General features: G+C 35.6%; 3 protein-coding genes across 4 annotated transcripts; 2 read left to right on the top strand and 1 right to left on the bottom strand.

The window, feature by feature from the left end:
* Positions 1-10,108: 10,108 nt before the first annotated feature.
* Positions 10,109-12,678, bottom strand: LOC111906378 (protein RMD5 homolog). 2 transcript variants are annotated; one of them, XM_023902138.2, is made up of 3 exons: positions 12,534-12,678; positions 11,776-11,850; positions 10,109-11,489 (listed from the first exon to the last, which is right to left on the bottom strand). In XM_023902138.2, the coding sequence occupies exon 3, from the start codon at positions 11,451-11,453 to the stop codon at positions 10,308-10,310; it is 1,146 nt and encodes a 381-aa protein (XP_023757906.1). In that variant the 5' UTR covers positions 11,454-11,489; positions 11,776-11,850; positions 12,534-12,678; the 3' UTR covers positions 10,109-10,307. The 2 variants fall into 2 exon arrangements, with proteins under 2 accessions (XP_023757906.1, XP_023757907.1); XM_023902139.3 differs by having other exon boundaries at positions 11,776-11,842; positions 12,534-12,649.
* Positions 12,679-36,413: 23,735 nt separating this feature from the next.
* On the top strand, positions 36,414-43,240 carry LOC111906379 (kinesin-like protein KIN-8B). Its single transcript, XM_023902140.3, has 15 exons — positions 36,414-36,877; positions 36,955-37,026; positions 37,125-37,241; positions 37,656-37,744; positions 37,870-38,014; positions 38,115-38,210; positions 39,049-39,140; positions 39,228-39,329; positions 39,422-39,568; positions 40,759-40,909; positions 40,989-41,051; positions 41,393-41,629; positions 41,705-41,809; positions 41,888-42,001; positions 42,607-43,240. The coding sequence occupies exons 1-15, from the start codon at positions 36,830-36,832 to the stop codon at positions 43,108-43,110; spliced, it is 2,082 nt and encodes a 693-aa protein (XP_023757908.1). The 5' UTR covers positions 36,414-36,829; the 3' UTR covers positions 43,111-43,240.
* Positions 43,241-66,989: 23,749 nt separating this feature from the next.
* On the top strand, positions 66,990-69,307 carry LOC111906387 (transcription factor bHLH25). Its single transcript, XM_023902148.2, has 5 exons — positions 66,990-67,098; positions 67,309-67,381; positions 67,481-67,915; positions 68,060-68,320; positions 69,079-69,307. Exons 2-5 carry the CDS (start codon positions 67,349-67,351, stop codon positions 69,145-69,147), a joined length of 798 nt encoding a protein of 265 aa, XP_023757916.2. The 5' UTR covers positions 66,990-67,098; positions 67,309-67,348; the 3' UTR covers positions 69,148-69,307.
* The last annotated feature ends 74,872 nt before the right edge of the window (positions 69,308-144,179 follow it).

Raw genomic sequence — 144,179 nt, forward strand, 5'->3', positions numbered from 1 at the left:
TGAACATGAAGCTTGGAATTTATCAGCAACATCTCAACGATTAGTGGCTTCATCATTATTGGTTTGTAGTGAGTTGTAGTGTTTGTTCTTGCTTGTGTCTTCTTTTATAGCCAAAATTGAAGGACATATATCTCGAAAAAAGGAAGTTCATTTATGGTCTTTCAATTCAAAAGATTTGATGAATCGGGTCTTTATTTTGCTTCTAAAAAAGTTGCACAAATATCGCTTTTAGAATATTTCCTTGTTTGACTAAATTTTTTATTTTTATTCTTATATTATTTATTATTTTCTCCTGTACCATTTTAAACGAATTGACGTAGAACTTCAAAGTTCTAGACTGCAACTCAACTCTATGATATAGAAGTTGAACCACTTTTTGTTGATGAGCTGACACCGTTTATGATTCATGCTAATTCCACCTCAGCATTACTAAAACACACCACTCTCTCCTCAAATTCTTCTTGATATAACATTATGATTCACTATGATATACCACACACTGATAAAAGTTTGAAACTCTGTGTCGATGGCTAGTCTATGTATTATAGGCTATCACATGCACCAACCTCATCTTGCCGATAAATTCTTCTTTAAAGCTTTATGATTCGGCGTAATGTACCATACATTTTTGAGAGCTTGAAAAATGTGTGTCGATGGTTAAGATAAAACACATTAACTTATCACACGCACCAATCCATACTCACCATATATTCTTCTTTAGAATTTTATGATTCAGTGTATGAAATTCGATGATGATGAGAATTCGAAAAATTTGTGCCAATGGGTATATCATTGTCTGTGATGTATTACACGCACCTACCTATTCTTTCCCAACAATTCTTCTATTAAAGAATTTAATGATTCACTGTATTAGCCATATACTAATAAAACTTCAACACTCTATGTCGTTAGGTACATTCTATACAGGAATGTATTGTACTCATCATTCCATTCTTGTCCTTTATTTTTCTAATAAAAGTGGTTAATGAGTCAACGTATAAAACCATACGTTGATGAGACCTCACAATTCTATGTCGGTGAATGGTAGTCTAAACCCATACTATCAGGAGACATCACAAACTCACTGGATTACCAGCTGTAACTCTGATACGTTGATCGGGTCCTTCAGTACCATACATGTTGCTAATGTCAAAAAGGGGGAGAGACATTTATCTGATCTAAGGAGATGCTACATTTGATTAAAGAGGAGCTAAATCTAAGGGGGAGCAGATATTCGCTGAGACTCATGATACACTGGTTGTTACGCTGATTGTTTCTACTGTTACTGCTACTACTGAATACCGAAATTAGGGTAGTTATATATTACCTCAGGTGGAGCATTGTTATCTCAGGGGGCGGGCATTTGTTAAAGCTAAAAAATTCTCAAATGATGATCTTGGTGACTTCATTGAAGATTAGTTTTGACATCATCAGATAGGGGGATATTGTAAGGCCACACCTTATGATCTAATTAGTCAAACACTTTATACGTCAGCACCAGCGCCAGCGCCTCAAGACCTTATTAGCTTCAGCGTGAAGTTAATGATCTTATGAAATGTTTGTATATTTGGCAGTTATACAGATATGCATATATGTAACGCCCGTAGATCAAGGCTAGTCAATTTAGAGACGATAAGCGTAAAAAATGACTTTTTGATAGAAGATTATTTAGAATGAATAATCTTAACTAAGTCGTAGTATATGTTACAAGGATTCCGTACATATAAAGAACGCCGAAATCCGAGTTATAAGGAAGAAGTTATGACCTGTCGAAGTTTCGCGACAAAACCGGCACGACACAACGCGATGTAAGTAGTGAATTTACGATAGAGAGATATGTAGCCTTAGCGATCTAAATGAAAGTCGTAAAATACGTTAAATTGAGAGTGTGCATAAAAAGAACGTCTAAATCTGACTTCGTATGAGGAAGTTATGATTTTTCTAAGTTTCAGCTTAGTAGTATGCAGCCCAGAATTCGAATATTAGATTTAGCGGTTTTTAGCCGACAAAACCTAAACGAGAATCGCAAATCTCGTTAATAGTAGCGTAACGATAAAAAGACAGATGAAAACGGACGTCGGATGAAGAAGTTATGAATTTATAACGGAGTTTTCCTGTCCCGGCCTACTAAAAATAATATAATAAAAATAAAGTCAAAGTTAGCCAACGGAGTCTAAATGAGAGTTGTAGAGCATAATCTCACCTACGTGTGGATATAAAGAATGTTGAAAATGGAGCGCGTATGCGAAAGATATGAATTTCTAAAGTTCGGGGCGTGAACCCCAAGGCTGTGTCAGAGCTCACGAGGTGAGCAAATGATGGACGTCTTCTAGGGCAAGTGGCCATGACAAACGCAATGACGTATCGAGCTCACGAGGTGAACCTAGCATTTTTGCCCTATAAATAGAATTCAAGGGGCAGCCGAGTTTGGTTGCTCATCTCTTACTCTCCCACTCCCGATACTCTCTCTAAGCCTTATTTTAGCCCACCCCCCCCCCCCCCCCGAAGCCCCGATATTATCCCGAGACCCGAAGCAAGTACCGAATCCCGAAGATCCCGAGAAGAAAAGAGTTTCCAAGCCGAAGCTCTGTCCGCGAGAAACCCAGTGTGTGAAGATATCCCGGTTTCAGCGAAGAGTTACTACTTGGAGAGCCATAGTGTTGTCCGAGCATCGTCTTATCAAGTGAGTGTATAGTGCCTTTCATAAACACGATTTTAATACAAGTATTGTTTGAATGTATTAAGTATATGTTTTGGGTGAGTGTATAGTCCCTTTCATAAACACGATTTTAATACAAGTATTGTTTGAATGTATTGAGTATATGTTTTGGGTGAGTGTGTAGTCACTTTCTTCTAACACATAAATATGAAGTATTTGCTATGAAATACGTGCTATGTGTTTATCTATTGTTGATTATTTGAGATGGGTGTGGAATGGATGTTTTATATAAGTTTTAAATGAGTTAAATTGTATATGTATTTTATATCTACAAATATGTTGGGTGGAACATGGGTAGACGAAATTGTTGGTGTGTGATGAAGGATGAGTTTGAGGATGAGACGAAAGATAAACCTCAGTAGCTATGGATTTAGTACTGTAAAGATGAACCTCGGTAGCTATGGATTTAGTATTGTAAATATAAACTTCGGTAGCTATGGATTTAGTACTGTATAGATGAACCTTGGTAGCTATGGATTTAGTACCATATAGACGAACGTTGGTATCTATGGATTTAGTACTGTTAGATAGACGATGATAGCTATGGACTTAGTACCTGTTAGATAAACGTTGGTAGCTATGGACTTAGTACCTACACTAGTAGCTATGGATTTAGTATCCAATGAATGAACCATAGCAGCTATGGAATTAGTGCTTTACGAAAGAACCTTGGCAGCTATTGTCTTAGTGCCTAATAAAGAATCCTGGAAACTATTGTCTTAGTGCCTAATACGGAATGAAAGAATAGATGACTCTTAGGGTAGACCCTTAAGAGTAAGGAAGTTAGTGGGGATGGGTAATTAGAATGATCGTTTGATGATTGAATATATATATATATATATATATGTATATATATATATATATATATATATATATATTATGGGTTAAAAACCCTATATGCTCACCAGGCTCCCAAGCCTAAACTACTCAGTTTTCTTTGCATTACAGGTACTGGCACAAGAGTATAAGTTGGTGGACTTGACGAGAGATTTTGGATTATAGATCAGTAGTTATAAATGACTGTTGTAAGGTCTATTTTATATTGTTTATGCTTTTGGTCTATATCAGAACATGACATCCCAAGATTTTGTTATTTAATGAAAATACATTTCTTTACAGAAATGCTTTGATAAATTCCTATCACATTTTGTTTTGGGAACAAATTCTACAACCGTTTTCTGTAAACGATTACTCTGATTTTAAAAGTAAAGCATAAACAAATCGGTCTTTTCTGGCCGTGAATTTGGAGATGTCACAATATAATAGATAGCGGATCCGATATCTTGGTGATAAGGATCAGTTATTATTATAGATTAGATACAATCCCTTGATTGAATGGATTCACAAATAGTTTTGTATATATTCAACATTAGGGTGGAACCCTAATTCATGTCTTCATGGCCATCTTTGTGACCTTCATTCTCTTTGTGGTAATATCCCTTTCTTGGTGAAAGACATCTTTGTGATTATTTGTGTTGTTTATTTTTCTGTTTGATTTTTGCTTATTTAGTTTGTTCTTCGTTAATTATAGGTTAAGTGTATCCGATCGATACAAACTTTCACTCTAAATTTCAGGTTCTTACACGGAAGCCCTTGATTGTTATGTGGGTGCTTGTGGATGGATCCATTATGTACGATGAGCCTAAGGAGGGGGGAACACCAATACGACCACCAGGGGGTTGAAAGTTGGGTGACTATTCCTTTATCGGGGGTTTCGTCCATTGTTGTAATCTCTATGATGGTTAAATCCCTGATGTTGGCGTTTATTATTCCATATGTAGAGCACGGTGGAGGAAGAATTATTATCCAAATGTGGTACCAGACTTAGTCTTGAGTGGTTAGTGCAAGATTCCTCAATCAATCTTAAAGTTGGATCACCAATGTCAAAATCAGGGATAATTGCAAAAGTGAACCAACCTAGTAAGTTATTCGAGTAAATAACATCATTGTGTATGGTTGTAGCCTTTTAGCAATCAAGTAAACAATCGTAAATCAAACTCAAAACCAATAGACCATCCACACAGGTGCAAGTTTAACATCTTGCAAAACAATGCCACATATGATTGTTAGATTAATTTAATATTATAAAAGTGTTAGATTAAGTCCTATTTGGTAATCAATATATCTTAGTGGCATTGCAATAATAATAATAATAATAATAATAATAATAATAATAATAATAATAAAAAGACCCGATGTGGAGGGTCTTAGATGTTAATTGTTAACTCAGAAGACAAGAAACGAAATTGTGAAATCAAATAGAAATAAGCAAAGTTTGTTAGAAAGTTACCATCCAGGCCAACTCTCGGTGAGATTTTCGGCCTAATCTCTGTGAAATCGGGAAGCTTCCTGGGACCGACATTCCTGACTGCTATTTTTTCTAGGACTGTGGGATCCTACTGAGATCCTACCGATATCAATTGCATAGCTAGATGCAAGACCTTTCTTTAGCATCATTAGAAGTAAAATTTTGCTAATCATTCCATAAATACAAATCTTCAACAATTAATCAAGTTTTGTCCATGTTTGATCATGATTGTTAGGGTTGGTGTCGGTAAGTTGATCCAATACATTGAAACACATGTAGTTTATTTCAAAGATCTCACACCAAGAAAAAGTTGTACTCGTCTAAATCTAGCATGATTGGAACGTACGCTTTGATATTCGTTATTCCAAAAGCTTTTTGGGGGTTTCTTTTCTCATTAGGATGATTATCGTGGCTAGGGTTTACGTCGAGTGAGAAAGGTGAGAGTGTCGACAAGCGTACTAAGGTAGTACTCAAGAATACTGAGTTGATTCAGCAGGTTTCGGGTAAACTTCAGACAGCACAAAGTCGGCAGAAGAGCTATGCCGACAAGCGTCGATTAGATCTAGAGTTCCAGGTTGGGGACATGGTGCTTCTAAAGGTGTCACCTTGGAAAGGTGTCATCCGATATAGGAGGAGGGGCAAGTTGGGCCCTAGGTATATCGTTCCATTTAGGGTTTTGGACTGGGTGGGCAGGATTACTTATCGCTTGGATCTACCCGAAGAGCTCAATCAAATCAATAGTACGTTTCATGTCTCTCAAATGCAGAAATGTTTCTTTGATGATTCCGCAGTGGTTCCTTTAGAGGATATCCAAGTGGATGATCGCCTGAATTATATTAAGAGACCGATTTCCATCCTTAACAGGAAAACGAAGGCTCTGCGGAACAAGACGTAGATTCTAGTAAAGGTGTAATGGCAGCAACATAAAGGTTCGGAATGGACGTGGGAGCCTGAGGTCGAGATGAGTGAGCATTATCCGGATTTGTTTGCAATGATGGACTTCGAGGACGAAGTGTGATTCAAGTGGGGGAATTGTAACATTCGCATTTTAGGTACTTCTATTTTACCCTTAAACTTAAAATATGTTGCATTTTGGGTCCTCGGCCAGTACATTAGGCGTACACTAGAAGTACGTCGCGCGTACTAGGTCAAAAGGTTGGTCGCATAGGCATCCACATATGTTGGGCGTACGTGGAGTACGTTTGGTGTACAACCACTAGGACAAACCCTAATTTTTAGGGTTTAAGCCCTATTTAAGCACCTTAAGTTTCTCTTGGACCTTCTTATGACCAACCTCCACCTCTCCAAACCCTGAGAACAAAACCCTAATTGTCATTTGAGTGTTTTGATCTTGGAAGTGACCTTCGAGGGTGTTTTTGGTGATCTTAAAGGAAGAGGAGCTCTTGGAAGTTGCATTCATGTAGTTGAAGCTTGTGGAGCCGAAACCATCACCAACTTAGAAAGCTTTTCGAGGTATAAATCTCTTAACTTGATGGTTCTTTATGATAGATTTATTTTAGGGCTTGATTTTGTGCATTTTAGGGTCCCTTAAGTCATGCTTGGGAGTATGAGCTATCCCAGAAGCTAGGAATGCCATATCTTAGCCTTTCTCATGTTCCTTGTGCATAAAAATGCTATCTTGATGTGTTATATTGGATCGTGCATGAGTTAAGGCTCTTATTATGGATCTTAATGGTAAAAAACGAGTATTGGGTCCCATTAAGTCAATCAAAACTGTAAAGTTGCCAACTTTACGTGTTAAGACCTTAAAATGATATAGATCTGAAGTTTGGACATTAAGAACTTAAGTGATTAAGTCAAAAGTTGAGGATTTTCCCTCTGGCCAATACGGTGGGCGTACATTCTAGTACGCAAGGCGTACTAGGTCAAGCACCTATTTTTTAAGCCAACGCTCGTATGTTGCGCGTACGAGGAGTACGCAAGGTGTACGCTATGAAGTAAGCTTCTATTGTTTTGGGCCTTCTTTTTTGACTTGGACTTCTTTTAGGCTTTGGGCCTTAGCTAGATTTTGGTTTTGTATCTTTTGGGTCGTAGATGGACCTTAGGTTTATGGGTTGGGCCATTTTTAGGCCTTGGGCCACTATAGAGTTGTTGAGCCAAGCTAGTTAGGCCCAGTAAGGAAATATGGTAAAATAGTCTTTTACCCTAGAGGTTAAGGATGATGAGTTGGGACCCCAGTTATGGTTTATGACCTAACTATTAATTAGGGTATTATTTGATGATATATAGTGCGGAGATTTCCCCAGATCAGCAATCTGAGCATTTATATGATTTTCCAAGTAGATTGAGGTGAGTTTTCTCACTAAATTTGGTGTGTCAAAGGCACCAATGTCAGCCCATGATTTATTACGATTAGGGTGCTAGTTGTTTGTGTGACTCTTGCATGTGTGGCATGTAATATGTATACCAGAAGGGGTCTGATGCCAGGCAGGGCCTGATGAGTGTATTGTATGCTGTTTTTCTTAGTGATTCTTGCACGTATTTTATGTGTCTGTATGTATATCGGGTGAGGCCTGACGAGTATGATTGGGCGGGGCCCATTTCATATTATTGACAAATTTGTTCCAGGCAGAGCTCGATCACGGGCGAGGCCCAATAGCTGTCAGGTAAGGCCCATTGTATATATGGCATGTAGTATTTTGGGGAACTCACTAAGATTCGTGCTTACGGTTTTCAACTTATACTTCAGGTACTTCCGGATCGAAAGGGGAAGATCTCAGGGTGATCGTATCGCACACACCATGATTTCTACCTTATTTGACTTGATGTATTGGGATGATTGATTCACATACTTTGATTTTCCTTTATGGCTTTATGAACACATTTGGTTGATGGTTTTATTATTATGAAAACGAAATTTTTGGTTTTAAATTTTGGGACGTTACAGAACATCCCTTTCTTGGTGAAAGACATCTTTGTGATTATTTATGTTCTTTATTTTTCTGTTCGATCTTTGTTTGGTTAGTTTGTTTTTCGTTAATTGTACTTAAAGTGTATCCGATCGATACAAACATTCACTCTAAATTCCAGGTTCTTACACAGAAACCCTTGATTGCTATGTGGGTACTTGTGGATGGATCCACTATGTATGATGAGCGTAAGGAAGGGGAACACCAATACGAATACGACCACAGAGGGGGAGTTTTGAAGGTTGGGTGACTATTCCTTTATCGGGATTTCAGCCATTGTTGCGATCTTCGTGATAGTTAAATCCCCGATGTTGGCGTTTGATATTCCATATGTAAAGCACGGTGGGGGAAGAATTATTATCTCAATATAGTACCAGACTTGGTCTTGAGTGGTTAGTGCAAGATTCCTCAATCAAGCTTAAAGTTGGATAAAGTCAAAACATGGGATAATTGCAAAAGTCAACTAACCTAGTAAGTTATTCATGTAAATAACATCATTTTGTATTGTTGTAGCCTTCTAGCAATCAAGTAAAAGAAATCAAACTCAAAACCATCATAGCAGAGCATCCACATCCACACAGGTACAAGTTTAACACCTTGCAAAAGAATGTCACATATGATTGTTAGATTAATGTAATATTAGAAAAAGTGTTAGATTAAAATAATATTATAAAAACATTTGCAAGTCTTTCAAATATAGAAAGATGAAGCCTATGCGACAATCAAAGTTATCTTAGTGACATTGCAAAAAAAATTGGAAGACCCGATGTGGAGGGTCTTAGAAGTTAATTGTTAACTCAAGAAGACAAGAAACGAAATTGTGAAATCAAATAGAAATAAGCAAAGTTGGTTAGAAAGTTACCATCCAGACCAAATCTCGGCGAGATTCTCGACCTAATCTCGGTGAAATCGGGAAGATTCTTGGGACCAACATTCCCGACCACTGTTTTTTCTAGGTCTATCCGATCCCACTGACGATATCAATTGCATAGCTAGATGTAAGACCTTTCTTGAGCATCATTAGAAGTAAAAATTTTGCTAATCATTCCATAAATACAAAGCTTCAACAACAAATCAAGTTTTGTCCATATTTGATCAATGACTGTTAGGGTTGGTGTCGGTAAGGTGATCCAATACATTGAAGCGCATGCAGTTTGTTTCAAAGATCTCACACCAAGCATCACATTTAAAGTTGTACTCGTCTAAATCTAGCGTGATTGGAACATACGCTTTGATATTCGTTATTCCAAAAGCTTTTTGGGGGTTTCTTTTCTCATCAGGATGATTACCGTGGCTAGGGTTTACGTTGAGTGAGAAAGGTGAGAGTGTCAACGATATGAGAGAGGGGGAATTGGTTACAGACTTATAGGAGAGAGAATATGTAGAACCAATTACAACTCTCCTATCATGAAATTAGACATATTTTCTCGTAATCATATTGATTATCATTCCTAAAAATATATACGATCATTAAATTGTATATGGACCGGACCGATTATACAATAGTTGTGTGTTAAATACAACTATGTTAATAATGCATGCATGCTAAGGTACAATAATTACAACCCGATGCTACAAACATTTTGCCAAACACATTAAGCCAAACCATTACAATTTAATATAACAAAACCACGAGCAGCCAAACACAAACCATTACAACGTAAATAAACCACTTTATGTAATTTCTTTGATATAAAAAATAACAAAAAAACAAATTTTTTTATTTACTATATTTGATAAATAACAAAGTTTATCTCATACTCTGGATCTGTCAACAATTCAATGTAACAAAAGCAAGAACAGCCAAACACAAACCATTACAACTTAAATAAAACACTTTATGTAATTTCTTAGATATAAAAATAATAAATAAACCAAATCCTTTTTATTTATAACAAAATTTTATGTATGACCTCATTGTCTCGTGTATAATTAACAATACAATATATTCTCATTATTCCCAAAACTTTACATTCTAAATCACTATTGAGATGTCTTGTGGTCTAATGGTTTACACTTGTCAAATTCTCAAAACGCAGTCCTAATAACTTGTGAAGTGGAAAGAAATTCCACCTGAAACCATTATACATGTTATTACAACATTATTTTTCTAAAACCAAATCCACATTTTTTTACCACAAATGGAAAGAATTTCTATTCACATGATGCAATTTAAATAAATAAATAAAAAGTACACCACCATACCAACAGTTTTCTACAACTTCACCAGTCCAATAACATCCCACAAACACATAATTTAAAGAACAAAGGAAATGTGCGAGAAGACAGACAGACAGCCAGATAGACAGATACCACCTCACCACCACAAACGTACAACTCCTAATGGACGCTAAAAGTACAACTGCCTACACTGCCCGACCTCCACCTCGGTCGGGCAGTACGGGCACTTAAAAGGCCGCGTACTATTATTCTTCGACAATTTAGTAATCGACTGTCTGCAAAGCACATGCCCACAAGACATCAACATCGGAGGATTATCCTCCCCCGCTTGATCCCTACTCACGGGACACACAAATATCGAGTGAAATTGAAACTCTTGATCCAAATCCACCGGCACTGGCAATTGCTTCATCGTTTGCCACTCCTGCTTCTTCCCCGTCATCACATTCATCAATTTCAACAGCGTCGGTAAACCCTGAACGCCTGCAGCCACTGTCGCGCTGAGCGGACAGTGGTGCGACTCGCCAATTAGGTTACAATACTGTAACGCTAATTCGTCTCCGAGTTTCGCCCAGTGCGATGGCGAGAGAAACTCGGAGTACGGCGAGGATTCGAGCTTCCCCACCCAGAGGAGACATGCCATGAGCTTTTGAATCTCTGGGAGGTGGCGCTCTGCGAACGGCGCGAAGTGCGACCGTGCGTATTTCAACGCGGCGTCGCGCCGTCCGCTCTGGAGAATCTCCATGAACTGGAGCCGGTGGAGCTTCAGTTCGATGTCGGATCCGTTTTTTAGGAGTGTTTCATGATTATTGGTGGCCCAGCATAAAGCGGGAACGAGGTCGCGCGTTTTCATGGAATCAAGGATCTTATACATTTCGAGGAAGTGAGTCTTTCTGTCGGTTAGGGTTTTCTCGTTTGATTCAGTTATGAAACAATCGCCGATTTCGAACAGTCCTTCACGGTATAAATGTGCGGCGATGATTTGGTTGACAGTGTGGAGGTCGAAATCAACATGGCGGTAGGATTTGGAGATGTCGGGGTTGAATTGTTTCTCGAGGAGTTTTGTGTATTTGCTGAAGGCGATGTTGAGGTCTTTTTGTGTGGATTCGAGTTGAGTGAGTGGAGAGATTTGTTTTAGTTTTGATTGGAGTTCATTGAGGATTGATTTGGTGGATGGATTGGTTGATTGGATTTGTGATATCGCATGGTTGATTTCTTGGGTGATTTGTTGGATTGTTTCTTGGGATTTGGAGGTTGAGAGTTTTTGCTTTTTTGTTACACGATCGAATGCGTCTTTGATGGAATTTAGCTCCATGATGTAAATTGTAGTTTAAGAAATGTTATTAAGTACCTGTAACAATATAAAAGTAATAAAATACAAACGGAAGGGTAAAAAGGTAATTTTGGTTTTCTGATGAAAAAAAGAAGAATGAAACTGAATTCCAGGTGCAATCCATGAAACATAGAACTCAGAATTGAATTCCATTCATTTTGGAAGCCAAACATTCCATGGAATGGAATCGCCAATTCCAGTTCCATCAGATTCCACCGGAATCCAAAAAACAGGTTCATGAATAAAATGAAACTATGAACAAAGCATGGTAAATCACAAATAGAAGAGGGAAAGATGTAATTACCTGATGATCTTGATATATATGTTGAAGGGATTTGAGTGTTATAGTCTTGTGTGATATGATTTGTTGTCTGTAAAGCTATTGAGATTAAGATAATTTAAAAGAAGATAACATATATAATATGATGAAAAGCTTATAAGTACAAAAAAAAAGAGCTAGTATTTAACTGCTTTTGAATCTAGAGTGAAAGAATCTACTAAATTCACATCTATTCTAATAGAAAAGTTGATAAATACACATCCAATAATACATCTTATATAGTATTAGTCTTTAGAATCAACATATTCTAGAAAGAAAGAACGAATTAAACAGAAAAAACATTAAATACCAGCATTAGGTTTCAATCTCTAAATCCAAGGTTATATTATATGTCTAATTGTCTATCTTTTTTATAAAATACGAATTCACAAGACATTTAAAAAACAAATCTTCATTTTATTTACAGAAAGTTTATCTTTATTGAGAACAGCAACTTTAATCACCGATGATAATCACCGATAACTAGAAACACTAAATGCAAGTAAATTAACATCGATAAGCAACCAACGATTATCTAATAATTCAGTCAAGCCTTCTGATTTCTAATCGGGTTATCAATTTCTTCATAGATTCAACACTAATTGTACGAAAAAAAAATCAAGAAAGTTCCAGATCGAGACATGGAAGGGAGGAATCGTATTAGGAAAAAAAAAAAATCGAAACAATGATAAACATATTTAGAAAATATACGTAGATAGATGCAGGGAGGCTTAGTATCTTACCAGGGACAAGGGCTCCGATGGAGTTTCTGGACAGGCGATTTGCGTATAAAATTGGGGAAATTTGCGAACTGAAGGCTTTATGATGAAGAGATTTTTGTGAAATTGCTTAAATAGGGCTTTGATTTTTTTTTATCTTTAAAACTTATCCTGGTTTTTTATTAGTTTAACTTTTTAGGCCTTTGTATGTTTCACTACGATAAGAAAGCAATCACTCCCTCCTAGGCAATGTCTTATAAACCCGTGTCGTCGGTCTGATAAATCGGTTAAATCGGTTGGACTGTAAACCATAAAGATAAAATTGGAGTTAAAAATAGATTTTTGTCTAGGTATGAAATGGATTGAACCAATCAGTGTTACCATAAAAATATGTTAGAACCGTTAACACATAACTTTTACAAAAACTCGGTTTAACATAAGTGATCGTGTTCTTATGAAAGATGAAGATGAGAGTGAATTTTGGATACTAATTACTAAGTGATCATGAGCTTGTTGCATAAAACAATTTAGAGTCTCAATATTTGTGATTTGCTTTGATCGTGATGTGTTTGAATTGAAAGTATAGACAATTTTTGTTTGACGTTTGACTTTTTTATCAAGGGACTTGTTGGGACCGGTTTTGACCGATTTATAGTCGTTGAAATCAAAACTAGCTTTTGAGTTGAAGGATAACCCAAACCAACTTGAAAACAATTTTTGAGAGTGTTTCAAGATCGAAACATAGTCCGACTTTGGACCGTCTTAAGACCTTAAAGGATCGGCATGTGCATTAAAATAAGGACTGACATTGAATTGATCGGTCCTAGACCAGACTTGGATTGTTTGGGGTGTGTTTGGCACGAAGCTTTTGGAAGCATTTGGGAGCTTTTAGCTTTTAACTTTTGACAAAACGCTCTAGCTTAAACAAAAAGCTTCGTTTGACAGTACGAGCGTTTAGCTTTTAGTTTTAACAAAACGCTCCGATTCTAAAAGCTACTTCATGTAGCTTTTAACAAAACGCTCCAGAGCTTTTGAAATCAATTTCCATAATTACCCTTAAATATATATATATATATATATATATATATATATATATATATATATATATATATATATATATATATATATATATATATATATATAATCAATTGTCCTTCTATTTAATTTTATATATTTCAAAAGCTTCCAGCTACTTTTGTCAAACATTCATATAACAAATAAAAGTTACAGCTTCCCGTTACCAGCTACCAGCTACCCGCTATCCGCTTCCAGCTAACAGCTACTTTTGCCAAACACACCCTTGTTCCTAGACAATGATTGTTAGGTCCTACTATCCGGTCTTAATCTAAAATTCTTGTTTCAATGTTCAACTCTACCTTGGGATAATATATTTTATTTTTAGAGGTGTTTGACAAAATTAACTGTAATTTTTATTTGTATATGACTTTTCAACAAAAATAACTGAAATTTTTTGAAATATATAAAGTTACATGACATCTTGTGTAAAAACTAAAATTAAAACATAAGTATAAAAGATCTAAACTATAGTTTTAAATATTGATAAATTTTCGATAGCTATATTCCGTTAAAAAAAAATCGAAAGCCATATATATGACAACATATAAAGTCTAATAATAGCATCATAACTATAACTGTTAAATATACAATAACTAAATAAAAATTTTATTTATTATATGTATCTTAAGTTAAAGTTGCTCTTAACTTCCAGCTATTATACAATAGATATAGTTACTGTCACATTAATAAATTATAAATATATAGGAGTACATAATAAAGTACCTAATTAACTAGCCACTTCAATTGGTATGGGTTTTATTATTGGTTTATAGGCTAAAACTTATGTGTGGATTACTCGGTTAGCCATTCAGGTGAGTACTGAGGTGTAAAGAAACACAAATTCGTTATTTGGGTTTCTAAGATAACGTGTGTGTACTTTTATTTGAAGGCTAATTGTGTAAATTTTGTAGGAGCATTTTGGTAAACCTTATTTGAAATAGTTTTTAAAGCATGAGTTTTTTTATTTAAAATAAAATCTAAATGTTCTTATTATCAAACAAAATGTTTGGATCGGAAGCTTTTAGTTTTTAGATTTAAAAAAAAAAATAAAAATAAAAATAAAATAATAATAATAATAATAATAATAATAATAATAATAATAATAATAACCTCCATTTAAGCAAAAAACTTAGTTTGATAATATAGACGTTTAACTTTTAATTTAAACAAAAAACTCCAAATGGTCATTTAAATTTAATTGGTCATACCTGATTCAATCCGAGTCATAGCGTTTGATACAACAATTTTAGCCTCTTAATCGTTCTATCCGTATGACTGAGTCATCTCAAAAGCATCAATGATTGAAATATAGACACATTTGTCCGTTATCTAATCTCATTTTCTCCTTCACTTAATCAAATCGACGCCTCTATTTAACGTCAACCAGTCAAAGCTAACACAACAGAGCTTCCTCTCCTCCCATTGAGTCGACCCTCCATCGACTCCTCTATTCAGGTTTTCCTCAATCCTTGTTTGTGTGTGTCTAATTAAATTTTCAATCTATTTGTTCACCGGTTTCCTCAATCCATGCATCGTAAATAATCAAGGATGAATTATCTCAATCTATTTGTTCATCTGAAGTTTAAATATGTTTGTTCTTCGTTGACATATTATGTTAATTGATTGATATCAGATCATATAAAGTATGATTGAAAGGATATCTGAATTTAATGAATATGTGGCTTTAAATAGGTTAAATACATAGTTAGATGAAGCCTCATATACAAGAGAAATAATAGGATCTAAACTATAAATACAACAAAGATACCTGACTAAGTGTGATTGTAATCACTTAAGGTGACCCAATGGATCTGGGTGATCCATTCTCCTTGATACGCCCCCACAAGATGGAGGATCCGTCGGATACACCAATCTTGGATCGATTTCGAAGAAAATGAGCTCTAGATAAAGGCTTTGTGAGCATATCTGCAAGCTGATCATGAGAGTTGACGTGGAGAACATGTACATGTCCGGCAGTCACTTGTTCACGAACAAAATGGTAGTCTAGAGCAACATGCTTCATGAGTGATTGGCACAGACATACGTGGCTCCTGTATTATCACAATATAACTTGGGAGTTTTTGACAGATATACCCAGTTCATGAAGCAGATTTTTTAACCAAATGAGTTCAGCAGAAGCATTAGCTAATGCTTTATATTCTACTTCAGTGGAGGATCTAGATACTGACTTCTGTCGTGTAGACCGCCAAGAAACAATATTGGAGCCCAAGTAGAGAATATAGGCAGTAGTTGATCGCCCTGCATCATTAATACCACCCCAATCTGAATCTGAGAAGGTCGAGAGAGTGAGAGGAGATTGGCGATTGAGAAAGAGACCAAAGTGAATGGTGCCTTTGAGATACCTTAGAAGACGCTTTAGAGGTTGCCAGTGTGATTGACGAGTTGTGTGCATAAATTGAGATAGTTTATTGATGGCGAAAGAGATATCTGGACGAGTAAAAGCCAAGTATTGAAGGGAACCAACAAGCTTATGATAAGGTGTGGCATCTACAGTTGGTGTGTCGTCATTAAGAGTCAATGGATCAGATGTGTTGAGTGGTGTGGACACATCTTTGGCACCTTCCATGTGAAACTAATTTAGAGCATCTTGTATATGTCGATGGTGGGAGAGAAATAATCCAGAAGGAGTAGGAATAACTTCGACTCCAAGGAAATGATGAAGCATGCCTAGATCTTTAAGGGAAAACTTATTGCTCAAGGCTGTGATAAAATGGGTGAGAAATTTGGAATCACTTCCAGTAAGGACAATATCATCTACGTATACAAGAAAATAACATGTGACATTATGACGGTACCAACAGTTCTAATCATGGTGAAAGCCATGGACACCGAAGAGGATGCTCCTACAAGGAATTATCGAATTGCAAGACCAAGTCTTTTTATGGAAGTGGAGGTGTCATTGCCTTGACTAGATGGTTCGAGAAGACGAAATCGGTGTTCAAAATATTTGTGTGCCCAAAAGAAAACGAGGTCAGATTCGCAGCTTGCACATTCACTAACGGGGCCCTCTCCTGGTGGAATGGCCACGTCAAATCACTAACCCTCCCTGTGGCCAACTCTATGAGTTGGGATGATTTAAATATCATGATGCTGAAAGAATATTGCCCGAGCGGAGAAGTTTAGAAGCTGGAGAAGAACTCTGGAACCTCACGATGACGGGCTCCGATGTAGCAGCCTATACTACCAGGTTTTGTGACTTGGCGGTGCTATGTCTCGGGATGGTTACCCCAGAAAGCAAAAAGGTGAAACGTTATATCTGGGTACTATCCCCCTATATTCAATGAAATGTGGTATCTGCAAACCCATCCACCGATGATGGTGCCAAACGCTTGGCACAAATGCTTGTGGATCATGGAGTCCGCTAGGGGCACTATGACACCCACCCCCAAACAGACAAAACAGGGAGACAATAAAAGGAAATTTTAGAACAAGAAGAAGGGCCAACCGACGCAAGAGCTTGCAAAGAAATAACAAATTGTGGCAGTCCACGCCACCACTGTCCCTGTCACCCCAATACCAACGAAACAATATGTTGGGAGCTTACCCAAATGCTGTGACAACCCAAAATTTATCCCGTCATTTTTAACCACGTCTTCCGTTAAGAAAACCCGCTTTATTGAACTGTCCGCTAACCTTTTGGATTGGTTAATTAATTTGGGACTTTTATAATGACTTAGTAAAGTTTGAAACAAATTAGAAACACCCTCAATAATCCCTTGAAAAGTTTTAGTTTCAACCAAGTCAAAAATATGACCATTTAATCGAGTGCGACCAAAAGCCCCGTTTAACGTCAGTATCGGGTAGATTTCCACCAAGCCACAAACTCAAGCCCCTATATAAAGGAGAGTAAACTTCATTTCCACCCTTTTCACTCTCTCTCTACACTCTCTCTCTACAACTTGCGTTCGATCCAAAAACTCCCATTTCGAGCCCCAAACTAGTAAGTAATCTATCCTAACTTGTTGTGTAGCTTAGTTAACATGTAAATTCGTGTTTAAGACATCAAATTGGGGGAAAATTCATGTGTTTACGGCCCAAGAACACTCTTGGATTGTGAACACCCTTAAGTGGGGTTTTGAAGCCCCAAAACCCCTCTAAATTACCCCTAGGGCTTAGATATGACTTGTAGACTTACACCTTCGAGCTTAGGACACTAAAACCTTGCATTTTGGAGAGTAAACATGAGTTTACGGCCCAAGAACACTCTTGGACCGTAAACCCCTCTTCATGGGCTGTGAACACCTATAAAGGTGTTAGAAATGCCCTCAAACACCCCCTATGGCTTGGAAAAATGTCTAGAATCAACCACAAGTGAGGTAGGGGCTTAAAACATTAAAGAAACCATGGACTTAGGAGTTTATGGCCGTAAACCCCCCTAGGATTGGTCCATGGGCCGTAAACTCCCAAAGAGTGCCCAAATGATGCCATAACTTCTTCATTTGACTTGGAAAAGTGCATAGAACTTTATTCCCTACCACTTAAGACCTAAATACATGAAGAGAATGACCAAGTGAGAGTTTACGGCCATAAAATCCATGTTTACTGCCGTAAACTCCCTAAAATGGTCCATTTGGAGCCTAAACCACTTCCTATGCCCTCAATGTGAACCTAGCCAAACTTTACAAGTGATATAAGACCTTTTAGCATCAAATAGCACACCACCCATGAGTTTACGGCCGTAAACTCATGGGGATATGGTCTTAGGGCCGTAAACTCTATAAAGAGTTTACTCTTGAAGAGTAAACTCCCTATCTAGGCCATACATTCCCTTAGATGTTACCCGGGACACTCCTAGCACTTAACCAAAGTGTTTTCCGTACTTTAGGATGCGTATACGTGTTTAATTAGTATTATATTTACTAATTTTATGTAAACATATGTCGTCATATGTTAATAGGTCACTAAGTGTGTTCAAGTCTTTATTTGACACCGAGCACCCAACCGACACCTTCACCCGATCCACTTACAACAGGTGAGTTCATACCCCTGAATTAACCTTTTAAATATTTTTACATGCTTTTATGGGGGGGGGAATACAAGTTAAAACATGCTAGTTATAATATCAATCATATGTGATTAATAACCCGCATGCACAAGGATTTATTACACTTTCAGCTGTTTTACCAAGTATGATACTGTAAATGGTTTTTTCCAAAGCGTCTTTACCTATTTAAATGTTTTCTCAAAGTATCTCTCGTGTTGTTTGTTTTACTTCTAAACCAGTTATAGCAGTGTTTTAAATAAAGGTTTTCTTTACTTATATTGTGTTATCCAATTTATAAACGTGTTTATGAACGGTTTTCAAAGCTTGTTTTACATAACTATATCAAATCATAAATTCTTATTTTTAAAGGTTTTTATCAAGTTTTCTTCTATACTTCTATACTTCTGTTTCGTTAAATGCATGCCTGTACTTGTATAGTTATATAAATAATGTTTAAAATACTTAGGAAGGCTAGTTCGCCCTATTTCCTTTTCCTCGTTGGGATGTGGTCTAGTGGGTATCGGATATCCGTCCGAAGGTCGTTTAAACATTAATTATATATCATGTATACACGTATATACATAAAGGTTTACATCAGCCAATTCATTTCCTTTGGGTAGCAAGGGCATCCTTCCATTCATCACTCATAGATCAGAGACACTAGTAACTATTATAGGAATAGTTAGGAGGTTCTATTCACTCTTTCTAGTACGAGAACTCCACAGGAGTCAGTTCATACGCGAGTCCTTATCATTTCTCCAGCGCCTCTAATAGCATTCAGAATACGAGATGCATCTTCAAGACACGGATCTCCCCGTCGTCGAGTTGGTAACTAAAGTCTCCTGTAGGGAGAGCAGGCATTATGTGTATAGATCTATACGGGACTGACACTCCCGCACCCTGACTGCTAGCTACAGTCACGGCCTACCAAGCCAAGGGGTGACAAATGTCATAGTTACTCCGACGCTTGCAGGGCGTCAAGTACTCTAGTGTCAATCAGTATGGTTACGAGTATCTCCATGTTTACCTTATAATTCATGGCCTTAAGGTAACGATAATTAACACTGTATTCTTGAAACAACACTCTTAGGACTTTCCCTTTGTTTTAGACCTTGCTAGTTGTATCTTTCATTTGATACTATCTGGGGTCTGTGTTTCTTTGTTTTAGACCTTGCTAGTTGTATCGTCCATTTGATACTGTCTGGGGTCTGTGTTTCTTTGTTTAGACCTTGCTAGCCGTATCGTACATTTGATACCGTCTGGGGTCTGTGTTTCCTTTTGTTAGACTGATCCAGGCGTATCATTCATTCGATACTATCCTGGAGTCTATGATTTCTTTTGCCTTAGTTAGCAGTATTTTCTGCTGAAGCATATGTTATTTTCCCCTAGTATTCTACTAATGATATTCTCCTACTCTCTTTGAAGTCAATTACTGTATTTTGATAATGATAGTGTTTAAGGGAAAAATTACATTTTACAACATAACTCTGTCGAGTCTTGGTAGAAGACTGCTTTTATTTAGAAAATATAAAATTTTCTGGAAAGGACGCTAATACACTGTAGATTATGAACTACTACTTTTCATAAAGTTATTTTGAATAAAATGTTTACTTATACAAACGAAACTAAATACTTATGAACTCACCAACATTTGTAAAAATGTTGATACTCGCTTTCAAAATAACTTGTATTCTCAGGTCAGCAATAGACAGGTACATCCCAGGAGCTTTTGTTGAAGACAATTAGTACCGAGCTACAACTATATTAGTTTCTGTATTACTTTGATGTTTCTATGCAATGTAAACTATGTAAAATTATTACTATTAATGCAATGGTTGTTGTACTTTGATTACTATACTGCATATGTTGTGATACTTGACATGACGTCATCCACCCCAGAACGTTTCCACTGTTCCGGTTTTGGGGTGTGACAGATTGGTATCAGAGCATTGTTTATAGTGAGCTCAGTATATCAATTCATAAATGATATACAACCTATAAATACATAGGGATAAAACACTCCGACCAAGAATTATACTTTAAAATATAACCATATTTTACCAAAGTATAAGAACATCCAGAATCTAAACACTCGAACACAAGTATCACAAGAAGAACAAGAATAAAAGTCTTCGGATGTTGAGCATTACCGTCAAACCTAGGCAGTTATGTAATCGTAAGCTGGAATAAATGTAACATGATCAACTACATTTATTCGAGATGCGATGAACGTGTGCTTGGGAGTGATGGTGGTGTTGCAACGAGTCTGAAACTTACCAACTAGGAATGCTAGAGCCAAACATAAAGTTTAAAATACTATGGGAGTACTTTAGAATACTAAAAGACTCACATTAATCCCAGAATCATATTCATAAGTTAAGAATCAAACAAGAAATTAAAATACCATAGGGGTATTTTAGGATCCATAGATAACCTTGTGTGAAGAACTAAAAAGATCCTTATTGATATACCTACGATTACAGAGGGTGCACTTCCAAGGTTATATATAATAAGGATCCCATAGACTGAGAATGTGTGGTTTCGCTCTACTTCCTTTTCCTCGTTGGGATGTGGATATAGAGTAGTATCACATATTCGAAGGCCTATCGGATCTAAGCTATATATGATTTGTGTATCCTATGTAATTGTAGCAGGACTCGATATGGATCACCCAGTGAAATGTTAATAATCTCTTAGGATTCTTTAGACATTTCCATTCTCGCACGAACCCTGTAGAAAACCCTATCCACTTCAGTACTCGGCAGAAGAGTTGATTCAGACCCCAAAGAGGTTCATTGAGAAGATTTCCAGTTCGGCAATAAATGAACTAGGTCGAGACTATTGAAATCACCCAGTGCTTATATCTTTTTAGGGACATGGTGGGAAATTTGCCTAAACTTCCGAGATTTCTAGTCATCCATCATGAAGTGATGACACCCAGAGTCAGAATCAGAAGTAAGACGAAGTAGAAATTCAATATGTCTATAGGAGAAGAGAACCCTAGGTAACTACCCGAAGGAAACCAACGTCGGTCCCAGTAAAAGATACGAGATAGACAGAGGGAGCCAGTACCTGGAACCCCAGAAGTGTCTTTCCTCGTGTTCGTCACGCTAATACACCCATAAAATAATACAATTTAATGAGTTAGTGATCACACTACTCACGCTATGTGTTAGGTAAATCGCCTTTTCCCGTTGCAAATAATACGATTAGAGCGGATCCCCACACCTCTATTGAGAGTGTTTAGCCATAAGTCTTCATGAGCCTTTCTTCCCGCGGTCTTCATTCTGAACTATTCTCAGATCTTTGCCAAGCCATTGAAGAAGCCAACGAAATGCTGTGGAAAACCGAATTATGGATGAGCTTGACAGACGTACAGCCCAGCTTAAATTGCAAACACACAAGCCGCGTACTACTAATGCTGAGATTAATGACCTCAAGTCATAAAGGGAGGTCATTCGGAGTTCTGCTATAGATGTTCACTCCATCCTTCTTCATCTTATTAAGGCTCATGATCTGATCATCACTATAACTGTCAGGCGTCATCTAGCGAACAAGCTCAGACCGGCATTGGACATTCTTAGCCGTCTTGAGGGTGTTCCGGTGACCGGGGTCCTACCAAAACAAGGGGGAGAGAAAGTTACAACGCAACCTCCTCCTTCTGGATCAAAACCATCTGCTGAACCGAAGGGTAATGTAGCTTCGGTTAGTAACAAAGACAAAAAGAAGAAGAAAATCGGCGAGGACGACACAGAAAATGAAGATGATGTCTATGTCGAGAATCCTGAGAAACCCTTCCAGAAGGTTAAGACTTCTGAAAAAGAAATGGAAGAAAACATCAAGAAATAGCAAGCTGAGCTAGAGTTGAAGCGAAAGGAGGCGAAGCTCCTAGAGAAGAAAAAGTCTATGTTTCCTATGTGGACAAAAGACTTGCTTCAAAGGTGTGCAATTGAGGTGCGACCAGAACAGTGTTGCTGATAAGAAATTATTCACTGATATGCTGAGGTGGTACATACAGTTTAGACAGACTCTTCTCGCCATAATTCCTCGTTTGTTTAAAGTTATAAAGACGGTGAAGCCTGCTCAGAGGAAATAATCTCTCGCCTCATTTGACGCAAAGGGGGAGATTGTTGAGTCTATTAGATTGCGTCATGGGCTCGGTCCTTAGCCCAGTTTTGAATGCCGGTATTGGGCCTGTCCAACCGTGCTTAATTTTGTACTAGGGTTTAGTATATAAGTTGCATGCATGCAAACTTAGTAGTTAGAGCTTTCATTGTTTATTTGCTTGATAGTTTTGTAAACCCTAGCTCACCTCTATACCGGAAGTTCTTCATCGAGCTTTGCTGAGGCGTGACTCAGTTTTGAATCATAAGCATATATTTGATTTTGTTCTGTGTTCATTCTCATATTGTTCTTTAACTGTTTGATTTCTTTTATCATACTTGTGAAAGATCTAATCGATCTAAGAGTTCTGAACTCTACAATATATATATATATATATATATATATATATATATATATATATATAGTAAACTAGTATATCTCTATCCTAAATCTTGTCGCCTCTACGATTATAGAATGTCATGACAATCATTAGAAGCGGAAGAGTCGTCAATAACGAAGAAGGTCGAACACCTCATATCTTCGGGAGCAGCTGTTGTTCAAATCTTGATGAATGATGTTCGAGCAATGATGCAAGAAATGCTCGATCAGCAGTGACGTGAGTTTAGGGAGCTCTTGACTGAAGAACTAGCTAATGCTAGAGGAGGAGCGTTTGTGATCAATGAGCTGGTGGTTTTTGAACAAGTCAACAACGAACCGATTCCTTTTCATCCAGAGATAGTCCATGAAGAAAATGATGACTCAAAAAGTCATCATGGACCGGAGATTCAAAGAGATGATGAACCGAGAGGCTATTGCAAGTATAAGGACTCCACAAAGTGAAAGTTGTCATCATTTAATGGGAGGGAAGATCCCGTAGGAGTAATGGACTAGATCTCGGAAATGGAGATGGAGTTTATAGCATGTGGTTGCACGGGGAAGCTGCAAACCACCTATGATGTGAGACAGTCCAAAGGTTCAACGCTTTGTTGGTGGAACACATGAGGGAAGATTTTGAGCCCCAACAAACCACTACATCTAACATGGGACGAATTCTTGACCCATTTCAAGAGGAAGTTTTGTTCAGCTAAGAAGATGCTGGAATTGGAGAATCAATTCTTGGATTTTTCAAAGGGAAGTATGTCAGTGGACAAGCACACCAATGCTTTCACTGACAAAATGGAGTTTTCCCTGCGACTTGTTCTGGACGAACTGACAAAGATTGACCGGCATGCAAAGGGATTGTCGTGGGAGTACACTTGTAACATCCCAATTCCCAGGTATGAAATTTTTTATTCAAAGACAAATTTCCCTTGGAACTCATCGAGTTGATGGCCTCAACTCGATGGGTTGAAGGCTTTTGGGCCGCGCATCTTTTTGGACCAACTCGACAAGTTGGAGAGGAAAACTCGACGAGTTAGCGGCTGAATGAGAAACCCTAAATTTTTGGGTTTGCACCCTTTATAACCTCATTAAGTCCTTGAGGTTGATCTTTTATCAGCCTCCAAACCCTAATATCGACCTTGTGAACCCTAATCTTTATCCCATCTCATATTCTGAGTTAGTGTAGCATTTTGGAGCAAAAGAAGGAAGAGTTTGAGATAATGAGGCAAGGATTTAGCAAGCAAAGCCCTTATCTTCAGTTTGACACTCTTTTGGACCATTGTAAGCATTCAAGATCTGATTTTTATCTATCTATGAAGCTAGATATTGAGTTTAGTCCCTTTTTCTCCTTATTCTTAGATGTTGCTATGGATAGGCTTCATAAAGTTTGTAACTTTATGAATCTCCAGGTCAAGGTGACTTTAGAGTGGGTTAGATATGGTCCTTTGCCAAGTTTTGATGCCATACATGGAGTTTAAGTCATATTTCCCCTTTTTGACTCATTTTTGGTTCAAGACATGCATTGGGCATGCATGTCTATAAAGCACCCACCTTTGGGATGTTTTTGAGGCTATAATCTCTTCTGGAAAAGTTGGGTTCTAGATCTCAAGGATTTTGTGCTTAGTGGTTAAGCTTTTGAGTTTTCAAGCATGGTAGAAGGGTTTTTGAGCATTTGGAGTAGTCCTAAAGGATAAAGTTGGAAACTTTATCCTTTTAGACACATTTGGAATTTAGATATGAGCCTTAGAGTCTCTGGAATCGAAGAATAATATGTATATGTTAAGTTGGGGAAAACTCGTCGAGTTGTCCAGCCAACTGGGTGAGTTGGCTAGGGTTTTCCCCGACTTTCTGAGTTCTATAGAACTTGAAGAGTCCAAGAGGTGCACTCGACGAGTTGGGTCAACATGGATTGTTGACCATGACCGTTGACTTTGACTTTGACCATGGTTGACCAAGTTGGACTTTTGAGGGTATTTTGGGTATTTCGGGATTTTGATGTGTCTTGGTCATTATGGTTGTCAACATTGATCCAGGAGTTGATATTTGGAGTTAAACCTTATCAGTTTTGCACTACTAGTGAGGTGAGTTGTCCTCACTGTACTTGCGGGTCGAAGGCTCCAATGTTGGCCCATTGGATTGATATCCTATTATGTATGCTATTGTATTGTTATGATCTGTTAGATTGTTATCCTAATAGATATGATGTTGCTATGCTTAGTGATCTGTAGATCTGTATGACTGGATGTAGACTATTATATGATTATTTGTTATATGTGCACATGATTTATTGGTAGTTGTGGCTTCACTGCTTTGTGCGTAAGCCAACAGGCTGAGGCATTCCAACCCGATTGTCGAGGGCCTAAGGTATTCCATCCCGAGGATGATTGGACCAATAGTACGTTGGCATTCCAACCAGATGGTTGAGGGCCTGGGGTATTCCATCCCAAGGATGATTGGACCCATAGTATATTGGCATTCGAACCCGATGGTTGAGTGGCTTGGGGTATTCCTGTTAGATTAGGCATCAAAGCCCATAACTATAATTGGTATGTACTTAACCTGAGAGTAGCATGGTCCATTTGTGTTGCATATCACCAAGACAGTTTGATAGGATTGACTTTTGAGAAGAGGTTAATTAGGATTTCTTAATATATTATAAGTTCTAATATGTTAATACCAAATAATATGAATTAATTAGTATTGATCAAGAATTAATTTGGAATTAATATTGTGATCAAAAGAGATTAATTAAATATACAGGGATTGATTTGGTTAATCATTCATTCTTATGGTGTGGGCCAATGATCCATGATTCTTTAGGTTGGGCTAAACCCATGTGACAACCCATGGATGATCCATGGAGGTTTAAACCCATGGAGCATAAGGAATATGGAAGGTCATGCACATTAGGGTTTACATGGTGTAACCCTAATATTGCCACACTATATAAGAAGCCCCTTAGCATCCAAAATTGGCTACTACACACACTAGTGGTCTTGGAGATCATTGAGCCAATTTTGGTGTTAGGATACTCTCTGAAAAGTCTCCTTTATTCTAGGTGTGTTGTGATTCCATTTGAGGTGCAATACTTGGGGCACTAAATTCTTAAAATCCAAACTCAAGAAGTTCTACAAGCTATGACAAAGAGGTAATTCTATAATTCTCTTTTATGTTGATTATGTCATTTGTATGCTAGTTAGGATGATGCTTTGGAAAAACAAAGTTTGCATGTATATTAGAGAAAACGTAGATCCAAAGCATCTAGGGTTGCATGTACACTATAGGAGTGTTAGAATGCTCAAAACCCTTCATTGGTATCAGAGCCTAGGATTGTTTTCCACTATACTTGATGTTTTATTGGTTTTTAAAGTAAAAAATCGAATTTTCTGCATTCTGGACAGTGAACTCGCTGAGTCCACTGGGGGACTCACTGAGTCCACTCAGAAAAGTCCAACTCGACGAGTCCAGTTCATGTACTCTCCAAGGTTGTAGAACTCGCTACTCGGTACCTACTCGGCCGACTGGGGAGTAGCGAGTACTCGGGGAGTACTCAGATTCGGTAATTCATGTAGAAATATTTTTAAGAAAATTATATATGTCAAAATCACAAGTTAAAATCATAATTTGATTTAAATATATAACAAAGTTAGATACATGTGAATACATAAAAATTGAAATACACATAATTGTCTCATATGTGTGTGTTAAATAATAAATCATTAAGTGTATTATACATATTAATCTTGAAATTCTTGATTTTTTTTCTTTTTTTATGACAATTTTGACCCTTTGACTGAGTTTGGACGATTTTGACCGAGTTGGCCGAGTTTGATTGAGTAAGCCCGAGTAAGACCGAGTAATACCGAGTAGGCCCGAGTTAGAGAGATGTTGACCGATTTTGACCGAGTTTGACCGATTTTTTTACCAAGTTTGACTTAATCCGAGTTTTTTTGCCGAGTTCAAATTACTCGCCTCGATGGAGGCCCGATTCCGAGTAATCGGTCGAGTACTCGGCCGAGTAGGCCGAGTTTTGCAACACTGATACTCGCCGAGTTGGTGCTCCAGTGGGCAGATTTTCGAGTTTTTTTTTGGCCTGTTTTGGATTAAAATCATTACTACAAAATGTTTTAGTTCATTAATCTGATTTTGTTGATATGGTAATGATGATTCTCATCCAAATAAAAGATAATTGTCAAAGTTTCATGATTTTATTAGTTTATATGATTACGCTAATTTTTTGAAATTTGTTTGATATGAATTATCTTAATTTATGCGTTTAGTTATATCATAGGCAAATTGTTTGATTTTGTTAGTTGGAATTTTTGATCTGATTGTTTTTGGTGATATCTATAACTTGTCCTCAAGTTATGGAAAATGAAAGGTCTCATTTTTAAATGTCATCTTAAATGGTTATAAGTCTTTTATAACTTGTCCTCAAGTTATGGAACTTGAAGAGTCTTTTACATAAATGCTTTATGAACTCCATAACTTGTCCTCAAGTTATGGAATGTTAAAAGTCTTTTCATAAAACATATATTAAACTCATAAGTTATGGAAACCAAAAGTTTTTGAATAGTTCAAAACTTGTCCTCAAGTTTTGGAATTTGTAAATGCAAAGTCTCACTTTGAAACGTTTAGTTCCAAACCCTATAATTTTAAAAGTTTAAAATTCAACCCTTATACTATTACAATATTATAGGACACACACACACACATATATATATATATATATATATATATATATATATATATATATATATGTATGTATGTATAAGAGTAAAGTCAGTCTTACCATTAGTAGGCCTCATTCACGAAGCCGGTATATAGGGGGGAGGTGTATAAGGTTACTACTTATAAAATGGCAGTCTAATGGGTGTCCACTCTCACCTACCGCTTCATTGACTGGTGGAGGGTCATTAGCCGAACGGGTTTGACAAGACATTTAATTTCTCATTAAAACTATAATGAAATACTAAGTAACTAAACACTTATAAATTCACAATTTGAGTTGCTTAGGAAAATGTGAATTTGATGCTAAACCATGAAATTGCACTTTGCACTTTGTTAAGTCGTTAGTGGAGCGTGTGTGGTTAACCGACACACTAATCTGGGACTGACAGTGCGTGGCAAAGGGTTGCTTGATGTTAATCATAGATCAATGGAGCGTGTGTGGTTAACTGGCACATTGATTAGGTGGTTGTAACATTGAGTTTACCAAACTAATTTGCATGGTTATTCACACCTTGTTTGTGATCCTCGGTATCCCAGTCACAAACTTGAAGGACACAATCGAGATTTAAACATGTCATTGAAAAGTTCAATGAATCTCAAAGGATCTAGGAGTTTCAATTCACTTAAAACCTAAAATTATTTTTCGTCTTTTGTGGTGAAAATTGGTAAATCGTCATCTACCTACCTTCAAATATTTTGCATTCGAATTACGGCATCCCTCTTCCGAATTGTAGAATATTGTGTTGGGTCCTAGCCTTAATATTTCATGTTGGGTGTTATATTAAGGACGAAAATCAACTAACTTGAATTTCTCCCATTGTATATGTCTAGTTCAGACAGCTATGGTCTTTCCAAATCTCTTGGAATAAACTTTCCTCTTGAAGATGATGTTCCATAATATCATGTTTCACTTCATCCACCTCCTCCAGTTATTCTCCCTAACCTACAAGTTCAAAGACTTGAAAAGTTCAAGGTCGCTCAAGCCTTACTTGCAATGAAACATCAATATGGAAGACATGTGTGTACTCATGTCTTGGAGATGAAGTCACATATTGAAAGGCTGAGAATTTTGGGTGTCATGTTCCCAAGGAAGTTGGCTATTGACTGGGTTTTTCAGTTACTTCCCGAGTCATATAGTGAGTTTGTCAAAGGCTACTATGTGACGGATCACGACATGACCCTTATTGATCTTACTTATTTGCTAATTGTTGCTGAATCGGCAATGATTCGGCGCAATGGTCAAGCAAATTTGATTGAAAGATTTACCTCTCAAGCTGACATGGGTACTGACATGGATATCCCATAAATGATTCCTTCTCCTAAAGGAAAGGAATTGGCCATGATCAAAAGTTTCTATCGTAAGGGAAAGGCCAAATTATAGATTGTTCTATATGTCACTCCCAATAAGCTTGTTTTCTATATTGCCAAGGAAAGAGACATTGGAATCGAAGCTGCCCTGACTACCCAAGAACTTTAATCAGATTGTATGATTATGCTTCAGGTAAGTCCACTATCTAACTCTATTAAGTTCTTAATTGTTGATTCTTAATACATGATGTGTCAATGTTGTATTTTGATGTTTTGTAGGATCAAGCAAAATGAAGGAAGCTTAAAGGAAGAGTATGTTGCATCTGGTCGCGAAGATGGATTTCAATCACATGGTTTGATGATCGGATTTTTGAGCTGCTGCTTAAGAGTTACGATAGATTGCTTAGAAATTTGTAATAAAATAGTTTTCATTTGTAGTTACATTGTAAGGAAAAATTTTTCCGCATTTTATAAATAAATAAAATTTTGTTTTTATTTTGTATATCTCCTTGCAATGACATTTGTGAAAATTGATGTTTGTATGTTTCTATGTTAGCAATTTGAATTTGATTCTTTCGTTTGTGGTAGTGTCAAAATTTGCCAAATAAGGAAAGATTCTCATCACCCAAGTTTCGGTTGGATAGAAACTTGGAATCATGCAACTTGTAGTGTGTGATGAATGAGAACCTTCATCTTTGGTAAATTAAAACTAATTCCTTGTTCACATGTATATGTGAGTCAAGTGAAGGACTAGGGGATCGGGTACACTGGGTGTGCGTTGGTCAGGTCCACTTCAAAGAACGATAAGACTATTCGTCATGATTTACTGAATTTTGGTAAATATGATTATGCTTACAAGTTTAAGTATAATTCTGAACATTGGCAAAGTTTCAATATATGGCAGAACGAATAAGAAGAATCAAATTAGGCAGAAAGATAAAAGTTTCTCCAATCTGAAAAAATGAGAGTGTGCCTTAGTATCGTGTTTTATGATAATCTTAATGATTATGGAAAACCATATCACAATTGATCCTCTAAGGATATCTTAGTGCATTTGTATGTCTAAGAAGAGAAATCGTGAATTGCTGGAATGTTTAAATCAAAAAGGTGAATCATACTTCTTTCCAAATTGAGTCTTAGAGTCATACTCCAAGATTGTGCCTTGAGTGACATAATATTAAGGAAGGTTTAAAACACTCATCAAATGTAGAGTAAAATGTTTCTTACTCTTGTATATTTGAAATTGGTAAGTTGTGATGTCTTAGTAAGGATAAATACCAACTAAGACCGATTATGTGAAGTGTTTATCTTGATAAGAATCCGCACTAACTCTTGGATATTTGTTTGTCAAGGAATAGTTCATGACAAGAGAATTTTATATGTTAAGAGGTCAGTGGGAGTCTTAAAGATCTTGACATGTTTCAAGAACTAATCAAGAATAAACCTATTGTTAATCACTATCATACGACTTGAGGTTTGTAACCTATGGTGTTGACATATGAGTTCTCAATTGTTTGCATAACAACTTGGAAGCAATGGTAGGCCCTTGTGCTGCCAAGTGGCAATAAATTAAGATTGAACAAGTTCAATCCATATGAGTTTGGATTTGTCACTAACTATGTCTTGTGATTATGGTTATGACGAATTCACATGGATAAGAACACATACACCATAAAATATAAGTGTCATAAGGTTTCTCTCCGATTCATGAAAATGATTGTGAGGAAATGCTTTCACTAAGTAGATTTTAAGGAGATAGCAATTGTGATATTTTCATTCTCAAATTCGATTATGATTACGGCATCCCTCTTCATAGTTCGAATTGTGAGAAATGGCCAAGGTCTAAACATTTGAGACTTATTGTTGTAAGTTCTAAAATTGTTTAGAGACACATGTGAGCTATCTAAGGAAAGGTGTACGAGTTTAAGAAGCCTAGATAAGGTCTTATCGAAGCATCTTGTATCATAAATTTGAACTTTGGAGTGAAAGTCAATAAGTATTGATTTCTAGAAGTCCAACTGATTTCTGGGTACATGTCAAAGCTAGTGGGAGCATAAGTGTTATTCTAGTAAGATAATAATTATTATGCTAGTGGAAGCATAATTATTATAAGTGTTACGAGTTAGCAATGTTAACTATAGAAAAAAAAAAGTTTCAATTTGCAAAGATGCAGAGTTTGAAAAGTTGTTTTGTTATAATTAAGGGAGATAATTTTATACTTCATTTCAATTCTAAAAGCTTAGATTGAGATTTTTTAATCAAATTTAGTCAAATATGTATGAATGTTATGTTGGAATGGTTCAACATAAGGAAATTCTATATATGGAAATGTTAATTGTGTTCTCAAATTCGATTATGATTACGACATCCCTCTTCATAGTTCGAATTGTGAGAACATGACAAATACAAATATTATAGCAAAAGACTGATCCAATATCGTGTCTTTATGTTAGACATTATGAATCGTGTCTCATATGCTTCGGGTATAGGATTGATTGCATATGCTATAATATTCTTGTGTTCTAATTTTCCAAATGTCTAGGGCATTAAGAGGAAAAAAAGGAATAGAACCATATATGACTAAAGTGGTTAAACAACTGTTACGGACAATCTAAGGTTCGCAAATGATTGGTCGCTTAAGGATAGTTGGAAGTATAATAATGGATGGAACATATTGACACTATTATGAATAGACATGATTCTATTAATAATGAGTTGTCGTATGAAAGGATATTGAATGTTTCTATAGTTAGAGATTAAGAATATATGAGAAAGTTAGAAACTTTTATGCAAGAAGGATGTTCAAAGGAATGTACTTTGAATTTGAGACTTCGCTTCCTTGGAACTGTTTTGTTATCAATCTCAAGTGGAAAGTTTTGTAATATCGTTGGTCAAGTCTCTATGACTTTTGGTACCTAGACATTACAAAAGAATCATTGCATGATAGTTTAGAATCTAACACTTTCTAGTAGTGACAAGAATTTGGAATTCATACACTTGCAATAAGGATTTGGAATTGTGAAATGAGCATCATTGAAATGTTGTCAATTGATCTATTTCACAAAGTAATGACCATAGACAAACATAGTGTGCATGATTGGAGCATGGGACAACTAATTTTTTAATTCAAGTATTAAGTTGAGTATTCGAAACATTATAAAATGAATAATGAGTAATCAATATGGGAATCAAAAGTTTTGGGGCCATATAGGATTAGTATTATTCTTGTGTTTCACTTTGCAGGTTTTGACTTCCCGAATAACTATGTTATTCAAACCATCCACAGTTGATCATACTTTGGAAGTAGGTATTGAGGTAAGACTGTCATGAATGGGTTTTTAGAGGTGTTTTAGACATATCACAAGTTTGCTACAGAGTTCATGAGTGCTCGTGGAATAAGATTCAAATATTGGATTCAACCCATGCTCATCTGAATCACTTCATGGATTTTATCACGAGTGATTGTGAGACGATAATATCTTATATTCTTGAAACCAAGACGTGTGAGTTGTAGTTGCAAGTCGGTTGTACATTAACATACGTAAACACACTAGTAACTTGGTGTTATAAAACATATCATTGTGTGTCGTTTTATGAGTAAGTACAAGTGAGCATTTGGGTCGAAGTTATCCGTTCATTTTACCCCATGTGGATAAAAGCGATATATGTGGGCCCCTCGATGATTTAGTGATAACAAACCTAAGTGCTTGGCCAAGCCTATAATGATTTGATTTGTTCAATCAGTCGGTCGTTATAAATCAGAAATCAGGAAACAACAGATGGATAGAGAGAATGATTATAATCCATGTCTCAATCCATACGATATCTAGAATGTAGGAATATATGATCCCTTATCTAATGGACGCATCATTGACTAGGTCAGAGTTTGACAGCGGCTTTTAAGAGCTACGATTGCTAGTCGGGTTGTGGAGTCGTATTAGCAATAATAGTTATTAGACTTATCCAAGTGCGAGACTGTTGGATTAGGTGTCTAAGCCCATAATTATAATTGGTATGTACTTGACCCGAGAATAACATGGTCCATTTGGGCTGCATATCACCACGACAGTTTGATAGGATGGACTTTTGAGAAGAGGTTATTTGTGATTTGTTAATATATTATAAGTTCTAATATATTAATATGAAATCATATGATTTAATTAGTATTGATCAAGAATTAATTTGGAATTAATTTTGTGATCAAAAGAGACTAATTAAATATATGGGGATTGATTTGGTAATTCACTCATTCTTATGGTGTGGGCTAATGATCCATGATTCTTTAGGTTAGGCGAAACCCATGTGACAACCCATGGATGATCCATGGAGGTTTAAACCCATGGAGCATAAGGAATATGGAAGGTCATGCACATTAGGGTTTACATAGTGTAACCCTAATATTGCCACACTATATAAGAAGCCCCTTAGCATCCAAAATTGGCTATTACACACACTAGTGGTCTTGGAGATCATTGAGCCAATTTTGGTGTTAGGATACTCTTTGAAAAGTCTCCTTTGTTCTAGGTGTGTTGTGATTTCATCTGAGGTGCAACACTTGGGGCACTAAGTTCTTAAGGGCCAAACTCAAGAAGTTCTACAAGCTACAACAAAGAGATAATTCTATAATTCTCTTTTATGTTGATTATGTCATTTGTATGCTAGTTAGGATGATGCTTTGGAACAACAAAGTTTGCATGTATATTAGAGAAAACATAGATCCAAAGCATCCAAGGTTGCATGTATACCATAGGAGTGTTAGAATGCTTAAAACCCTTCAGTGGTATCAGAGCCTAGGATTGTTTTCCACTATACTTGATGTTTTATTGGTTTTCAAAGCAAAAAATCGAATTTTCTGCATTCTGGACAGTGAACTCGCTGAGTCCACTTAGAAAAAGTCCAACTCGATGAGTCCAGTTCATGTACTCGCCGAGTTGGTGCTCTAGTGGGCAGATTTTCGAGTTTTTTTTGGCATGTTTTGGATTAGAATCATTACCACAAAATGTTCCAGTGGGCAGTTGTCTGTGCTGCAAAGTCTGTGGAGGGTATGATGAATAAGAGAGCTACCGACAGGACTGAGGTCGGTGAAAAGAGGAAGGCAACAACAATAGTAGCAAGAAAAATAAGAAGTTTTCGAAGTCAAGCAACAAGTATGGAAGTAGCCATGAAGGGAGTGGTATGACTAATGCAAGAAGAAGCATTTCGACGATTGTGTCGTCTACTTCAAGTGTAAGAAGCCCGATCATATTTCTACGATTGCCCAGTCAAAGGAAAAGTTTGCTTTAATTATGGAGAGGATGGGCACATGAAGGCAGAGTGCCCAAAGTTTGAGAAACCTATCCTAAGGATCATGTCACCAAAGCCCAAGGGTCGAAGTTATCAGATGACCTTCAATGAGGCAAATGAAGAGACCGATGTTGCTTCGAGTGCATTTACGCTTATTTTACTCTGATGATTTGGCATACTGTATTTTGGTTGATATTGAGACACTTGATGAATGGAATTAATGGTTTTTAAAACAAAAATTTTTTATCACTATTTTTGGGTTGTTACAGAGTGCAAGCAAGAGTCATCTTTACTATATGCATAGGGAAATATGGGTTTTTAGTCATATCTCAACTTAGGGTCTTAGATCTGGAAGTTGGAAACTTTATCCATTAACATACGGTTAAGGATCAGATATGGGAATTTGAGGTTTTGACTTAATGGATTAACCTTTTATTACATGTTTAGGTGGTTGTTGAGCCAACCTTTACATTTCATGTGAGCTGTGGTGTTTATCTATCCGACTGAGGTGAGTTTTCTCACTATACTATGTTAGACACGGGGTGTCATTGTATGTTTGTTGTCTGTGTGACTCTTGCATACGCATTATATGTTTGCTGGATGGGGTCCGTCACTAAAGGTGGGGCCCATTACACTGGACGATGTCCATTACTCAACGTGGGGTCTATTATACTAGACATGGTCCATTACTCAGGACAGGGCCCATTATACTGGACGAGGTCCATTACTCAGGGCAGGGCCAATACTTGTATTGTATGTGGTATATTGGGGAACTCACTAAACTTTGTGAGGTGAGATTGTTGTTGTAATGAGCGCGTTTGATTACATCAAAATTTATCTTTTCAAGAAACGCATAGTTAAAAAGTATGTAATTTTCTCCATATTTTGTTGTTTACAATTATTATATATTTGCAATCATCACTCATATGGATTCTTTTCAGGAGATCATAATTTCATCCGAGACTAGAAAAGTAGGAGTCTAGGAGTACGATGGTGTCAAAATTTCTTACAATAAGTACATAAAAATAAAATAAAATCCAAGATTTATATTTAAAAAGTTTTTTTATATGACGGTTTTGTTGAATGTGTTAGATAAATACTACCAAACACAATATGAATGAGATGTGTAACAAATGTTTCTTGTTAGAGTATTGGTATAAACCCAAATCATAACAATTTTGTTTTTATAATCGTTTTTGTATAACTATTCATCAATTTTAGCCATCAATCTTATCAAACAAATACATTTTATTTAGCACAAAACAAAACAGAAAGGGTAAAATGGTAGTTTTCAACAGTAAACACAACTAATAAGATGCGTAATTAAACAACATGACTTCATACAGTCACAAGCGCTACCAAACCCTGACTCAGTTTGAGCTGATTCAATCAGCAACTATCAAATAATCTCCATAAGCACTCAAATGCGACTTGAACACTCATATAACAAATAAAAGTTTATCTAATCAATTCCTAGAATTGCCCTTAAAAACATATTTATATTTTTCTTAACAATTGTCATTTTATGTAATTTACACATTTCAAAAACTTTCTATTACTTTTGTCAAATTCTTATATAATAAATAAAATCTAGAGGTTTACCGACTAATTTTGTCAAACACACTACAAACTCTCAAAGACAACTCAAACACCCTTTCTCGTGTAATCCACAATTTTATACATAATAAATCAATTTTTTAATAAACATTGACAAATTACAATTGACAAAATGATTATAAAACATTACAATTTTAGGCCACTAGCCATTCCCCAATATTCTATACAACAATATCATTTTGGAAGTATTTTGAAAAATAAATCAAAACAAGAGCACAAATGTATAATATCTTGCACGTAAATGGAAATACTTTCATAAACATCCAAGAAAGACCTTTTGTTTTAATGGAAGAAATCAAAGAAAAATTGATACTTTGATAAAATTCAACGGTCAGGATGACTTCCTGACAACTGCTGGTCCAGCTAATCTAGAAGCAGAAGGCAACACCTTCGTCGTCTTCCGCCTTCAATTTTTATTTATTACCGCTTCAATGTCCATCACATCTCCGTACTCCTCCTCTTCAATGGCGACACCGCCTTCTTTGCCGTATTTCAATCCTTATCATCGTTTCCGTTACTCCACTTTCTCGCGCACACATACACGCACTTGAGGTGTAACGAAACGCATTTGCTGCTTCTAAAGCTCACAATAATGTGAATTCGGTCCAAACTTATACCATTTTTAGGGTTTAGGTTTCCAGTTTCTAAATTTTGAGTTTAAAAACGGAATATTTGGTTAGGATATAGTCGATTTTGGAATTTGAATACTTCAGCGTGCAGTTCCTATTTGTTAGGGTTTTTTCGGAGGTTTATTGGTGTGAATTATTGAAAAATTTGGGGTTTTGTGATTGTTGAACAAATGTTTTGATTAAATATGCCAAGTATCAGAGCTCCAGCGACTAAGAAAGCTACAACTCTCACTGTAAGTATATTTGATCATTGAAATTGGAGTTTCTGATTCTATGTTAATTGTAGCTTATACAGAGCTGTTGTTTATAGGTTGCTGTAAAGTGTAGGCCATTAACGGAGAAAGAGCGAGGTCGTGATATAGTACGAGTGAACAACAATAAGGTGTCTCTTTACTCTTCTCTTAGAGAATATTCTTCAGTAGAAGCTTTACATTTTGTTGATCGTGTTTCTTGAATTATGTTGTAATGCTTTCTTCTCAGGAGGTGGTTATTTTGGATCCTGATTTGTCAAAGGACTACCTAGATAGGATACAGAATCGAACAAAAGAGAGAAGATATGCTTTTGATCATGCATTTCCCCCAGACTCTACAAATTCGGTATGTGGTGGATAGTTTATATAGGTTACTTGTTATAAGATTAAGCATCAGAAGTGGTTTGGAGATTACTATTTCTGATATTTTGATAAACTTGTAACAGTATAAACTTGAAAATATCATATTCTCAAGTTTCTATCACCTTGTCAATAGTGTAAACTGTAAAGAACATGTTCTGAAGTTTTACTATTTTTGGAGTTGGAATGAAAAAAAATATAAGTTAAGATGAAGCTCCACAACATTCACATGATACAACTTCCATTTCTTGTTCATGTTCATAGATTTAGTTGCTTGAAGTTGTTAGCACTAAAACATGTTATTTCCTACTTTCTATTGGCTTCAAGATATTTTATTCAATGTATGTGTCTTCAATTTGTTATGAAAATGGGTATAATTTAAAAGTTGTGCTATATGCAGGATGTGTATGAGAGAAGTATATCTTCCACAATCTCTGGAGTAGTTCATGGCCTAAATGCCACTGTGTTTGCATATGGTTCAACTGGAAGGTAAAATAAATAAATTTGAGTATTATCTTATGTGAAATTGTATGAATAAGTTAATGAAATGAAAAAAAAATCCTACTCTATACAATGTGTAACATTTTTTTTAATATATTCTCTTATAATTCCAGTGGGAAAACATATACAATGGTAGGAACTGAAGGTGATCCAGGCCTAATGGTTCTCAGTCTACATACAATATTCAATTTTATAAAAAATGATAAGAGTTCTGATGAATTTGAAGTTACTTGTTCCTACCTTGAAGTCTACAATGAGGTAATATTAAATATTAGATTATTAATAACATGTTATTATGTTAATCTCTTACCAAAACTATATTCTAATTTTATTTATTTTTAATAAAAATGAAAAACAGGTAATCTATGATCTTCTTGAAAAATCATCTGGTCATTTGGAACTCAGAGAGGATCCAGAACAAGGGATAATTGTAGCTGGCCTTAGATGCATCAAGGTTAAATATCTTTTTCTTGGCTTACTTTATTTTCCCAATTTATATAAATTAAAATATATTAATTAATAGGGTTAATCTCATAAAAGACCTTATATTTTGTGTTCTTTTTCGGATTAAACCTCAACTTTATTTTTTGCCTGAAAAAGACCTTGCATTTTTTATTTTTTCCGAGAAAACCCCTCTAACCTTCTATCTGCTTCCAAACAGGCCCTCAACTTTTTAGTTTTTACCCAAAAGACCCTCGCATTTTACAATTATTTTGGAAAAAAAAACGACTTAAAGGGCCAGATCGGGAAAAATGGAAAAAAATACAAGGTAGGCAAAAAATAAATTTGAGGTTTAATCCGGAAAAAGCACAAAATAGAAGGTCTTTTTATGAGATTAACCCTAATTAATATTAATATTTAATAAATATAAGAGTAAATTACACGAATAGTCCCTATGGTTGGGGGTAGTTTACAAGTTTGGTCCCTAACTTATGTTTTTAACTCGGAAGGTCTTTACAGTTTGTTTTTGTGCGCGTTTGGTCTCTATCTTACCTAAAAATACTATTTTGCCCTTGATTTTTTTTAAATTTATTTAAATAAACACATCCCCAACCCCACTTCCACCTCACCTTATCTTACCTTATCTACCCCATCTTATTTAAACAAATTAAAAAATCAAGGGCAAAATAGTCTTTTTAGGTAACACAGGGACCAATCGCGTAACAAAAACAAACTGTAAAGACCTTCCGAGTTGAAAAAATAAGTTAGGGACCAAACATGTAAAATACCCCCAACCATAGGGACCATTCGTGTAATTTACTCTAAATATAAATATTTTCCTTTTGTTTTAGGTCAACTCAGCTGACAGGATTCTTGAGCTTTTAAATATGGGAAACAGTAGGCGAAAAACAGACAGCACAGATGCTAATGAAACATCATCACGGTGAGTTATACTCCTAATTATTCATAATGTATTTTCATGTTTTCTGTTTGTAATTACTAAAATACCCTTTTTGTTTTTCTGAAATAGGTCACATGCAGTTTTGGAAATAACTGTGCTTAGAAAGCAGAAAAAGAAATATCGTAGTCAAGTCATACGTGGTAAACTTGCACTTGTGGATCTTGCTGGAAGGTATAATAAAATAAATATGATTCTATTTCTTCCCAAAATTTTATATAAAAAAAAATGTTTTACTCCTAAAAATATATATAAAAAAATTGCAGTGAGCGAGCTTCTGAAACAAACAGTGGTGGACAAAAACTAAGAGATGGTGCGAATATAAACCGATCGCTTCTTGCTTTAGCAAATTGTATAAATGCTTTGGGAAAACAACAGAAAAAAGGTCTTGCATATGTCCCTTATCGCAACAGGTATGAAATTTCAAAATTTCAAACTTATTAGGGTTAATCTCATAAAAGACCTTATATTTTGTGTGTGTGTTTCTAGATTAAGCCTCAAACTTTATTTTTTTTCATGAAAAAGACCTTGGACATTTTCATTTTTTTCAATTTGGCCCTTTGTCATTTTTTTTTTTTCAGAAAAAACTTGTAAAATGTGAGGGTGTTTTTTGGAAACAACTAAAAAAGTTGAGGTTTTTTCAGAAACATCTAAAAAGTTGAGGGTTTTTTCTGAAACTACTAAAAACTTTGAGGGTTTTTTCTGAAACAACTAAAAGAGTTGAGGGTTTTTTTGGGAACAACTAAAAAAATTGAGGGTTTTTTCTGAAACTACTAAAAACTTTGAGGGTTTTTTTCTGAAACAACTAAAATAGTTGAGGGTTTTTTTGGAAACAACTAAAAAATTGAGGGTTTTTTCTGAAACTACTAAAAACTTTGAGGGTTTTTTTTCTGAAACAACTAAAAGAGTTGAGGGTTTTTTGGAAACAACTAAAAAAGTAGAGGGTTTTTTCTGAAACTACTAAAAACTTTGAGGGTTTTTTCTGAAACAACTAAAAGAGTTGAGGGTTTTTAGGGGTTAATTTAATAAAAGACCTTATATTTTGTGTTTTTTTTGGATTAAGCCACAACTTTATTCTTTTCATGAAAAAGAAGTTGCATTTTTTCATTTTTTCTGATCTGCCCCTTTTAGTCATTTTTCTCTAAAAAAAGTTGTAAAATGTGAAGGTTTTTTTCAGGAAAAACTAAAAAAGTTGAGGATTTATTTGGAAACATTTAGAAGTTTGAGGGTTTTTTTTTCGGAAAAAAGAGAAAGTCGAGGGTTTTTTCGGAAAAAATATAAGGTCTTTTTTCATGAAAGAAAAATAAAGATGAGGTTTGATCCGGAAAAAACACAAAATATAAGGTCTTATTAAATTAACCCTTTTTTCAGAAACAATTAGAAGGTCGAGGGTTTTTTTCGGAAAAAAAAAACAAAGTTGAGGGTTTTTTTCGGAAAAATTGAAAAAATACAAGGTTTTTTTTCAAGAAAAAAAGAAAGTTGAGGTTTAATCCGGAAAAACCACAAAATATAAGGTCTTTTATGAGACTAACCCAATTTATCATAACTCTATAAAGTATTAATTCATTTGTGTTTATTGTCTTCTCTCTTTTTTTTTTTTTAGCAAATTGACACGGATTCTTAAAGTTGGATTAAGTGGAAATTCACAAACAGTCATGATTGCAACTATATCACCTGCAGATAATCAATATCATCACACCATTAATACTCTAAAATATGCTGATCGAGCTAAAGAAATTAAAACTCATATTCAGGTAAATTATACATACATTTGATTAAATATAATACAATATAAAAATAAATGATTTTATTTATTATATTCTTTTTCTTCAGAAAAATATCGGCACGGTTGATACACATGTATCGGATTATCAGCGTATGATTGACAGTCTTCAGGTAAGCTATTTTGATAAATTTTAAAGTAAGTTACAGAAATGGTCCCTGTGGTTCAGTTTGTTGCAGAAATGGTCCCTATCACTAACACCGTTAAAAATGGCTGTTAATTCATTGTAAAATGACAAGTTTTACCCCATAGATTATAAACACAACAAAAAGGGCAAAATGGTCATTAAATTTAATGCCTGATTTTAACAAACTTGCAACAAATTGAAAACCACAACGATTGGCCATGACGCTATGTAATGAAATGCAAAGTTGGACTAAAGTTGTAATTTCCACTATACCACAGGGACCGTTTCTGTAATATATTATAAGTTTAGTAATTTTTTTTTTCACAGAATGAAGTTAGTCAGTTGAAGACACAATTAGCTGAAAAGGAATCACAGTTAAGCACAAAACCTACTGAAAGACACGTGGATGATGAATTATCATGGCTGAATATATTAAGCCAAGAAACAAGTGAAAATGTCCAAGAACGAATAAATTTACAAAAAGCTTTGTTTGAATTAGAAGAAACCAATCTCAGAAATCGAACTGAATTACAACATCTTGATGATGGAATCGCAAAACAACAGGTATTATTATTATTAATTATTATCATTAAAATTTATTAAAAATAATTAAATTGGAATTTTTTTTTTGTTTTGCAGGCGATTGAAAATGATGGAACAGTTGTGCGGGCCTTAATGTTAAGGCGACAACTTGTTCTTGATAATATCCGTGACAATGATGAGACCGGTGTTATTTACCAAAAGGTTGACTTTGACTTTTGAGTTTTGTGTTTTGACTTTTGAATTTTGACTTTTGGGTAATGAGTTTGAAATGTTGTGTAGGAAATTGAAGCGAATGAGAAAAGGCGATGTGAATTACAGGAGATGATTGATGAAGCGATTAGTAACAATGCGAATAAAACCTACTTGCGTATTCTCAGCCAATATCGACTTTTGGTAAAAAATTTTTTAGTGAAAGTTACATTTTTGGTCCTTGTTTAAGGTTTTTATAATGTTTTTGGTCCCTTTTCCAAGTAAAATCACTATATATTTAGGACCAAAATTGCAAGAGACAACCTTTTGGGACCAAGTTTGCAAAAAAATGGCTATACTTAGGGACCAAAAATGTAGTTTACTCTAAAATTTACAGTAAAATATAAATGTAATATATAGTTTACATTTTTGGTCCTTGTTCCAAGTAAAATGAATATATATTTGGGACCAAATTTGCATGAGAAAACCTTTTGGGACCAAATATATGTAAAACAGCTATTCTCAGGGACCAAAATGTAATTTACTCTAAAATTTAAAATAAAATATAAATGTAGTATATACTTTAGTGAAATTTACATTTTTGGTTCTTATGTGAGGTTTTTTGTACCGTTTTTTGTCCTTATTCCAAGTAAAATCACAATATAGTTGACCAAAATTGCATGAGAACCTTTTGGGATCAAATTTGCAAAAAACAGCTATATTGAGGGACCAAAAATGTAATTCACTCTAAAAAATTAAAATAAGAATACAAGAGTCTTTGTTAGCTAAATTGTGCCATGTCATTGTAGGGGATGACTAATACGGAGCTTCAATACGAAATGGCAATGAGGGATCAAGTGATTCACAATCAAAGGGAAACACAAAGAAACCTATGGAATCTAGTGATGGGATTAGGGTTAGACGAGAAGCAAATGCTTAAGCTGGCTGCTAAGCAAGGGATAACTATCGAAGACTGGGCCACTGTCCCATCTTCATCACAACAGAAGATGGGACAGGAAAGATCCACTGGGCCCAGGCCTGGGCCTAGTGGATACAGAGATATGCCTCATACGTATTGCAGAGAGGAGTACCATTCTTCGTATTACTTTACATCGAATGGGTCTCCTTCTGCATATATGAGGCTAAGTAGTAGGAGTAGTGAGAATTGGGTTGGTCATAGACGGTCCTCGTTTGGTGAAGATGGGGACCACGGTTCGAACCGTGGTCCGTGTGGGTGCAACCGGTTGACCGACTGTAAGCATATGGTTATGCAACCGAATGTCTTGAATGTATCCGAGATTGGCCCTTCGTAGTTGATGTGTATAAATAGGACACATTCGATTCTTTTTTTGTAACTAACTTCAATTCAATGTGCTTCATAGATAGTATGGAATATGTGTTTGAAATTTGGAAATATGGATATAAAAGCACCATTTTGGAAAACCAACATCTAAAATCAGATTTATTCAATCAAACTACAATCATTTTTTTTTTCTCAAGTCGTCCCCCGTGAAGAAAAGACAAGTTACCTGATTAGTTGTTAAACTAACTACAAAGCAACTTTTGGTTTTCAAAGATAGATTTGAGGTCTCGCTACTTTCCAAAGTTTCATGAATCACATTTTAAGACCATACATACAAAAAATTGTTTCGATCTTTAATGGCATGCTAATTTACATAAGTCATCACATGACTATGTGAAGCAACTAGAGTTGAAAATAGGAGTTGCTACCGAATAATTTGTTAGACTATATGTGTTTGTATATTAACCCATTTAGGCGCGTTCAACATGAAGTTTTTAGCAGGTTTTATTAGCCTTTTGGTGGGTAATCCTTGAAGATCTTGTTATAATGATGATTATGAAGTTGTTGGACTGTTAGAACTTGTTTTTTTTCTGCTCATGCTAGAAATACGATGTGTTTGAACAGGGTGACTGATAAAACGAGCTAGAAATTCGAGCTCTAAGTGATTCATTTTTTTATTGAAAAGCGAATCTATTAAACTTGAACAACCGTTGAAAAGTAATCATAATGTGGGCGGATTTGGTAAAGTAGATGCAGAAATAGTATTTCAAGATCCATTACATGTACAAGACCTTTTGTTCTTCTTAGCACTAGCACCTGAGGCTGCATTAATCAATGATACACGACAGAAGGAATTGTTTTATTTCCAAACTTTACATTCAACAAGCGTAGCTTTTAACCTCTATACGAAATGCCGATATGTATAGAAAAAACGTGGTTCGAGTAGCATCTACTAGGTGACGTTTCGTTTAAATCCTCAAACCACACAAATATGAGCAGTGCATATTATGCGACATGTATGAGTTATGCACGCGTTGCGTTGTTCGAAATATCGGCTAGGAAGGCGTCACACAATGTGAACAGTGAGATTTCTTTGCAAGAATCACAAACTACCAAAAGCACATCATATGGAAAATAACAAAAATAACAATAAAATTCTGCAAGAATCTCAAACTACCAAAAGCATATCATATGGAAAATAACAAAAATAACAATAAAATTTTAAACACACCAAACTAAAAATAGACCAAACAAATAAAAACAAGTCTTTAATGAAACCAATAAGTAAATACTCTAAACCAAATGAGACCATTCCATGACGACACCAAAAACTTGATGTGTTAGATCTAATCTTAAAGTTATAACCGACTACATGTGAGACTTGTGTATTACACGAGTTGATTAAAAACAAAGTTAAATATCAATGTGTAAACATTAAACATTTTTTAAAGTAAAATTTTGAAATAAATACAAACTAAATAATGAATAAGTAAGTGATTCAACCTATAATAATAAAAAACTATTGACATATTTTAAATAATTATATTGAATATCAAGATGTAAACATTAAACATTTTTAAAGTAAACTTTCATAATAAATACAAAGACTATTAGTTCATATACTATAATCCATTTCTAAGTCTACTTCAACTTATTCGATATTAGTTTGTTCACTTGAATCAAGTGGCTACTTAGTAATTGGGACTAGAGATGACAAAATCCTACGGTTAGGTTATTGAAGTTGTTAACTTTAATATGTACGAGTGCATTAGATAACCAAAGATGTGCATCAAACTGATTAATATGACCATAAGGATCATTTGACCTAATAAAATCTTTCATGATACAAGCTTAATAGTAACTATTATATAGTTAATTGCATGATCATTATGTTAATTGTCTTAATAATTATAATGTTAGTGAATTAGACCAAGTTAAGTTAACTGGCTAGTATAGTAATCGATAAATATCACTAATATCCATTGCATTCTATTGGAATCCATCATAAGCGAAAGACATAAGCGAATCTATGTAAAAGCATCTTCATCTTATTTGTGTCTAAATATAATCTGTAGTTTTGTTTTCGTTTCTAGTTTAATTGAATTTAAACAAATCCCCCTTTTTACTTCACTGTTATTAGTCTAATTTACATGTGAATAATCTGATCTAATTCTACCCGTTCCGTTGTGTTCGAAACCCTTTCTTACCATAACTATACTATTACACTATTAGTACACTGCATATTGCGTGACAGTTTGGTTGAGATAAATTAGGATTTATAAATTTAAACTTGATAATTTTTATAGTATATAAATCACACATTAAGTTTTTGTCGTCGTTGCCTGGAAACAATTGCATTTAGTTCAGATTATTTATTTGTTAGTTGAACTTTATATATTGTTAATATTTAGTTTTTATGTTTATTTTAAGATGGATATGCCTGATATTATTCTCGAGCATGAGTTGCAGGAACTAAAGTTAATTAATTCAAAAAAAGATTTGGAGGACCTAGAAAGATTACTAGAAGAAAAGGATTTTGGTGCTGAATGTGACATCCCCAAAATCACGGCCAGAAAAGACCGGTTTGTTTATGCTTTATAAAAATCAGAGTACTTCATTTTATAAAAATGTTGCGGAATTTGTTCCCAGAAAAACATGGTAAATACGTTATTAAAACATTTTCGAAGAAACGTATTTATTTCATTTTAAAACGTTTGGGATGTCATCGTTAATACAGAAACATAAGCATAAACAGAACTTACAATTATTTACACTAGTGATCTACATCTCTTTCTCTGTGTAATGTGACTTCATATCAACACCTGTGATATAAATAAACTGAGTGGGTCAGGTTGGGAAACCTGGTGAGTACATAGGGTTTTCAACCCACAATAATATAATTATTATGTTCAATCATCAAACAGTTAACCCAATTACCCATCCCCATTATCTTCTTTATTCTTTAAGGGTCTCCCCTAAGAATCAACTATTTCTCGTTCATTCATTCCTAAGGATCATCCTAAGGAAACAACATGAAGTTCATTGTTGCCAATGACACTTTGGTCAAGCGCAGCTGCTAATTTTGTCACTTAGGCGCAGCTGCCAGAATTGTGACATTTTCTATGAGGTGCTTCTGCCGGTATTGACCTTTAAACGCTACTGTCATGGTCATAAGGCTCCCATTAGGCGCAGCTGCCGATACTATCCTTAGAGCGCAACTGCTAGGACGTTTACCGTAGATCTAAAACATCTACGGGTTGTGGCGCAGCTGCCAGTGCTCATCTATAGGGTACTAGGTCCACTGCTGCCAATGTATACCTATAGGGCAGTAGGTCCATGCTACTAATGTTCCTCTATTTCAGCTTTTATCCCTCATCATTCATCTACCCATGTTTTACCCAACATATTATGTAGATATAAAATACTTTACACAGTTTACATCATTTAAAACATATATAAAAATCTTTCACCAGCATAGACAGCAAGTATTCAGACAATATGCGCACATAGCACGTAATTAATAATAAAATACTTCATATCTATGTGTAAGATGAAAGGGACCATGCACTCACCTGAGTAGGTGGTGACTCAACACTCGAACAACGCTTCGATACTCTCAAAACGATATTCCTTCGATAAAACCTAGTATCGATACCACTAGGGTTTAGTTTAACGATAACCGCGACAAATTAATTAGTCCGAGTATTATTAAGCGTTAATAATACTCGATATAACTCATAATAATAGCCCAAATAATTATTTTAAGGACCTAATAACATTCCTATAATTATTTGAAAGCTATATTAAAAATTGCGTAAGCGTAGCATACTTACAGCGAATTTTATCGAAAACCGGAATTTAATTGGAGCAGCGTTTCGAAACCGAAAAACTCCTTTTTCTCGGGACTCCGGGAGCCTCGGGGCTTCCCTCGGGGGCTAAGGGGCTTAACTAGGGCTTAGGGGGCTCCAAAAGGGTTAGAGAGAGAAAGAAACTAGAGAGAGAAGTGGAAATTGTGTGAAAAATGTGAAGGCCCTCGCCCCTTTTTATACCCTGCGAGGCCTCGGACTACGCTGGGCGTAATCCTTGGCTACGCGGGGCGTAACTTCGGATGGGGCTGCCACATCGAATCTAGCTGTCTCGCAATCGGAAGGGATACGACCGAAGGGTACGCTGGGCGTAACGAACTCGGACGCGGGGCGTAAGGCGAGGCTTCGTGGCATGATCCGAAGCGAGATCTGAATCATCATCCGACGGCCCACAACGTGCCACGTCATCAATCCTCATCAGCCTTCGCAAATTCGATTATAAACTTTAAAAATTCGTAACTTTCGCGTACGAGTTCCGTTTTCGACGTTTATATCCACGCGAAGGTGGGAACGTACTCTACAACTTTCGTTTAGACTTCGTTGGCTAATTTTGGCTCGATTTTAATTTTTATATTATCAACGGGCCGGGACACGATTGGTCCGTTAAATCCTCATAACTTCTTCTTCCGACATCCGTTTTCACCCATATTTTTCTCGTTACGCTACTCTCAACGAGACCTTCGATTCTCGTTTAGGTCGTGTCAGCTAAAAACCGCTCGATCTAATATTCGAATTTCGGGCTGTACACTGCTAGTCCGAAACTTCGAAAAATCATAACTTCTTCATACGAAGTCAGATTTGGGCGTTCTTTTTATCGATGTTCTTAGTTTAACATATTCTACGACTTCTGTTTAGGTTGCTAAGGCTAAATCTCGCTCTATCATAAATTTACTATTTACGCTTCCCGGTGCCGTGCCGGTTTTGCCGTAAAACTTCGACGGGCCATAACTTCTTCGTTATAACTCAGATTTCGGCGTTCTTTATATGTACGGAAACCTCGTGACATATACTACAACTTGGTTAAGATTATTTATTATAAATAATCTTTTGTCGAAAAGGTGTTTTCGACTCCTATTGCCTCTATTTTGACTAGCCCGGATCTACGGGCGTTACACTGAAAATGACCTTCAATTACTCGAAAGACTAATGGAAGAAGAACTAGAAAGATGAAGAGTTGAAATCTAGGAAACGTGACACGATCTTTTACTGTCGTGATGCACACCCTTGTTCCAACATCGGTTATTCCGATGTTTGGGATGAAAGGTTCGTCTCTAGATAAAGTTTGGATGTCGATCTGTTTATGATCAATGTCCAACCAGCTGTACTTTTAGTCGAGATTTTGGAAAGCATTAAATTCAAGTTCGTATGGTCAATTTTATAAAGAAAGAATTAAATTTTATGGATTGGCTCAAAAGGAATATTGAATGTAGCGGAAGGATTGACAACACCAATATTAAGAGTTTATTAAGTTGGGAGTCTAACTTATGACTCACACAAAAGTAGCGCTTATTGGGAGGCAACTCGACATTTAAAAATTAGTTTTCATTATCTTTTCATTCTTAATTTTTAATTTTTGTTTAGTTTTGAATAAAATTTCTTTTGATGATTGTAACGTCCCAAAAATTTACTAGAGATTTTTCATTTGGAACCAGATTAACCGACTAAAACCTTTAACTTAAAAACAATAAGTGACAATCATTTGTTTGAAACCATAGTGTTATCAGAGTTGAATTATAGGACAACATAAATCATTATCTTCAATGCGTGTGTATAGCCCCGCCGAGCTCTTCTCACGAACAACTTGTAAAACATTTTATCCAAAACTATAAGCATAAGGTTAAGTGAGCTCCCCAATATACCACATATTCCATCATATATACAACGCATCCACACAAAGTTTTCGTCTCCAGCTTCGACCTGCTAACCTTCCTATCAACATTCATATAACATACAAAACAATCACATATGAAATAATGGGTCTACTCCAACCCTAAGTGAATGCTATGAGCTAAATCATAGTCTTATTGTAACACCATGTTTATTAAATAAATAAATAAACAAATTAATGAATGAATAATAGCCCTAAAATAAATAATTATATAACAAATAAATAATTATATAACAAGGTGTTGGTTTCGAGGAGTTAACTAGTATAATTAAGAAGTTGGATGGGGGGGGGGGGTCAAAATGTAATTTCCAGATTAGTTTGTAAAGAATTTTGAAGGTTGAGGGTTGTTTAGTAAATTATGGGCTTATTATGAGAAGATTTTTAGAAGCTGGGGGCTGAATGGTAAATATTGGATTAAAGTTGAAAATATTTTATGGAGTCATCTGTGAACACTATTACAAACAGTATGGGATCTCCCCAAGGTGATGAACTAGGTCTTATAAAACCTTTGTCCAATATTTTCTGGAGTTGTATCATTAATTCTTTCATCTCTGTAGGCGCTAAACGACATGATGTTTTTGGAATTTGCGTTATACCATGCAATAATTCGATTCTAAATTCTACATGCCTCTCTGGTGGTAATCCTGGTAATTCATCCGGAAATACTTTAGGAAAGTCACCCACCATAGATATATCAATTATTGCCTTATTTTCCTTCTTTGCGTCGATCACATATGCCAAGAATGATGTACATCCCTTGGTTAGGCATTTTCTAGCCTTCATCATCATGACGAATCCAGACCTTACTCTACTCTTATCTTTTTACACCACGGAAGGTTCTCTTCCAAGGGGATTGATGCACACCATCTTCCCTCCGCATAAGATGTCCGCAAGGTTTTTACCCAACCAATCCATGCCCACAATTATGTCGAATTCGTATAAATCGAAAGGAAATAACGTTTCATGAATTTTGTTTCTGTTTAAGTTAATGGTTACGTTCTCTAACCTATTGTTAACAATTACATTCCTACCGCTGGCTACTTCTATTATAATATGGGAACTTGGCCTACGTGGTGATAATTTAAGCTTTCTACCAAATTCGTGCGATATAAAGGAGTGATATGCTCCTGAATCTAATAAAATCTTGGAAGGAACTTAATTTACCAGGAATGTACCTGAAGCAACATCAATCTCCTCCTTAGCTTCGTTAAGGGTCATTTGGTAGCTTCTACCCTTGGGCTTTGTTGGCAGGATCTTCGAGGTTGGCTTTTCAGTATTTGGGTACTCTGCTTTCATGTGCCATTCTTCCCCGCAAGTGAAGCAAACTTTTCCTTTCACCGGGCAGTTTGTAGAGCTATGTTTCGACTTCTTGCGTTTGTAGTAGATGACATAATCGCCTAAATGATTTTTCTTGCATTGGTCGCACCACTTCCCTTCTTGGTTGCTCCTAGATTTATTACTTGACTTTGAAAACTTGTTGTTGTTGTTGTTGTTGTTTCCTAAGAATCCATCAGCTTTCCTTTTCTCACCGACTTCAGCTTTGTCGGTAGTCCTCTTCTTAATCATGTTCTCAACAGACCATGCATCCTAGATAGCTGCCTCAAAAGTCGGTGTCTGCTTAACCGGCATAGAGTACTCCCATGGTAGTCCCTGGGAGTATCTATCAATCTTGGCCAGTTCATCGGGGACCACGCGCAGTTCGAATTTCATTTTGTTAGTGAAAGCATCGGTGTACTCTTCAACCGTCATGCTTACCTTTTTCAATGTTAGGAGTTGATTCTCCAACTCCAACAAGTCTTCAACAAAGCAAAATTTACACTTAAAGTGGGTTAATAAATCTTCCCATACCAGTTGCAACGAATTGTTAGGAATTAGCATTTTTCCCAACATGTTCCACCAACGGATCACTACACCTTTGAATTGTCTTACATCGTAGGTGGTTTGCAACTTGCAGATGCAATTGCATGTGAAGAAATCTAGTTCCATTTCCAAAATTTAGTCCATGACTCCATCTGGATCCTCTTTCCCACTAAAGGATGACGACTTGCAAGTAATGAAGCCCTTATACTTGCATTATCCTCTAGGTTCATCATTCCTTCAAAACTCTGATTCTTCTGGTCCTTGATGACTCTTTGATTCATTGTTTCCTTCCTTGGCCATTGTTGCATGAGTAGAAACCGGTCCATTTTTGACTTGTTCAGCGACTATCGGTTCGTTGATCACTGGCGCTCCGCCTCTAGCATTTACCAGTTCTAGAGTTAAGAGATTCGTTAACTTAAGTCACTGCTGCTCTAGCAGGGTTTGCATCATTGCTCGAGCTTCTTCTATGGTGAACTGACCAGATCTGACTTCGACGTTCTGAGGTGCTGGACCTCCTTCGCTATTGACTACTCTACCGCCCATTGTGATCATCATGTCGTTCTATACACGTAGAAAATGAGTATTTTAGAATAACAATATTTTTACTTACTATATATATTTAGCACATAATGACAGTTAAGGCAGTTAGCAATTAAGGCGTCTTCCTATAGCTTGCTAGTGCTTGTTTCTATAGTAATTTAGGCATCTATCCTAAAGCATTCTATCACACAAATCCCCATTCATACTTAGCTTTTAAGTTTAAGTCTATAAATCAAGCAAAATTCCTATTTCAGTTAAACTGATGCTCTGATACCAACTGTAACATCCCCTTAATTTCAGAACCGATTAAAACTTTTTCTTTATGCTTTAAGTTGTTGTGTTGCCGAAAAACCCATTTTAAAACAACTGAGATAACATACATTATTTCATCTTTGTTAAAATACCATGGATATCAACATTAATATCCAAACATAGGGTACAACATAAAATAAAAAGGTCCTGAAATATATTACATGCTCATCTCTTATTTCACTTGGCATCCTAACTAGTTTCCAGCATCCTTCGTTCAGCTACTTGTGATGCATATAAATTGAGTGGGCCCGGTTTGGGAAACCTAGATGCATAGGGTTTTCAAGCACATAATAATTTTAATGATAATAAATCATAATAACATCCTTGCAAATAAACATTATATGTGTATAGACTCTGCTGTAAGACACCTACCTTGCCCAATCGATTCTTACAAATCCTAGTTCGACGATCATTTGGAAGAATCACCTTACTTGATGAATCGTCTGAGCAACTATTTGACTACACAACTAAGGGAGTCCTTGGCCAGTGTAAGTCATATTAAGGCAATCAATGTATAAAGTATTTGATAAATACGATATCCCATTTTATCTACTTCTGTGGGTTATAAATCCACAATAGAAACATAATTCACTAGACCGCCTAGAATAGTCAAGTAGGTCATCTACTATGGTCGATGATCCATATATACTTGCTAGTTTTATGATATGGACCCACCATTTCTGTCCATCCAAAAAGAGGAGGACTACTACACTCCGCTTTGATCTCACACTCTAACCAGAATGAGACCTGTCAGATACTCAACCTATTTGGCACTAAGTACCTTTTATAAAGTCTATGACGAACCCATATTATAACATAAAGGCAAATCCGATTTCCAACACATTTCTTATTAAGCAGTACTTTTATAGTACACAAATAACACATAGTATAATTAATACAATTAAGATTTAATAAATAATTTTATTGAATTATGCTCTTGAAAGTAATTACGCACTCACCAGACAAAAATATGCGATTTAAGGTTAGGGCAACGCTTCACCTTAACACTTTTAACCTTTCAAAAGACCTAGATTTAAATGGTACTAAGTCTTAGTCTATTTTCATATTTCTTGTGACTATAATATGATAGTCTAGATTCCTCAATAATCCTAATGTCTTCATCCAAATCTATCAAATAAGGAATAATCAGGTAGGATCATATTGGAGGTAGGGTCGATTTGGTATACAAAGTAAACTGTTTGGAAATCCCACTTTAAACACCTCACTAAATCCAGCCTAGACATCACTCTCGTAAGTAGATCAATCAATATAATGACTTGGAATCACTGATAAATCATATTTGTTGGTTCATAGTAACTACTATGACTATAAATGTAAGTTACACTTAAATTAACATAAATTTAGCCTAACTTATAGAGTTTTCTAGCGATAAATGGTAAATACGTGGAAAGTACTCTGACATGGGAACTTCTTTTTCTCCGGCTATCTGACTGTCACACCCCAAAACCGGAACCGCGGAAACGTTCTGGGGTGGATGACGTCATGTCAAATATCACAACACATGCATTATAGTAATCTAAGTACAACAACCATTGCATTAATAGTAATAGTTTTACATGGTTTACATTACAATACATCAAAGTAATACAAGTAAATATAAGTAAGTACAGCATGGTACTAAGCTATCTTCATCAACAGCTCCGGGGATGTACCTGTCTAATGCTAACCTGAGAATACAAGTTATTTGAAAAAGCGAGTATCAGCATTTTTACAAATGCTGGTGAGTTCATAAGTATTAAGTGTCATTTTATCCAAATAACTTTAATAAAAGTGGTAGTTTTAGAGTATCCATTAAATTAGTGTCTTTTCTAGAAAATCTTATATTTTCTTTAATAAAAGCAGTCTTCTACCAAGACTGGACGGAGTTATGTGGTAAAAAGTCGTTTTCCCTTAATCGCTATCATTATCAAAATACAGAATTTGATTATTAAAGAAAGCAAGAGAAATCAGGGAAATAACATATGCCTCAGCAGTGAAGACTGCTGACTAAGGCAAAAGGAATCATAGACTCCAGGTGAGTATCGAACAAATGACATGCCTGACTCAGTCTAACAAAGGGAGACACAGACCCCAGACGATACCAAATGAAAGGTACGGCTAGTAAGGTCTAAAACAGAGAATACAGACCGCAGACAGTATCAAATGAAAGATACAACTAGCAAGGTCTAAAAACAGAGAATACAGACCGCAGACAGTATCAAATGAAAGATACAGCTAGCAAGGTCTAAAAACAGTGTGACTCTGAGAGTGGGTTTCCAGCATACAGTGTAAATTATTGGTGAAATACCGTTAACTTAAGGCCATGAATTATAAGGTAACCTGGGATACTCGTAACCATACTAACCGACACTAGAGTACCTGACGCCCTACAAGCGTCTATAGAATATGACATTTGTTACCCTTTGGCTTGGTAGGCCGTGGACTGTAGCTAGCAGTCAGGGTGTGGGGGTGTCAATCTGGTATAGATCTATACACACAATGCCTGCTCTCCCTACAGGAGACTCTGGTTACCAACTAGACGACGGAGAAGGCCATGTCCCGAAGATGCATCCCAAATAGTGTGTAGTGTGTTTCCAATATAAGTGTTGAACTAGAGGTAGAGACTCACAACTGAACTGACTAATGTAAACCCATATGACTATGCTTGCATACATAATATATAATTAATGATCAAACGACCTTCGGACGGACATCCGATCCCACCAGACCACATCTCAACGAAGAAAAGGAAATAGGGCGAACAAGCCTTCCTAAGTCCTTCAAACATTATTTATATGCATCTATACAAGCACAGGCATACATCTAACTATGTGGAAGTGTTATCAGGTATAAGTGTATAATGAAGTGGGGGCATTCTCAAGTATAAGTGTATCACGAAGTGGAGGCGTTCTCAAGTATAAGTGTGTCACGAAGTGGAGGCGTTCTCAAGTATAAGTGTATCACGAAATGGAGGCGTTCTCAAGTATAAGTGTATCACGAAGTGGAGACGTTCTCAAGTATAAGTGTATCACGAAGTGGAGGCGTTCTCAAGTATAAGTGTATCACGAAGTGGAGACGTTCTCAAGTATAAGTGTATCACGAAGTGGAGGCGTTCTCAAGTATAAGTGTATCACGAAGTGGAGGTATTAACTAAACAGAAATAACGCAGTGGTATCTTAACCAAGTAGAAGTATAAAAACATAGATAAAAACTTTGGAAAAAAAAACCTTTATATATTAAGATAATCATGACTTTGTATTCCTTTGTAAAATAAGTTTGAAAATCTTTAAAAATCCTTTGAAAGCCTTTCATAAACAAGTTTAAAATGAAACTTTGATTAAACATCATAAGTAAAAGCTGAACAAATAACTATGTTTTTAGAAAACCATTTACAGTGTCATTCTCGGTAAAACAGTTAACAGTGTGGTAAATCCTTGTGCATGCGGGTTATCAGTCACATGTGATTGATATGATAACTGACATGTTTAACTTGTATTCCCCCTCTATAAAACATGTAAAAACATTTAAAAGGTTCATTCAGGGGTATGAACTCACCTGGTGTAAGTGGATCCGACGAAGGTGCCGGTTGGGTGCTCGGTGTCAAGTAAAGACTTGGACACACTTAGTGACCTATTTAACATATGATAACATATGTTCACATACAATTAGTACATTTAATACTAATCAAACAAGTATACGCACACTAAAGAGAGGAAAACACTTTGGTTAAGTGTTTGGGGTGTCTCGGGTAACATTTAAGGGTGTGAATGGCTTAGGAATGGAGTTTACTCTCCAAGAGTAAACTCTCTATATGGTGTTTACGGCCCTGGGACAACTCCCCATGATTTTACGGCCGTAAAATCATGTTGAGGGGTTTCTAGGATGTTTTAAGGCTTTAACTTCTTCATGGAATTTTGCTAGGTCCAAAACTAAATTGTATGAAGGGATTTAAGGCTTTTATAGGGACAATATGGGAGTTTACGGCCCATGAACCACCCTTATGGGAGTTCACGGCCGTGAACTCCTATCCTTTGATTTTGTGGAAGTTTAAAGCCCCTAATTCACTTCTAGTAATTTGTAATAAAGGTCTAAGGCCATTTGGGGAACAAAAACTATCTTTCGACATAGTTTGGGGGTGTTTACGGCCTAGGCACTTGATTGGGCCATAAACTCCAATTTACCCCATATTTCCTTGTGTTTGAATGTTCTAAACCCGAAATAGCAAGCCCCTAATTTATGTATTAAGCCTAAGGGTGGTTTGGGAGTGTTTTTGGGGCATTTTTACAAGCATAAGAGGTGTTTACGGCCTAAGCATGTGCTTGGGCCGTAAACTCTCTTTTAGGCCCTAAAACTTTGTGTTTTCATGTTTAAACACTCCTAGATAAATTCCTTAATTGGTTCCTAGGCTCAACGGGACAAACTTGGGTCATTTTGGCCTTATTTAAGGGGTTTACGACCTAAGGAGGATCTTAGGACGTAAACTCCATTTTGACAGCTTCTAAGGTTGATTTTTGGGGTATAATCACAAGCCAAGGTGTTTAGAATAGGTTAGGGTACAAGAACTTACGATTTGGAGGCGGAAACTTGCACTCGAACACAAGTATCAGAGCATTGTTTATAGTGAGCTAAGTATATCAATTCATAAAAGATATACAGCCTATAAATAGATAGGGATAAAACACTCTGACCAAGAATTATACTTTAAAATATAACCATATTTTACCAAAGTATAAGAAAATCCAGAATCTAAACACTCGAACACAAGTATCACAAGAAGAACAAGAATAAAAGTCTTCGGATGTTGAGCATTACCGTCAAACCTGGGCAGTTATGTAATCGTAAGCTGGAATAAATGTAACCTGATCAACTACATTTATTCGAGATGCGATGAACATGTGCTTGGGAGTGATAGTGGTGTTGCAACAGGTCTGAAACTTACCAACTAGGAATGTTAGAGCCAAACATAAAGTTAAAATACTATAGGAGTATTTTAGAACACTAAAAGACTCACACTAATCCCAGAATCATGTTCAGAAGATAAGAAAGCAAACAAGAATTAAAATACCATAGGGGTATTTTAGGATCCATAACTAACCTTGTGTGAAGAACTAAAAAGATCCTTATTGATATACCTACAACTACAGAGGGTATACTCCCAAGGTCATATATAATAAGGATCCCATAGGCTAAGAATGTGTGGTTTCGGTCTACTTCCTTTTCCTCGTTGGGATGTGGATCTAGAGTAGTATCACATATTCGAAGGCCTATCGGATCTAAGCTATATATGATTTGTACACCCTGTGTAATCGTAGCAGGACTCGATATGGATCGTCCAGTGAAATGTTAATAATCTTTTAGGATTCTTTAGACATTTCCATTCTCGCACGAACCCTGTAGACAACCCTATCCACTTCAGTGCTTGACAGAAGAGTTGATGCAGACCCAGAAGAGGTTCATGGAGAAGATTTCTTGTTGGGAAATAAATGAACTGGGTCGAGACTATTGAATTCACCAAGTGCCTATATCTTTTTAGGGACATCGGTGAGAAACTCGCCTAAACTTCCGAGATTTCCAGTCATCCATCATGAAGTGACGACACCCAGAGTCGGATTCGGAAGTAAGGCGGAGTAGAAATTCAATATGTCTTCACAAGAGAAGAACCCTAGGTAACTACCCGAAGGAAACCAACGCCGATTTCAGTCAAAGATACGAGGCAGACAGAGGGAGCCAGTACATGGAACCCGAGAATTGTCTTTTCCTCATGTTCGTCACACTAATAAACCCATAAAATAATACAATATAGTGAGTTAGTGATTACAATACTCACGCTATGTGTTAGGTATATCTTCATTTCCCGTTGCCAGTAACACGATTAGAGCGGATCCTCGCACCTCTATTGAGAATATTTAGCCATAAGCCTTCATAAGCCTCTCTTTCCGCGATTTCTTTCCGAACTGTTCTCAAATCTCTCCAGGCCGGAGAGTGAAACCTTTCCCAGTATAAAAGGTAACTTAGTAGGAACGACTCCCATCTTATGGCCTTTTTCCGATACTCACACTTCTACCTTGTACACCAGGACTACATCATAGGGATGTAGGTCGACACTCAGACAACCAGTAACCGAGGCACGGAAAAAAAAATTATGCCTAATACAGTCAGGACAGATATGTCCAAGGCTAGCCATCGTCTCTCATTATCTCATATTCCTTTCCGTGTAGGAAAACCATGCCACGAAAGAAGCATAACCAGTCCGCAAGCAAGAAACCTACTCTCTTATTCGATGAAGCTACGTTCCAAGCTGCAGTCTCGGCAGCCGTAGTAGCTGTCATGGCTCACCTGAATGCTAACAACGCCAATGTTAGCAAGGGCCCTATCGGGAATCCCGATCCTAGCAACGGACAGCAGCAACCAACCCCTGCATACCCAGCCACCCAAGAACCTCAACCGATTCCACTAAAGAGAAAATTCAAGATCGAGGAGGGAGGTACCTCGGCTCAAGGACCTTCCGAAGGGCAACAAGCTGAGGCAGTCAATACCCCTGTCAATCCTTCCCTCTTGACTCCAAGAAGACCATACCTAGGAAACCTTCCCCACTACGGCAAGTGTAGCTACCATCATCATGGTATGTGCCTGGAACTCTTATGTGCTAGGTGCAACATGAAGGGGAATACTGCTCGCGTATGCAGAACTCCGGTGGAGCGTATTGTATCAACCACTAATGTGACGGCTAATCCAGTTTGCCGTCTATGTGGTGCAATTGGACACTTCAAGAAGGATTGCCCAACAGAAGGAAACAACAAAGGAACAGGAGGAGCCTAACTCTACTGCTTAAGAGAAGCATCAAGGAACCCGGTAGATTTTTGGTACGTCACTCAATCTCGGATAGCTAAACTGAAAGCATTAAAAGAACTAATTCAAATGTAAATACTTCCCCATAAAGGCGAAAGTCGCAGCACCGTTATAAAATTTGAAATTCATCAGGTAAAACTATAATGGCTAAACATATACGTTACGTCCATTTATAGTTAAGATGGATAGACCTAGAGTGAGTGAATGCCGCCTCATTTCCTGTTCCTCGTTTGGTTGTGGATTTAGGGCGGAGTCGCTCAGTCAACAGTCCTCCCCACCTTAATTATACATGACTAGTATATGTTAGGCGATTATAGAAATGCCTTGTGAGAATCCATTCAAGAAAAGGTACTCTACTCGGAAACATTTAGGACTCTCTATAGTTCCGCGTCGATTCTATCGGTCCAAGTATCCGCGGCAGTGATACACAGGACGAAACCCGAGACGCCTAGAACTTTTGTGCCTATTCGGCGCATGGCTCTATCGATCTTCAACCTATATCATGTCGAGGTATGCCAACTTCGACGACTCTATCGATCATGGTTTGACTTCGTTCAGCCATGTGTAAATCCTTAATGCTGTGTAAAAAGAACTTTCTCCATAGCCCTTTTGGCAAATAAAGGTTCTTCCGAACCTAAACAAAATAAAAATAATAAAGACTAATGCGATCCTTCAGTCGTCACTTTTATTTCAAACCTTCCGAAGTACCCAGGAGAGGGGTACCGCGCGCTGTTAACCAACCCTCCTTAGACAGATAAGAACCGAAGCGAAAGGCACTGCAGGCATTCCAGAAGACGATAACCACCCGAAGCATGCTCTCTAGATTCCCTAGAAAGACCCTTCGCACCTCGCACATCAGGTTCGTGAACCCAGAGGATAGAAGTCATGAGAGTGACCACTATAACCAGGTATATGCATAAAGGTGGTATATAGTTGAGATAAAAAAGATTTAAGATGTGTGCTTCCTCCCTACTCCCTGTTCCTCGTTGGGTTGTGGGTCTGGGGTGGAGTCGCACAACTGAACATCCTGCCGACCTCAATTATATACGGCCTGCATACACCAAGTATTAGTGGTTAAGCCAAGTATGAGCTCTACCACGAACCTCATAGTAAAGCCCTTCATCCTATTCCATAAAATAGGAGCTGGAGTCAAGAGAACCGCTGCGGGTTGAGCTACTATAATGACACAAATCCGAAATTTGTGGTCATACCGGTTAAGCCCACATAGTAGCTAACACCCTCAGTTAGTAAAGGGATTAAAGTTCCGAGTAATGGAACCCTATACTTACTAGATTTGACCTAGATCGGGAAACACTCAGAACCTTTGGAAGAGTAGTTGTAGTAGATGCTCACACTACTCAGGCACTTCGTCCACCCTGTTACAGACTAGTAGTGCCTAAGATCCTCCGCCCTCTCGGATGGAGGAAGTCACCTTCGCCTTGTAGACGATAGACTACATTCTCTGAAGTGAACACTAGGATACCGAGAACCACAGGATAACCTCCGCAGCCAAGAATACTTGATCAAAGTGCGAAAGTAGTTGTGTTAAGCCTCATGACCCAGATCCCGAAGAGATTATAGACTTAAAACCAGCCTTGGTGTTAGTCGAGAGGTTATGCAGGAGCATGCGCTTTCCGCACTAGAATAAACCAAAGTCTTAGAGATTCATTGGACTATTAGGTGTTCCACGAATACTATCTCACGCAGAAATAGTAGAACCACCTCCCGAGATAGTCCAACACTCATCTAGTGAAACCCTATTTCCCTGACCCTGAGGGTTTCCGTTGGGAATACCTCAAGATTCATTGTGCAGGTTCATTTTGCACGAGCTTGAGATAGACGCTCTATAGCAAACAGAAAACCGTAGTCACACAACCCATTTGATGACCTAGAAAGCCTCTAAAAGCCAATTGACAGGAAAACGCAAAACCAAAGACAACCCGAGCTTCCTAAGAACCAACCTGAAGGACTACACATCCAGTACGAGTGAGAACGTTAGGAACTTCGGAATGGCGGTCACGCCAGTGATGATCTTGCCATAGAAGCACACTATGTTCTAGGTACTGAAAAACTCTACCCTTCCGAGAGCTTAGGACCACCCGAGATCCTTTACGGAGATTGGTCCAACCCTCGTCAGACCACTACTACTTTCGGATATTCCATAAGCTTCACACCCGATCGATCCACTTCTTAGACTTGATATGTGTTTACCCGACGTCACTCTTCGTATCCCACTCATCTTGATAGAGATCATTGAGAAACCTAACCTTGTAGATACACCAGTCGGAACCTACTAACTACACGAGATGGAATCCGCATCCCGTAAGTGACGGTTTGTTGGAATGACAGGCACAAACCAGAGTTCACTTGGGAATGTGAGGACAAACCGAATAGGAAGTACCCTCCTACCTCTACTCGGTCATTCATACCTACTACCTTGCCGAGACCTGAATTTCGGGACGAAATTCCCTCTAACGGGGGGATAATGTGACAACCCAAAGTTTATTCCGTTACATTACCCCGTTTCCGTTAACGGAATATTCCATTTTATAAAGGTTCCGTTAATTCGAGGTCGTAAAATAAATAAATGTTTTACTTATTTTATATATATATATATATATATATATATATATATATATATATATATATATATATATATATATATATATATATATATATATTATGTCGTTAACGTCGTGATAAGATAAATAAAAACTTGTAATATACATTTCCATTTATTTGGAAAAAGTTAGTTTTTATTATTACGACCACTAAATCGGGTGCGACCAAAAGCCCCGTTAAACGACAATATCGGGTAGATTTCCACTGAGCTTCAACTCCAACCCCTATATAAGGGAGAGTAAACTCCATTTCAACCTTTTTCACCCTCTCTCTATACTCTCTCTCATAAAACCCGATTTCGTCCCGAAAACCGCAAGTTTCCGCCTCCAAATCGTAAGTTCTTGTACCCTAACCTATTCTAAACATCTTGGCTTGTGATTATACCCCAAAAATCAACCTTAGAAGCTGTCAGAGTGGAGTTTACGGCCTAAGATCCTCCTTAGGTCGTAAACCCCTTAAATAAGGCCAAAATGACCCAAGTTTGTCCCGTTGAGCCTAGGAACCAATTAAGGAATTTATCTAGGAGTGTTTAAACATGAAAACACAAAGTTTTAGGGCCTAAAAGAGAGTTTACGGCCCAAGCACATGCTTAGGCCGTAAACACCTCTTATGCTTGTAAAAATGCCCCAAAAACACTCCCAAACCACCCTTAGGCTTAATACATAAATTAGGGGCTTGCTATTTCGGGTTTAGAACATTCAAACACAAGGAAATATCGGGTAAATTGGAGTTTACGGCCCAATCAAGTGCCTAGGCCGTAAACACCCCCAAACTATGTCGAAAGATGGTTTTTGTTCCCCAAATGGCCTTAGACCTTTATTACAAATTACTAGAAGTGAATTAGGGACTTTAAACTTCCACAAAATCAAAGGATAGGAGTTCACGGCCGTGAACTCCCATAGGGGTGGTTCATGGGCCGTAAACTCCCATATTGTCCCTATAAAAGCCTTAAATCCCTTCATACAATTTAGTTTTGGACCTAGCAAAATTCCATGAAGAAGTTAAAGCCTTAAAACATCCTAGAAACCCCTCACCATGATTTTACGGCCGTAAAATCATGGGGAGTTGTCCCAGGGCCGTAAACACCATATAGAGAGTTTACTCTTGGAGAGTAAACTCCATTCCTAAGCCATTCACACCCTTAAATGTTACCCGGGACACCCCAAACACTTAACCAAAGTGTTTTCCGCTCTTTAGTGTGCGTATACTTGTTTGATTAGTATTAAATGTACTAATTGTATGTGAACATATGTTATCATATGTTAAATAGGTCACTAAGTGTGTCCAAGTCTTTACTTGACACCGAGCACCCAACCGACACCTTCGTCGGATCCACTTACACCAGGTGAGTTCATACCCCTGAATGAACCTTTTAAATGTTTTTACATGTTTTATAGGGGGGGGGGGGGAATACAAGTTAAACATGCCGGTTATCATATCAATCACATGTGACTGATAACCCGCATGTACAAGGATTTACCACACTGTTAACTGTTTTACCAAGAATGACACTGTAAATGGTTTTCTAAAAACGTAGTTATTTGTTCAGCTTTTACTTATGATGTTTAATCAAAGTTTCATTTTAAACTTGTTTATGAAAGGCTTTCAAAGGATTTTTAAAAATTTTCAAACTTATTTTACAAAGGAATACAAAGTCATGATTATCTTAATATATAAAGGTTTTTTTCCAAAGTTTTCGTCTATGTTTTTATACTTCTACTTGGTTAAGATACCACTGCGTTATTTCTGTTTAGTTAATACCTCCACTTCGTGATACACTTATACTTGAGAACGCCTCCACTTCGTGATACACTTATACTTGAGAACGCCTGCACTTCGTGATACACTTATACTTGAGAACGTCTCCACTTCGTGATACACTTATACTTGAGAACGCCTCCATTTCGTGATACACTTATACTTGAGAACGCCTCCACTTCGTGACACACTTATACTTGAGAACGCCTCCACTTCGTGATACACTTATACTTGAGAATGCCCCCACTTCATTATACACTTATACCTGATAACACTTCCACATAGTTAGATGTATGCCTGTGCTTGTATAGATGCATATAAATAATGTTTGAAGGACTTAGGAAGGCTTGTTCGCCCTATTTCCTTTTCTTCGTTGAGATGTGGTCTGGTGGGATCGGATGTCCGTCCGAAGGTCGTTTGATCATTAATTATATATTATGTATGCAAGCATAGTCATATGGGTTTACATTAGTCAGTTCAGTTGTGAGTCTCTACCTCTAGTTCAACACTTATATTGGAAACACACTACCCACTATTTGGGATGCATCTTCGGGACATGGCCTTCTCCGTCGTCTAGTTGGTAACCAGAGTCTCCTGTAGGGAGAGCAGGCATTGTGTGTATAGATCTATACCAGATTGACACCCCTGCACCCTGACTGCTAGATACAGTCCACGGCCTACCAAGCCAAGGGGTAACAAATGTCATATTCTATAGACACTTGTAGGGCGTCAGGTACTCTAGTGTCGGTTAGTATGGTTACGAGTATCCCAGGTTACCTTATAATTCATGGCCTTAAGGTAACGGTATTTCACCAGCAATTTACACTGTATGCTGGAAACCCACTCTCAGAGTCACACTGTTTTTAGACCTTGCTAGCTGTATCTTTCATTTGATACTGTCTGCGGTCTGTATTCTCTGTTTTTAGACCTTGCTAGCTGTATCTTTCATTTGATACTGTCTACGGTCTGTATTCTCTGTTTTAGACCTTACTAGCCGTACCTTTCATTTGGTACCGTCTGGGGTCTGTGTCTCCCTTTGTTAGACTGAGCTAGGCGTGTCGTTTGTTCGATACTCTCTTGGAGTCTATGATTCCTTTTGCCTTAGTCAGCAGTCTTCACTGCTGAGGCATATGTTATTTCCCTGATTTCTCTTGCTTTCTTTAATAATCAAATTTTGTATTTTGATAATGATAACGATTAAGGGAAAACGACTTTTTACCACATAACTCTGTCCAGTCTTGGTAGAAGACTGCTTTTATTAAAGAAAATATAGGATTTTTTGGAAAAGACACTAATTTAATGGATACTCTAAAACTACCACTTTTATTAAAGTTATTTGGATAAAATGACACTTAATACTTATGAACTCACCAGCATTTGTAAAAATGCTGATACTCGCTTTTTCAAATAACTTGTATTCTCAGGTTAGCATTAGACAGGTAAATCCCCGGAGCTGTTGATGAAGATAGCATAGTACCATGCTGTACTTACTTATATTTACTTGTATTACTTTGATGTATTGTAATGTAAACCATGTAAAACTATTACTATTAATGCAATAGTTGTTGTACTTTGATTACTATAATGCATGTGTTGTGATATTTGACATGACGTCATCCACCCCAGAACGTTTCCGCCGTTCCGGTTTTGGGGTGTGACACTGACGTTGCAGGGCCTCACTAAAGTAGTCGGGAAAATAGGGAGTAAAGGGGACGAAAGGTACAAAGAATTCCAGAGAGAATATGAAGGAATAGGGTGAGAAGAATGTTGAATTTCAAAGGTTTATATAGGCAAAATCTGTGGGCGCGCCGTGTGCAAGCTAGGTCGCACCGTGCACATGGTCAGAAGAGGGTGACGTGGCGTCGTTTGAGTGGTGGCACATGGTGAGTTTCTGGTGGGGCTGCGTCAGGATGTCGGTGCGCGTCGTGCCCTATGTCTGCATGCATACACTTAAATTTCTTAGAAACTTTATATAATACGAGCTCCATTTTCGACACTTTTTATATGCACATGTAGCTACTGATGAGTACTACAACTTTCGTTTAGACTTAGTTGGCTATTTCTCACTTTATTTTTAATTCTATATTTTTGACAGACTTAGACTATTAAAGTCGATATAAAAATTATAACTCTCTCGAATGATATTCGTTCTCGATTGTCTTTATATCGACGGGTAGGTATTGACGAGATCTTCAACTTTTGTTTAGATCTTTTTTCCTAACAATCGACCGATTTTAATTTCGATTTCTGAACCGTATACTGGTACGTTGAAACTTCGAAAAATCATAATTTCCTCTCATGAAGTCAGATGACGGTGATATGATTCCTCGTCCCTGGTGATAAGCTTCCTCATCGCTAGTGATGGGTACCCTTGACGGAATTGACGGAAGGGGAGTAAAAGCCGATGAAGTCGACGGAAGGCTATGGTAATCGTCGGTGGAATTTTACAGAGAAAACTGAAAGCCAGTAGACCAACCGTCGCTACTAAAGGCGTCACCGCTATTGCTATGTATAATGCATGTTTTCAGCTGTTATATTAGGCACAATATCAAATGCTAATGTTTAATAGCAGGGATTCAAACGGATCGAGAGTCAATGAACATTAGTGACGACGCCTTTAACGACGACAACCATCTTTAGCGGTGACATCTAACACGAAAGTTAGATGTTGCCACTAAAGGTTGTTGTCGCCGCTAAAGGCGTCTCTACTAATGCCTATTGTTCTTGTAGTGGAAACAATCTATGAGTTAAGGGAATGACAACACATACAAAAAAGTTGGGTGGAGAAGAGAGGTTGAGGTTAGGGAGTGATAGACCCACCACCTTACCCCAAAGATCCATGATAGCAAACTAAAATTGAAATTGAAATTTTAAAAAGTCAAAACTCTTAATAAAAAAATTGTTCAACGAACTAAACTTGACTCTCGATATTTGAAAGATTAACAACTTTTATATGCATATTTTTTGTTATATATATATATATATATATATATATATATATATATATATATATATATATATATATATATATATATATATATATATATATATATATAAAGAAAAGTGAATATACCTTTAATGGTATATAAACTTAGGTATCCAAATACACCATAATACGTCGTTTTATTTGATATATTCACTATAATGTTCATAAACTTCAATCCCTAACTTGATTTAATTTCAAGATTTTTGAAATTTCACTATTATCTTTCTCTTATATCATATCTTTTTGCCGAACACCTACCACACTATATATATTGTAGTTGAAAATAAAAATTATGTAAAAGGAAGATAAATGTGTAATTTATAATAATCATGGAAGTTAATCAATTTAGAAGTTAAATTATAAGAACATTAGACAATTATAATGTATTATATGATACAAAATGACGTAGGATGATGAGTTTGAGTATCTAATCTTATATACCGTTAAAGGTATTTTCACTTTTCCATATATATATATATATATATATATATATATATATATATATATATATATATATATATATATATATATATATATATATATATATATATATATATATATATATATATATATATATATATTTGCATGTTACATTATGTATTATGTATTGTAGCTATATGCAGCTAGAATTAATAGTCTTATCTTTTAACTACTTTTAAAAAACTAACAATACTTTGAAGCAAATGTAAAATAGGATAGAAAAAGACGAATAGCCTATATAGAATACTAAAGGAAATTAGCCTCGTGATAATAAAATAAGTCATCTACAATTTTTTTTAATTCTATTAAGTTGTTTAAAGGTGAATTGACCAAATAAAATATTAACGTTGTGGTGAGGGGTCTTCAAAAGTTCTTGGATTTATCATTGAAGTCTTCCAAAATTGGTGCTGTGTTGGTTTTATTCTCCTGTTTCTGTTTTTCCTTTTCTGTGTCTGCTTGTTATATATATGCTCTTTCGGTTTGTACTGTTGCTAGTTTCCATTTATTATTATTATTATTTTTATTTTTATTAATATTGTTGCATCTATTAATATTACAAGAGAAATAATTATTTTACATTGAAAATGTTTTGAAAATAACATGTCATCATCTCCCATAACGTGTGATTAATTGGCTTTCTTTGACCATACATCTAAGCATAAAATTAAAATATTATATGGTAATTCGCACGTTTCTGGAAGCAAGTGATAAGTAATTCCTTTCAACATGACTTCAGGCTACAATATAAACACCAATGAATTTCACTCTTTCTAATTTGAATAGACAAGACAAAGCTTACCTAATAAATTTAAGCTACACTTTCACGTTTTTCGAAAGGTAAATCTTTCACCCATCTCATGATATCAGTCTCACTAAAATTAAGGATTATCTTCATGATCTGACTCATAACTATCCATGAAGACCATTCTTTGAAAAGCTCAATATCGAGAGCTTCATATATAGTAGTAATCAACCCATATCATCAGTTCTTTCTTTCTTGATCAGTAAAGCAAAGCTTACCCGATATATTTATGGCTGTTATCGCAGGTTATCCTAGGAGTTGAACATAATAAGCTCCGAAGCAGTAATGGATATGTCACCGGTTTGGTTATCAGAAATTGTAAGTAACATACTTTCACTTCGCTTATCTTGATTTTATCAGGATACAAAATATAATCTTGATGAATTTATTTTAACGGATTATGGATCTATATTGTAGGCAATCGAAAATACCGATCAGATTTGCAATCTTTATGAAACCATTAATAACTTCAGTGTAGATTCATTCTCCTCTGAACACTATACAGAAAACAACCAATCATCTCACTCTCAACATTGCGAAATCAAACCTCCGAAGGTACAAGAGATGCACAGTAATATAAACAGACATTCTCTAACATTTGAGCCTCTTCTTGCGACTAGTCTTCCCTCATCAAACACTTTTACCATTTCTTTTGAAAAACTGAAACCTAAAGAGGAAATCGTCCATCTTCATGATTCATTTGGGTACGAAGCTTCTGATGCCACAAAGGTTACCACCATCTCCAAGAATCCGGTTCAGATACAAGATCATGTTTTGGCAGAGAGGAAGAAAAGAGAAAGGTTGAATCAGCAGTTCATTTCTTTATCTGCCCTACTTCCTAACCCTAAGAAGGTACGTATCTGTTTTTCTTTTTATTGAAACCTTAATTATATTTATCATCATATGTAGTTATCTACCTTCCTCAAACAACTTAAGTTTATCCTTTTCAGTACACTCAAATCATAAAAGTCTAAGTGAAATATTCTCAATCTGTAGATGGACAAAGCGTCTGTATTGGAAGATGCGAGTAATTACATAAAAGAACTTCAAAATCGGGTGAAGGAACTCGAGGGATTATCTCCTGATATTGAAGTTGTGATGACAGGAAGAACTGTGCTTGTAAGAATTCAGTGTCAAAAAAAATCTTCTTCCTTGGTGAAAGCGTTAACGCAGATGCAGAATCTTGGACTATCGATCATCAGTAGCTGTGCCATGCCTTTTGCTAACACCACCCTTCTAATCAATATTGTTGCTCAGGTACATAGTTTTTAAAATCCTGATCATGATCCATGATACCATGAGAGAATTAGTCGTTAGCTCTCATAATTAATCATAAAATTTGATTTATAGGAGTGTACTATGGTGGGTGCTTAGCTTGCATATGTTATGGAAGCTCTACCGCTCTACGTGTGTATGATTTGCGAGGCTAAAAATAAATTAGATACTTGACGTGAAATTAATCAATTTGATCAAAATATATGTCGATATTGCTGACAGGTCATTTAGATTTTATAGATTACCAATTTTATGCCTCTAAAGATATTATAGCATCTATAATGGTGAGTTCAATGAGAGAGTTGAATGAGTTGGCAAGTCCATGTCATTCAATGGATGAAACTCAATTATTATGAGATGCCACATTGACATTCAATGGATTTGGAGTTCAATGACTATTGAACTCTTCAATGGAAAAAAAGAAAGTTTATTTCTTAAATATTTACTATAAATAACAACTTTGTAAAGTTCAATGCATTGTAGAGAAAAAAAATAGAGTTATATGAATTGTAGAATGATGATGTTGCAATCCATTGAACTCTATGCATTATGGATACCCTTAGTGACTTTAACATTTAGTTATGTTCTCTACATGAAAATGCATAAATTTTGAAATCAAGTATTTCTGACGTTTCGTTACTTCTTTTCTTTGATCATGTTTGTGCACGCATTCAAACGCAAGTTAGTATTTGCATCAACGTTTAATATGTTGTGCTGTTATCTTTAATTTATTGGCGCAGATTGAGGATGAATTTCGTATTACATCAACCGAACTTGTAAAGCACCTGCAACTCGCTATTGAACTTTGATGAAACCCAATTATAAGTGTTAGTGTTTTGTATACTTAGCTATTAACCCATGTTGTACTTTTATATCATGCATCGGCCCAAGGCTCTTTGTAATTTGTATATATACTTGTAATGTATCATTTTGGAAGGCAATCGATATAATCGTTAGTTCAAAAACAAGGTATCCAGCCGTATCCATAATATATCTCCATCATATATTTCTATTCTCTCTTCTCTCTCTTGCTCGCAGAGGCTTCTTCCATATGCCGAAACTCTAATGGCTTCCAAACACTTCTCGGCTTCTTGCCTTCTTCTTCTCATCTCTCATCCATGACTAAAAACCAAAACAAATTTACACACAACAGCATGTGGGATTACATATATCATTTTCCACATCTCTCTTGTTCTTGACCTTAAAAAGTTAAACTAAAAGTCTTGCATGAAGATCTTCTCAACTCACTGCGATAGATATGATGCCACCGATCATATTGATGTGTCATATGATCATCTAGAGAAGCTTTTCCATGACAATGCAACTCGACAATGAACTTCGCAACATTGCAATGAGAGACCTCTCATTTACGTCCAACATCCTACTGCTCCGAGATGAAAAGAATTGTGGATCTCCTTGAAAATCTCGATCCCGACTCAAATGTACTGAAGAAACATCTTGTTATTTACACTATAAATGGCATCTCATCTCGGTTTGATAGGATTGCGAGTAGCATCTGACATCGTTCTCCCTTACAAACATTCACAGAATCCCACTCCATGCTTCTTTTAGAGGGGACACGAATGAGTCATTCTCAACCATCAAAATTGACGAAACATAAGGAAAACTCGACATCTCTAAGGGTACTTATTTCGAAACCGAAAAAACAGAGGCAGTCACCAACGAAATGACCAGAAGCAATAGCATGTCCACGGAGAAAAAACTAGCAGTTGCCCTATCCACTCGGTTGGGTTTCTTATCCTCCACATGTAACAATCGTTACTTCTTAAGAAAATGATTAACACAAAATTTAAATTTATTAGTGAATGATTATTAAAAGAAAACCTTAGTTTACACGAAACGGTTTCATGGATATAAAGCTTTTAAAAATCCTAGTCCAAATGAGCAAGTTACGGTCGTCCGAAGTTGAGATACAAAGTGCATTGCTATTAAAGAAAAATTCAGTAAAAGTTAGAAGCAAGGTACGTCTAGTTGTCTGGTGGCGGGATACATGTCGGAAGATGGAGACACATGGCAAATTTTAGGATGATACGTGTAGGGCGAGACGCGTCCGACAAAGTCCTATATATACATGTGTGTTGTCTTTCGTTGTACGTTTTTCAGACGTGAGTTTTGAGTAGTTACGGCTCTCTGAAATGTTTGATAGTCGATTTCCATTGTGGGATTCTTAATCCGATTAACGAGGGTTATAAACTGTATGTTAATGGATGACCAGAAGTGAGTGATCAGACCAACAATTTACGGGGTTAAGTCGTCTAGCAGTTACAATATGAGACTCGATGAGTCTGATACCAAACTGTTACCAGATTTGGTTAATGGCCGGATAAAGAACCACTATAGTAGTTGTGATAGTAATTAAGTCTGTACAAGTTCGAAGGAACCTAGTGTATTATCTAAACAGTTATGGACAAGCAAGTGGCTTACGAAGCAACATAGGATCCAAGATCAAAGTGCAAGTTAGTCATCACTTACTAGTTATGTGAGTACATGTTGATTTTCTAAGTACATAGCAAAGTAAATGATTTTATATGAAAAAGTGTAAATCGTCACTAGGTGAGATTAAGTTTGTTTATTTGAAAATAAATGATTATATGTGAAAAAGTGTGAATACGTCACTAGGTGTGACAAAGAATGATTATATGAAAAGTGTTTTATCATTTTAGATTTTAGAATTTAAACCCCTATTTTCTTTGGTTATGTAAAAAAGAATTGTCTTGGTAAAACAAGTATGCTATAAGATTGGGCAACGAGTGCTATGGTGTCACACCTAACCAATGGCGGCAACGCCGGGGTTGCAACGTAAAAGATGGATCATAGTTAACAACATATATTGAATAATACGACCATTACATTCTTCCATAAATTTGGTATGAATAATTACATTGTCGTCAATCTAACATATCTTAAAATACTAGAACAAGTTCTACAAATATAAGTAAAAAATGAAACAAAAGGCCTAGTAGATCAGCCAACCAAAAAAATGTATTATTCCTTGGCACATAGAGTGTGTCTTCCAACTCTTAGGATCCTCAAGATACATACGTTTGAAAATAACATGTTAACAATAATGTTAGGGAACTTTATATGTTTTGACTCTGTATGTTTTTTATAATCAGAAGTGTTTTTAGACTCATGAATTATAAAAGTATAAAAATGCAACACGTTGACCATTGTAAAATACATACAAGTAAAAAGATTTATATTTATAACTTTGAATCCTAATGTTTTTATAATCAAGAGTGTATTTAAACGAACAAATTATAAAAGCATCAAATGCAACATGATCTACTCTTGTAAACTTCTACAAGTAAAAGAGTTTTGTTTATCTCCATGTATTTCTATAAGACAAATTTGCAAGAATGGTCCCTATGCTATGTCAAAACTCGTATGTTTAGGCCAAAACGGTTTGAACTAGTATCAGTGGTCCAAAAGTTCTATTTTCTTGCGAGTTTGGTCCAATTTTGGTTTGAACTTTTTTGTAAAGATGATTTTGCCCTTATTATTTAATTTTCCATTTTTTTATCACCAACAATTAAAAAACATTAAAAAACAAAACAAAAATAAAATATCCTCTCACACACTCTCTCTCAAAGTCGAATAAACTCAACTCCATTTGAGAATCAAAAAGAGATGTGAAGGCCTATTCAAGTGAGGAAAGATCAAAAGACTAGAAGGGCGTGTCTTTTTCTAGATTTAAGTGTGTTAATTGATGTGTGTATTTATATTTGATCTTTCTTGTGGTCATCGCTCCAACGCTTCCACCATCCTAACATCAACCGTCGCTGCTACCTCAACCATAGACATCTCAAAGAAAAAAACACCTAAGAGAACCCCAACCAAAGATCGAAAATCACCCCACTTTGCCTCTACAAACCCTACCTCAACGAACAAGAAAACAATCAATTCTTCTCCCTCATTCTACGAAAACATCACCGTTTAAAACCCTAGTGTTCGTCGGAATGACGACGACGGTTAATTGCTAGGGTTTTCGACGACTAATTGCTAGGCGACGGTGGTTGGAGAAGCACTTTAGTTCTTGAAACTATTTGAAAGGGAAACAAAGGTGCATGTATCAATTCTTATTTTGAAGGGTAAAGTTGTTTATGTACGAGGATGTGAGCATTAACAGGAGGAATCCTCTTTATAGGATCGGTAGAGTATCCTAAAAAGATAGTAAATTAGGATTGGTAAAGTATCCTAAAAACGTAGTAAGCTAGGATAGATAAAATATCTTAAGAAAGATTTTTCTAAAAGAAAAATGATTCTTTATTTAATACAACCAAATAGAGCAGAAAACTATAAAAACCGGTGAATTCACCAACATTATGTTGACGTTTTTAAAATACATGTATTCCCAGGAAGATGAGAAGGGATGATAGTCGTGCCAAGGAGGAGGTCTTCAAGGACACTTGCCGAGGTCTGTTTCTGTTTGTTTGTTATTTATAGTTGTGTTCAGGATGTGTTCTTAACTTATTAAACAATGTAATACAAAATAAATTATAATAAATAAAACTATCGCTTGTTTTATACTTTTGTGTTATGTTCTATATATATCTGTATGCCTCAATCCAATATCCCTACGTCGCACAGCCTAGCGTTTCCACTGCCGGCTGAGGGTGTGATATTATGAGTATAATATATTTAATATGTATTAAAAACATAAAATTAATCACAATTGGTCTTTAATACATAGTGGTTCGCGATGGTTTGACCGGCGAAAAATGACCCATATTTACCAATTGTTACATTCTTCCCCCGTTAAAAATAAAAATTCGTCAGGAAATTCAGCTTGTAGATGTGGTATCCTCAAACAACTGGGGATATTTTCATTCTGCTTGATCTCATACATGATCTTTCTGTACTTTTCTTGTGCATGTGAGTCATAGTTATATTTTAAATTCGAATTGTCGAAAAAAATCAGTAATTCTACTCTAATCCCACAAGCAGATGTTGAAGAGGGAATAAGGCAAAGTCAACATTTTAAGGTAATCCAACCCTATAAATACCTCTAACATATTTACCTAACAAGTATGCAATACTAAAAGGGTTTCTTAGTTCACTTCATTGTGATAAATAATAGGAGCGGCATCGGACAGACACTTCTCGTGTTTTGGCACCTGACAGGTTCTATACATAACATTTAGGTTTTGGGAATTAGGACCAATTCTTATCAGAATCTAAAAATTCCATGTCGTAGGTTTATCTCACCTTGATCTCTTAATTATATTATTCCTCTGAAAAGGAAGTGTTTATCGTTTTTGTTCATGTTTATCATTAAATCGTTGTTTGGTTCATACAATATTTTCTGAAATCTCAAGACTAACTTCCAGATCAGTAGATAATGTGCTACTTACCGGTTCTTTGGTTAGTTTCCAATACCTAACCATTATTTAATACATTAAGAATCAACACTTTCATCAATACAAAGCGTCAGACGGTGTCACTTTTGTTCTAGTGTGATAATTATTGTACAAAGAATTAATTAATAGTAATTGGGTATTCCATGTACTTTCAAAGTCAATCACTTAGGATTGGGGCCTATCATTCATGGTTTGGATAGTTTTTCCCATATGTTCTTTTGTTGTTAAAATTCCAACGTTCATTACCTAGAAAGGAGTATTTTCTTAATCCTTAACATTTTATCAAAATCTTCTTTTCTTGGGAAGAAATATTTATTTAATCCTCCACATTTAATAAAATCCTTCATTTCTTGGGAAGCAACATTCACTTACTTATACATATTTGATCAGATCCTTCATAAGATTTATTGTAGTTTGCTTAATAGTTCTTACATCCCTGATGGAGCTTTGATATTGGTGATGTACTCGAGACCAAGTCATTTCAAAACTCGAATTTGTAAACTATGGTATATTAGGTAGACCTTTATGGAGTACATCTGGATAGGTTACAGAAACAAGGTATGCCTTTGTTCTCCATGTTCTCTTTTCTACTACATGTCTCAAACAAGCATATTGCTCCATGTGTAATTACTTCCAAGTCTTTGCTTAAGATACGAGTTCAGGGTTGATCTCTCTCAATATTGTATGTGACTAGGGTCGCTTTATCTGTTAAGGGGTTTCATTCAATGTTTTCATAGTGCAATAATTTAACATGACATAGACGACAACAATTCGTATGACATTATGGAAACTTCCTAAAGTCATAAACGTAAAATTGATATAAAGACATGTTTGTTATGTATTAAAATATAAGTTATTACAATTTTGCAAGTAGCTTTCCCACACTACACTAGTTATCCATACTCTATTAGTTTTCTCTAGTCTACTGAATATGTGATTTAGAATTTGTATAATGTTCAAGGTTCATAAAATTTCTATATGTATCTGAATCAAACGCACTTTATTATATGAGTGGTTCAATGAGAAATATACCAGTCTCTGCAGGTAATTGTGAGATTTTATCACCAGCTCCAATCATGGTTGATCTGTTTTGAGTTTTACTTCCTGGTTCATTAACTTTGTGAAGTTCCTACTAAAGTGGCAGATTTCATTACATCTATAACAAGTTTTTATCCTACGAATGCTTATTCCAGTGTTTGTTCCAACATTCGTACTCTGGTTTGTTGTTGTAGGTGGTGGGTTTCTACAAAAGTTGGTATTGTGCCTCTTTTTGTTGCACTTGTTGCAAGAGTAACATTCATCTATGTGGTGACCATTGCATAGTTTCACAACGGTTTCGTATCGTCATATTGTTTTTGTGGAGGGGTTGGTGTGGCATGAATTTTCTTGGTTTTTCATTTATGTAGAGAAGTTTGTCTTGAGGTTCCTTCAAAAGTACTCTTGTGTTTCCTTTTGTTATGCTCAACTTTCTTGGCATTCTATTTCTTGATCATGATCTCCTTAGAACCCATTGTTTTGTTAGAGTAATCTCCAATCTATTGACATGGTCGTAGTTGTCGGGGTTGAGGGTTGTAACTATCTCTCGCATTGGTATGGTTAGACCATTTATAAACCTATTGACCTTCTTGTGCTTTGGAGTTATGAAAATCTGACATAGCAATGCGAGATCATCAGTGCATAGGCTAAAATTTCTATTCCTTTCATGGTTAAGATCCATAGCTCTTGTTTTTTTTATTTCATTCAAGGGTTAATCCTTCCATACAAGCATTAGATTTAGTTCTTCCTATGTTGTGGCATAAGCTAATTCAATGCCAATAGCTCTCGTATAATTGTTCCACCAGGTAAGATATGCGTTCATGAAGGTGCATGTAGAAAACTTAACATAATAGTTTTCTGCACACGAACTGAGTTTGAATATCGATTCCATCTTCTTTATCCACAAAGTAAATCCTATAAATCCATGATTATCGTAGAAGGCCCTGGGTTGATAGTTCAAGAATTCTTCGTAAGTGAATAGTCTTGGAACGTCATTATTACGCCCATGGATACTGTTTCCAATTCTATCTTGTTCAAAGGTATTATTCCTATTTGCTTCATATGTGGCCAATGTGTTAACTACTTGTTGCTCAATCTTTAACTCTATTCTACTTGCGTCAGGTGATGGTGTCAGCGTTAAATTAACACTTGTTAATCTCTTGTGAGACATTGCTTCGTCTTATTACAATCAATTTAAAGAGAAAATAAGTTGCGTGAAATATCACTGTAATATAGGTGATACAATAATTTTGCCAAACATTCTGAATTGACATGGGGTTCATCCGAGAATAACTTACTATTAGTATTATGTGTATTCAATACCACAAAAGGTTGTATCTACACGGAGTATGAAAAAAGGAAATTGTTGAGTATTTGGATCAATAGTGCAAATTGACGAAGAAATTGTTACAGATTAATTTTGACCACTACTTGATGTTTTGGTCATATCTCAAGATTTGTTACTCTGATTTACTCGAATAAACATGTTGTGGAAAAGTGATTGTCAACCATCAAACCGAGATGAGATGTTGAGTACAGGAGAAACGAACGAGTCATTGTCAACCATCAAAATCGACAAAACATAAGGAAAACTCGGCATCTCTAAGGATACTTATTCCGACCAAATTGTAACGCCCGTAGATCCGGGCTAGTCAATTTACTGATAATAGGGGTCGAAAACGACTTTTCGACAAAATATTATGTAGAATAAACAATCTTAACCAAGTTGTAGAATATGTCTCAAGGGTTCCGTACATATAAAGAATGCCGAAATCCGAGTTATAATGAAGAAGTTATGGCCCGTTGAAGTTTTTCGGCAAAACCGGCATGACACCGGGGACGTAAATAGTGAATTTATGATGAAGGACTTTTTAGCCTTAGTGATCTAAACCAAATTTGTAGTATAGGTTAAACCGAGAACATCCATAAAAAGAACGCCCAAATCTGAGTTCGTATGAGGAAGTTATGATTTTTTTTAAGATTCGGGTTAATAGTGCACGACCCGAAACTCGAATTTTAGTTCGAGCGGCTTTTCGCTTACGCGACCTAAATGAGAGTTGAATATCTCATTAATAGGAACTCAACGGTAAAAATACAGTCGAAAACGGAGTCCGTATGAAGGAGTTACGAATTTTTCACGGTCGTTTAACAATCTAATCACCTCCTACTGTTAAATTTAAGATCGGTTGAGAATTAGCCGATGGAGTCTAGATGAAAGTTGTAGATCTTGTTTTTACCTACATGTGGATATAAAGAACGTCAAAAACGGAACTCGTATACGAAAGTTATGGGGTTTAGAAGTCGGCAGGATGCTGCTGCAAAAGGGGTGACGTGGCTGAATAAGGGCCAAGATTTTCTCCCCAAGGCAAGCCACCAGAGGGTGACAACTGTCATGGACTCGACGAGTAGGAGGACCTACTCGACGAGTAGACCTATTTTCCAGCCTATAAATAGAGGTGCCGGACTTCCTCATTCTTCACACCTTCCCAACTTCACTTTCTCTCTCTAAACTCTCTCTCTAACCCCCCAAACCCCCCCAAAAGCCTAGGGAACTAGACCCCGAAGGAAGACCCGCGGCTCCCGGAGTCCCGAGAAAAGAGTCTTTCGGGTCGGGAACGCTGCTCCAGCGAAGCCCGGTTTTCGAGAAAACCCGCTGTAAGTGAGCTACGCCTACCCTATCTTTAGCATAGCTTATGTTTCGATATAGTAATGTGATTAGGACCTTATAAGGAGTATTTGGGCTATTATTATGGGTTATATAAGTATTGTTTAACGGTTATATAATAGTAATAATAGATTGACTATTAATTAGTCTTGTCAAACGTTAGACGAAACTCTAGTGGTAATGATACTAGGTTTTGTCAAGGGATAATTGTTTTAAGAGTAACGAAGTGCTGTCCGAGTGCCGACTCACCACCTTACCAGGTGAGTGCATAGTTACTTTCATCTTACACATAGATATGAAGTATTTTATATAAATTATGTGCTATGTGTGCATATTATTTGAATACTTGCTGTCTATGCTGGATGAACGATTTTATACATGTTTTAAATGATTTAAACTGTATATGTATTTTATATCTACGATAATGTTGGGGTAAAACACGGGTAGATGGAATATGAGTTGGATGATGAGTTGAGAGGTGTTATAGATCACGAGGTGAGGGTGAGAGGTGGACGATGTGAGAAGCCTTTTCCCAAATGATGGCCCCATCATTCAGCAGAGTATGGATGACAACCACGGACTATTCTAGACAGTCCAGTGGAACACTAGCAGGCTCGCAACCTGTAGGTGTTGTGAACGATGTGTTCACCCGGTGTACTTTAAACCTTGGTAATCATGCAGACTTGATGCCTAAACCCTGGTGATCATGTAAACTTGATGCCTAAACCCTGGTGATCATGCAGACTTGATACCTAAACCTTGGTGATTATGCAGACTTGATGCCTAAAGCCTGACGACTATGCAGACTTAGTGTCCGTTGTGTAAACCGTGGCAATGATGGACTTTGTTCCGATTCCTTAGGATGAACCTTAGGAATGAGTGAACGAGAAATAGCTGATTCTTAGGGTAGATACTTAAGAATAAAGAAGATAATGGGGATGAGTAATTGGGTTGATTGCTTAATTGTTTAAACATAATAATTATATTATTGTGGGTTGAAAACCCTATGTACTCATCAGGTTTCGCAACCTGACCCATTTAGTTTATTTATATCACAGGTGTTGTTATGATGTCACATTACACTGAGAGTTTAAGAAGATGTAAATCACTAGTGATAATGAATGTAAGTTCTGTTTATGATTATGTTTTTATATTGACGATGACATCCAAAATGTTTTTAAATTGAATAAAAATACTTTTCTTCGGAAATGCTTTGATAATGTATTTATCATGTTTTACTGGGAACAAATTCCGCAACACTTTTATTAAAAGGGGTACTCTGATTTTTATAAAGCATAAACAAAATCGGTCTTTTCTGGCCATGAAAATGGGGATGTCACAGTTGGTATCAAAGCATTAGTTTAAGCGAACTAGGAATAATGATTTATTTCTAGACTTAAACTTAGAATGCTAAGCAATGATTGTGAGGAGTGTATCTAATAAATTTAGGTAATACACCTGAATAGACACAAGCACTAGATTATATAGGGAAAATAAATAACATGATTTTATGTGCTAAATGATTTATGATATGCGTTATATGATCGGATCTAAGGTATGTTGCCGATTGGTTCTAGAAACTTTATGTGTTCAGGTTTCTAAACGTTTAATTACGATATTAGAACTGACATGTAATTTTTCAAAGTAATAAGGAAGAATACGCGTCTAAATCTTCCTCTATCTGTATTCTCGTCTCGATATACCGAACGCCTGCTTTGGTGTGCAGAACATCATGGTGAAGACTCGTATTGAATTGAGTGAATGGAGGAAATGAGAAGGCTTACGATACTAAATGGTACCTGTCAGAAGATATCGTAAGAGTGATATCATGCCTTTAGAATGCGTCTAATAAATAATACGTCTAGTAAGGGAGACGTAAAAGTTTGATTAGCAGAAAGAAAGATTTTTGGTATTATCCATGAATTTATCCCATCGTCTGACGTTTCCATCACCAACCGAGTGAAGCAGAATTGATGATTAAAGATACGCATGGAAGAAGTCGTAGTAGAGTCTAGGGAAAATTATATGATTGTTTGGACACATTTGTATGTGTTAAAATTGTTTATGTGATAATGACTTGGAAAACTGCAAAACAAAACTTGGGACGTGTATGAGTAGGTGTGAATGGTAGTAGATGCAATACTACCGGAAGCATAGGACTCACGCTTGGATCAGGAAAAGTCACAAGGCTACCAAGAAGATAGTAATTGATACCGTTTTATTCAAATATGTCGTTACCATCATTTCGGTAATGACTAAGAAGATTGTTGTTATTTCGACCCTAGTGGTCATATCAAATTGAGTCTGACTACGATGAGTATGTTACGTCGTTCAGTGAACCAAGTTCGATGTAGCATTTGACTTAAGCCAGAAGATTGAAGTGAGAGATAATCAAAGAGATTAATAGAAGTATCTCGCTCCTTGTTAAAGAAGTTAGTAGCTAGAAATGCTACATGTTAAAATGTGATTCTATCACATTAGAACATGAAGGAAGGTATAGTCTGTTCTGGAATTTAACTCTAAAGGACCTGAGTCCAAGAAATGCATCATACGATGAGAGGTCATTAGAACATGACACATCATTCTATTATGATAATCGAAGGAAGAAACTTATCTCAAGTTGTTAAAGAAGGATTCTCCAATAAAGATCGAGATTGTGACATGAAGATCATGACTGAAAGTCTAACATAAGATAGAGAGCGGGTCCAAGATCGGGCACCGCCTGCAGTCAGGAAGTCTTAGAGTTAAATACTCGTTCGAAGAAACATCAAAGTTACGGTTATTACTTAGGATGAAGAGATAACGTATGGAGTCATCATGTGAACCCTGTTTCGTTGATGATTCCGGGACGTAATCATCCTAAGGGGGATATAATTGTAACGCCCGTAGATCCGGGCTAGTCAATTTAGAGATAATAGGGGTCGAAAATGACTTTTCGACAAAAGATTAATTAGAATAATTAATCTTGACCATGTTGTAGAATATGTCTCAAGGGTTCCGTACATATAAAGAACACGGAAATCCGAGGTATAACGAAGAAGTTATGGCCCGTCGAAGTTTTTCGGCAAAACCGGCACGACACCGGGAGACGTAAATAGTGATTTTATGATGGAGGAATTTTTAGCCTTATTTATCTAAACCAAAATTTTAGTATACGTTAAACCGAGAACATCCATAAAAAGAACGCCCAAATCTGAGTTCGTATGAGGAAGTTATGATTTTTCTAGGATTCGACTTAGCAATGCACGACCCGAAACTCGAATTTTAGTTCAAGCGGTTTTTGGCTTACGCGACCTAAATGAGAGTAGAAGATCTCATTAATAGGAACTCAAATGTAAAAATACAGACGAAAACGGAGTCCGTATGAAAGAGTTACGATTTTTTCGCCGTCATTTAACAGTCTAATCTCCTCCTACCATTAAATTTAAGATCGGTCGAGAATTAGACGATGGAGTCTAAATGAAAGTTGTAGCTCTTGTTTTTACCTACGTGTGGATATAAAGAACATAAAAAACGGAGCTCTTATACGAAAGTTACGGGGTTTAGAAGTCGGCAGGATGCTGCTGCAAAAGGGGTGACATGGCTGAATAAGTGCCAAGATTTTCTCCCCAAGGCAAGCCACCAGAGGTTGACACCTAGCATGGACTCGAAGAGTAGGAGGACCTACTCGACTAGTAGAGGTGTTTTCCAGCCTATAAATAGAGGTTCCAGACTCCCTCATTCTTCACACCTTCCCAACTTCACTTTCTCTCTCTAAACTCTCTCTCTAACCCCCCAAACCCCCCTAAAAGCCTAGGGAAGTAGACCCCGAAGGAAGACCCGCGGCTCCCGGAGTCCCGAGAAAAGAGCCTTTCGGGTCCGGAACGCTGCTCCAGCGAAGCCTGGTTTTCGAGAAAACCCGTTGTAAGTGAGCTATGCCTACCCTATCTTTAGCATAACTTATGTTTCGATATAGTAATGTGATTAGGACCTTATAAGGAGTATTTGGGCTATTATTATGGGTTATATAAGTATTGTTTAACGCTTATATAATAGTAATAATAGATAGACTATTAATTAGTCTCGTCAAATGTTAGACTAAACTCTAGTGATAATGATACTAGGTTTCGTCAAGGGATAATTGTTTTAAGAGTAACGAAGTGCTGTCCGAGTGCCGACTCACCACCTTACCAGGTGAGTGCATAGTTACTTTCATCTTACACAGAGATATGAAGTATTTTATATAAATTACGTGCTATGTGTGCGTATTATCTGAATACTTGCTGTCTATGCTGGATGAACGATTTTATGCATGTTTTAAATGATTTAAACTGTATATGTATTTTATATCTACGATAATGTTGGGGTAAAACATGGGTAGATGTAATAGATAGAATATGAGTTGGATGATGAGTTGAGAGGTGTTATAGACCACGAGGTGAGGGTGAGAGGTGGACGATGTCATTCAGCAGAGTATGGATGACATCCACAGACTATTCTAGACAGTCCAGTGGAACACTAGCAGGCTCGCAACCTATAGGTGTTGTGAACGATGTGTTCACCTGGTGTACTCTAAACCTTGGTGATCATGCAGACTTGATGCCTATACCCTGGTGATCATGCAGACTTGTTGCCTAACCCTGGTGATCATGCAGATTTGATACCTAAACCTTGGTGATCATGCAGACTTGATGCCTAAATCCTGGCGACTATGCAGACTTAGTGTCCGTTGTGTAAACCGTAGCAATGATGGACTTTGTGCCGATTCCTTAGGATGATCCTTAGGAATGAGTGAACGAGAAATAGCTGATTCTTAGGGTAGATACTTAAGAATAAAGAAGATAATGGGGATGAGTAATTGGGTTGATTGCTTAATTGTTTAAACATAATAATTATATTATTGTGGGTTGAAAACCCTATGTAGTCATCAGGTTTCGCAACCTGACCCATTTAGTTTATTTATATCACAGGTGTTGTTATGATGTCACATTACACTGAGAGTTTAAGAAGATGTAAATCACTAGTGATAATGAATGTAAGTTCTGTTTATGCTTATGTTTCTGTATTGACAATGACATCCCAAATATTTTAAAATGAATAAAAATACTTTTCTTCGGAAATGTTTTGATAACGTATTTATCATGTTTTACTGGGAACAAATTCCGTAACATTTTTATTAAAATAAGTACTATGATTTATATAAAGCATAAACAAAATCGGTCTTTTCTGGCCATGAAAATGGGGATGTCACACAAGTCATATATATACGTGTGTGTTGTCTTTCGTTGTACGTTTTTTAGACGTGAGTTTCGAGTAGTTACGCCTCTCCGAAATGTTTGATAGTCGAATTCCATGGTGGGATTCTTAATCCGATTAACGAGGGTTATAAAATGTATGTTAATGGATGACCAGATGTGAGTGATCAGACTAACAATTTATGGGGTTAAGTTGTCTAGAAGTTACAATATGAGACTCGATGAGTCAGGTAACAAACTATTACCAGATTCGGTTAATGGTCAGATAATGTGACATCCCCATTTTCACGGCCAGAAAAGACCGGTTTTTGTTTATGCTTTATAAAAGTCAGAGTATCTCTTTCAATAAAAACGTTGTGGAATTTGTTCCCAGAAAAACATGATAATTTCATTATCAAAGCATTTTCGAAGAAATGTATTTTTATTCCTTTAAAAACATTTGGGATGTCATCGTCAATACAGAAACATAAGCATAAACAGAACTTACATTCATTTATACTAGTGATCTATATCTCATTAATCTCTCAGTGTAATGTAACTTCACATCGTCACCTGTGACACAAGTAAACTGAGTGGGTCAGGTTGGGAAACCTGGTGAGTACATAGGGTTTTCAACCCACAATAATATAATTATTATGTGTAATCATCAAACAATTAATACAATTACCCATCCCCGTTATCTTCTTTATTCCTAAGTACATTCCCTAAGGATTTATCCTAAGGGTCGTCTCCTACGTCATATTTACCTCTCATCTCCTTACATCACATTTCCTTATATTTTTGTTCCTAAGGACTCTCCCTAAGGATCATCGCCTACATCGCATAGACAGTATTGATTTAGGGATTAATCCCTCAATACGTGCCCAACAAGGGTTAGGGCATCATCGCTTGAATACGTAGTTACAACATCGCCTGAACTCGTAATTCATAGTTAGGGGTTAGGGTATCATCGCATGAATACGTAGTTACAACATCGCCTGAACTCGTAATTCATAGTAAGGGGTTAGGGTATCATCGCATGAATACATAGTTACAACATCGCCTGAACTCGTAATTCATCAGCTACAGGTTATGAGCCTACTGGTGTTTCCACGGGGTTGTCTATAATAGTCCGTGGTCGCCATCTATACCCTGGTAGATGACTACATCTCCAAATTGTCGGACAAGGTTATTGTATCTTTCGTCCTACATCATCGATTCATCATCACCTATCTATCCTCACCTAATTATCATCACCTTCCTATCATCACATATCTCTCATCATTTTATTTTATCACACATCAACTATTTCATCTACCCATGTTTTATCCCAACATATTTGTAGATATAAAATAAATATACCGTTTAAATCTTTTAAAACATGTATACAATCGTTCATCCAGCATAGACAACAAGTATTCAAATAATATACACACATATCACGTAATTTATATAAAATACTTCATATCTATGTGTAAGATGAAAGTAACTATGCACTCACCTGAAAAAGGTGGTGATTCTGCCTTCGAGCAGTGCTTCGTTATCTCAAAACAATTATCCGATAAAACCTAGTATCAATACCACTAGGGTTTAGTCTAACGTTATCCGTGAGTAATTAATAGCTAGCTGTTATTATTATTATATAAGCGTTAAACAACACTCTATATAAATCATAATAATAGCCCAAATAATTATTTTAAGGTCCTAATAATGTTACTATATTTAAACATAAGCTATACTAAAGATAGGTTAGGTACAACTCACTTACATCGGGTTTCCTTGGAAACTGGGCTCCGCCGAAGCAGAGTTTCTAAGCCGAAAGGCTCTTTTCTCGAGGCTTTGGGAACCTCGGGGCTTCCTTCGGGTGCTAGGGGGTTTACCTAGACTTTAGGGGGGGGGGGGGGGTTAGGGCTTTAGAGAGAGAAACTAGAGAGAGAAAGAAGGGTTTGAAGGTGTGAGGAAGTGAGCGAACCCAACACCTCTATTTATAGGGGTGCTGACTGATGGACTCGCCGAGTTGGGGAATGTCGCAACCTTCTGGTGGTGCGATGTGTCCAATTCTGGCGGTGCCACGTCACCCCCTATCGCGTATCAGCCTTAAAACTTAGAAAAATCATAACTCTCGCATAAGAGCTCCATTTTCTAGGTTATTTTTTACAATGCGTAGGTAAAATCAAGATCTAGAACTTTCATTTAGACTCCGTTGGCTAATTCTCGACCGATGTAAAATTTAATAGCAGGAGGCGTTTAGACTATTAAATGACCGCGAAGAATTCGTAACTCCGTCATACGGACTCCATTTTCGTCTTTATTTTTACCTTTGAGTTCCTATTAATGATCTCTTCAACTCTCATTTAGGTCGTGTAAGCCAAAAACCGCTCGAACTAAAATTCGAGTTTTGGGCTGTACACTGATAAGCTGAAACTTTGAAAAATCATAACTTCCTCATACGAAGTCAGATTTGGGCGTTCTTTTTATGGATTTTATCTTTTTAACATACTCTACGACTTTGGTTTAGACTACTAAGGCTAAAAAGTCTTCTATCGTAAATTCACTTTTTACGCTTCCCAGTGCCATGTCGGTTTTGCTGTAAAACTTCGACGGGCCATAACTTCTTCGTTATAACTCGGATTTTGATGTTATTTATATGTACGAAACCCTTTAGACATATTATACAACTTAGTTAAGATTATTTTTTCTAAATAATCTTCCATTAAAAACTCAATTTTGACGCTCATTGTCTCTAAATTGGATAGCCCAGATCTGCGGGCGTTACAGATAAAGAGCCACTATAGTAGTTGTGATTGTCATTAAGTCTGTACAAGTTCGAAAAAACCTAGTGTATTATCCAAATAGTTATGGACAAGCAAGTGGCTTACGAAGCAACATAAGATCCAAGATCAGAGTGCTAGTCATCACTTACTAGCCATGTGAGTACATTTTGATTTTCTAAGTACATAGCAAAGTAAATGATTTTATATGAAAAAGTGTAAATCGTCACTTGGTGTGACTAAGCTTGTTTATCAGAAAAAATGATTATATGTGAAAAAGTGTGAATACGTCACTAGGAGTGACAATGAATGATTATATGAAAAGTGTTTTATCGTTAAAGGTTTTAGAATTTAAACCCCTTTTTTTTAGTTTTGTAAAAAGGAATTGTTTTGGTAAAACAGGTATGCTATAAGATTGGGCAATGACAGCTATGGTGTCACACTTGACCAATGGCGGAAATGCCGAGGTTGGAACATAAACATTGGATCATAGTTAATAAGTTCTACAAATATAAGTAAAAAATGAAACAAAAGGCCTAGTAGATCAACACACCAAAGAAATGTATTATTCCCTGGCATATAGAGTGTGTCTTCCAGCTCCTAGGATCCTCAAGATATATACGTTTGAAAATAACAAGTTAACAATAATGTTAGGGAACTTTATATGTTTTGCCTCTGTATGTTTTTATAATCAAAAGTGTTTTTGGACTCATGAATTATAAAAGTATAAAAATTCAACACGTTGAACATTGTAAAATACTTACAGGTAAAAAGATTTATATTTATAACTTTGAATCCTAGTGTTTTTATAATCGAGAGTGTGTTTAAACTAATGAATTATAAAAAGCATAAGATGCAACATGATCTACTCTTGTAAACCTATACATGTAAAAGAGTTTTGTTTATCTCCGGGTATTTCTATAAGACAAAATTGCAAGAATGGTCCCTATGCTATGTCAAAACTTGCATGTTTGGGCTAAAACAATTTGGACTAGCATTAGTGGTCCAAAAGTTTTATTTTCTTGTGAGTTTGGTCCAATTTTGGTTTCAACTTTTTTGTAAAGATGATTTTGCGCTTATTATTTAATTTTCCAATTTTTTTATCACCAACAATTAAAAAAAATTAAAAAGTAAAACAAAAATAAAATATCCTCTCACACACTCTCTCTCAACATCGAATAAACTCAACTCCATTTGAGAATCTAAAAGTGATGTGAAGACCTATTCAAGTGAGGAAAGATCAAAAATACTAGAAGGGCCTATCTTTTTCTAGATTTATGTGTGTGAATTGATGTGTGTATTTATATTAGATCTTTCTTGTGGTCATTGCTCCATGGAATCCACCATCCTAACATCAACCGTCGCTGCTACCTCAACCATAGAGGTCTCAAAGAAAAAAAAACCTAAGAGAACCCCAACCAAAGATCGAAAATCGCCCCACTTTGCCTCAATCCAATAAATTATAATAAATAAAACTATCTCTTGTGTTATACTTTTGTGTTATGTTCTATATATATCTGTATGCCTCAATCCAATATCCTTACGTCGCACAGCCTAGCGTTTCCACTGCCGGCTGAGGGTGTGATATTATGAGTATAATATATTTAATATGTATTATAAACATAAAATTAATCACAATTGGTCTTTAATACATAGCGGTTCGCGATGGTTTGACTGGCGAAAAACGACCCATATTTACCAATTGTTACATTCTCCCCCTGTTAAAAATAAAAATTCGTCAGGAAATTCAGCTTGTAGATGTGGTATCCTCAAACAACTGGGGATATTTTCATTCTGCTTGATCTCATACATGATCTTTCTGTACTTTTCTTGTGCATGTGAGTCATAGTTATATTTCAAATTCGAATTGTCGAAAAAATCAGTGATTCTACTCTAATCCCACATGCAGATGTGGAAGAGGGAATAAGGCAAAGTCAACATTCTAAGGTAATCCAACCCTATAAATACCTCTAACGTATAAATACCTCTGACGTTTATGGAGTACATCAGGATAGGTTACAGACTAAAGGTATGTCTTTGTTCTCCCTGTTCTTTTGTCTACTACATGTCTTAAACAAGCATAATACTCCATGTGTAATTATTTCCAAGTCTTTGCTTAAGATACGAGTTCAGGGTTGATCTCTCTCGATATCTTATGTGATTGGGGTCACTTTATATGTTAAGGGGTTTCATTCAGTGTTTTCATAGTGCAATGATTTAACGGGACTATAGAAGCGATTTAATCAAGTAATGAAGCGAGATCAGAAATGAAACGAATTAAGAACACAGAGAGTAAATATAATCTTGTTTCAGCTCACATTATTCTTTCACGATACAAAGAGTTTTAGACAGAAGTGTAGCAAAAGTTCTATCTAACTATTGTATCCTTCCCTATTTATAGGAGAATACAAAGCACACAAGAAATACACAGGACTAAATGATTACAGTTCCGAAATCACAATGCCTTTGTAATAATATTACATTACATAACGAAAACAAAATAACCTTCGACACCTTACATCATATTTCGACTCTTACAATCTCCCCCTTTGTAAGCAGTGTCGAAATCAGGTTATCAAAACTTGAGTAGCCATATGCAATGTTCTTATCTCTGTATACCACTTCATGAATTTCTTCAGTTCAACTTTATCCCCATCATTATTCTTTTTACAACTATTCATACACACAATGAAGTTTGTATATTGAGTAGCTGTGTATCTTTCAACATCACATGATTGGAATAAGAACTTCATTTGTTTTCCCTTCTTGCTTTTTCAAATGAAAATGATCCCCAAAGGTTGCAGACGTATCTCCCCATCAACATACATCTTTAAATCAACTTGAATCTTCAACACTGACTGAGGAACCATAATTTCTTTTCTCATTGACAATGCTAATTCAACATCAGTCAATGCTAGACTATCATAGTAATTGTCTATGAAAAGCTTGATATGACCTAACCCCAAATGTAGCACTTCTTTACTTGTTCCTTGATGTTTCGAAGCATCCAAGTCTTTGAGAATGTTCGCAACTTGAATAAGGTCATTCAAATTTATCAAAGGAAAATCAGCAATTGAGAAGTCGAAAGCAACATTATTTGCCCTCACAACATGGTATTGAAAATTTTGCAACATATTCTCGAAAAGCACATCCTGGGTTATGCTCAACACTCGAACAATCTTCACGAGTGACCAAACCTTTTCCTATTCCTTTCTCAGCACAACATGGAATCTCAGCTTCATATGAATGAAATCATCTTTATTCTTGAATTGATCAACAATTTTATACTGAGCTGTGAGAAACATCATGTCATTAACTAGAAAGTCGAGCTGATTTATGTCAGAATTCTCGATGGCATAACTTTTTCTTGGCTTCTTTTCGAACTAATACATTTCATTGTAAGCTACTCTTGCTTCGATATTCTCATAACTGTGTAGCTTCCTTCGATCACCTTTTTTCAAATTAGGAGCATCATTTTGACGAAACCTCAATATACTTTGAATTTGGCACTGTTTCTCTATTTTTGCATCAATCTCAGCTTTTCTTTCTTCCTTTGATTTCTCTAAAAGAATCCCTTTTCCATTATCTTGATTTGTTTCAGGTTGCTTAGATTTCAAAGAACTACCTTCACCTGTAGACCCAATTAAAATGCCTTTAGAAATTGGACTTGTAGTTGTTATAGTTGATACCACCGGATTAGCCTTCGAAATTATTGGTTTTGGTGTTGGAATATGAGTTATAAAGACTTTAACAACAACCTTTTCTTCTTCATTAGTTTTCCCAGAGGCACATTCTCCTTTACCAACACTCCTCCTTTCTCCCTCTTGCACCCCTATGACAACATGTGGGGCATTTGTTGGTAAGAGATTTATCAACTGAGGCAATGGGGCTAACTCCTTCTGAATGGTAGTTTCGAATAAACAAAACTTATGAGTTAAGAACTCAGGAGTTAAAAGAGATGAAGACCCAGACATCGAAACCAGCTCTTTAAATTCACGAAGCATGACATCAAGCTTCCTAAAACTTGTAATATCACCAATTTGTTTATCTTCAATCTTGGGAACTAGAGATTGATAACATTCCACCACCTTTGTTACAACCCCTGCAACAATATCGACTTTCAAAAGTAGAGCAGAGTAACAGGTACTCAACTCATTAATCTCTTTTGCCACATCAACCTTCAATTCCTCAAGCTTTCGATTTACATATTCTCTTACAGTCTTGACATCCTTATGAAAAGAACATGTCGTTCCTTCACAACCGTTCTCAGCTCCTTGATTTCACCATTGAACATATCAGATTGAGCTTTGACTTGGAGCTCATTATTTTTGTCTATGACATCCAACTTGTGTTGAAGTCGAAGCTCCTAAGCTTTGAGCATGACATCGACTTCACTGGTAGATACAGAGTGTTTGCCTCCTGGATCTGCTTGTGATTGCAGTAAGGAATTAAGCTTTCTATTTAGAATCTTGAACTAGTTCCCCGACATAAGAATATGATCTGGGATGTCTTCTTCTTCTGGATCAAATTCTAAGTAAGAAAATGATCCTCAAAAACCCTCCATCATCAGTATCATCATCATTCATTGTTTTAGGTGGGTCAATGGATTGAGATGGAAAAAGAGAAGTGATAGGTTGATTCATGACTTGATCAAAAGTTGGGGAATGTATGGATGTAGAAATAGTTATGAAAAATGGTGGTAGAGAAGTAGTGGTAGTGATGGTAGAGGTTTTGAAAATACCTTGACTAATAGAAACCAGGTTTTCCTTGTTCGGAACTCCTTCACCCATGTTGACATGTGCAATGGTATCAGATACGTGTGTAGGGATGCCTGAGGTTCGAACCTCCTCATTAGATGACTTGGTTAACAAAACTCAGGTGGTATGATAGAAGTCTTCTCAGGAGTCGAAAATTTGGTTGAGTCACCAAGAATAGTAGATGTGTCCACTATTGAAGTTTTCATAGAGCTACTTGAAATTCCTATCTCCTCGAAATTCGATTTGACAGTAGATTTCTTCTTAGATGAAACATCACCCAATGGTGTTTCAGGAACTTCTTCATCTTCCATGGAATCTTCCTGAATAATCAATTTTATCTTCTTTCTCTTCTTTGAAATATGTTTAGCAACATCCTCAACCCTTCGCTTCTTAGAGGATGGAGAAACAGGTACAGGAACTTCACGAATGAAAAGAACTTTCCGAGTGACATAAGGCTTTCGAACCATTGAAGGAGAAAAGTTGGATGACCTTTCAGGAGATTTTCGTGACCGATGAGCTATCTTTTTAAGGCGCTTGAACACGCCAGTTTTCGAAGGTACTATTTCCTTTGTAGGCTCAACTGTTTCGGTTTCAATAGGCTTTTCTGATTTCTTCGAAACTTTGACTCCCTCTCCAGCCTTTTTCTTTAGTGACTTTGTTACTTGCTCTTCTTGAATAGGTTTCGAAGGACTAGTTTCAACAACCTTCTTTGGATTTCGAGATTTATTTGAAGAACCTTCATCAGAACGTGGTAGTAAAACTGTAGTTTCGTTATTAGGACTAATAGTCTGTAAATATGCCAATAACGCCGGATTCGATGGATCAACATTTTTTAGCATTCCATCTGGAATTCAAGCAACTGATGGAAACACATTCATATCATCTTCAATAGATTTTGGGTAGTGATACTTCACAAACTTAGCTTTTGGTTCATCAACAGGTACCTGAACACCTTCCTTCTCATATGCATATTGAAAAATCAAACTCCAATACCTAGTACAAGAAACTCGATCCATAGCATTAGTACTCTCCACACTCTTCAAGAACTCCTTCTACATTTGTGTGGCATAATCCGTTATTAGATCATAGTATATTCCAACCACCATTGCATACACCTCCAGTCTTCCTTTATCCAAGCCAACACTTCGATCGGTCAGACATCAAAGATAGATGCCAAAGAGAAAATTCCAGATACACGGAAGGCCTGACTTCTTGAACTCACTTATCTTGGTAAGAGTGGGTTGATAACCCATCTCACTGAACATGTGTAGCACCTGTTCATTAGTGACTTTGTAGAAAGGTGGAGAATTATGGATTTCGAGAATCTTAGCAAAAAGCTTCTTGGACAAACAAAACATCTTGTCATTCACCAGACTAAACGTAACTGTATCCATTGTCTTGCTGTATGTGGCAGTGGAACCAAAATTGAGAGGCAAGACATAGGAACTTCAAATGAACTAAACAACACAATAGATAAAACCAAATGTTTCAGAGCAACAATTATCATCTCGAGTTCTTCTGGATAAACTAAAACATCACCATCAACTTGATAATTCGTACTTTGTATCTTCATAATGGGTTTAGAAGATACGTCGTCATTAGTATTGGATTGAAGAGTAGCCATTACTAGGGTTTTCTTGGAATCGTGAAGAACAAAGGGAAAAGAGGGCACAAATCGTCTTTGAGTATGCTTGGAAAGTGTAAAATTGGAATGAAGACCCTATTTCCCTTTTTTATATGTATCCCTAATTTGAATCTCAAACGGTTACCATCAATGAACATGACACGTGGCCTTTGTAAATCACACCATTAGCCGTTAAAGGCGCCATTTCAGATAAAGTGATTAACACAGTATCCTAGAAACACGCACATTTATCAAACCGTCACATCAAAAGTCTCTTCGTAAGTACCTAACAGATAAGGACCAAAAACCTTCGGAATGGAGGTTGGCCTCTTTCGCTTTTGGGTTTGAAAACGAAGTCATATGCTAGACTTTCGAAATCATTAGCTTGAGTTGGTAATACTCAGATGCTCAAGGATTTTGGATCTGTGATGTCGAAAATATAATTTCGACATAAAAGCAGATAAATCCTGGGCAAAGATTGCTTCGGTAATCATCAAGAGAGATGATCAACAACTTGTGTGGTTTCCCGTGAATTACAATCGAATACTTGTTAAGAAGTATTGAAGGGATTCTTTTAGCCTGGGTTCGGAGGTGGCTTAAAAATTTCGTTACAATGCACAACTAAACAGAAGTGTGACAAGTTGTAAACGAAACTATGTGACAACCAGAAATTTCTATTCTAAACAATCACTCACTTCAATAGAAATCATAACTGTTCCAGCTATCTGTTAAGCATTTTGGGGTCAGTTTAAGTGTTTTAAAGCTTAGTACTTTAAGGAATAACAGGAGAGAGGATGCCCTAGGTTCATTGTGCATCATTTTCGCAAAACTCCGAGAGTTAGGAGTTTTCGAACCAAATGGTGTTTGGACCGAAAACCCCCATGAGTATATATATGACACTTAGCCATATTTGTCACTTTTCACTCTTTCAAGAACAAGAACCGAAATCCTCTCAAGTATCATCCGATTTTCCTTCTAAATCTTTAAAATGTAAGTGTTTCTTACCCTATCTAGTTGATTCCTTCCATATTCAAGTGTTTTTACATTTCATCCATGAAATCATTCCATTTATGTAGATCTTCAAGTGTTCTTGGTTACACAAAGAACACCAAGAACACACATTAGTGTTTTGGGCCGAAAACACCCTTCTTTGCTTTCATATTGTAAGTATCTATCTCTTATACTTGTTACCTAGTAAGGATACCTAATTTAGAGCCTTGAAAACATCTATTTATCCAAGAACAAATGTGTTTTCGGTCTAGTGCATCTCCTTAGACCGAAAACCCGTATGAAAGGTGCAAAATGACTTTAAGCCTTTCCTTATGCTTAGTATTGAGTCTAGAACTCTTCTTTGCTTGTTGAAAGCCCTTGGAAATCACCTTATGCATCAAAGATCATGAGTTTTCAGCCAACCATTTGGGCCAAAAACCTCTTGGACCGAAAACCATATGGGCTGAAAACCACAAGAAACATAACACTTAGACCGAAAACTCCCTTAAGTGGCTTTACAACCCTTAGATGCCACCCTTGGTACTTCTAGCACTTGAATCAAAGTGTTTTCCATGACCTAGGGTGTCTTAACTTGGTTAATTAGTTATTAAATGACTAATTGGATACATATATGTGTTATTATATGATAAATAGGATCCATGTGTGTGCTCAAGTCTTCACTTGACACTTAGCATCCTATACCATCCGTTCATCCATACCCCTTACTACAGGTGAGTTTATACCCCTTAATTAACCTTTGAAATGTTATTAAATGTTTTTATGGGGGGGGGGGGGGGGAATACAAGTTGAATCTTGTTAGTTATTAGATCAATCACATGTGATTTATAACTAGCATATAAATGGAATTTCTATACTTTAAACTGTTTTACCAAACAAATGACTCCAAACTGTTTATCAAACTACTTTACATGTCAAACTCTTTATCAAATTCACTTTTGTATACTAAACCTTTCTTTTACAGTTTTTGAACTTATATATTGATTAAATCCATGTCTACTACATATATAGTTATATAAATAAGGTTTGAAGGACTTAGAACTGATAACCCACTTTACTTCTTGTCCTTGTTTGGTTGTGGTCTTAAAGTATCCAGTTGTTTGTCAGAGTGTCGTTGAATCCTTACTTATATATTATGTATATGTGTATAGATATAAAGAGTTTTATCTCATTTCAATACATTCAGTCATGCAAACAAGTTTACTAATAAACTATAATAGGTATAGTTTAGGGTTATACTACTTACTACTTCTAGTTCAATGAAGCATACAAGAGTCAGTTCATTCATGAGTCATTACTTACTACTATGAGAACATATACAATTATACTATGATGAGAACATATACAACTATACTATGATGAGAACATATACAACGATAATATGATGAGAAACAATACATTCATTACACAAGTACATACATTACATATACAAGTATACTATAACATCAATGTGATGCACTGTATCGGAGCATGCCTTCATTGTCATGGCCCGAGTTGTAACTAGAATCTCCTGGAGGGAGAGCATGAGTTTGCATATAGACCTATACTGGATTGACTATCCTACACCTTGCTGCTAGCTACAGCGGGACCTGCAGGTCTTCGGGTGCCAAATGTCATACCTTTTGACGACTTACATTGTCGTGTTTCATAGTCGATAGTATGGTACAATTAATCACATAATACCTTGATATAAATCCGGTTTAAGGTAGTTAGTACAATAGTAGTTCCTATAATACAACACTACAGTACTACATTAATTTACCCTTTACATTTAATTGGTGATTACTTCACTTAACATTAATGTAAAAACTATATTTTGATAATGATAGTTACACTTGGGAAAATTTCATACCTTTACAAGAAAAAAGCATACAAAACAGTTGTGCCTTGGTAGAAGGCTACTTTTAGTAGAAAATATAGGATTTTCTAGGAGTTACAAACTTTTACAAACACTTACAAACATTCACATACTTTTACTACAAACGTTTACAAATTCGTACATCAAACACCGTTTCAATTATTTTGATACAAACATAGACACTAAATACTTATGAACTCACCAGCTTTAATGCTGATAAACTCTTTCAAAATAACTTGTATTCTCAGGTCATCGGTAGACAGGTACCGATGCCAGATTTTGAGAAAATGGAGCGCTTTCTAGACTCATCTTATATTTTGATTTATGTTTTGGTGTCTTATATACTTCATAACACTCTTGTATTAAAATTATATATTTAATGCAATGGATGATGTTGTTTACTTGCTTACTATTATACTGTGTTGTGATACTGTACATGACGTCCTCCGCCCTAGAACGTTTCCGTCGTTCTTTGTTTTGGGGTGTGACAAACTACCTGTTTTGACCAGTGTAGTCAGTAACAAGTAAGCTTTGAAAAATTTATCAAGTAACGAAGGTTGAGAATGATACTCAGACAAAAATCATATTCTTAAAACCAAAATAAGACCTAAATCTTGTTTGGTAACAAATGTCGTAGGTTTCGAACAGTTGATCAAGATTATTTCAAAGGAAAGAATATGATTTTGAGTATCGAAAACATGTACTGAAACAAAGGTTTCGTTAATTTTGGAACAAAGTTCCCCGTTAATTCCTTAATTTGGTTCGACATGTTGGGTTTCACTTTCATCACAGTTTCATGATGTTAGATCATGAACACAAAGTTTTGATATGTATAAATCCCGATTGGTTTTTACCAGAGATCTCTTGGATATATGTCTTTGTGTGTGAATTATGTATGAATTTTGGGATGAAAAGGATTGGATAAAAGAAACAAATGTACCTCTGCTATGATTGGACCAAGCAGTAAACTCTTAACTCATATGAGAAGAGTAAGGCAGCTCATGAATTAATGAGAAGATAGCCTAATTGGGAAGGAATTCTCAGAATGAGAAAACCATTAAGACTTCGAAGCTCATAACATTATCTAAGCTTGGGTCAACGTGCTGCAGCATGCTTCTAGGGACATCTAAACTAGTACATAGTTTTTAAAATATACCTTCCCAGAAAACAACAAGCATGTACCAAGAAAACTTTCCATTCGCTATGATGTTGAGTAAAAGCTTCGCTACATCTACACAACAAGTGCAAAAATAGACAAGAAAAGGAAAATATTTTTGGATTTTTGTTTTATAAAATGAAAATAACAAAAATATGAAAAACTTTTTGATATTTTTGAATTTTTCAAAATAAAATACAAATATTTTTGGTATTTTTGATTTTTCGAAATGAAGGTAACAAAAGATAAAACACAAATATTTTTATTGTTATTAATTTTTTGACATAAAAGTAATGGAAAATTTTTTTAGTATCAAACTAACGAAAATTTGTGATTAAGCGGAGTGTACATGATGTCGAAATCAAAGCGTGTCGAAGCATTGAACATGAACAGTAACCTCTAAATGATGAACTGTCTCCACTGAATGAACACTCAACACCTTTGAATCGACACATTTGCACCATTTTCCCTTGTTATTCTTTTGAAGGAAATCCTTGCACAGAATTAGCTTCGCTTAATCCCAGTCCATTTAGTATTCTTACAAACGACTTTTCATCCAATGGCTTTGTAAAAATATTAGCAAGCTAATCAATTGTTTTTACAAAGTGAACTTCGATATTTCCATCTTCCACATGATTCTTGATAAAATGATAATGAAGTGGAATATGCTTTGTTTTCGAATGTTGTACTGAATTGTGACAAATGTGTATAGCACTTTGTGACTCACAATACAATGGAATCTTCTTCATGTTTATAGCATAATCACGTAATTGGCTTTGAATCCAAATTATTTGTGAAGTGCAAGCTGCAGCAGCAACATATTCTACTTTTGCTATGGAAATCGAGACAAATGTTTGTTTCTTCAATTGCCAGCTTACATGCTTCCCATTTAAGAGTTGACATCTGCCACTTGTACTTTTTCGATGAAGATTACAACCGCCCAAATCAACATCAGAAAATGCTTGTATGAAAAAGCCAGTTTTTGAAGGATACCACAATCCTAAGGAAATTGTTTATTTGAGATATCGAAAAATATTCTTCACTGCTGTTAAGTGTGGTTCTCTGGGATTCAATTGATATCTGGCATAATTACAAACATAAAACATAATATAAGTCCGACTTACTGTGACAACCCGAAATTTCTATCTTGTAGACTTATTTAAATCTATCAAAGTGAGACTCATTTTGCTATCTTTTAGCGAGGTTTATGGTCTATTTGAGTGTTCTAAGCCTAGTATAATCTAGGTATGGGTCTTGGGATGAGTATTTGTGAGTGTGACACCTTGTAAATGAGCCAAACACACCAACACAAGGTGTGTGTGGTCGTACACTCGAGTGTACAACCACACACTCATCCCAACGGCACACTCCCAAGTATATATATGGTCCTTGGTCATTTTTGAACACTTTTCCACTTCTTCAAGTCTAGAACTCATTTTCTCTCAAGTATCAACCATATTTTCTCATCAAATCTTCAAATCAAGTAAGTGTTGCTTCCTTAAATCGTTAATACAAGGGCTTAACTAGCCCTTCCCTTTGATTTGATCCATGAAAATACCTATTTGGTGTTAGATCTTCAAGAACACCAAGAACACCCAGAACACGCACTGCTTTTTGGACTTTAACTACACTTTTAAACCTCTAAATTGGGTATACATTTGCAATAGCTTGATATAAGCTAAAGACTCTTGAATTTATGCATGAAAAATGCCATTTGATATGATCTTCAAGTGTGTACGGCCGCACACACAATGTGTAGCCTCACACAACCTTTTAAAGGCCCAAAATAGCATCAAACTCCCATTACGGCTAAGCAATGGTCAAAACACCTTCCCTATAACATTCTTAAGGCTTCAAAACACGCTTTTGGCACACTTCATAGTGAGTGTGTGGCTGCACACACACTTGGCCGCACACTCTGGCCGCACACACATAAAACCCATGATTTTGTGGCCTTACACTCCAATATAAGGCCATACACCCCTTATGTGCAACCATAGGTGTTGGTAACACTTAATTCTAAGTTTTTTTTTATGTCCCTAAGGCGTGTCCCTATCACCATTAGTGGCTATATACATTAAATGTATTCATATATGAGTAATTATATGTTAAATAGGATTCGTTTGTACTCAAGACTCCAATTGACACCCAACAATCCTATATCGATATTTCATTCGAGTTACTCACTATAGGTGAGTTCATACCCCTTAATCTACCTTTTAAATGATTTTAAATGCTTTTATGGGGGGGGGGGGGGGGGAATACAAGTTGAAACATTATAGTTATTATATCAATCACATGTGATTAATAACTATCAAACAAATAGATTTACTATACTTTTAACTGTTTTATCAAACAAACTACTTCAAAATGTTTATCAAACTCTTTTACATGCTAAACTCTTTATCAAACTTGTTCTTATATGCAAAAACTTTTCTTTTAACTGTGACAACCCAAAACTTTTATCTTGTACACTTAGCTAATTCTATCAATGCTAAACTCGTTTCAGCTATCTTTTAGCATTGTTTTGTGCCTGTTTGGATGATCTAAAGCCTTGTACAACCAATTTGAATTAGGGATGGGTTGGTTTAAGATTTAGGGTTGCAAATAGGCCAAACACTCCATCAAAAGGAGTGTGTGGCCACACACATGAGTGTGTGGCCACACACATGAGTGTGTGGCCGTACACTCGAGTGTATGGCCGCACACATGAATGTGTGGCCGCACACCCGAGTGTATGGCCGCACACATGAGTGTGTCGCCGCACACCCGGGTGTATTGCCGCGCACATGAGTTTGTGGCCACACACCCGAGTGTATGGCCGCACACACGAGTGTGTGGCGGCACTCCCATTATCTATATAGAGATGAGGCTCATTTTCACTTCATTTCCCCTCTCCTCAACCGTACACACCCCCAGGACCACACACCCATCGTATATAAAGGGTAAACCCCTCCCCTTCATTCCTTTCACTCCTTGGCAGCACACTACTCCTTTTGTATCAAGAGTCTTCAACCGGAATCCCTCCCAAGGCCTCAAAAACGTGAGTTTTCCATCACCTAGCTCATCATACATGAAGGACCTATTGATCTAAGCCTTGAATCATCATGTTCTTCATTCTTTGAAGGATTGCGGCCGCACACTCCTAAAAGACCCTCCATAGTAAGAGTTGGACTTCCATATTCGAATTAGACATGAAAATAGCCTTGCTACACCCTAGATTTGACATTTTGGACATCTTTGTGTGGGGTGTATGAACACACACTCCGACCACACACTCTTTTGTGTGGCCTTACACTCCCTTCATACAATAATATGTGATTGTAACACATGTCCCAAGTATTTCCTAGTCCCGTAGGGTGTCACTTATCATGATTAGTTGTATTATACACTAATTATGTCCATACATGTATTGTTATATGTTAAATAGGGTCTGTTTGTGTTCGAGGTTGCACTTGACACTCAACATCCCTAACGATCTTACATTCGAATCACACGTCAAACGATGAGTTCACACCCTTACATTTTTCGTGGTTTTAATGTTTTCAGGGGGGAATACAAGCCAAAATCAAAGTATTTTATTAAGTTTTAAACTTATTAATGCGGTCCAATGATTTCCACGTTCAATAACATATTCATATATTTTATCCCTTTTGTAATATATTGAGCATAAGGGAAACTTTTACTTTGGAAATCTAACTTCATAGCTTTCAGAAAGGTTTTTACAAAGAAACCCTCTAGGCAGTTTTTACCAAATCAGATTTCATGAATGAATATATATATATATATATATATATATATATATATATATATATATATATATATATATATATATATATAAACTATGACAGGTTTAGTTTATGTTATATATTTTCTCAGGTCTATAGAATGCAATTATTTCATTGTTTTATGCTGTTTCTTGCTAGTGAAATAGAGTATACCGAATTGTGAGGCGCTACTTCAATACTGTACCCTTAGGTGTATAGGGATAAATCCTTTTAGTATAACCAGAGTCTCCTGGAGGGAGAGCGTGATATTTGTGAATAGATCTATTCGGGACTGACAATCCCACACCTGAATTGCTAGCTACAGTTAGGCAGGCATGCTTGGGGTGAACAAATGTCATTTAGCTTAACGCCTGAAGAACGTTATAAAGGTCTCTCGGTCATATCAAGTATGGTTATACGACTCGCAAATAAGTATAAACTAATTTTGGTTTACAAACTCTACTCTTCATTGTTTTATTTTGAGTAATAAAACTATTTTCATAAATACACTGATAGAAATCAGGGATTTCTAAACTTGCATCTTTACCTCTAGGACGGATAACCTGTTTTTAGGGAAAATATAGGATTTTCCTGGGATAACTCGGCTTTTCATTAAAGTATTTGTTTTTACATGTAACTAACGGATATTCATATTAATTCCACGACTCGTTGGATTGTACATACCTTGTATGAATTGGGAAGTCATGGAAGGAATGAGTTTTCAAACACGCTTTTCACAAGAAAATATAGGATTTTCTTGAGGAACACTTTTCAAAAGAATCAAAGAAACATTTTCCACCAAAACTAAATGCTTATGAACTCATGAAATTTACGCTGATATTCTTTCAAAACTGCTTGTATTCTTAGGGGATTAGTAGACATGTACTTTCAGGAGATTGGAGAAGTCGGAGCATTAGAGTCCCGTCTTTGTATTTTACTTTGGATATGAACAAAACTATGTACTAAGACAATGTAAACCTTGTTTATATATGTATTCAATGTTTGGTTGTGTTTATTACGCTTGCTATGATACAATTGTTGTGATACTACACATAACGTCCTCCGCCCCAGAACGTTTCCACCGTTCTGGTTTTGGGGTGTGACAGATTGGTACCAAAGCTATTGTTTATAGTGAACTAAGTATACCGAACCATACATGGTATACAACTATAAACATTAAGGGGCCTAAGTTCTCTAAACTATAAGTATACTTTCAAAAATATAAGTATTTTTATAAAAAGTATTCAAGTATACCTAAGTACCCGAACCAGCGTCATAAGTAGAACAAAACAAAAGTATTTGGGTGTTGGACATCGCGGTTAAACCTGGGCAGTTATGTAATAATGTCTAGGGTCAATATAGCCTAATCAACTATATTCATTCGAGACATGTCCAACATGTGCTTGGGAGTGACTGTGGTGTCGCAGCATGTCTAAAACTTACCTAGGTACCAGAAACGTTCTAGAGTCAAACATAAGGGTTAAAATACTATAGGAGTATTTTAGGATGCTATAACGACCGAACCGGAAACTTACCCAGGAATCCATCCCACGAGAATAAATCATGAAACTATAATACATTGGAAGTATTATTAGATTCGATGCCTAATAACTATCCCTTTACTCCTTATCTCGCGTAGATAGCATGGCCGGATTCCATCTCCCTAACGACCCGTATTTTCCCAACCAAGGTAATGCTGGATGGCTCGAGGTAGAGCCAGAAGAAAATCATGAAATTCCCTTGGACGATGATTTCGCAGAACAATTCCCTGAAGAGGCCGAACCATAACCTGAAGTCGAGAACCTACCTCCAGTAGCCCTGATACCAAATCCTAACCCCCGACTTGAATTCGAAGGCCCAACACCTATGTGGGTCGGAAGCTTGGATAGATGGAGTCACGAACAAGGCCAACCCCACTCGTACGAAGGGGATCGTCGCTTCTACAACGTGAACAAGGGAGGCTCCGCAGATAGAGCCCTTCCGATCATAGTCCGTCGAGTGGCTCGCAATGTGGAGCTATGTGTGGCAACCATTCAACGAACTATGGAGCTTGAGACAGACTCGGATGCCAACACAAACCACATTCGTAATCTCGAAGTTGGTCATGGGAGAACTATGAGGGACAAGGAAGCTCTGCAATAAGAGCTAGCTACCACTTGAGCTGAGGTTATGGAGCTCCGAGCACGCCAATTAGTATATGAGAGCCGCCTGCTTGACATGGAGTGCTAGTTGGCTAACTGAAGGATCCATCTAAGGAGTGCCCGTCGCCGATAGGAGAAGACTCTACTCATCCTTCCTTTTCGGTCTAAGGAACAACTTTCATAATTATGTTCTAAGTAGCTCTTTTCTGTAAACATCTCTGTCCTTCATGTTGCTAGGACTTTTTCCCTGTTAGAATGACTTAGACCTACTTTTAGGTCAAGGGTTCCGAAATACGTGTAATCTCAGTTTCAGTTATGATGGCAACAATCATATTCCAACTAAAGATTATCTTCGTCAAAAGTACACCTTAGAACGATAACATGCAAATTAAGCAACTTTATCAAGATCCTATCTCTGTATTGGCCTCAAGACAGGTATCATAGGATGTACTTAAATGATCATTCCTTTTCCCCATTAATTTCATCTCAGTCTCCAAAAAAAACTACGATGTTATAATCGACATGAGATGGTTGACTCGAAATTATGCTGATTTCCCTTGCATTCGAAAGGGCGACTCGTCTCAATCTTTCCCCCTGACGAAGCCCTCACTGATTATAGTGATAAAATTTGTTTGAGCCTTCGTATCATTTCCTACGCCAAAGCCCAGAAGTATCTGCGAAAAGGATGCCATGCATTCATGGCTCATGCGGCTGATGAGACACAAAAAGCTAAAGACCTCGAGAGGATCCCTGAAGTCTGCAACTTTCTTGATGTCTTTCCCAAAGAAATTCCAGGGATTTCTTCCGAGCATTAAGTTGAATCCCGCGTCGACCTGATCCCCTAAACTACTCTTATAGCTAAGTCCCTTAGCGTCTAGATCCGACGAAAATATGAGAGTTATCCAGCCAGCGCAATGAGCTGAACAACAAGGAGTTCGAAGGTTTATTGTATGCGAGCTTTATTGCGATCAAATCTTTATCTATTCTTGCTAGGACCACATCATGGGGATGTGGGTCAAATCAATGAGAGTCAGATAGCAAAAACGGGAAATCTTAATGCATAGATAAACATTTAGGATACATCCAGGGGCAACCATTGTTGTTTACAAGCTTCTTTTCTTGACATATAGCAGAATCATGCCTCCGGAGAAACATAACCAACCCACAAGTAAGATGCCAATCCTACAGATGGACTCAACTACGTTCCAAGCTACTGTCACAGCAGCGGTGATAGCTGCCCTAACTGTTCTTACCGCTAACAACACGAATGTGGGTGGAAGTGTTAACGATAATCCGAATCTTGGTGTTAACCAATCTCAACAACAAGTGCCTACTAGTAAGGACACACCTAACCTTCTAAAATGAAAGTTCAAAGGAAGTTGTTCAACCCAAAGACCTACTGAGAGGCAACGATTTGGAACAGTTAGTATCCTATTCATCCCTGCTGTTCCCACACCAACCATACCCTACTGTGGAAATCTCCCGCACTGCAGCAAATGCAACTACCATCATCATGGAGTCTGCCGAGTGCTGCATTGCACCAGATGCAACAGGAAGGGACACACCTTCCGCGGTTGTAGAACCCTAGTCAAGTTCATCACTCCGACTACTAATGTTGGGACAAGTGTAACATGTTACCTCTGTGGAAGCTTAGGACATTTCAAAAGAGACTGCCTAACAGAGAAGAACAATGGGGAAACAGGAGGAGTCTGACCTCATAGAATGAGGAAGCATCAAAGAGCCCTGCTATGTTTTGGTACGTTTTCGAAAACCCCTATAATTGCTCATAATCATGGTTATTTCCTCGTCCAAATTAAATCACGACATTCTTATAAGATTTAAAGCCCCAATGAGTAAGTTATGACAACTTAGTGAATACGTTAAGTTTAGTTGTAATTATACACAGCTTGTGTACACCAAACGATCATAGAGAGATCTAGTAAGAACCATTTCATGAAAGTCATAGTTTTAAGACATCAGAACCCTCGTGTTAGTAGTACCTGTTAACTTCGAATCAAACATAGAAAACACCAGAGATATTCACCTAGAGGAACCAATGTGCTAACGACACGATCTTTCTGGACAAACTTAACGTGCGATTCTACGACGTCATCCTGTTTAGTTCGAATGAGTCTATGTTATACCAAACCCTTTTGTCTTAAATCGTTCGATCGCAAAACTCCTGTCACTCGTAACAACAATTAGATGCGAACTTTGAAAATTCATCTCTCTTCGAAACCCGAAGGTATTCATGCGAAGAGTATGAATCAGAACTAGCGGATACGATAGTGAAGATCCGCTGAAACATCCAGCGAGAGCCTGAGTACAAAAAGGAGAGACTCACCTATGTATACCTTCGAGAAGTAATCCGTTTTCATGGGATACCTGTAATCATTGCCTCCGACCGGGTTAGCAAGGTTACCTCGAGAACTTAGCAAGATACATCCCGCCTTTCAAGTGTCAAACCTAAATAAGTGTCTGTCCGATGAGACACTTGCGATTCCCCTCGACAATATCGAGTTAAATGAGAGTCTACACTTCATGTAGGAATCATTTGAACTCATGGACCAGGAAGTCCAGGGCACGAGACGAACATCGTATCCAGATAGTGAAGGTTCACTGGGATACCAAAAGAGAACTTGAATTCACTTGGGAGCACGAGAATCCAAGGAAACAAAAGTACCCCATCTTTTGCAAGTCCAAGAGTTACAACTTTATTCTTGAATTTCGGGATGAAATTCCCTCTAATGGGGGGATGATGTGACAACCCGAAACTTTTGTCTTGTACACTTAGCCAATTCTATCAATGGTTAACTCATTTAAGCTATCTTCTAACATTGTTTTGAGCCTGTTTGGATGATCTAAAGCCTTGTACAACCAAAGTTTGAATTAGGGATGGGTTGGTTTAAGATTTAGGGTTGCAAATAGGCCAAACACTCCATCAAAAGGAGTGTGTGGCCGCACACCCGAGTGTATGGACGCGCACATGAGTGTGTGGCCGCACACGTGAGTGTATGGCCGCACATATGAGTGTGTGGCCGCACACCCAAGTGTATGGCCGCACACATGAGTGTGTGGCCACCTACTTGAGTGTATGGCCGCACACACGAGTGTGTGCCCATACACCCATTATCTATATATAGATGAGGCTCATTTTCACAACATTTCCCATCTCCTCAACCGTACACACCCCCCAGGACCACACACCCATGCTATATAAAGGGTAGACCCCTCCCCTTCATTCCTTTCACTCCTTGGCTGCACACTACTCCTTTTCTCTCAAGAGTCTTCAACCGCAAACCCTCCCAAGGCCTAAAAACGTGAGTTTTCCATCACCTAGCTCATCATACATGAAGGACCTATTAATCTAAGCCTTGAATCATCATGTTCTTCATTCTTTGAAGGAGTGCGGCCGCACACCTTCATAAGGTGGGCCGCACACTCCTAAAAGACCCTCCAAAGTCAAAGTTGGACTTCCATATTCGAATTTGATATGAAACTAGCCTTGCTATACCCTAGATTTGGCATTTTGGACATCTTTGTGTGCGGTGTATGACCACACACTCTGACCACACACTCCAACCACACACTTCGAGCACACACTTCGACCACACACTCTTTTATGTGGCCTTACACTCCCTTCATACAATCATATGTAATTGTAACACATGTCCCAAGTATTTCCTAGTCCCGTAGGGTGTCACTTATCATGATTAGTTGTGTTATACACTAATTATGTCCGTACATGTATCGTTATATGTTAAATAGGGTCCGTTTGTGCTCGAGGTTGCACTTGACACTCAACATCCCTAACAATCTTACATTCGAATCACACGTCAAACGGTGAGTTCATACCCCTACATTTTTTGTGTTTTTAATGTTTTCATGGGGAATACAAGCCAAACTCAAAGTACTTTATTAAGTTTTAAACTTATTAATACGGTCCAACAAATTCAACGTTTAATAACATATTCGGATATTTTATCCCTTTTTGTAATATATTGAGCATAAGGGAAACTTTTACTTTGGAAATCTAACTTCATAGTTTTCAGAAAGGTTTTTACAAAGAAATTTCTATATCAACTCGAATAAACTATAATGGGTATAGTTTGGGATAACTTCTAGGCAGTTTTTACCTAATCAGATTTCATGAATGAATATATATAAACTATGACAGATTTAGTTTATATTATATATTTTCTCAGGAGTATAGAATACAATTATTTCATTGTTTTATGCTGTTTCCTGCTAGTGAACTAGAGTATACCGAATTGTGAGGCGCTACTTCAATACTGTACCCTTAGGTGTATAGGGATAAATCCTTTTAGTATAACCAGAGTCTCCTGGAGGAAGAGCGTGAGATTTGTGAATAGATCTATTGAAGAATGACAATCCCGCACCTAAACTGCTAGCTACTGTTAGGCAGGCATGCCTGGGGTGAACAAATATCATTTAGCTTAACGCCTGAAGAACGGTATAAAGGTCTGTCGATCATATCAAGTATGGTTGTATGACTCACAAATAAGTATAAACTAATTTTGGTTTACGGGCTCTATTCTTCATTGTTTTATTTTGAGTAATAAAACTATTTTTCATAAATAAACTGATACAAATTAGGGATTTCTAAACTTGCATCTCTACCTCTAGGACGGATAACCTGTTTTTAGGGAAAATATAGGATTTTCCCGGGATAACTCGGCTTTTCATTAAAGTATTAGTTTTTCCGTGTAACTAACGAAGATTTATATTAATTCCACGACTCATTGGATTGTACATACCTTGTATGAATCGGGAAGTCATGGAAGGAATGGGTTTTCAAACACGCTTTTGATAAGAAAATATACGATTTTCTTGTGGAACACTTTTCAAAAGAATCAAAGAAACATTTTCCACCAAAACTAAATGCTTATGAACTCACCAGCTTTATGCTAATATTCTTTCAAAACTGCTTGTATTCTCGGGGGATTAGTAGACAAGTACTTTCAGGAGATTGGAGAAGTCGGAGCGTTAGAGTCACGTCTTTCTATTTTACTTTAGATATGAACAAAACTATGTACTAAGACAATGTAAACCTTGTTCATATATGTATTCAATATTTGGTTGTGTTTACTATGCTTGCTATGATACAATTGTTGTGATACTACGCATGACGTCCTTCGCCCCAAAACGTTTCTGCCGTTCCGGTTTTGGGGTGTGACATTAACTCTTTCAAACTTATATATTTTCAAAACCATGTCTAACGCATATATAGTTATATAAGTAAGGCTGGAAGGACTTAGGACTAATAACTCATTTTATTTCTTGTTCCTTGTTTGGTTGTGGACATAGAGTACCCTTTTGTTTGTCCGAGTGTCGTTTGATCCTTAGTTATATATTATGTATAGATGTATAGACATAAAAGCTTTTATCTTAGTTCAAAACACTCAGTCATACAAATAACTCTATTAGTAAACTATAATAGGTATAGTTTAGGAAGTCACTACTCACTATTTCTAGTACAATGAAACATAAAAAGAGTCAGTTCATTCATGAGTCAATACAAACATACTATGATGAGAAACTAAGATAATATACTATGATGAGAAACTAAGAGAATATACTATAATGAGAAAGTAAGAGAACATGCAATACATACTATATACACTATACAAGAGAACATACTATGATGAGAAACAAAGAGAATATACTACATACTAGGCAGAGAGAACATACACTACACTAGTACATACAATACATATACAAGAATACTTTAACATAAATGTGAGTCACTACTTTGGGGCATGGCATCACTGCTATGGCTCGTTTTGTAACCCGAGTCTCCTAGAGGGAGAGCATGAATTTGGGTATAGATCTATACGGGACTGACCGTCCTACATCTTGCTGCTAGATACAGTGCGACTTGTCGGTCTACGGGTGACGAATGTCATACCATTTCGACGTCTTTGAGTGTCGTGTTTTACTAGTCGATCAAGTATGGTTACAATTATATCACATTATAACTTAATTAACAATCGGTTTAAGGTAGTTAGTACAACAGTAGTTACTATATACAACACTACAATACTTTATTATTTTCCCATTGCATTCACATTGTGATGTTCTCACATAAACGTTAATGTAAAAACTATATTTTGTTAATGATAGTCACACTTAGGAGAAATACACACTTTTACAAGAAACAAACATACATAACATTTGATACCTTGGTAGAAGGCTACTTTTAGTAGAAAATATAGGATTTTCTAGGAGATACAAACATTTACTACAAAACTTATACATCCAACACTTACAAACATTTTCATATAAACAATGCCACTAAAATGCTTATGAACTCACCAACTTTAAATCTGATAAACTCTTTCAAAATAACTTGTATTCTCAGGTCATCAGTAGACAGGTACCGATGCCAGGTTTTGAGAAGATGGAGCACGTTCAAGACTCATCTCTTATTTTGATTCGTAATTTTTGGTGTCTTATAACTATACATAACACTTGTATTAAATTATATTATTAATGCAATAGATGATGTTGTTGCTTGTTTACTATTATGCTTTGTTGTGATACTATACATGACGTCATCTGCCCCAGAACGTTTCCGTCGTTTAGGTTTTGGGGTGTGACACTTGCCGTAAGGTAAATTAACGAACCTATCATGCTTCTATACAAAGTAAGATGAATAGCAGGTTTATCTAACGAAGGATTGAGCCTTTTTCCAACCGCCATTGGTAATCGTAACTTTGTGCTATACATCATCCCAAAATTTTCAAGCAGATTCTTTGTATATTTTTCTTGATTGATACAAATTCCTTCTCTTCTTTGACGAATATTCAATCCCAGAAAGTTGTTTATTTTTCCCATCATGCTCATCTCAAATTGAATTTTCATCAGATTTTCGAATTCACTAGACAAAGCAGGGTCAGTAGAGCCGAAATGTATCATCGACATAAATTTGAACAAGTATAAGATGACTCCCAACTTTCTTTCGAAATAAAGTGGGCTCAACTGACACTTTTTTAAATTTTGATGGTTTTAAGAAATTGGTAAGCGTTGCATACCAGGCTCTTGGTGCTTGTTTTAACCCATAAACAACTTTATCTAATACATAATAGTGATCAGGAAATTGAGATTTGATAAAACCTGGTGGTTGTTCAGCATAAACTGTTTCTTCGAGAACTCAATCAACAATTGCACACTTCACATCCGTTTGATAAACATCAAAATCCTTGTGCGCTGCAGAGGCTAAAAAGATTCGAACAACCTCGAGTCTTGCGACAGGGGAAAAGGCTTCCTCATAGTCGATACCTTCTTTTTGCGAATAACCTTTAACTACAAGCCTAGCCTTATTTCGAATAATATTGCCTTCTTTATCAGTTTTATTTTTGAAAATCCATTTTAATCCAATCAAAGATACATCATCTAGTTTTGGAACTAACCTCCAAACTTTATTTCATTCAAATTCAGCCAACTCAGATTGCATCGAAACAATCCAATCAGGATCTTCCATAGCAATCTTGACCTTTTTTGGTTTAATTTTCGAAATAAAGACATTAAAAATGCAAAATTCTTGATGAGTATTAAGTACCTCATTTTTGGCACGAAGTTGAGCTCTTGTAAGAACTCCATCTTGAGGATCACCAAGAACTTGTTCCCTTGGATGATTTCTTGTCCATTTTTCCAATGGTGGATATGTTGGATCAAAATCAAATGGCGCATTTTCAAACATTTCATCATTCTTTAAACCTGCAACAAAAAAATTATCATTTAAATCATGAAAAGTTTCATTTTGATTATTATTCGACATATTAAGCTCCCCCTCGACAATTTCATTTTTAGGTTGCTCCCCCTCAACATTATCATTCATTCTCCTATTCTCCCCCTCGAAAGAATGCTCCCCCTCAATATGAGAATTCGAATGCAAGTGCTCCCCCTCCACCTGATCATTTGGCATACTTTCGCTCTTTCTAGGAGAATGAGATGTCTAGTTTAAATCAACATCTTCATGAGTTAGTGTCGAAAAGTCAGAATGCTTTGATGATTCAGGAAGTTGATTATCCTCAGCATTGATTTCAGCATCAACAACCCTATTTGGAACACCAAAAATTAAATCATAATCAAAATCAGACAAATGAATACTATCAGAATCATCTTTGATTTATTAATAATTCGTTTTTGTTCAAAACACTTTTTAACTTTTTTGATATAATAAGCGTCAAAAGTTAGATTGAATGTTTCTTCTATTTTCCGAGTTCGTCTATTTAATACTCGATATGCAACTGAATTGTGAGAATAACCGAAGAAAATTCCTTCGTCAGCTTTAGACTGAAATTTCGAAAGATTATCCTTGAGATTCATGATAAAACACCTGCAGCCAAAAATGTGAAAGAATTTGACATTAGGTTTTCGGTTATTGATAATTTCATAAGAAGTGATATTGAATCTTCGATGAATAAATGATCTATTATGTGTAAAACATGCAGTAGAGACTGCTTCAACCCAAAGATATTGAGGAAGATTCGCATATGTGAGCATCGTTCTTCCTGCTTCACAAAGAGAATGATTTCTCCTTTCAACAACACCATTCTGCTGAGGTGTGTAGGGTGAAGAAAAATTATGTGAAATTCCCTTTTCATTTAAAAATGAATCAAGAACATTGTTCTTAAATGTACTAAAATGTATCGTTTCTTGTCGAGCAACTTCAGATTTTCTTGATAAAATCAATCATTACTTGAGCAACTTCAAATTTTAACCTGAGAAAATAAACCCAAGTAAATTGAGAAAAATCATGAACAATAACTAAAATGTATCATTTCTTGTTGAGAGTTTCAATAGCCAATGGTCCACAAAGATCAATATGAAGAAGTTCCAATGGTTCAACAATTTTCGAATTGACGACAATTGGATGTCCTTGACGATGTTATTTTCCTTATTCGCAAGCTGCACACAAAGTATCATCATCAAATTTTAACATAGGTAAGCCCCGAACGAGATTATTTACCACCAATTTATGAAGATTTCGAAAGTTCAAATGTGAAAGTCGACGATGCCATAGCCAACTAATATCAGATGAAGCTTTCGATAGTAAGCACATTGAGGGAATTCCAACTATTGGTTTGATGTCGAGAGTGAACATATCTCCATGTCATTTGGATTTAAGTAAAACTTCATTAGTGTTGAAGTTCGAAATTATACTTCCTTCTTCATTAAACACCACTTGATTGTCGGTGCCCACAACAAGTTGCAAAACACTTATCAAGTTATGTTGAAGACCTTCAACATAAGTGACACAATTAACTGTGAATTTCCCATTTGTCACCTTACCAAATCCTTTAACTTGACACTTTTTATTGTTTCCAAAACTTTACAACTCCTGCATTCTCCAATCTTTGAAAATCACGAAAATTTTCTTTCCTTACAGTCATGTGATGAGAGCAACCACTATCAATATACCATTTCTCATCATATTGCTCGTCACATAAAACCAACAATCAGTGAAAGAATTTAGGTACCCAAGGCTGTTTGGGTCCTTTATGATTAGTTTGAAACACGTTATGAAATGAAGAACCTAAAATCTAATTACAAACTTTAGATTTGACACTATCAATTAAGTGTACTTCATTTGGTAAAGGCTCAGAAATATAACTTTTCGAAAGTTTAGAACTTTCACTGACTTTCACCTTTTTCTTCTCAGTTTGTAACCTTGTTGCGTTATCTTTCGAAACATGGTGCCATGCCTTGACTGAAGATTTTAAATCTTTCGATGATAAACTGACATTCGACATTTCAATCAAATAATTCTCATAAGCATTTTTGATTTGTTGTTGAGAGAATTTTCTTGTTTGATAAGATTTCCCTTTTCCTTCAAGCCAATGATCTATTGTTTGCACATTTGATCGACCCTTGGTATACGTAACTTTGAAAGCTTGTTTTGCAGGAGGATTAGGAAAATTCGATTTTTGAGGTGTGAATTTATAATTCCGTTTTGAAGGAAATTGATCAAACTTTTTATTTCCATCCTTTGACTCAAAACGTTGTTGTGTAAGATTTAGATTTTGAAAAGATGGTGATTTGTTCTGTGATTGATATGTCTTTGAAAAACCATCATTGAAAAACCTTGTTTTATTAGTAGAATGAAACTTCTTCAACGATTGTGATTTAGAAAACTCCTTTTCATTCAATTTTTGATTATGATTTTGTGACATAAACTTTGTTTCGTGAATTTTGGTTTTCGAAAAATCATTTTGTGAAGTTGATTGAGACAAATTCTTTTTAGACAAAGCAAGATTTTTCTTATTAACTGAACTTGATGAAGACACTGTCTTAACCTTTTCAGACACTGTCTTTTCAATCGTTTTCTATTTTAAATCGTTTTGTTTCTTTCGAGACTTAACAATTTGCCAAAAAACTTTCTTTCGTGTTTGTCTCTTTGAAATTCCATTTTCTTTATGAAAACATGTCAATTTTCTCTTTAAACTCTTATGAATTTATTTGTATTGTTCTATTTATCATAAGATTTATTAATTACTTAGATCCTTAGTTTGAGTCTGGAATCAAATGAATGTTCATCCAGTTCTCTTAAACCAGGGCTCTGATACCAAATTGTAACATCTCGATTTTCAACCTAACTTTTTCATTTTTATTTATTCATGATATCGGAGTATTATTACATCATGCAAAAACATGTTGTGAATGCGTGCGTCTACAATCAAGTCTTTCCCTTCTTAAGAATCAGTGAAGTACTCAAAAAATATTTATAATCAACTGGGTAAGCATTAAGCTTAGTGAGTTCTCCAAAATACCTTATACCAAAATATAATATACATGCATACAAATAATGGCTCCTGACCTTTTTTCGATACACATATTGGCTCAGGATCTTTCGTCGATCCACCAATGATATGTGTTTCTAGACTTACAACATACTTTCCTTTTTTTCGTCAACAATCGGGTATATAGGCTCCCAACCTATCGTTGTTCTTGTTGGGTTTTGAGCATTCTAACACTCCTAAGTGTACATGCAACCCTAAATACCTTGGATCTATGTTTTCTCTATTATACATGCAAATAAGAACTTCCAAGGTATTATTCTAATCTAGCATACAAAACAATGACTATAGCAAGATAGAATACATACCTCTTTGATGTAGAAAGTCTTCATGAAGCTTGAGTGCCTAGTGCCCCAAGTGTGACACCTCAAATGGAATCACAATCATCAAAACACTTGGAATGATTTGAGAGAATTCTACACTTTTCAAAATCGGCTAGCCCTTTCTTCACTATCTCTAGTGGCCAATTTTTCCTCAATAATAAGATGTTTATATAGTTACACAATTAGGGTAAACTCTTAATTGTCATGGCTTTCCATTTCCTTGGATCCATGGGTACAAATACACCATGGAGCATCCATGGACCATCCTATGGGTTTTAGCCCAACTTGATTATCCATGGAGCATTAGCCCACTATACAAGTATGGATGATTTACACAATCAACCCATATATTTAATTAGTCTTCTTTTGATCACTTAATTAATCCTAGATTAATTCTTGATCAATACTAATTAAATAATCTTATTATTCTTATTATTAATATACTAGAACTTATAATATATTAATAACCATAAGTGTCTTATTTCTCTCATTATAGTCTATCCAAGTGCATGATGGTATGCAACCCAAATGGACCATGCCGGGTCGGGTCAAGTCTTACCAAATATAGTTATGGACTTAGACATTAATCCAACAGTCTCCCACTTGGATAAGTCTAAAACTATTATTGCGTATGACTTCAGGAACCAACTGGCAATCGTAGCTCTCAAAAGCTTCTGTCGAACTCTGACCTTGTAGATGAACTCTGACCTTTGTCAGTGACTTGTCCATTAGATAAGGGATCATATATTCCTCCATTCTAGATATCATATGGACTGAGACATGGATTATAATCATTCTCTCTGTCCATTTGTTGTTTCCCGATTTCCGATTTATGACGACTGACTAATTGAACAAATCAAATCAGTCGTGGCCCGGCCGAGCACTTCCATTTGTCATCATCAAATCATCGAGGGGCCCACAGATATCGCTTTTATCCCGAAGGTAAAAGGAACGGATAAACTTCGACTCATATGGCTTGTTCTACTACTTGTTGAATCATACACAAAGGCACGTTTTATAGCACCGAGTTACCAAATGCGGTTTCGCGCAATCAATGTACTATCAACTCATAGTAACAACTCATATCTCTAGGTTTGAAGAATATAAGATATTATCGTCTCATGATCACTCGTGATAAAATCCATGAAGTGATTCCAATGAGCGCGGGTTGAATCCAATACTCAGAACTTATGAGCACTCATGATTGCTGTAGCCTTGTCCAACACCTTAGACCTCTACAACCCATCATGACAGTCTTAATTCATATCTACTTCCAACATATGACCGACTGTGGATGGTTTGAATAACTTAGTCATTCCGGAAGAATAACCCAGTTTATTCGGGAAGTCAAAACATGCAAAGTGAAACACAATAATAATTGAATCCAATATGGTATCAACTCTTTGAACATAAATAAAACACCTTTTATTTATCACCATATGATTACACATTATTCATTGTATACTGTTTCAACTATCAACTTTATTCTTGAATTTAGAACAATAGTTGTCCCATGCTCCAAGCATGTACACTATATTTTCTAAACACTAGTCATGCCACACACCAAGTATGCATACTATGTTTGTCTATGATCTTTACTTTGTGAACTAGATCCATTGAACATAACTTCAATGATTCTCTTTTCACACTCCCAAATCCTTACTGCAAATGCAAGAACTCCAAATTCATGCCATTTACTGAAATCTGTTAGATTCTAAACTTATATGCATTGATCCTCTTGTAACGATTATGCACAAAGTCACAAAGACTTGGCAACAATCATTACAGAGTATTCCAAAGGAGATCAACGCCTTGGAAATATCCTTCTTGCATTAAGTTTCCTTAATCTTACACAGATTGAAAATTCTAACTTTGAAACATTTCCAGATTCCATTTTGACTATCACTTCTGAACAAGAGTTGCCTCCTTACAAATTATGTCAATATGGTCCTTCTAGAATTATCACTATACTTCCAATTGTCCTTGAGCAACCAATCTTTGGTAAACCTTAGATTGTCCTCGACAATTGTTTAATCCTTTTAGTCATATCCAGTTCTAAACCTTTTCCCTTCTTAATGCCCCAGGCATTTGGAAAATTTTAGAACGGATGAATATAGCACATGTAATCGATCCTATATCCGAAGCATATGGGACACGATTCATGATGTCTAAACCAGTCTTTTGCTATAATATTTCCATTTCAATTTGCCAAGTTCTCATAATTCAGATTATGAAAAGGGATGCCGTAATCATAATCGAATTTTAGAACGCAAATAATGGACCCATATACAAAATTTCCTTATGTTGAGCCATACCAACATGAAATTCATATATATCCTTGACTAAATGATTAAAACCTCACGATCTAAGCTTATAGATTTGAGATGAAGCATAATTTCCTCTCCCTTAATTATAGCAAAACAACTTTTCCCAATTGAAACCTTTTGTTTTCTATAATTAACATTGCTAACTTGCAATATTTATCATAATTATCATGCTCCCACTAACATGATGATTATTAGCATAAAACTTATGCTCCCACTAGCTTTGACATGTACTCAGAAATCAGCTGGACAGTCTGAAATTTAGATTCATACACCCTTTCCGTAGATAGCTCACCTGTGTGTCTAAGCAATTTCAAGAACCATGAAAAGGGATACCGTAATCATGGTCTCAATTTCTTAGGCATTTGCCATTTCTCACAAGTCCATGTTAGTGTGCCGGTTAACCACACGCGCTCCACTAACGACTTTTGAAAATGCAAATAACACAATTGATATCTTCGTAAAATCTACTTAGTGAAAGCGTTTCCTCACCATCATTTTCATGAATCGGAGAGAAACCTTATGACACTTAGATTTATATGGTGTATGAGTTCCTACCCATATGAATTTGTCAAACCATAATCACAAGACAAAGATAATGACAAATCCAAAACCATATGGATTGAACTCAATCTTAACTTCTTGCCACCTGGCAGCTCAAGGGCCTGCCATTGCTTCCAAGTTGTTATGCAACAAACTGAGAACTCTAAGAACTCATATGCAAAGCCAACTTTAACTGGAATGGGCACAGATATGTCAACACGATAGGTTATAAACCTCAAGTCGTGTGCTAGTGAAGAACTTGAGGTTTTATTCTTGATTATTTCTTGAGACTTTCAAGACCTTTAAGACTCCCACTGTCCTCTTGACATATAAGACTCCCTTGTCAAACATCCAAGAGATAGTGCGGATTCTAATCAAGAAAAACACTTTATCCAATTGGCCTAAGTTGGTCTTTGTTTTATCCAAAACATCACAACTTACCAATTTCAAATGTACAAGAGTAGAAAACTTTTACTCTTACATTTGACAAGTGTTTTAAACCTTCTTTAAGACATGTCACTCAAATGACAATCTTGGAGTATGACTCTAAGACTTGTATTGGAACGAAGTATGACTCATCATTAAGATGATCACAAAACTGATACTAAGTACTCTCCCATCTTTTCAGATTTGAGAAACTTTTATCCTTCTGCCTTATTTGATTCTTCTTATCGATCTTTTGTGGTGGACTTAATCAGTGCACAAGAATGTGTACTCGATCCCTAAGTCCTTTACTTGACTCACACATCCATGTGAACAAGTAATTAGTCTTAATTTTCCAAAACTTGAAAGTTCTCATTCATCATGCTATACAACTTGCATGATTCCAAGTTCCGGTCCAATTGAAACTTGGGTGATGAGAATCTTTCCTTATTTGGTAAATTTAGACATTACCACAAATGAAAGAATCAATTTCATACTTCCACTCTTGCTACTAATGGAATCTTATAAGCAACAAAAATTTCCACAGATGCCATTGTAAGGATATTTTAAAATAAATAAAATCAAAAATTTCCTTTTATTTTAAAACTTTGCGGAAAAACTATCCTTACAATCCATATGAAAACTTGTTGTTATCTATTCCTAAGCAATATCTCATAACTCCTAAGAAGTAGCTCAAGAATCCGATTTTTCAAACTATGCGATAGAAATCCATCTATGCGATCAGATTCAGCATATTCTTCCTTTAAGTTTCTTCACTTTCCTTTGATTCTTAAACCATCACCATGCGACCCGGTCACATTATGTATCAAGAATCTCAGAATAGAAACTTAACAGAGTTAGATAGTGGATTTTACCTGAAGTAGAGTCAAACTTATTGACTTTAACATCCTTAGGTAAATTTGGCAGCTTCGCAACCAATGCCCTTTCTTTGGCAATACAAACATATGGACCCTTTGATAATGGTACACAGGACTATCACAGACTTAGCTTTTCTCTTTACCATTTGGTCAACCGAGTTGACTATAGCCGATCCCTTTCCATTGGGAAGAGAATGCTTTACTGGATATCCAATGTCATCATTGTCAATGTCCATAAAGTTTTAGGAAGTTGATCTTAACAAATAGATAAGATCATTAAGGGTCTTGTCATAGTCTTTTTCATAGGTGTTCCAAAAGAACTCACTATGTGACTTAGAAAGTAGTTGAACCACCAACTTTCTCAAGACTTTGACACCCAACTCTCCCGGCTTGTCAATATGTGACTACATCTCCAAGATGTGACCACACCTAGACCTTGCCTTGCCAATAGGGCCTGAGTGACCTTAAACTTTTCAAGAACTTGTGGGTTAGGGAGAATAATTTGAAGAGGTGAAGAAGTATGATATCCATGGGACATCATCTTCATTAGGAAACCTTGTTTCAAGAGATTTGGGAAGATCATAGGTGTCTAAACCAGACATCTTTTGGGAGATATTCAAGATAGTTGATTTTAAAGTCCTTAATATGACACCCAATATGAAAATATTAAGGCTAGGACCCAACAAACTATTTTATAACTTAGAAGAGGTATGCCGTAATCCAAGCTATAAAATATTTGAAGGTAGGTGAATGACGATTCACCAATTTCCACCAAGATAAACGAAATGTATTATTAGGTTTTAATTGGTTTTGGAACTCCTAGATCTTTGAGATTCATTGAACTTTTCAAAGGCATGTTTCAATCTCGAGTGTGCCCTTCAGGTTTTGTGACTGGGATACCGAGGATCACAAAACAAGGTGTGAAGTAACCATGCAAATCACTTGGTACCCTTAATAAATTACCCCTCAATCGATGTGCCGGTTAACCACACACGCTCCATCGATACTATGATAAATATTAAGTCACCCTTTACCTACCTTGTTAAGTCCAAGTTAGTGTGCCGGTTAACCACACACGCTCCACTAACGACTTAGACAAAGTGTAAAGTGTAATTTCATGGATTAGCACCTTATTCACATTTTTCCTAAGTAACTAAGATTGGGTATTATTAAGAGTTTAGTTACTTAGTATTTTTCATTAATACTTTTAATGAAGGGAGAATTCTAGTCCTGTCAAACCCGTTCGGCTAACGACCCTCCACCAGTCAAGCAAGCGGTGGGTGAGAGTGGACACCCATTAAGTTGCCATTTTATAAGCAACAACCTTATACCCACCTTATAGACCGGCTTCGTGAATGAGGCGTACTAGCGGTAAGACTGACTTTACTCTTATACATATATATATTATTAACTTATAATATTATAAAGTATAAGGGTTGAATTTTAACTTTTAAAATTCTAAGGGCTAACTTGGAATTAAAGTATTCATTAGAGAAAACTTTACAAATTCCAAAACTTGAGGGCAAGTTTTGAAACTATTCAAAACTAATTAATTCCATAAATTATGTGTTTAAAGTAGTTTTAATCCAAAAACTCTTCAAGTTCCATAACTTGAGGACAAGTTATGGAAGACTTTAAACTAATAAAAGAATTAACTTTTCTTTATTTTATAACTTATGGAATTAATTAAGGTTACACCTTTTTTTTATTTTATTTTATTTTATTAAATGAAGAGACTCTTGGTCCTCCATAACTTGAGGACAAGTTATGGAGTCATAAAACCATTTAATTAGAACTAGACTCTTCATTTTTGTAACCTTTGCCAATTTTTATGAGTTTTATGATTCTTAAATGTGACTTTTCATATAACTTGAGGACAAGTTACAAAAACACATTTTAGAATCAATTCTTAGATTAATTTGGATTAAAACCAACTATCACATAATTTTATTCATTAATCTAAATTCACTCATAAAACAAAGTAACACAAAGAACTTTTGGTGATCCATAACTTATTCTTAAGTTATGGAATCCTTTAAAACATTAACACCAAATTTTTTGTAACTCCATAAAACTTTGAATCAATTTTTTTTTTAAAACCTTTTCATATCCATAACTTATGGAGGTTTCAAAAAATAAAACTCTTTAGATCAAACTTTTAAAACTAATAAAATAATCATATTATTTTATCTTTTATTAAATTTGACCTAATTCAACTCATAAAGCAAATTATTCAAATTTTACAAATAATTAGTTTTTCCAAGAACAAGTAATTATCTTAAAATTTGACGAACTTCATGTTTTTTTTTTTTTTTTTTTTTGAAAATAAAATATTTGCATCAATATAACAGAAAACAACCCGTGGCTCTGATACCACTGTTGGGTTTTGAGCATTCTAACACTCCTAAGTGTACATGCAACCCTAAATACCTTGGATCTATGTTTTCTCTATTATACATGCAAATAAGAACTTCCAAGGTATTATTCTAATCTAGCATACAAAACAATGACTATAGCAAGATAGAATACATACCTCTTTGATGTAGAAAGTCTTCATGAAGCTTGAGTGCCTAGTGCCCCAAGTGTGACACCTCAAATGGAATCACAATCATCAAAACACTTGGAATGATTTGAGAGAATTCTACACTTTTCAAAATCGGCTAGCCCTTTCTTCACTATCTCTAGTGGCCAATTTTTCCTCAATAATAAGATGCTTATATAGTTACACAATTAGGGTAAACTCTTAATTGTCATGGCTTTCCATTTCCTTGGATCCATGGGTACAAATACACCATGGAGCATCCATGGACCATCCTATGGGTTTTAGCCCAACTTGATTATCCATGGAGCATTAGCCCACTATACAAGTATGGATGATTTACACAATCAACCTATATATTTAATTAGTCTTCTTTTGATCACTTAATTAATCCTAGATTAATTCTTGATCAATACTAATTAAATAATCTTATTATTCTTATTATTAATATACTAGAACTTATAATATATTAATAACCATAAGTGTCTTATTTCTCTCATTATAGTCTATCCAAGTGCATGATGGTATGCAACCCAAATGGACCATGCCGGGTCGGGTCAAGTCTTACCAAATATAGTTATGGACTTAGACATTAATCCAACAGTTCTACCATCAACCCCTACTCTAACTGTAATAAATAGCAACATTTACCCACATAGAGATTACACTTTCAGCTCTACTAACAAATGCGCACAAAGATTATGCTATTAGCTCTACTTAACTAGCTCTATATCCTTATGATACATGGAGATATATATATATATATTGGAGATATATATATATATATATATATATATATATATATATATATATATATATATATATATATTGTAACACATAGTATAGTGAGATAACTCACTTAGATAATTTCCTAAACGATGAACATCTATCTGGGTAATCCAATTAGCGAACAACGTGCCTATCAAGTATTAAACTATAATATTATAACTTATTGGTCCCTATGAAAATCTGGTAATGAAGGCTAGATCTTTCACGAATCCTAATGAATACTAAGATTTCTATCAAATTAGGATCAGCCAGGCAGGACAATTGGGAGACATAACCATTTCGGCATATAGCCTTTCTTAAATCCAACAACCAAGCCAATGTGACCATTACACAGACTTCTCTCATAAGTAGATCGATCAATATTATAACTTGAATAAATGATAAATCTTATTTATTCATTATTTACAACCACTACAAATATAAATATAAGTTACACGTAATGCGTAGTTAATGCTGCTTAACTTAAAGGTATTTCTAGCGAAAATTGGGAAGATCGCAGGAAACACCTCGATACAACACATCTCTATCAATCAGGCATGTTGAATCCTGTAAAGTCACACCTTATGATCTGATGAGTGAAAAAATCTACACACTATCTGTCAGTGTCAGCGTATACTATCCCGTCAGCGTCAGCGTATCACGACTATCAACGTAACGAATTAGTATACTTATTCTATGTAATCTTTTGTGTGTATACATACATATATATATATATATATATATATATATATATATATATATATATATATATAATTGATAGCATATCCGATATCTTGTGATAAGGGTCGATTCTTAGTATAGATAAGACAAAATCTCGTAAATCAAGAGATATACTTGTATAAATTAGTATATAATCTACATTAGGGTAAACCCTAATGTAGATAGTTCATCTTGGTGACCCTATTTATGACAAACCATCTTCTAGGTGAACACTAATCCTTTCTTGGTGAAAGACAATTTGGAGAACTCTTTGTGTTATTACTTTCAATTCTTTGTTTTCTTAGATTACTTTAGTTTTGCTGTTTATACTTGAAGTGTATCCGATTGATACAAACATTCAGTTGGTATCAGAGCAGGTTTTTGATACACTCAAGTAATCATGCCGAACTATTTCAATCCAAAATCATTTTTCAGTAACAAGATCCCTCCATTTGATAAACACGACTTCTCTGTTTGGAAATCGAAGGCCATGTAAGCTCTGAAGTTCGTGGACTTTGATAAAGGAAATCTGTGCCTAGATATAACAAGGAAGAGAAAAGGATGTTGAATCTTGATGTAAAGGTAGGAATTTCTATTGAAAAATCACTCCCTTATTCTGTCTTTTGTCTGGTTGAAAACTGTTCACCCTCTCATGAGGTGATGATTACACTATCATCAACTTTTGAAAAAGAAAAGTCCTTAGATGATGAAGGAAAGTCTCTCATGTCCTAGATCGTTGAATCTCACGCTACACTTCAATTAAAAGCGTTGAGACTCTTGACGTTGATCCTTCTCAAGCTGTTGTAGATCTTAAAGCAGAATGGGACACTACATCAGCGTATCAGGTAAAAAATCTTGCTAACTATTCTTCAGTTCAAAACATCAAAAAAGATGAGATGATTGATCACTTACGTTTCTATTTATTGTCTTCAAATAAATTCTAGATCAGTGTGAGAAAATTCTTCGAGGCGATATAGAAGGTGTTGTTTCCTTAACCAAAGTTTTTGAGACTAAACAAACCTTCTATCAACTGACTGTTTAAAAGAAGATCCTAATAATAGATTTGTGAGTTCTTATTTTATAAATCAAAATTTAATTGATACTCACCGCTCCAATGATTCTAACGGTATCACCATATGTGTTTCTCAATTATCTACTCTTGATCCTTCCTATCAACCTTCTCACCATGAGTACGTCCTTCCTTGCAATAAGATTTTTCTAAAATTTGCTATATGTAATGGTGAAGTTCATTCAGTAAACAAAATTCTTAACATCTTTCCTTAGTGCTCTATTAGCAGTTATGAACCTCAAGATCAATTAAAGTCCTATACTTCTGATGACCTAATGATTCAGGAGACTCATAAAAAGTTATCATCTAAGCATACCATCAATGACATTCCTTGTTCCAGAACTAAAACAATAACTCTTGAATCAAATTGTCTAACTTCCTTGGGTTCAACAGTTGAAAAGAAATCAAAATCTATTGGTAAAAGAAAGAATCCTAGAATCAAATTTTGTTATCGATGTGGTGATGCTTCTTACAAAGTTATCGAGTGCATTTCGAAAAGAACTCCATTTACGCTGGCAACATCATGACTCGTAATGATAAGTGGATCAAAAAGGGAAACTCGTTGAACTGTCTCCCTGATGATTGTTATAATAATTTTTCTTGAGTTACCCATTACAAAATAAGTCAGTGTATATTGTGTGTATTCTTTGTTCGTTTTGTTTTAGGGCTTATTGTATATTTTAATTTGAGGGTAAACAACATATTTGGTATTTAGATAGTGGTTGCTCAAGACATATGACCAGATTCAAGTCTCTTCTGGAAGATTTCATAAAAAAGGATGGTCTTACTATTACATATAGAAATAATGGAAAGGGAGCTACAAAGGGATATGGATCTATCAAGTGCAATTATGTTGTGTTCAAGAATATCTCTTATGTGAAGGGTCTTCAACATAATCTCATCACAATCAGCCAACTGTGTGACATTGGATATGAAGTCCTTTTCAACAAGAGAGAAGGAAAGGTTGTTGATCAAAAGAATGTCACTATTCTGACTGCAAACTGACAGAATGACATTTATGTTTTGGATATGTTATCTGTTGACAACTATCTTCATCATTTCATTTTCTCTCATGCTTAGTATCATCTAAATTGGTTACGGCACAAAAGACTACTTGCATTTAAACTTCAAGAATATATCGAAAATCTCAGGGGATCGGCTTGTGAGTGGAATTCCTAAGATACAGTTTGTTAAGGGTAAGATACGCTCATCATGTGAAAAGGGAAACAAAACCCAAGTCTTTCTTCAAGCCAAAGTACTTCTCTTCCATTATAATACCTCTTCATGTTCTTCACATGGATCTTTTTGGACCAGTACCAGTTAAGTCAAGAGTTGGGAAGAAATACACTCTCGTCATTATGGATGAATTTTCAAGGTTTATGTGGGTAGTCTTTTTAAGAAAGAAGAGTCATGAATTTTCAAGGTTTACGTGGATGAATTTTCAAGGTTTACTGATGAAATCATTGCTCTCATCAAGTAGTGGGATGTTCTATATGATCACAAAGTAAGGCAATTACTTAGTGATCATGGAACTAAATTCAGAAACTCCTCTCTGAAAGTCTTTTTCTTAATCTTAGGAATTTCTTAGAACTTCTCATTTGTTTGAACTCCCTAAAAAATGGTATGGAATAGAGAACAAACATCAGTTTCATTGAAGAGGGAAGAACTACGTACGTTGAAAATACAGTCTAAGGGGGAGTTAAGATGACATCAACATTCTCAGCTCATCACATATCTGTCTGTTGTCTGCTACGACTCATACATACTGCCTACACTATCTATTATGACTTATACATACTGTCTCCACTGATAGACAATCATAAATGCGAAGTCATTCATCTTCTCAGGAGGAGCACTGGTAAAAAGTTGAAGAACTAAAATGTGAAGTCATTCATAAATGGGAAGTCATTCATATTCTTATAAGGAGAACTCGTTACAAGCTGAAGAACATAAAATTTTAATCTGACTCTCAGAGGGAGCATGATCTAAAGAATTAATTGAAGATCAGTTTTGACATCATCAGATAGGGGAGATTGTAAGGTCACACTTTATGATATGATGAGTCAAACACTATACATGTTATCTGTCAGCGTCAGCGTATACAATCCCGTCATTAAATAGGGAGCAATTGTAAGGTCACACCTTATGATCTGATGAGTCAAACACTCTACACGCTATCTGTCAGTGTCAGTGTATAAAATCCCGTCAGCGTTAGCGCATTACGGTTATCAACGTCAACACTTAGTATATTTATTCTATGTAATCTTTTGTATGTTAAACATATATATATATATATATATATATATATATATATATATATGTGTGTGTGTGTGTGTGTGTGTGTGTGTGTGTGTGACAACCCGAAACTTCTAACCTATGTAATTGATCCGCGTATCAGCACTAAAACTTGAATTCATTATCTTCTATTAAATCTTGTGTTTCCATATGGGTGCTCTAGACTTAGTATAATATAGATATGAGTCTTAGGAAGGGTTGGAGAGTGTTTAGCATCACAAAATCGGGCCAAACTCACCAAAATAAGGTGTGTGCGGCCACACACCTGTGTGTACGGTCATAAATCCAAGTGTGCAGCCACACACCCAACCGCAAACAACCTCAACCTCACACTCAACCCAATATATGGATGGATACCCCTTCATTCATTCATTTAGATGTTCCTTTTCCCTCTCTCTACTTTCTCTCTCTAAATCATCAACCAAGAACACTTTGAAGGCTTCATATTCGTGATCTACTCGATCTTCAAGCTGACTATAGTGGTAAACACTTGAATCCCAAGCTTAAAACTCATCATGTTCATCATATTCATCGTCCCTTGAAGGTGTATGGCCGCACACCTTCATATGGGGGCAGCACACATTCAAAACTCTCAAGTATGAAGAGCAAACACTTCAAAAATCATCATATGGACTCAAATGAGGAGTGTACAGCCGCACACTCCTGTGTATGGCTGCACACACCCTCTGTACGGCCGCACACTCTTGTCTGCAGCCTCACACACACTCCTGGCCGCACTCCCCAACCGCACACTCATTTTCAAGACCATACACCCACTCTAATGCCCATATTTGGCCCTAAACTTGCATAAATCATTAAGTTTGGATCATAAGACACCTATTCTTAGTAATTCCAAACCCTAAGGATGTTTTCCCATCATGTTTAGTCATGAAACACCTTAGTTCTAACTCATTTATGTGTCATCACATGAATAATAGGGGCCATTGGTGTTCAAGGCATCTGTTGACACTCGAACCCTACATTAAACTGTGAGTTCATACCCCAACCCTTTTTCAATGTTTTTCACTGTTTTCAGGGGGAGAATACAAGCAAAGTACAAGGAATACTTGTACTCAAAACTTGTTTTACATGTGTTGCGTTCCGTATTACATATGCTTTTAACACTGATAATCTTAACAGATAACAGTAAGAACTTGCAGAACACATTATCGTATTATTTGTGAAAAACGTTATAAAATGTTGTATTTTATATTTTCACAAATGGTTTTCCACATTATAACATGTTAAAAGCATAAGCTTTGAAAGTTGAACATGAAACCTAGTACATTGTTTTGTCCTCGGTAACATTCCACAGAGATACACGAGTAGAGGATCATCATTTGTAACAGTATCTTTCGGTATTATTACTAGTAAATTTGTTATTCCTATAAATTGGAGACACGTCCTCGGGAACACTCCACAGAGATACGTGAGTGGAGGACCGACCCCATAACCAGAATCTCTTGAATAGGGATCGTGACTTGAGTGTATAGATCTATACAGGGCTGACTACCCCACACCTGGCTGCTAGCTATAGTCGAACCGAAAGGTTCAAGGGTGACGAAAGTCATAAGGTGATGTGGACTAATTATTGCCATATCTAGTCTATAGTATGGTTATGGAACTCGCAATTCGGATAACAGAGATTTACTTGTTAGTAATAATGGGTTAGTAACCAGTTTACTTTACACTTATTAGTTTTATGTACATGTTAAAACTAATACGTTTCACAAGGATAACCAGGTTTTCAGTATACATCTTTTACATTACATTTCGGATCAGCAACCAACTTTTAGGAAAATATGGGATTTTCCTGGGATAACAGTTGTTCATAACCATAATTGTGTAACAAAATAGATAACCAAACTTTACATATAAGAAAATATGGGATTTTCTTGGATTTGTAACTTTTACAGAAATCGAAAGGAAACTTGTACATTTTTCAGAAAACAAAACCGCTTATGAACTCACCAGCTTTATGCTGATTTTCAAACTGCTTGTATTCTCAGGTCCACATTAGACAGGTACCCAGTGATCCTTTTTGGCGAAGACGGAGTGCGTAGAAGATGCGTCTTTACTTTTGTTCTTATATACATATGTATAACAACTGTAACACTTGGTTTTCAAACAAATGTAAATTCTAATATGTAATGTAATGTTTGTTTACTTCACTTACTATGTACATTGGTTGTGATACTCAACATGAAGTCACCTCCACCCCGGAACGTTTCCGCCCTAGGTTTCAGGGTGTGACAATATATATATATATATATATATATATATATATATATATATATATATATATATATATATATATATATATAGCAAATCCTATATCCTTGTGAAAAGGACCAGTTCTTAGTATAGATAAGATACAATCCCGTTAATCAAGGGATATACTTTTATAAATTTGTATATAATCTACTTAGCGTAAATCCTAACGTAAATAGTTTGTCTTGGTAACTGTCTTTGTGACAAACCGTCTTCTTGGTGAAGACAAATCCTTTCTTGGTGAACGATAATTTGGAGAACTCTTTGTGTTATTTACTTTTTGTTCTTTGTTTTCTGAGACTAGTTTAATTTTGTTCATTATACTCCAAGTGTATCCGATTGATACAAACCTTCAAAGCCTACTATCCTGAACTTTCTTGAAATCCCAAAAACTATAGAAATTTTTTGTTTTGAGAGAGAGAGAGAGAGAGAGAGAGAGAGAGAGAGATCAGAGGAATATTGTGTGAGAAGTGAAGGGGCTGGAATTGTTATTCATTAGGGGATTTTGGCAAAGGCGTATCATGACCTATGGTGTCATCGATCCGGCGGCCTGCAGACACGTGTCGATATCCTTTTAGTCCACGTCCTAACTTTAAGACGCGCATGTCGCACATACCAGTGCCGGGGGGGGGGGGGGGGGGACTTTTCTAAAAACTTTAAAAAGTTGTATCTTTCACATACGAGCTATGTTTTTGGCGTTCTTTATATCCACACATAGCTATCGACAAGTACTACAACTTTTGTTTAGACCATGTAGGCTAATTCTCAATTTATTTATAAAGTTATATTTTTAACATGCTTAGAGTGTTAAAGTACATATAAAAACCATAACTTGTCCCTACGAATTCCGTTATCGATTGTCTTTATATTGATGAAATTGTATCTACAAGATCTTCATACCTTTTTTAAATTGGTTTGGCTAATAATCGACCAATTTCCATTTTGATTCCTGTGTTGCACTCTACTGTGCTGAAACTTCGAAAAATCATAATTTCCACATATGAAGTTAGATTTAGGCATTATATATATGCACGTTCTCGCTTTTATGATTTCTATGACATTTGTTTAGATTACTTCAGCTAATAAGCGACCTATCTCTGATTCTTTATTTACGAAATGCTTTCTTGTATAGGGTTAAACACATAACTTCGAATAATCATACTTCTACATACAAAATAAAATTTAAGCATTCTATATATCTACGGAAATCATATTGGCGTCTTCTACATGTTTATAGTGATTACTTCAGCTAAAAAGTACTATATCTCAACTTCAAATTTTATAAACAAATGGTTTATATCAAGTTCTACAGTAGAGCGAAAACATGGTGTTACAATTCTCCCTTACTTACAGAGATTTCATCCCCGATATCCTACCCCTAGCGCATGTTAGGATAATGCCTACACATTATTCTACTGGGGTTTCACAAGATTAACTCAGGATCTAGCCAACGTTTTCGCATCGAAACAATCCATCTATACTTATATAGCCTTATAACTTGTTTCTACTTTAGACGCACTCTTGAACCCCTCGCGAAGTCTTCCAAAATGGGGAACTCATCGGTTTGGACTTTTAGAATTCATGTTCTACGACGAACAATCACCTTCTGACGTAAAATATCAATTTGTTCCTATAATTAGGAACACCGTCAACTTGTTATAAAGAGGTCACTTAGGTAAATGTCATCTTGACACAAATCCATTTATCGGAACATGCCTCTAAAAGGATTATGGTACATCGTTCTTATTTTGTGTCCTATGCCGAGTTTCTACATTATAGTCATAAAACATTTGTGAATCTAGATTAAAAGTGTCCTCTCCACATAGTTTAGGTATTCCAACATCCTAAAACTTAACCAAAACCACTATAACGATTTTATCAATACTCTAATGTTGGTGACAGACTCATCATAAGGCTTGCTAATGACAGGTCGTGATAATATCCGACTATTGGGATTACGATGCGAGATTGCTCTTGTCATCATCCCTATTGGCCTAAAGACTCATGATCAAACCTTTGGTGGTCTTGAAGACTCAAAACCCATTATTATACCATCCTGTAAGGAACCCAATGACCATCCTTCCTTGATCACAATAGAACTTTGCTACTTAAACTTTTGAGGCTATAACATCATTTAAAATGATGAAGTGTCTCCAAGGATGAATATTTAGCTATTGACGATTTCTATTTGTGTAATGCGTAACCTACTGAATTCCTTGTCTAGCAGTTCCTACGTTGCAATGATAAATTCTATGTCCTTGGGGGTACGAACATATCGTGTTATCTTGGATATTTGAGTTGTACCTCGGAATTTGGTCAATTTCCTAGATTCTACCTATTGCTTGGGATGAAGATCTAACTATTCCTAGATATTCATATCGAGAAACTTATAAACTATGCTTATTCTTTTAGAAGACTTCCTCCTTCGTTTACCCCAACTAACTAAACCAAAATGAAAAACTTTTTTCTACTCGTGTTGCACCCTCCTGGATCTCAACGTAGAGACCAAAAGTCAAAATTCTCTTCACACTTTCATGTTATGGGTCGGTTCTCCCCCACTTGGGTTCGACCCATTATCTGTTGCTACTTGTCACTGATTAAAACCCATGTTGGCTTTGTTTATGCAATCTGTTGCTTGTCATGATCTTATGTTGGAGCTTTCATTGCGCCTATTTTGTTCAAAAGAGGACATTCGGCCCTGGTGTGGCCCATCTAGTTATAGTGGAAACATATATGCATTCCATATGCTCCCTGCTTATAGTTGTGACAAGCCAAAATTTTTTGCATTATAAAGTCCAACCATTCAACTCAACTGAGTGTCAGACTCATTAGTAATGAGTTCTAGCCTTGTTAAAGGTCATTCTAAGGAGTTTTAGCCTAGTGCACTTAAAGAATAAGTGTTAGGAAGTACCTGCTAGAGATGCTATGCAGCATTCAAGCCTTAAGACCACCAAAAAGGAGTTCACGGCCAAGACACTTGATTTTACGGCCGTAAACTCAAGGTTGGCCGTAAATTCCCCCTTATAGTCTAATATCCTTCAACTCTCTTCATTATTTCACTTCCACCTCAAGAACTTCCAATTCTCTCTCAAGTATTATCGAGTTCTTCATCCTAGATCATCAAAAATGTAAGTGTTCTTCCTTTGTTTTGTTGTTAATACTTCTTAATCTAGTATCATCTCACGATTTCATCCATGGAAATCATCTTATTGACTAGATCTTCAAATCTTCAACTTCCACCAAGAACACACACTAGTGTTCTTGGCCGAAATCAACCCTTTCAAGCCTCTATATCGTAAGTACTCTTTCCTTAACTCGTTATCTAGTTGAAACACCTAATTAGAGCCTTGAAACCATCAAGAATTCAAGAACAAAAGGAGTTTATGGCCAAGCAATCTCCTTTGGCCGTAAACCCCTATAAGTGTACCATTTTGGCTGCAAACCCTTCTAAAGTCCAAGCCTTTGATCTTGAACCCTTAATGGATGTTGTAGGACCTTAAACCACACACTTTAGCATGTTTAACCATGAGTTTATGGCCGTAAACTCCATAGGTGGCCGTGAACTCTCCTTTCATCAATCACATGTCATTCAACACTTCATTGCAAGTGTTTCCTAGTCCCTAAATGTGTTTACTTGCATAGGATTGCTTCTAAACACTATATTTATGTCAATATATGCTATTATATGTCATTTAGGACTCGTTAAGTCTCGGGACTTCATTCGTGGAACTTCTCATCCTTGCGCACATATTTGTTTGAATCACCCGTATCATGTGAGTTCATACCCCCATAATGAATCTTTTAACTGTTTTAAATGCTTTTAAGGGGGGTGGGGGAATACAAGTTGAACACAATGATAATTGTATAAATGTTTGTTATAAACATCCTTCAATGGATTTCTTATGTCTTTTATAAGTGATGAAAACATTTCAAAAACTCTTTTAAAGTTATGTTACTTTATAGTTTAACAGAACTCTGTTTTTAAAGTACAAGCATAACTTAGTAGTAAAATGAGTCTTTTCAATAACAGTTCAAGTAAGACACTAGTAAACTATAAGGGGTATAGTTTAGAGGTTCAGTTCATACTAGATACTAGAGCATATTATAAAGAGAAACAAGGAGGTAGATACAATACATCAGAGAGACATACTATACACTATACATGATAATAGAAGGAACATACTAAGATACTATAACAGAACGAACATACTAAGATGCTATAGCATGAGAACAACTACAAGATCTAATTATACCAATGAATCACTAACTCATTGTTCTAAACAAAAGGTGATAGTTAAATTGGGTATACATGATCACATAACTTTAAATGTGGATTACATGACCTAGCAATTGGTTTGCGGAAGTCATGTTCGGTTCCCAAAATCTCTTGACAAAGAGAGTGTATAGTATGGGTACTAGCCTTCACATTATGACCTTAATAAAACAAACATGTTTTATGGCAATCAGTATGACAGGATGTCAATTTAAAAGACGACTGAGTACTTTCATTTTCCCATTACTTTCATAAAGTGACAGTTCCACTTGAAAGTTAATGCAAGCTATTTTCGAGACAAGACAGTTATAAACTAGGGAAAACTTACATTTTACAAACGATAATCAGAACAGTCGAGTCTAGTACATTCAGTAGAAAGGGACCTATAATGCTAACCTTATGATTCCTTCATGTATACATCAAGGGATATATATTAACATGATCTGATAGGTAATAGGATGTATGCTTTCCGCTTCATTTCCTGTTCCTTGTTTGGTTCTGGGCTTAGAGCGGATTCACCCAGCCTGTTATCCATTCGATCTTAGTATTATATATGTTACGTATACATGAAGTCATTATAAGGGGTACCAGGTATGTTTCAGGTCATAGGACACTAAATCAATGCATAGTTTTCTAGTACAAAACATACTTTTCAAATAGAACTTTTGATATACAAAACTAGGAACTTACCAGTAAAGGGTTTAATCCATTTTATTAAACTTGTATAACTTAAAGGACCTTAGGTGATTAGCTCTATAATACCTTTGTTTATACATCAGGGTTATATATAATTAATACCCGATAGGTAGTTGGATGTGTGCTTTCCGCCTTACTTCCTGTTCCTTGTTTGGTTGTGGGCTTAGGGCAGATTTGCACAATTAACTATCTATTCGATATTAGATTATATATAGCTAGTATAAACTAAGTGATTATAGAAGTAACCACTATGGTTACAATTTTTATTTTAATAAATAAGGGTTTTCTTAAAGAATCTTTTCATAAAATATAAAGGAACTATTACAACGACGATCTAACAAACAATGGGATGTGTGCCTTCCGCCTCATTTCATGTTCCTTGTTTGGTTGTGGGCTTAGGGCAGATACACATAATCGATTGTTTGTTTACTCTGAGTTCTATATAACTTATATCCATTTAGTACTCATAGAAAGGATTGTAGAGTCATTTTTACTTATCTTTCATAAAAGTAGGAAATATAGGATTTTCTGGAGGAGCAGGCGAACTTTTCTAAACAAAACTTACAATTTGCTACAACTTACTAAGGTTTCTACAACTTACTACAAATTTTGACAATATACTTACATCACTAAAATCTTATGAACTCACTTAATTGCTGATCAACTCTTTTAAAATAACTTGTATTCTCAGGAAACTAGTAGGCAGGTACTCGCGCTGGGAATTCAGAAGATGGAGCAGTATGGATGCATGTCTTGTTTTGTTATTTACATATGTATTCTATTTTTTGTGAACACATACTTTTTAAACACTTTCTTTCTAATGAAATGGTTGTTCATTTATTTGATTACTATGATACATGTCTTGTGATACTAAACATGACGTCCTCCACCCCCAAACGTTTCTGCCGTTCTGGTTTTGGGGTGTGACAATAGTCTGTATTGTAATGTCCCTCCTTTCCACACTTGTGACTTATTAAAGCAAGAAAAACTCCCTCCTAGGACCTCCCACACTTGTTACACTGAGGATGCCTCTATCCACCAGGCCTTGATTTATCGTGCTTGAATCTCTTGGTGGGTGATTAAGACAGAGTCGGAGTCTGCTTCTTTTCCTTTCGTTGAGTCTCCAACTCAATTTCTCTTCTATTGGCATGTTCTTGCATCTATGCTAAGGTCTTGCATGATTCTTGGTAAGAACTCCCTAATATTACTCTTGAGCATACTCAAGTATCGAGACATTTACGCTTGCACCAATGAGGTGTAGTCTTGGAAAATCAAGGACCTCTCAGTGAACATATAGGGGATCTCAATGACCAATTGAATTGTCTATTTGAGTGATAAATATTCTTTAGTGAGTTGTTCCCTCTATACCCATGGAACATACTCTACCTTGAACTTCTCAACAAACTTTTCCCAACTCATTACACTCTTCTCAGCAGGTGAATAGTTCTTAGTGACTAAGTTCCACCAGTTCTTTGCTCCTAGACGTAGCAGACTCTACGCATATTAAACATCAGGTTTGCTGGAGAATCACAAGTGTAAAGGCATCCTTCCACATCCGAGATTCATCTCATGGTAATAATTGGATCCCTGACACAATCAAAACCAAGAGTTTTGGTGTTACTGAACGCTCGATTGGGAACTTCCTTTTCTCCATATAGGGTTGAAACAAAAATAAAAGTAGTGGTCGTGGAAGCAACAGTACTAAAAATGACAGTATACCGTTAGTCAAACAAGGCTATCAGTTTAGTCTTAATAGTTTTGAACTTTTTTGGAATCATTTCTCTTGCAGTTGCTGATATCGCCGCCTATATCCAATCGTATATATCACTGTCAATTTTCCTGACCCTTCCGATCCAGATCCACAGTGCTTTCTCTAGTGATCATCGCCATACTAAAGGTGTAATACGAATATGTTAATACGAATCAAACTAACTCAAAAATGATATTCGAATTCTCTCAAGAACCTTAGCAACATTGTGGAGTTTCTTGGTTTATGTATGGATACTGTGTTTCCAATAGTACAAGAACATAATACCTTCCACACCTATCCATACTAGATCTGAGAATTTCCCCAAGGTTTCCAAGTCACTACACTCTGCTACCGATAGGCATTTTCTCAGACCCAATGTTACAAGGTCTAATTACTCATGTTTCTAGATTTTCTCCTAGGATTCCATCCACTTCGTCCTAATACATGCTGAGGAAGAGCTTCTACCGAAATTAACTATTTATCCGTTAAATATAATTACATGCCTCTAAATTGAAGCAGTCCGTTGACCTAAAGATCCGACACTACAACAGTTAGACTCAAACGAGACCTGCAGAATAGTGCCAAGTCAAGCAATGTAAAACTATTTAATTCTAGGAACACGTAACCTAATGCATTTGTAAAATAACTAATTAATTTTAGTACAGGTTTTAAGCAACAAATAACAAGCAAAACTCTAAGCTATAAGGCGTCTAAATTTTCAGTCAATCCTAACCGGAAATTCTTGAAAGTATGCCTAGCCTACATACCGGCATGCATTGCTAACAGTTCATATTTAAGCAAACATAACAATTATGGATATTTTGGTAATCACTTTCTTTTCTAAGATCCGACTGACTGTACGCATCACATTTTATTATTATTATTTTTCTCAAAAGATGTATTCATTATACAAATCCTTAGTTTGAGTCTGAAATCACACAAGTGTTAAATCTAGTTCTCTCAAACCAGGGCTCTGATACCAACTTGTAACGTCCCGACTTTCATCCCAACTTTCATTTTGATTTATTCGATATATCAAAGTATAATTACATTATGCAGAAACATGTTGTGAATGTGTGTGTGTACAGTTGCGCTTTTCCATTTTACAAATCATTGAAGTACATGAAAAACATTTATAATCAAGTGGGTAACAAGAATCTTAGTGAGTTCCCGAAAATACCATATACCACAATACATATAAATGCATACAAACAATGGCTAATGACCTTTTGCTGATCCACCAATGTTATGTGTGTCTAGATTTATAGCCTACTTGCCATTTCATCGTCAACACTCAGGTCTATAGACTCCCAACCTATCGCCATATCGCCATTTCATCATCAACGCTTGGGTCTATAGACTTACACTTTCAGCTCCACTAATATATGTACATAGATATTATACTATCAGTTCTACTCCACTTGATCTATATGTTAATCATACGTGGATATATATATATATATATATATATATATATATATATATATATTGTAATACAAAGTATAGTGAGATAACTCACCTTGGCAATTTCTCAGATGATCAAAAACTATATGGGTAATTCAATTGGTGAGCAATGTGCCTAACGAGTAATAACCTAAACTATTATAGCTTATTAGTCCCTATGGAAATTTAGTAATGAAGGTTATATCTTTCAATAATCCCAATAAATACTAAGAGTTCTATCAAATATGGAACAACTAGGCAGGACAGCTGGGAGGCAAGACTATTTTGACATATAACATGACTGAAATCAAACAAAAAAGCCAACATGAGCATTCTACACACCTCTCCTTTAAGTAGATCAATCAATATTATAACAGTAATTACTGATAAATCTTATTTATAAATTCATAACAACGACTATGAAAATAAATATAAGTAACACTTAAAGAGTAGTAAATGTAGCTTAACTTACAATAATTTCTAGCGAAAACTGGGAAGATCGCATGCAACACGTCGATACCACACACCTCTATCAATCGGGATTGTTAAAGGCCACTGACCTTCTTAAAAGGGGTCTTTGAGAGAAAGATATCAGTGGAATTATGTGTGAGAAGTGAAGGGTCTGAGATTGCTATTTATTGGAGAATTTTCAAAAAGGCGCGTTGCACCCTATGTGGTCTTCGATCTGGCAGCCTATTGACACTTGTCGAAATCCCTATGGTCCATGCCCCTGCTTCTAGAAGGGCATACCGTGCCTAACTATGCATGGTGCCTTTCGAAAACATCAGAAAATCATATCTTTCTCATACGAACTGTGTTTTCTACATTGTTTATATCCACACATAGCTATCGACGAGTACCACAACTTTCATTATGGACTCCATCGACTAGTTCCCACTTTATTTTTAAAGTCATATTTTTAACAACTTAGAATGATAAAGTATGTATAGAAATCATAAATTGTCCATAAGAATTGCGTTCTTGATTGTATTTATTTCTCCAAAATTGTATCTATGAAATCTCAAATCTCGATTATATTCTTTCGGGTAACAATCGACCAATTTCCATTTCGATTTCTATGTCGTACACTACTGCGCTGAAACATCGAAAAATCATAGCATCCTCATACGAAGCTACTTTTAGGCATTCTTTATATACATGTTCTCTCTTTTATGATTACTATGAATTTTGTTTAGATTGCTTAAGCTTATAAGCGACCTATCTCTGATTTACTGTTTACGACACGATTTATGGTATAGGGTTGAACGCAAAACTTTGAATAATCATAACTACTATATACAAAGTCAGATTTAACTGCTCTATATATCTACGAAAATTTTATTGATGCCATCTACATGTTTATGAAGATTAATTGGGCTAAAAATTAATGTATCTTTACTTTAATTTTTATAAACAAATGGTTTATATTGAATTCTACTGTAGAGAGAAAACAGGGTGTTACAATATAACATTTGATGGATACAATTTCAATGATTGGATTCATGTCTTGAGAGTTTATCTCAAGAGAGATCATAAATTGTACATACTTAAAGGTCCTAGTCCTAAACAACCTGCTTTGAGCAGAAGACCTGAATAAGATACCTAGTGGAACATCACTGTGATGTTGAATATGTTTCTAACATTATACTGGTAACAGTTATTGTTGATGTTCAGAGGGACTTGTGAAACATAGAAGTATTTCACATGTTTCTTTAGGTGAAGCATATATTCCTAAAATATAGTGATATTTGGTATGAACCAGTTCAAATAAAGGAAGAATGCAAGGTTGAAGAGAGTAACCTTGTGTGCTCTAAGAGGCCATTAGCTCATGGAAAGGACACAATTAGGCCCAATAAATCCTAACAGGTCTATGGAGATGGATCTTGTTTCTACTATAGAGAAACAACACACTAGAAGTGGAACTATCGCTCTTATCTGAAAAGAAAGTCTAGAGTGACTAGTAGTTCAGGTATCTACTAGATAGAACTTATACTATTCATTTAACTAGAGTACTTGATACGTTATTTTAATCTAATGTGTGTAAATGGCTTGTAGATAATTCAAGAAGACTAAGCAGGTGAGCACAAGTAAGTTGGAACTTCACTCTCGGAGTTTAGTTTAATATTTGTGCTTAGAACCGAAAATACTTGTGTTGTAAAATAATATTTGTTTTGGAACAATAAATGTGTTAATTTAGTTTTTCTAAACATATGTTTCAATTAAATTGATTAGATAATTGATCATTTACATAATCGTTTTTTCATAACGATCACCTTCACATTTTAAAATGATTAACCTTTTTTTTGAGAACTAGATCACTTAATATAATAATAAAGTAAATATCAAGGTTTTCTAAATAATATGTTATGTATGAAAACACTTTTGACACAAATATTATTTGAATCAAACTTATCTATGATATTGCTATCTTTATTATGTAAATAACATAGTCATATTCCAACTTCAAGAAATGGATTTTTGATGGAAAATTAGGTAGTTTATTTGACATATGTGAATATTAATTATATATAAAATATACCTAATTCTGTTTTCACTAAACTATAGAGAAAATAATATTAAGGAACTATACACTTTGATGTATGACTTCCTGTCTAATAAATGTCTAGATTTAGTAAGAGATACATAATCAACTTTATTTAACAAATATAGTTCGTGTAATTATATTTTACATGTTAAAAGATAATTATGAAACCTTGGTTGAAGGTTTAAAATATAAAGTTGATATACAATTCAATAACACTATCTAAAATCTTAGAGAAAAATAAAGGATGCCATAAATCTTACTCGATATGGTCTACTTTCTAATCGGCGGAAATTATCTTCCTTTATTCTTTTTTACTTATGCCTTAATCACTATCAATTATATCTTGAATATAAACATGAATAATGAGTAGATAAAAAACTTTATAAGATTTAGTATGGAAAGTCTATATCCTTATTTTACTTAATGTTTTGAGGATTTGAAGCCTATGTTAGAATAAAACTTCTAAACCAAAATCTACTCTCTCTCTCTCTCTCTCTCTCTATATATATATATATATATATATATATATATATATATATATATCTATATATATATATATATATATATATATATATATATATATATATATATATATATATATATATATATATATTTGTAGAATACTCTAAAAGGTTGCTTGGATTATTTTATACAAACCCACGAAGAATTATTTCTGTTATTCGTATGAAAATTGAGTTGTCAGAAAGTAAGCTGCTAATGACAAAGCAATTGGGAGGCACATGAAACTTGATGTTGCTCAAGAACCATAGCCTATTGTTGCAAAGGTCGGTACTATTTTCAACAAGGACTTATTGAACATGAATAATATGTATTCGTAAACACAAACTATTCACATATATGGTAGAAATCATTTGTAACATGGGAAATATGGAATGTCTCATTGATGAGTTCTTCTAGATGGTTTCTGAAAAATCCATCAACTACCAAAATGGTATACTCGACTTTACACATGATTAACAACTTATAGTCATGTACAATGACATATAATAGTTGTATAATAATCAAGTGTGGACTTGATTAATCTTGCACCCCAGAACAACTCTAGAAATGAGTAAGTAATTCTTTTATAAATAATACGCACATAGATATCTATACACATTTAACAAGAATTTAAATAAAAGGTTTTTCTCGTACTAATGTCATTGACTATAATCAAGTATTTTCTCAAGTAGCTTTGATTAGATCAACAATGATATTATTTACCATAACTACATATTCTGATTATGAGATATGACAAATACATTTCAAGAAAAATCTATCTTCTTAATAAACACGTATTTGAAGATGTGTATATAGCTTAACTTGGAGGTTTTCTAAATCCAAGTTATTCTAACAAAATGTGTTAACATTTTGATCAATTATGGATATAAAGTAAGCATCTCATGGTTGGAATCATCATTCAAACATGAAAACACATAATATGTTTTTTTTATATCAAAATGAAGATACCATATGTGTTTATTAAAAACAAGTGGGAACTATAGTGACATGCCTAATCTTCCATGAATGAGAAATACTTAATCCTGGTAAACAACATTTCGACTATGCAAGGCCGTTTTCCATTACTTGAAAAGTATTTCTATGATGAAAGACTTAGGAAATACATGATACATTCTTGGAATATAAAATCTATGGAGATAGATAAAATGAATGTTAATGTTTTAAAATCTTTTCAATATGTTGACAATATCTTAAAAGAGATCAAGACACAAGAATTATTTGGAGAACTCTTGGCATTGCCACATGGAACCATTTTTAGCTAGCTTAAAAAGGGACTTAGCACATAATTTTAAGCTAGATTAAATGATTTATATTCTATTTTCTTGAAAAATGAATTTATCATTTATGCCAAATTGTGTGCAAGATAAGGTATATGACTATGCTATGAACATATCATACGATACTAGTTAGATATATGAGAATTTCATTAAATGACTATAAGAACATTATAAGAATATTTAAGAAGAACTAAGAGAATGCATAAGAGTTAATTAGTTTATAAGAAGATATTTAAGTAAGGAGATACACAATATTCTAACTTCAAAACATACACATACACACAAATATATATATATATATATATATATATATATATATATATATATATATATATATATATGAATTATAATTGCATTATGAGTTCATTATGGATGAAGAGTATGTTTTACTTGAATTAGGTGTGAACAAAACATAATAACATAGTCTACTACAAAATAAGAATACACTGCTACATTAGAAGCTGTAATAAAACATGACTGGATGAATGAGTTCATTGAAAAACTAGGCTTAGTCTTACCATTCAAGGATCACATAGAAATCTTTCCTAAGTTCAAGATTATACTTAATCAATCTAGGAGGCTCTAAATCACGTCTGAACACCACTGATATTCCACAAGATATTCAACTATACTTAGAATACCACTAAATATGGATATAATAGTATTCATGTAATTTATACAAATTAAGTTATGTCAGAACCATTAATAAAGCCCTTCCTTTAAACTAAGCATGAAAGGTTAAGCTGGAGCTATCAGACTTTGTTATACTAGAAATGTGATTTTATTTAGATTTAGTATTGTGATATTGGAACGTTGTGATAACCACTATTATATATTATTTTGATATACTTGGTATATGATTTTCACATTAATATTTTTTGTGTTATATATTTGAATGCGTAATCCATGAATTGTGATAACCACTAGTATATATTATTTTGATATACTGGGATATGATTTTCATATTAATATTTGTTGTGTTATATATTTGAATGTGTAATCCATGAATAATGTAGTTACTCTAAAAGTTCATAGTTGGTCTTAATTCTAGGAGAAATTATGAAGTAAGACTAATATGATCAGGATTGTAGACTCTCATAAGACGAAAGTAGGCAATAGGTTGTAACCAATATTCATTGGTACTTAGCAGAGAATAATTATTGAACGTGACCCGCATCAAGATCATCACATAGATGGTTGTTACGAGTGATACTTGATAAAATGTACTATCTTTGTATCCATAATACCTAAGATACATAGTGGTCCTTAAGTGTAAACAATGTTATAATTTGATGTGGTAAAATGCTGATCATTAAATATGTAGTTATAAAGGCTATGATCAATTGTTGTATGAACTATAGAAGAGACTTATGTAGTTAAGATGAGACTTGTTCCTCTTATTGTTGAGAGTTACACATCTAATGCACATTACCCAAAACTTGAACATTTGAGAGGATTCGTTATCTTGGGGAAAAGTTGAACTTTATGTGGCAAGGGAGTTGAAATTACACGAGCATCGTTTATGAAATACAAGCTAACAATTATCTTATGAATTTTGTTTGATTAACAATCGTGCTATCCTGGACTGATTTAAATTTTAGTCCAAAAAATAGTTGATTTATCCAAAATCCTTAATTTCGAACTGATTGTTGAAAAGGTTTTATGTTGGAGATTTCTTCAAAGTTATTTCTAGTAACTAATATGTCATCCACATAGGTATCCACTATAACAATAAAATCATTATCTTTTTTTTTTCAAGGAAAAGAGAGTAGTCATTATGAGAAGGTTTTTAACCATGAATTTAAAGTGCATAAAAAAGTTTGGAATACCATTGCCTTGATGCTTGCTTTATGGAATCTAAGGACTTATTTAATATGCATACATATGAGAAGAATTAACTTGGAAGACTGGATGTATTTTTCATACAGACCTCTTCACGTGAGTCTCCGTGGAGAAAAGTAGTGTTGACATCTAGTTGCTTGACTGACCAACCTTTCTTCACAACCAAAGTGTTGAACTTAATAAATTGAGAAAAGGTGTCATAGCAATCTAGGCCTTCATGTTAGGTGATACCTTTAGCAACCAAACGGTCTTTATTCCTTTCAATGGAATCATTAGCACTATATTTCACCTTGTATATCCATCTACATAAAAAGGGTTTTATCCTTAGGATGCTTGATAATTTCTCATGTTTTTTAGTAAAAAGTGCTTGAATTTCTTTTTTTATAACTTCTTCCCAATGTGGATTGCTTTAGCTTGACAATCGAAAGTTGGTTCTAGAACTTGTAATTTAGAATGAAAGGCAAATGAAGTGGGAGAAACTTATTTGTTCGAAAAAGTTAAGAGCTCATATCGAATGCACATATTAGTGATGGTATGAAAACAAATATATGAAAAATCCACTTGATTGTAGATGTAATCTTGTAGTCTCAGTGGAGGATGGTGAATTCTAGTTGACCTTTTATGTTTCTTAGGAAAGTTGAGATCATGAGTTTGAGTATTGGATTGATGATGTGGTTATGACTCCGCTTATCATGGATCATAAGAACTATAAGGGGGTAAAATTAGAACTATAGGTATTAGGAAGAATTGGAAAAATATGATGTATTGATTGGTAAATGAGAAGAAGTTGCGGCGAGATGAAATTTAAGAATAAAGTGTAAAGGGAATAAATCTTCAAAGAAAACAACATCCATTATAATATAAATGTCTTTATTGACTAGATATAACAATTTGTAATCCTTTTGACTAGTAGGGTATCCAAGAAAAAACATAGATGAGATATGGACACGAATTTAGCGTAATCAATGGATTCGGTAGTAATGAAGCAAAGTAAACCAAACACCATTAAATGAGATAAATCTAGCTTTTGACCCATAAAAGTTTCATAAGGAGAGACATTTTAAAGAATTTTGTGGGCATTTTGTTGATAAAATGGATATTAGTCTTCAAACATTCATTCCAATAAGTATTTCCAAATTAGATTGAAAATATAAGGCACTTGCAACATCTAAAATGTGTCTATGCTTCCATTCTATTGGACCATTTTGTTGAGGTGACAAGTTGTTGCTTTTTGATGAAGTATTCCTATTGGTTGAAAGTAAAGTATGTCTTTGTTACTGGAACCACGCGTAGAAGTATTATCTATTTTATTAGGTTTGACAACTTTGTGAAACTAAGTCTTGACATATGCAAAAAAAAAAAAAAAAAAAAAAAAAAAAAAAAAAAAAAAAGAACTATATAAGAGTAAATGTATAACTCTTAAGTGTTAATATATGAACCCAATTGTGTCTACTGTAATCATCCATAATTGTGATAAAATATTTGAAACCATCATGAGATAAATGTTTTTATATCCCCCAAACATTAATATGCACAAGATCAAAAGGATCATGTGTAACATAAATGATTACAAGAAAATGAGTTTTGTGTTTCGTGGAGTTAAAACAAATATCACAAGACTAGATGAATAAATTATCACAACTATTAACAAGAGAAAGCAATTGTAAACATTAACAACAAAATCAACGATCCAATCGGTGGCTCCAGAATCAACGATCCAAGATATGTGTATGTATAATAAATTTGATGATTTGTAAACATTAGCAACAAAATCTATAAAATGAAAGGTTTTACCTTCATTGTGATATCACCATGAGTGATGGAACAATCATTAGAGGATGATGTAGATGCAATAAGAATAGAGTTTGGATTGCGAGACGATCCAATGAAATATGGATTAAACGCATCAATTCCAATGGAATTTCGAGAAGAAGAATCAAAAGTCGCCATGATAGAAAAAAACGAAGAAATTGAGAAAAACAAAGTAACGACTAGGTGAATTGAAAAAAAATCTCAAAAGAAAAAGAATCAAATAAGAGATAGTCAACGCTTTTAGTCTAAAACCAATTTTTAACTTTCACAATTGAAATGTGATGAGAGAGATCAAAGGACATGAAAGAATGAAATATATTTTATTAATAAAAAATTATTACAGGAAGAAAATATATACATCAACAAATAATTAATTACTAACAATTAATTAACTGCTTTTAATTATCATCCTATCAAACTTTTAACAAAATGACAATAATGTCTACAACCATACTGACGGTTTATAACAGAATCTAACAAAATGCCTAGACTATGCAAAATTGATTTTAGCAAGCATCAACATGTCGTTGTTATGGATATGAAGTCGATGAGGCTAGCCTCTACATCAATCAGTTTTGTGGTCCCTAAAACCTATATTTGTTGTAATGTATGTTTGCTTATTTTTAATGTTCTGCATGGTTGGCGTAGATTTGTATGAGATTTGCTCACCTTTGTTTAATTTGTGTTTGTGGAACTACAGATGGGTAGACAGATTTAAGGAAAGATCATGTACTTGTTTTTTAGGTTTTAGGGAATATTTGTGGGTAGTCGTGTGATGTAAAGTAATCTATTTGGTGTCTATTGATACAAGTTGAGTATTTTATTCCCCAAATCCAATACTATATCACCTTGTTTGTTAATGATCAGCACCAACTCCTTATTAAAGACATTTTGAACCAATTTAAAAAAATGAGCGTGAACAATTTCTTTCAATAACCCGGTTTTCTATTGTTTCATTGATCAGTCCGTGTCTTTTTGGGAAACAATTTATTTTTTAAGTCATTATCCAGGTTTCTTGCCTAGTTCTATGCATTCTGAATTAAAACATTATTATAAAAAACGATCCTACTAAAAAAACCAAAAAAAAAAGGTGGTGGGGGGGGGGGGGGGGGGGGGTTACCTTGATTAAAACAAAATGTATTGTTGTCTTTTTTTTCTTTTATATATATATATATATATATATATATATATATATATATATATATATATATATATATATATATATATATATATATATATATATATATAATAATTGAAAATACATATAAAAATATTAATTATATACAAAATTACCGTCTTAAGTCACGACTTACAAACGACGTGACTCAT

The sequence above is a fragment of the Lactuca sativa genome, chromosome 4, assembly GCF_002870075.4.
Source record: "Lactuca sativa cultivar Salinas chromosome 4, Lsat_Salinas_v11, whole genome shotgun sequence".
NCBI lineage: Eukaryota > Viridiplantae > Streptophyta > Magnoliopsida > Asterales > Asteraceae > Lactuca > Lactuca sativa.

What these genes read in the sequence shown, in the direction of transcription:
- LOC111906378 (XM_023902138.2), bottom strand. Translation starts at nt 11,453, where the DNA reads ATGGAGCTAAATTCCATCAAAGACGCATTCGATCGTGTAACAAAAAAG.
- LOC111906379 (XM_023902140.3), top strand. Translation starts at nt 36,830, where the DNA reads ATGCCAAGTATCAGAGCTCCAGCGACTAAGAAAGCTACAACTCTCACT. An exon ending in AGAAAGCTACAACTCTCACT is followed by an intron (nt 36,878 to 36,954) that starts GTAAGTATATTT and finishes TGTTGTTTATAG; the next exon opens with GTTGCTGTAAAGTGTAGGCC. An exon ending in CTTGTGGATCTTGCTGGAAG is followed by an intron (nt 39,330 to 39,421) that starts GTATAATAAAAT and finishes AAAAAATTGCAG; the next exon opens with TGAGCGAGCTTCTGAAACAA.
- LOC111906387 (XM_023902148.2), top strand. Translation starts at nt 67,349, where the DNA reads ATGGATATGTCACCGGTTTGGTTATCAGAAATT. An exon ending in CGGTTTGGTTATCAGAAATT is followed by an intron (nt 67,382 to 67,480) that starts GTAAGTAACATA and finishes TCTATATTGTAG; the next exon opens with GCAATCGAAAATACCGATCA. An exon ending in TACTTCCTAACCCTAAGAAG is followed by an intron (nt 67,916 to 68,059) that starts GTACGTATCTGT and finishes CTCAATCTGTAG; the next exon opens with ATGGACAAAGCGTCTGTATT.